The sequence below is a fragment of the Thamnophis elegans genome, chromosome 1, assembly GCF_009769535.1.
Source record: "Thamnophis elegans isolate rThaEle1 chromosome 1, rThaEle1.pri, whole genome shotgun sequence".
NCBI lineage: Eukaryota > Metazoa > Chordata > Lepidosauria > Squamata > Colubridae > Thamnophis > Thamnophis elegans.
Window position 1 is genome coordinate 94,414,242 of NC_045541.1, and position 144,179 is coordinate 94,558,420.

Consider the following 144,179-nt stretch of genomic DNA (forward strand, 5'->3'; position numbering starts at 1 on the left):
TTAGGGGTGCAAGGGTCTTGTAACTTGACAGCTTTAAGACTTTCGTGCTTCAAATGCTAGCGTTTCTGAGCCAACATTTTGGTTGCTAAGCAAGAGCATTGTTAAGTGAGTTTCACCACATTTTACAAGTTGGCCATGCCCACCCAGCAGGGGTGGGTTTCAACCGGTTCGCGGCGGTCCCTGCGAACTGGTTGGTCGCCGAACCCGGAAGTAAGTAACTTCCGGGAACGGCGAAGGGCCCACCCGCGCCCGCTCCTTACCCGTTTTTGACGAATTCTGCGCTTCCACGCATGCGCAGGACGCATAGTGCCTGCGCGATCCTCCAGGAGCAGCTGGAGCATCGCACAGACGCTAGTACACATGCGTGCGCTGTGCGCGTGTGCAGCGCACGCGTGTGCGAGGATGCCGCACGCGTGCGCGAGGACGCCGCCGGCCTCGTTCCAACCGAACTGGTTGGAATAGGGCGAGAAACCCACCCCTGCCACCCAGTCACATGGCTGGCAAGCCACTCCCACCTGGTCACATGGCCGGCAAGCCACTCCCCACAAAGCAGGCCACACCTATAGAAGAGGTTCTACAATTTTTTGAAACCCACCACTGCTCCACACTCATTTGCGCTACTCAGATGATTCTGAGGACACCTCAACGACTCTGTCTAAAAGGATGCAAATGACTAGCTGTCTGCAAGGAATATAAAATGTAAACCTCCTCACCCCATTCCTAAGAGGTCTGTAAGGGGTGGGCATAAGCGCACCGTCCCTGTCCTACTGTCTCCCTTTATTCGTACCCATTGACTGTGTTCATATTTATGTTTATACTTACACTTGTTATCTCGGACACGTTTGACAAAATAAATAAAATAATAAATAAATAAATCCTTCCATTCTCCACTATCTAGACAAAGCTAAGGAAGCATTTTTGATGAGAAGAGAAACGTCTTCCAACACCCCCCCCCTCCCCCCAGAAAATCCAGTTGCCTCTTGGGAAAGGACTCCACACACACATACACACACCACCTTTGGGACTAAAATGAGCCAACTTCTCCGGGCCAAGAAAGCGCAGTAGTTGGCGCCAAAGCTACCCAACCCTTTTATTGAAAAGAGGGACTGTCTCGCGGGACACAGCAAACTTTCCTCCGAGCCTGCAGACAAGGGGAAAGAGACCGAACAAGAGGTTGAAAAGACAGAACTGGCAGCGAGGGATTCGAGCGTTCCCACTACCTTACCGGCCTCGCGTCATTCAAACAGCAACGCCTCCCATCGACGTCACTTCCGCCAGAGCAGCTGAGGGCAAGAGAGGAGGTGGAGGGGAAGATGGCGGCCCTGGGGGAGCCTGTGCGGCTGGAGCGAGGTGAGAAGGGGAGCCGCGTCCTGGAAGGGAGGCGGGACGGGTGGGGGGATTCGAAGAACCGACTTCAAAGGCGGTGCGTGTAAAAAAAAAAGCGAGGAAGGGACTCTGAGCTCTCCACCGTCCTTGGCAGGCGTTTGCGATCCTGAGCCTTGGCTGTATGGAGGAGGAGGAGGAGGAGGGGCGGCTTTCCAGATGCTGATAGGAATTACAGGCCGTATGAGCTCCCTCACCCGCGTTAGATGAGGAGTTGTAATCCAACAATATCCGAAGGTCGTTGAGGTTACTGCTCTCGATGAAAGCTTGTATTGTAAAAGAGGAGCGAGCTTCTTGCCTCCAAATATTCACCCATGCTGCCTCCTTTGACCTAAAGCCGTTTTGGTATAACGCGATTAACTTTATCTTATTGCATTATACAGTGATTCCTTTTGGATGCTTGTAGAATGTAGTGAACCCACGGAGATGGGTTCACACAACGTTGCAGGGGACACACACACACACACCCCAATATTAAAATCGTCAAATTCGACATGCTACGGCTAAGCACCTGGCCAATTTTGTTTTAATTCAGAACTTGATTAGAGTTTGGTTCGGCCTGGTCCATACGTTGAAGGGAAGCCTTCAAGAAGTACCAGGGTTGTAGGCTAAGATGAAAAGTCAAAAATATTCTAATCTCAAGTTTAAATCCATATTTAGAATTTAGAATAACAGAGTTGGAAGGGACTTTGAAGATCTTCTAGTCCAACCCCCTGCTTAGGCAGGAAACCCAACACCACTTCAGATAAATGGATATCAAACATCTTTTTAAAAACTTCCAGTGTTTAAGCATTCACAACTTCTGGAGGCAAGCTGTTCCACTGATTAATTGTTCTAACTGTCAAGAAATTTCTCCTTAGTTGTAAGTTGCTTCTCTCCTTGATTAGTTTCCACCCATTGTTTCTTGTTCTACCCTTAGGTGCTTTGGAGAATAGTTTGACTCCCTCTTCTTTGTGACAGCCCCTAAGATATAGAAATACTGCTATCATGTCACCACCCCTAGTCCTTCTTTTCATTAAACTGCACATATCCTGCAGCCTCCAGTCCCCTAATCATATGACATTGAAGTTCTTTTGGTAGGTGGTTTGCCAGCTAGATGAATATATTATGTTTTAGGAACCATTATGTTCTAGTAAGGGTAAAGCAGTTAGAAAATGTGGTTTGGAGGCACTTTTTGATCCATTCATAAAAAGCACATTTAAACACTTCAACCAAGAAAATGTTTTTTTGTTTAAACATGCAAGCTACTCATTCTGTGCCAAGCCAAATTCATATGCGTACATTTGGATGGTCAGATAGGATCATTATTTGACCATTTGGAAGGTCAAATGAAGATGCTATTTCCTTCTATATTTTGAACATACCTTGGATTGAATAAGATGCAGATGTATTTTTAATTCTAAATTTATGTGGTTATAACTACTATATGTAAAATTTAAAGATAATGCATTTGTTGAAAATAATGTTTTGTAAAGTGGTAATTTCTGGTGTGTGTTGTTAGAAGATAAAATTATTAAAGACTTTTGAAATTATTTCTTTAAAGGAGGAAGAGAGTTAGAAACAAAGGGATAATACTATTTATCTAAAAATGAAATATCTCCAGTCATTTCTGAAGTAACAATATGTATGTACCAATAGACAGTTGAACTAGAACATTTAATTTTATTTCAGTTAACATTTATTTATCAAATGTACATGGCTCACCAGTGAAATTCTGGATAGCAAACCATATAAAATGTCAAATCTATTAAAAACTAAGAAAACAATTTAGATCAAGGCCCTGGTAAAAAATTTGTTCCCCTATATACATTCAAATATAAGAGCACCAATGATTTAACATCCTGGCCCCAATGCCTGAGGCATTATAAGACATTTTTCCATCCAGTAAAAGCAAACAGTAAATGAACTGCCAAGTAAGGATTAAAGAACAATATTAGATTATTTTCCTTTCAGGTTTGTTTAGAAAAACCTTGAATTAGGAAGCTTGTCCAAATTCATAATTTAGATTGCATATCCTAATAACAACTTTCTTCATTGTTGTACATTTCTGACTTTTCTCTAACAAATTAAAAATAAATAGCCTTCCACCTTTTATCATCACAGCAAAACTTTTACAAAGTCAGATGTACAAGAGTAATTGGATCAAAGCCATATTCTAAACCAGGGGTTCCCAAACTTTTCTATACCCTACACCACTAGAATGCTTCTGATATATTCTTGCACCCCTTACAAAAGTAAATAATTATATGCATATAATTATGCATATAAACTATAATTTTGAAACTTCTAAACCCAAGTTTTTGAACCTTCTGGAATATTGTCTCTGGTTGGAAACCCCTGTTCTAAACTTATCGCGCAATATGCCTTTTAGATTCAAGATGTTTCAAAATATCACAAATAAATAATGAAGCTTCTTAAACGAAAACTTACTGTTTTCTGTCTTGCCTCTTCTGCAAGTTGTATGATTACAACATCTATTTTCCTAATGCAGGGCTGTCCACTCCCGGCCCATGGGCCGGATGCGTCATGCGCTCACCATGCCCACACTCAGTTTAGCAGAGGGGAAAAACATCCAATACATCATGTGATGCCGCCATGACGACTTGAGTTTGGCATCTCTGACTGTCCTAGAGGATTAGAACACCCAACAAATCGCAGGCTGAAAATGGCTCTGTAAAAACCAGAACTAAAATCCATGGTGAAATGAAGAACTGGCAGGTAGACTGGTTATTTGATCGTTCTTCTCTGGACAAGGAGAGAACTTGAGATTGCCCACAAGGGCTCCTTGCAAAGAGACTGCAAGATAGTGCTCTCCTGGCAGGTTTAGAGCTTTGGAAGGCAAGGGAATAACCACTATGCTTAAATCACAGGACCTTTGAAAGAACATTGTGTTTGCATACTTTCTAATCATTTTCCACCATTGATCGTTAATTGCTTTTCACCTATTGGGAACCTTTAGATCAACAGGTTTTGCAACGTATATGTGTGTGTATCTCCATAGATGCTGTTGTTTTGACATCTTTTATAAGAAATGAGATAAAAGACTTTTAAAAATTGGACATTAGAGGCAACTAGAAGGAATTAAAAATTACAATTAAAGAAGAACACTTAAACTCAACTTTCAAATACAGAATGAAGCAAAATATTTTAACGTTCGACATACTGATGCACATTTTTGAATAATGAACCCAAAGGATAATTTTAAGGGTGTCTGCTTCTATAGATGGACTGTGTTTAAAAGAGGTTATGGAAGAGGAAGATTTTACCTGACAAGGTTGGGACTGATTTGAAAGTGAAATTAACAATGACAAGCTATAAAAATTACATGGAAACAGATGTTACACTGATGTTATACAAAAGCACCTGGCTGATACCTTAATAATGAAAAGGATATAAAATAACAAACCAGGGGAGTGACCTGGATAACTTTCCTCTATTGGATTTAAAAAGGCTTGAAGAATTTTGTGAAAAGGCACGAAGAAAAAAGGAAACATATAAACTTCCCAATATAATATAATCACAATATGTCACTAAAGATTGAATATCTAAATAAAAAGTTGCATGCATCCTTAACTTTCTATTTGTGCAAAATTTAAAGAAATCTATAAATAACCACTGTTCTTAATGTAATATGTAATCATTCTCAGAAGTTTTTAAGTGTGCCAGTTTTTAAGTTGTAATAGAAAAGTTAAGCTTGGTTACTCTGATTATATCTTATGAAATGTTTATCAGTAGCTGTCAGTACATTTAGAGTACTAGAACTGTCACAGCTTTTGAGATTATAGAAGTCTTATAGTGGCTTATTGTAATTATATTTATTCTGGACAGTATTTTATCATTTGCTTTTCAGTCACTCAAGACAAATTAAACAATATTCACAAGAATATGATGCTTGGACTCTGCTGTTGGGCCTGCCCTTTGTCATGTGAAGCCTCTATGTTTTGATTTCTAATCTTCAAAGACTGCTGTAGAAAATATTGGTTTTGCTCAGCTGTTTTGATGGTTAACAGTTAATGATTTCCATACCCAGTAATTAAGCTTCTGGCAGTTGCTTGCAAAACATTTTATGCCAGGAAACATAGAGCCCTATTATATTAAAATCCTTTTACCACTTCAGTTTTTGCTAAAGACCTATTCTGAGATCTTGAAACATGAGACATGATAAACCCTGGCATATACTACAGTACTGTAATTCTTTAAGGTATTAACTGAAATGTGAATTGAGTAACACGTATTTAGGACCGCTATCATTCTGGTTTTTTTCAAGAACTGCAAAGCATGAGAACCATTTGCCTCAAAAATAAACCTGAAAAAGAGCCAAGTTATGTTTAATAAATTCACCCAAAACCGTATCTCTCTCTCCCCCCCTCTCTCTCCCCCCCTCTCTTTCTCCCTCCCTCCCTGTCTCTGTCTGTCTGTCTGTCTATCTATCTATCTATTTGTAGATTTTCACGGGTGTAGGTATGCTGGTCTTGTTGTATTCGGGTCTTTTCCCATGTAAGATTGAGATTGTCTTGGCAACGTTTCAGCGAGGTCTCACTCGCCATCAGCCAGCTTGAAGATCTGGAGAACTAGATGTAGTAAACCACTACATATACCTTGAACAATGGATCTCAGTGGAAGTTGATACAATAAAGGAAATTGAACAGCATATTAAATGTGGTTGACATGTATTCAGAAAGCTAAGCTTAATTTTCAAGAACAGCCTCCCCTTATGCCTGAAGAGAAACATTTTTGATAAGGCTGTGCTACCTCTTCTAACATATGCTGGTGAAACATGGACACTAACCTTACAGTCTATACAAAAGCTATGAGTGGTGCAGAGCGATAGTAAAACACATGCTCAGTATTACAGGACAAGATAGATCCACACATGGCTTAAAAAACAAAAGTATATGATATGAAGAGAATAAAAGAATTGAAATAGAAATGGGCTGGTCAAATAGCAATAAGAACATGATGTCAGGTGGATCAAGGCAGACATAGAAGGATCCCACGTGATAAAAGGTGTTCACGAAAGAGACTTAAAAGAAGATGGATTGACAACATCAGCAAGTATGGTAAGCCTAATTGGCAAAAGAAAGCGCCAGATCATATTGATTGGAAATATGCAGAAGAGGCCTTCATCCTGCAGTGGATAAATGGTTAAAATGATGATGATGATCATTCTGGTTTGGGTGATGAACTGAAATGTGAATTATCTTTTACTGAAGAAGGCAAAATATTTTAGTGACCACTAATTTGAGTGATTACTCTGTTTCAAATAAAGTAATTGGCTACAAGAGGCCTTTTGGATTGGTTTGGTTTAGCAACCAAAGGCAAGATATTACTTACCATTCCTGCTCTAAAACAAAGCCTTTCATAATGAATAGAATCAAGGATTTACTGCAACAGTTAGATGATGTTTGTCAGATAAAATGTATTTTACCATCAATATTCCTTTTTATTTTGTTAATTATGTCACAGCAAATATAGGCTTCTGATTTTAAGATCGCTCTCTTCTATAAATTATCTTAATCCCATGCGTCAGTAAGATGTTTACTAATTGTACCTCTGTTTTGTTTTTTTATCAGGGATGATTCATACTTTTTAAAACACAGGATTTTTATCTGGAACAAATTCCTTTTCCAATTTTCATTCCTTTTCATTTTGGACGTGTTTGTCTACATTATTTGGGATTTTTCTCCAAGGCATGCACAATTCCTATGGAATATATGCCACCAAAACAGGTTTTTTAAATGTGTGATTATTGAGCCTCAACTAGGATAAAGTTTATGTATGAAGTGGTATCTTTTCCTTCATCACCCTATTAAAAAAATGAAGAAATAAAGTTTGAATGGCTGAAAGATCACTTGTGAAGAATTTCCAGTAGCTTACCTCAACCTTCTTTTGCTGTTTTGAGAATGGATTGGATTTAAGAAATGCAAAAAAGTCACAACTGTTAAAAAGTATAGATTAAACAAGCAGAAATATTTTACACAAAGATAGAATATCTTCAATTAAAGGAATATTATGAACTTTTAAATTTGGAATGCAATTCTAGGCTATCTTGGATGCTCAAATCAAGTAGAAAATTAATGTTTGGATACTATTGCATTAATGGATCCAAATCCCAAAGAAGTATGCATTGAATGATTATGATTATTTATACCTTATTTATTATAAACATTCAACTCTTAATGGATACTGAGTGATGTACAAAAACAAAAATAAAAAAATCATAAAAATATGTAAACCTGTTAACTTGGTGTGGCTTTTTCAAAAGTTAGTTATGAAATAACAGGCAGGATAATATGATAGATCTCTTCTCAGATACTATAAAAATTGTGAAAAAATGATAAAGATATTCATATCATGAGGGGAAAAAAATAAAAAAAAACTAGTTAGTTATGCCTTGTTTAAAACTCCTTAATTTTAAAATGGGAAATAAAGAAACTCCTTTCTAAAGAGAATATCAGAATATAATTGAAATGGTATGTTATTGAATAGCATATTGTTGGCAGCCATGTCAAGTTGTTAAAAATGTTACTTGTGTAAAATTCAATAGTTCATGTTTTATTACCTCTTCCTCCAGATATTTGCCGAGCTATTGAGTTGCTGGAGAAGTTGCAAAGGAGTGGTGAGGTACCACCTCAAAAATTGCAGGCTTTACAAAGAGTCCTTCAAAGTGAATTTTGTAATGCAGTAAGGGAGGTAAGTTTATCTTTGAAATTCATTTACAGGTAGTCCTTGACCTGTGACCCTAATAGAGCCTGCCCATTATGGTCGCAAGTGGTGACATTCATTAAGGGAGACAGCCTCCTTAACATCCCCTACCCCTACGTTGAACTTGCAGGTCATTAAGTGATCATGTGGTACTTCATGGGTGGGGGATACCTGCCATCCAGCTGTGTCCATAAAGGATTGCAAAGCCAAAAAATTGACCAGTGGGGAAAAGAGCTCAGCTAGATTAGAGACCAGTGCTTCATTCCAATGCTGAAGTGGCTTCCAGACAAGCCTCTGCTTGGCCTCTGCCACAATTAGCTGCCCATTGGCAAACCTCTCCTGGCTCTTACTAGCCTTTGGGAAGCCAGCAGCTCCAGCACCAATCTAAAACCTTTCCTTTGCTTATCCCACTCCCTCCCCCAGAAACGTACATTTCCTCAATTAAAAAACAAAACAAAACAAAGCTGAGAGGACAGACTTGTTGATCTCCCCCCCCCCCCCAAAGTGCTGAAATGAAAATATCCACCTCTTCCCTCCAATCAGTATCCCTTTTAAAAACCTCATTTGGTAAACTTACTTGATTTAAGGAAATGAAAGCTTGGAAGGCTTGTAAAGTTTTTTGCTATCTGAGTCCCTTTTAGGACCCAGTTTATGTCATGGCCATTTGCTGCACATTTGTGCTTTATACACTTTTGATTTGGGACTGAACTTTTTCTTCAGCTCCTCCAGAGCTGAAAGATGGTGCAGAAAGATTTTCTTTGGTTGGTTGATTCCTTTCCTTTACTCCAACCTGGAATGAAGGTAAGTCACTTTTGTCACCCTGTTTCCAGGCATGCAGTAAATTTAGAAAATGAGGTTTTTAAATGGGATAAATTGGGGGGCCTGAAGCTGTCACCCTTGAATTGCTTCCCAAAGGCTTCCCAAAGGGCTAACAAGAGTCAGAAGAAGTTTGCTGTCTCTGACATCCAGCTGACCAGGGAAGGGGGGGGGGGAGCTCTGAAAGCAGCCATTTCCACAAGGAATTATTGGAGCATTGGAAATAGTGGCTGCTTCCAGGAGGCATGGGAAACAAGCCCAAGTCTGCAGGGTCCCCTCAGGTTGAGATGGGCGGAGAAGAGAGGGCTGCAGTGTCCCCATGGTCAGTCATAACAATTTAAAACAAAATCATATCTAGTTTGGGGGGGATCTGTCATAATTTTGATTGATGGTTAAGTTACCTGTTGTATCTCAAGGATTACCTGTATTAGATGACAAAATACAAGTTCATCACTTAAAATGTAATAAGTATACAGTATGTATATCTGTTAGAAGCAAAGAGCTAGAAAACCTAATGTCAGGATTCAGTTTCATTTTTATAATAATATAATTTTACAGTTTGCATCTATTCTTAATGATCCCTACCTAATTAAAATGTATTAACATGTTAATATTTTTATTTTCTAAAGGTATATGAACATGTGTATGAAACTGTGGACATCAGTAGTAGCCCAGAAGTGAGAGCTAATGCTACAGCAAAGGTAAGAGATTGTGCTAACAAAAAGTACTTAAGAATGGACTCTTTCTAGCAAGTCCTAATTAAGTTATTAAACTATGAATATGTCCCAGTGAATAGTTTCAGTATATGGGTGCTGCTACCATTGAACTGCCCTTTTTAAATTCTCCCAAAATAATGAACTGAAGTAGTTAATATTTACTAATTGACTAATATTCACATAAGGTTGCTACATATTTGATATTTCTAGTTCACATGCCTACTGGATTGGTATTTTTTGTGCATATTACACACACATATACAGTAAGATAGTTGTGAATGCTCATTTAATGACCACAATTGAGATCTGCATTGCTAAGCAAAGTGGTTGCTAAGTGGGAAATCACATGTCTGCAACTGTGTTTTTCTGGTTCAAATCTGCCAAGACTAATCAATTTCATACCTTTGGTTTTTTTTCTTCCTAACCTTTTGAATAGTCTCCCTGATGCTGGGATAATATACAGGAAGGGAAATAACATTTGTATTGACATTCATTGGAGAGGAAGAGATTACAAGAAAGTATATAGGCATACAATGGGAAGTACACATTGCTTTCAGTGTGGAGCAGGCAGTTGCAAGTGGGTTTTACACAAAGAGCCTTGTGTATTCCCCATTGTGTGTTTATTTATTCTTGTAATCGAGTCATCTTCAATCTCTCTGCTCTGTGTGGGGAGAGAAAAAGAAATAGGAATAAAACAGGGAATATATTGGGCTGTTACACTACAGTATGCAGCACAATGAGCAACTGTTGGCACCAGCACATTACTTTCAATATATGTGCCCTATTGTGTACCTACTTACTCTCTTGTAATCCCTTCTTCTCCAATTTCTTTTTCTGCAAGGGAAAAAACAAAATAGATCAGTTGCGAGATATTATGTATTGACTATAAAGAGTAATCACATGACTGAGGGATGCTGGGAAGGTTATAAATGTAGGCATTAGTCATAAAATTATTTTTTCATCACTTTGTAACTTCAAAGTAGTCAGTGAATAGTCAGTAAGTGAGGACTACCTGTGGCAGGAATCTGATCTTTCTATCTTGAATGCAAAGTAGAATAAAAGATACAGTCTGGCTTTAGAACATTTGTTGTTAATCCACTTGTGCCTGTTTCTTATTAAACATCTTGTACTTTGTTCCAAAATAAGTTAAAATACATCACATTGTATTTGTTATAAAGAATGTGCCTGTATAATAAACTATAGCACTTCAAAAAGTGCAAATAGACCAAGTGTTCTCATTCCAGGTATTTATTATTTATTAATTAAATTCATATGCCACCCATCTTGCCTAGAAGTGACTTTAGGTGACTTGCAGCCAAAAGAAACCAAGATAAAACATTAAAACAATGTTTAAAACAGTGAAGTTATATTTAACATTAAAATTGACTTAAAAATTAAGATGGGAACAAGATGCACATGGGGATGAAGTAGGATTATGAAACACCTTCACTGCATGCTTTTTTTTTTAGCAAAATATGGTAAAAGTTTGTGTGACTATTTTAACTGATTTGTACTTTCCTCAGAATGCAGTCCTGAGACTTACTTTGAGCACATTCATGGCTTTTGACCAATTTTCAGTTTCACGATATTTTGAAATTGATGTTAGAATGAATACATCCAATGAACTGAAGGATAAACTGGAGGTTTCTGGATTTTATAGGCTACTGTTGCTGCTTTTGCCGCCAGTGAAGGTCATTCACATCCCAGAGTCGTTGAACTTCCCAAAACAGACGAAGGGCTTGGATTCAACATCATGGGCGGCAAGGAGCAAAATTCTCCAATCTATATATCCCGAATTATCCCAGGTGGTATTGCTGATAGACACGGGGGATTGAAGCGTGGAGACCAACTTCTTTCTGTAAACGGAGTGGTAGGGATGGAATTCAATTTCCGCTTGTAGTAGCTAAGTGTAACCGCTTGAGGGCATTAAGAGGATATGAAGTATTTGATGGTGATTGTGGTTTGCAATTGAAATGCTCAGGGGGAAATATAACTGTATTTGAGAAATTTTATAAATTTGTTAGTTTAAAACGGACACTTTATGAAGTAACATTTAAACTTAAAAATATGACAATGAGTAAATACATAAAAAAATAACAATGGTTTTGTCAGAATATCATTAAGAAATATATCATTATAGTTAAAATGAAGGAGCTGAAATGTTTGGCTTTCTTATCCTAGTTATATTGAGTTTTATCATTAGGATCCAGTATTTTCTTTTAATCTAATCTACCTCCCAAAACTTCCTTTTAAATAAAATTAAATTAGGCATGCTTTAAAAGTTCAGTGTTTGATTACAAAGTTGATTGCCATCTAGATCTATGTACATGCTAAACAAGTGTGCTGATTTCAAGTTATCCATATGCTTTTATATTTCCCAATTCATTTATTGATGCCTTATTTCAAAATGTATGTCAGAATATTGATATATACATAGTAATATTTAAATGTTATGCTTATATGCAAGACTTTAATTTTTATTACATAAACAAAAAAGAAACAAATCAGTGAAAAAAATGATTTTACTATCCCTGACAAAAGGTTTGGCTGTTCTCTGCACAATTAAATCAGACCGCTATGCTACCTTATTGTTATCTATATTTCAATTGACCCATTTTAGCTAATTAGCATATTGATACTCAAGTGGTTAGCATGTTTTTCTAGATGTTTACAATCCCTGCTGCCTTTTCTGTTCTGGTTCCATTTGTAATTTGTCCTTAACAGACAAGTTGCTTGTATATTGGTGAAGCAGTGAAGTTATGAAATATTGCGGGGAAGTAGATTAACCATCTTTAAGATTGTAAAGAATCCTCTTGCATTTAATTAGTTCCTACAGTACACAGTGCATCGAAAGTTAGACACTACTGGCCAAATTCTTAGTTTTAAATGAACAAAAGTTGACAAAACATCTGCATAGTATAAGCATGACATGATTGCAGAGGTGGATATATATGTAACAATTTATATGCAAGAGTATACAGATTCAAAACATGAACTATGTGACTATGGCAGGTGCAGAACACTGAACACCCTTTTAGTCAATACTTTGTAATCTCTCCTTTTGCAAAATTAATAACATTCAAATTTTTAAAGTAGCCAGCTATGAGAATCTTTCAGTATTTGCTTTAGGATTTTCTTTATCACCCTTCCTTGCAGGAATCAAAATATCAACTTCAAATCTGATTTGGAGATATTTTTTACATTGTCTTGCTAAAATTAAAATGTTTCAATTTCTTCACTGACTGCAAGGTGATGCTATTAAAATATATTTACTTAAATATATTTAAATGAATTTACTGAAATAAATTTATATAGGTGTTCATCTCATATACATGACAGTAGGCTGCTAATAAATTAAAAATTAAAAAACAACACATCTATTATTAAAAACCTAAATAACACAACATAAATAGCAACCAATAATAATGCAATGCCTCACAATCAATATAGCCAAAACTATCGGGATTTTAAACTTGATGGAAAAGTCAAGTTTTTAATGCCTAGTGAAAGGTCATCAAGATTGGGTTGATATGTAATTAAATCTATTCTTTTATCTGCACAATATTTTCTAGCCAATAGAAGAAAATATTATCTATGTTACGGCTACCACACAGCCCCAAAAGCAGAATAAAACTGTTTGATGATTGGCTTGAATGATCTGTATTTTCAACTAGTCAAACAGATGTTTATAAGCATGTATGGTCTTGAAAGCAGACAGGAGAATCCCACTTTAAAAGATTAAAACTATATTTGCTTAGTTGTAGAATTGTCTTCACCTGGCTATTACAGGCACAGCCTGAATGAAGCAATTCTTAGGTATTATTAACAATTTTTCTCTAACTGAAACTGGAAGGGTTTTCAAACTTCTACACCTGCTATATTATTGTTTTCTTAAACTTTTGTATGCAACTGTAGGAAGTTTATTTATGAAAGATTGTTTCTCACTACATTATCTATGTTTCTAAATCAAAAACTCAGCTTTTTAAGCAAAATTTTGCTTCACATATGTTTTAATTTGATTTTTTATCAAATTTACTTTTCTGATTCCACCTGTAAATTAATACTGTTTTGAGTTGTTTCTTTTTCTGTGATACATCAGTAAGTAATTAAGAGTGAGTACATTCATATTCATGGTTTCATAATTACAATTTATAACTTTCATTTTCAATTACTATATGGGTACTTGAATAGAATTTGAAAATGATACATTGGGAAGAAAGTCTTTTAAAAGAAACAATAATGATGTGCTTCTAATGAATGCAATCACATGGTATGTGATGATGATAAAAACATTGTATGGGCTACTTAATAACATCGGGATTCATGTTTGAAAAACATGATTTTAATTTGGAATGGTTTGGAGATGACAATGTATGATAAAGGAAACAAAAATCTTATAAATAATGGCCCTTGAATCTTAGGACACTTGTTGAATATATACTAATATGTATATATGTGTGTTTGTGTGTGTGTAATTTTTTTCCAGAGTGTTGAAGGGGAGCACCATGAAAAAGCTGTAGAACTTCTAAAAGCAGCTCAAGGAAAAGTTAAGTTGGTTGTACGCTATACACCCAAAGTCCTGGAAGAGATGGAATCACGATTTGAGAAAATGAGATCAGCAAAACGCAGGCAACAGAATTAATACCGAATTACATCCAGTATTATAGGAATGGATTGCTTACAGTAGATTCTTTTCTGGTTCTTCTTCTCCACATCTACTTTACAAGGTGTCACAGAATTCATATTTGGAAAAGGGACAAGGATTTTGCTTCTTCTTCAGCTGGATATTATCTAACAGACTCAGTTGGATGCAACTGTGCATATAATTCAAGGAAAAGTATGATATTTGTTCTATTCATGGAAATATTTTAGTTAAACTATGTTCATTTTATTAATATGTTGGTCTTTTTCAACTCTCTTGAATGTTCTAATGTTTTCAGAAGAAAAGTTTACATCAACATTTGTAACTATGGGATTTTACAAATTCTTCTTTACAATTCAAACCTGTTCTTATAAAAACAAATTTGTAAATTAATTAAGTATACTTTAATAAGCTAGTTTTAGCATTTGTATCATTGTTTTTCTAGTAATTTTTTATTTGGCTTTATTTAAAAGATAAAATCTTTATTTTGAGTAAAAGATATAATACAGTCTTGGCACAAAGGTGTGTCATCTTCATGCAAATAGTCATAATTGTATGATTAAGTACAATTTGTATTTTTGATGAACAAGTTTTTAGGCATGTTCTTGGTCATAATTTTATATTGTTATTTACAATTTCAACATCTAATCTTGTTTTATGAATATTTTGCAACAGGGGATGTCTTATTTAAAACTTTAGTACTTAATATCCTAAAATCTAGCAGTAAGCATTCCAATAATTTATACCTTTGTATTGATCGCTAAACATTTAGCAAAATTGCAGAGTTTTGTATTTCTATTTAGGAGGGGAATATTTACATGCAGTGCAGAAGAATTCAGTTTATACTCCTACGTTTTCTCTTGTAATTCTAAATATAGTTTACCAGTGCTATTCTTGGAGGGCAAAACAGCTTGTGCTTCTAATCATTATGATAACTATTATTATCACTGTTTGATATAGTTTACCTCTGAGTGCTAGCGAACATAATTTTTGGCTAGGGAGCACGATCAGGAAAAGGTTACTGTACTGATGTCTTGTTTGTAGACTTTCCACAATTATCAAGATGGTCAGTGTGGGAAGGAATGCTGAATTTTCTTGATTCTATCAGGTTAGTTTTTCATTGAAAACAATGTTAAGGACCCACTTCAGGAATGATTTTGAACGACTTTCTAATGTTTTCTACAACATGCAGAGTTCAGTCATTATGCTCTTTGTTGCTTCCAGAGTGCAGCTAAAAAAACTAAGAAACGTTATGATTTTTTAAAACGAAAAGTGTTAACATTGGAAAGATACTCCTCTCTAGGAAAAGATAACACTTAAGGACTGTGTAAACCTGTGGGTTAATTCTAGACTAAATAATACTGATCTAACAGGTTTTTTCCTAGGTAATTTTTCTGCTTTCACAGCCTTTAGTAAATACCTTTTTCTATGATCTGTTTTAAAACAAGCCTAATACTAGTAGTGTGCAAAAAAAACAATGACTACTGAAGTAATATGAAAATGAAGAAAATGATGGCTGGAACTAGTCTGAGCTGTCCTGTCTCTTCCTGTCATAACTAAGAATGCTCTGTTTCAAAATAGCAAGGGCTAAAACTCTTAGTTGCCTCCATCTTAAAGCATGCACTGCCTAGCATGACAAAGTGTATTTAGCAGCTAGAGTTATGCGGTTGTTCCCCTATGATACACTGTGGGTCTTTAATGAGTGGAAACCTCATCTGTATTTGGTCATTGTTAGGCTGCAGTTCATACCAGTTCCAATCACTGGTAGTACTATGTCAGGTGAGAGGAGAGGGCACTAATCCAGTGGTTTAGATATTGGGTTCTGCATCTCTACTTTAAAATGTCAGTTGTCAAAGAGCTTAACATTCTCACAAAATTGACCTAGTGCGTTTGGCCATTTAATCTGCTTCCTGGAGAATGGAAGCCATTGGACATTGTCTTTTGGTATTGTTAAATAACTCATTATGCCACCGTATTACTGTGTTATTGGGGGGAGGGGAGTATTATTCTATTTTCCCCATAACCTCTACCTTTACAGTTTCAATTGTGAGATAAATGTGTGAGCCTTGTTCTTTTCCTCATAATTTTGTCATCTCTTCAGTTTTACTCCTTGACTGAGATAAATTTTTTAATCTTCTCACCTCTTTAAGGAACTAAAGGAAGATTTAAAGTTTGCACCTTAAGAATCCTTGATATGATCTATGTAACATTTGCCTGAGTGTCTGCTGGTTGTTATAGTTCAAGGGAGTAATTGTCCGATAACATCTGTCTTCTGAATGACTAGAACATGCAGTGAAATATAAAAGGTCATAGGAATAGTCTTTTCTTTCTGTGTCAGCATAATCATGTTGAATAAGATGATCTTATAAAAAATAGTAGAGTCTGGTACAAGTAATTGTAAATGTTTTTTGGCATTTAGCAATTGTGTGTTTGCCTGGAATAATAGAGTACAGATTATTGAAATCCAGCAATTGTATGAAATACAATTTTTCGATTTGTTAAGACAGCAATGAAATGCAGCCGGCAGCAGTAAACAGTCTGTAGAACCACGAGGCTTAATTGTATATTTTTATGAAAATTAATATTGACTAAGACCAAGTGAAATAGTTGGGCCAGTCAGGAAATATTTTATAGAGCTAGATTTGTGTTGGAGTTTACTATATTCAAGAGAAGGATAGAATGAGATAAAGGCTATTATAAAATGTATTCATGTATTGAACTTAGCAGCGTGCTTTATTACTCTAAATAAATAGTTTGGAGTAGCCAGGACTGCTATAAAGTTTTATAATATATTATGCAAACTTACTTGGAAGTAAACATTCAAACGAACATAAGATTGTAATCTGAAAATTAGTTCTTAACTCAGTGGGTTTTTTTTTTCTTTTTGGGTTTTGTGGGTTTGTCCTAAAAAAAACTGTATGTGAGATAAAATGATTGTACAAAGGAATAGACAATGACAAAAATCTCATTTTATGACTTATTAATAGCAAGGAGCAAGTAAAAAGGAATACAATAGGGCAGGACAAAGTAATCATATTCTTTAAAGTTAAACTGAAACTGAAAAGATTCACCCAAACGTCTTAATTGCTGTAATCCATAATATTTCATAAATGGGATCGTGTGGCAAGGTTGAACTGTCATTTTTAAATTCAGATTAAATTTGTTCAATCAAGAATCAAGAAATTAATGTCATTGAACACATTCATTGACAACACTGTATTGACATATGTGCACACATGCAATAATTGAATCAGCAAAAACTAAATACTCTGTATAGTCGTTATATATTTATTGCTGTTCCACAGCCCTATTTTTTAGGAATCTGAAAATAAACATTTGAAATTTCATTTTTGTTATATGTACTTATTTTATTGTCAGAAGTAAAAAGTATTCTTCCATTCATATATCTGCTCTGGGTATAAAATACTATAAATGTTATAGATATTACAGTTATAAAATGTACAGTTGTAACTCAGTTCTATCATTGGGGTTACATTTATATTAGCTTGTGTTCAAAATCTTACAAATATATCAGTTTTCTGAGCTTGGCTATAGAAATCTGAGCAGCTTAGAAGAAAGTCACAGGTGTCAAATTAAATCTACTTTCTTCTGACTTAATACAGCATTCTTGTACTGATAATGGTAGGATTAGTATAGCCATTTTAATTTCATTCTTATTGTACTTCACAGTGACAAATGTTTCTCATACTCAATATTTTATGTTTTATATCTGATGTATTGAAAGCATGCCACAAGGTTTGAGTGTCTTGAGTGTTTTTTAACAGCATCAGTTTGAGGGAACATTTTCTTCCTCTACAAAGGATGATCAGTGGAATTGTGAAAAGAAATTGAAATTACATAAATTAACATTGATTTGCCAATACTGTTTCCTCAGTTTTGTGCTAGCAAGGTTCATTGAGTTCATGTACACCAAGCTGTGGTTTGCTTGCTTGTTTGGCAACTGGCTAAAAGCAAGCAATGTTTTGGCTTAGTACAACTTTTGTATTAACAATTTCCTGCCTCCCTCAGCTTTGCATAAACAAGGACAGAAAGACCCTTGGTGAAAGGGGACCTGCATCTTTAAATACGGTTTTGTGAATTGTGAAGAGACCATACAGATTGTCACCTATGAGGCAAAGGGCCCATCTGGTTGATTTCATTTATAAGTGTTTTAAGAACTCGACATACTGCTTCAAATCATAAGAGTATGATTCACTGAGCTAAATGGTGTTTGCCTTTACTCAGGGAGTCCCAGTCCAGATTTTTCAACTAAGTCTTCCCCCTGGTGATATAATTGAATTCAGCTTCCTTTACATTTTATTACCCCAGACTAACATGGACTTAAAAAAAAAAAGTAAGGAGCACTGAAGTTGCTCACCTGCTAATTGCTCTCAAAGAAAGCTGAGGTAGCAGATTTGCTTGAAATAAAGGCATGCTTCATATGTGTAAAGATAGTTTTCCACTTACAACCTTTCATTTAGTGACTGTTCAGTATTACAACAGCACTGAAAAAAAGTGACCATTTTTCATACAACCATTGCAGCATCGCCATGATCATGTGATCAAAATTTGTATGCTTGGCAACTGGCTCACATTTATGATGGCTGCAGTGTCCCGGAGTTATGTGATCACCTTTTGCCACTTGACAAAGTCAATGGGGAAGCCAGATTCGTTTAACAACATATTACTAATTTAACACCTGCAGTGATTCACTTAACTGTGGCAAGAAAAGTCATAAAATGGAGCAAAACTCACCAACTGTCTCGCTTAACAACATAAATCTTGGCTTTGATTATCATAAATTGAGGACTACCTGCATATATACCTGTTCAAACTACCTGTTTGAAATAAATAACATTTATTTCAAACAAGCCTGCCACCTTAGCTTTCTTTAACATAAGTGAGCAACTTTAGCTGCTATTAGCAGGTGAGCAATTCTTGCTCCTGTTATTTAAAAAACATGTATATATTTAAATGGGAAAAGGGGGTACAATGATTTTCTGAGAAAAGAGAACAATTATGAGCATAAAAGCTGGGTTGGTTTCTACAACAAAGAACTATTTAAGAAACAAGCAGGTGCTTTTACTTATCTAATCATAGTACACTTTCACCTTGGATCTGGAGACTGCAAGTCTGAGGACTGGTAATAAATCACTTATTTCTTTTCCTGCCCTAAGTCATGAATAAAACATGCAGTCAATGGTTAATAGAGCTAAAAGTGGTTGAATAACTCCTGAAAAGTCCCTAAAACAAATCTGGTCCCCCTATTCTTAACGTGATACTTGAAAGTAACCAGAATCCTGCTTGCAAGGATTCTCTGCCTGCAATCCTATTCTCTGCAAGACTCTTAAGTGGTCTGCACCAAATTTGACTGCACTTGCTGCAAAATATCCTGGGTTCCTGAATACTTATTTCTAGGGTTCATTGAAGCAAGCTACCAGGAGGGGCCACCTTTATTAGTCCGCGAGCTGCACTGGCTACCTGTCGATCTCCGGGTGCGCTTCAGGGTATTGATGACCACCTTTAAAGCACTCCATGGTAGTGGATCTGGGTACTTGAGAGACCGCCTTCTGCCGATTACCTCCCTTCGACCGATTAGATCGCACAGACTGGGCCTCCTCCGGATCCCATCTGCCAGTCAATGTCGACTGGCGACTACACGGAGGAGAGCCTTTTCTGTTGCAGCTCCGACCCTGTGGAACGATCTCCCCGTCGAGATTCGTACCCTCACCACCATCCAGACCTTCCGCACGGCCCTTGAGATCTGGCTCTTCCAGCAGGCCTGGGGATAGGTTCTTAATTTACCCGCCCGAGTGTTGACTGTTGAATGCAAGTTGTGTTTTACTATTTTATTTTGTTCACTCACTGTTTGTCTTTTGGTATTGCACCCCTTTCCCTGTGATTGTAAGCCGCCCTGAGTCCCCTCAGGGAGAAGGGCGGCCTATAAATCTTAATAAAATGTCTTTAAAAAAAAAATGTCTTAAATGTCCTACTGCCAGAAGCAGAAAGGAGGGGCCACCTTTATTAGTCCTACTGCCAGAAGCAGAAAGGTTTGTTGTCCAGCTGTTTGGTATGATCCTATGGCTGCAGTCTGTGGCTGCTGGACATCTATAGACACTTGCTGAGAAGTAAAAAGTGATTAGAGATATGACAGCTGGACAATAGCTTAAAAACAAATGGTCTGCTCTGGTCTATATTAGATTACAAATGTCATTATGACTAGCTAGGAGTATGGTAACTCCAGCCAAATCTATTCAGTGAGAATCACTTTGAATGTCCCAGGATGTCCACGACAGGCTTTTTTGTTCAATGTTTATATCAGGGGTGTCAAACTCCAGGCCCACGGACCAGACCTGGCCCAGGAGGTGCTTAGATTGGGCGCGTGGTGTCACCCTCGAAACAGCAAAGGACTGGCCTGTGGTGCCTCTGCCAGTGAAAACTGCACTCAGGAAAGCTGCACACAGCCTTCCCAGGCTCCGTTTATGACCGCGACGGCCTCCTGCAGTCCTTTGCCAGCGAAAACAAAGCTTGGGGGGAGGGGTTTTCACTGGCAGAGGGCTGCAGGATGCCATCAGAGTTAAAAACTGAGCTCGGAAACCCGTTTTCAATGGCAGAGCGCTTGGTCCACCATAGGTATCCCCAACACAAGTGACGTCAAGCTCGCCATGCCCACCCTGGCCATGCCCATTCCAGCCCTCCGAGGTCAAACAACCCTGATGTGGCCCTCAATGAAATCAAGTTTGACATCCCTGGTTTAGACACTGTAGACTTGGGATTTTGGATTTGAAAGACTGCATTAGAGAAAAACTAAAAGAACAATATGGCATTGCCTTCCAGATGCTTCAAAACCTCCCAGATTTGAAAGTTAAATAATTTGGTTGCTGTAATATTCAAAAAACATATTCCATTTAATAAATGCAAACAGGCCAGTAATCCTAGAATAATGTAGGAAAACCTCCCATGGTGACTTGAGTCACCATAATTTAAATGTGCTCATTTCTTAAAAACAAAGGGTCTGTTACTGCTTTCTTTCAGGAAGGTTGGTTTATTTGCCATCTAGCTGGGCATATATAATGTACTGATCTTCACATTTTAATATCATCGATTTTACATTAATAAAGTGACTATGCATTTGTGATATACTATTTTATTATTTTTTAATCTTTAAAAAGAATATGTCAATTTCATATAGCGTTCAAAACATTAACACCCTGCTGCTTTATTATAAATATTGTTATAGATGTATTGAGTGTATCTGCCACTAGGTGCTGCTAAAGTGCTAGTTATTTTAAGCTAGTCCAATATTAATAAGTGTAATTATTTTAGTTAAGACAGAACAGTGATTTACAAAAAGCTCCTCTATTTATCTTTAGTAGATATGGTTCTCAGGGCAGAATGGTTATGGCAACTGAGGTTACCATTAACCTGGGTTTTTTTTAATTGGGGGAGCAAATGATGCCAATTGAATAACCCATGATATACATGTAGTAAGACTTATGTTTTCACAAGTGGTGATAGCAATGATCTCCCCTAATAATGGGATTATTAGAATTATATGTTATAAATAATATATGATGTGTTTCCAATACTTGTAGTTTTATCATGGTCCAGAGAAAAACCTATAGATTAGGAAGTATTACAGGGAAGGGGGACCTAATTATCATTGGAGACCTAGCCTGGACTCTCAAAATACCACCAAACATGATGAATTGGGTGGCTGATATTGCTCATTGTTCTAGGATTTGCCTTCATCTCACCATCTAAATATGGCCATTCCACATTAGTCAGATTAAGGATGGGAGGGAGACGGCTGCTATGGAATGCCGAGGAGTGAATGTTTGGGCAAAGATTTTTGCTGGGCAAGAGAATTCCTGTGGAGCATTGGGAGACCAGACAGAAATGGTGATGGGCCTTGCAGAGATAGGGAGAGGATCTGTCAGGGACAAATTCCAGAAGGATAACTATGTTTGGACAACACAAAGAACAAATAATTCAGCACAAAATGAAATGAAATCAGACCACCCACTGGAACAATGCTAATGCTTACATATTTTGGACACATAATGCAGAAGCAGGAATCTTTGGATAAGACTCCAATGCTTGGAAAATCAGAGGCCAAGAGAAAGAGACCAGCAAAAGGCAAGAGTTATAATATATATTATAACTAATATTATGAGGTCACAAGATCTCAGAAACAGTTACAGAGCAACAGTTCTGATGAAAAATTGTTCATCAAGTCAGAGAGAATGGCAAGTGAATTATCACAAAAACTATGTTCCATGGCAAGATCATTTAAAGGAAGAAACAAACTGCAATCAACAAAATGGAACTGAATGGCTAATTAAACCACAGAATCTTTAAATTTGCATTAATAGTGGGAGAATCCAGAATTTACCCATAAATTATAAATAGTGTCATGAAAATTAAATCAAGCAAAATTCTTAAGTGCATTTTTAAACATTTCACTCATTAATATAATTATATTGACTAAATATGTAATTCCAAATTATTAATATCAAATAATATATTACAATGTTTCTCTTAATTTTTAAAAATGTGTAGTGCAACCATACATTTTCTAAAAACTTTGAGATTGCATGTTTAGCGTACACTTATTTCTTGGGCCTGTCATTTTTGTTCTAAATATAAAAAAAACTACTCTGCTGAAGGGGGCAAAGGTAGTTTACAGTTCGAAGGTAGCTCTGTATTAACTAATCACACAGATTTTAAAGGGGAAAAAAAGGAAGACGTTAACTGTAAAATGTAAGTCATATCTGTATTTATGACTTTCTTGTCACATCATTTCAGAAATAAGGCTAAGCATTCAACATTACTTACTACTTAATGTACTGACTTAAAATTTACTAAGAGATTGTGATATATTCAAAGGTCCACTCTAGTTACTGGCAGTAGCTCTTCCACATCTAAATATTTGCCATCTCTGTATTGTATAAGGGACAATCTTTATGTTCCTATTCCCTTCTGGTTCTTTGTTGGGAATTCTGCTTACTCCTGAGAATTTCCAGCTGGTCAATCTCAGGTAAAATATAACATCTGAAATATTGTAATTGAACACAAGGATCACTCTTTTTCTCTTATATTAGTTTGCATTTTTCAAAGTGCTTTTATGATTATTACCATTTACAATGCCCCAAATTCAAGCATTCAGTGTTACTGCTACTGCTATTACTTATTAAATGTGTGTGCTACCCAATTCCAATGGCTCTGCGGTTACAACAAAGGTGGGTTGCTGCTGGTTCAGCCCGGATCCACCAAACCGGTAGTAGCAGTGGTGGGAGGCTTCCCCCCCCCCAATTTTTCTGCACATGCACAGAAGTGTCACAAGCGCCCGAACCAGTAGCAAAAAAATTGGCAACTCACCTCTGGGTTACAAAATTGCTTCAATATAGTGCTGCCTTGAGTGTATATTCACTGTCATGCCACTATTGTTAAAGATCTGTTTTATCATTTATTTGTTAACAATACTTACTGCACCCATCCAGTAGATATAAAAGCATTAAATCAATGATTTTACAAAATAAACCACACACCATCCCACCTATCTATCTTTGATCTTTCCTGTTCCTGTCCAATCCTTTCTGTTCTGAACTGAGTTTGCTTCTGTACAGCTTATTCCCAACATCATGTTCACCAAATAATGAAGAATAATATGGAGGCACATGAAAAAGAATTGATGGGTTGAAGCAAGAAAGCCTTAATTCCTTCATTATAGTTTTCCTATATTGGGAATTCTACATTTCTCTAAGACCCCCGCTTGAATTACGATCTATTAATAGATCTCTCCCTTTTGTATACGTTACAGAACTACTGTTTCTGTGGTTTATCATAACCTACCCTAGATACCTACATCTTCTTAGTGCCTCTTATTTGTGAGATTTTTCTTAACTGCCCTTTCATTTCCATCATAAGAACTGCATGTTAAGGATTTGCCACAAAATATGTTATGAACATATGGTGAGCTCAGCACTTCAACAACATGCGAATCAGTTTGTTCCATTCTTTGCTGAGGAAAAAGAAAGGTCAGAAGCTACAGTTTGTGTAACTGACAGATTTCTGGCAACTGGATTTCCTGGCTCATGTATTTTTCTAGTTACCAATATCCTCACTTCAATATGGAGTTCTGGCAGGAAGCAGGATATGTTTGATTAATCTAATGATGTCCTAAGAAGACAATGTTTCCAGTCTTTGCAGTGGGATGTTCTCATGTAACTCCCCTCTTCCTGCCTGATTTCTGCTCCAGACATTACCTTTCACTCTGGCACAAGTCTTTTGCCTGTTGACATGACTTCTTGACCTAGTTTCTGGCTCAGCTCTTGGACTTGGATGCTCTTGGATGCATAGTGCTTTCCTAATACTGGACATGATTTGACTGCTGCCAATTACCTCCAATAGACCGATCAGATCCCACAGATTAGGCCTCCTCCAAATTCCATCCGCCGGCCAATGCCGACTGGCGACTACCCGGAGGAGAGCCTTCTCTGTGGCTGCTCCGACCCTCTGGAACGAGCTCCCCGTGGAGATTCGAACCCTCACCACCCTCCAGGCCTTCTGCAAAGCCCTTAAAACCTGACTGTTCCGACAGGCCTGGGGCTAAAGAGTTTTTGCCCCCCTTCTCGAATGGTATGGTTGTTGTGTGTTTTTAAATTTTGTATTGTTATGTCTTGTCTTTTTATCCCCCTGTCTGTACCTCCTTCCCTGATTGAATTGTGAGCCGCCCTGAGTCCCCTTCGGGGAAAAGGGCGACATATAAATGTAATCAATCAATCAATCATAGATGTTACCTCAGCCTGCCATTACTCCTGTTCTGATTCTGATCTCTTGTTTACTTCTTGGCTTCACCCCATCTTTAGCTGCCAACTAGTTCTGGCACTTACCTTTAAATCTCTGTAACATAATGTGATTTATGACTGGCTACCCTACAGGCCACCTTTAATCTCCAATAATGCTATTAGAAGAGCCAGCTTAATTTAGTGGTTAAGGTACTCCCAGCTAAAAACTGGGAGATCAAGAGTTTTAGTCCCACTTGAGGTAGGAAGCCAGCTGGGTGATCTTGGGCCAGTCCCTCTTTCTCTCAATCCTAGGAAATAAACAATAGAAAACCACTTCTGAAAAATCTTGCCAAGAAAACTGCATTGATTTGTCCAGGAAGTTGCCAGGAATCAACATTGATCTCACATTTCCCTTCTTTATCCTAAATGAATAGCTTTCTATTAGTCTCTGTTAAATTTCATGTTGCTATTTTCAGCCAACTTTGGCAATCTATCAAGATAACCGTTATTTCTGTATTCAACTTAATTTTGTGTTATTTGCATATTTGATAAGCATTCCTCCACCCAATCAATTTAAAGAAATAATAATTGAAGATTATAATATCAACAACTGAATTTTGTAGCTTATCAATATCTCATTCCAGTTTGATGAGGAACTAACGATGAACACTCTATAAGTGTAATTTTTCAAACCAGCTTATATATCAACTGATGCCAGATACTTAACACTAAAATGGCTTGTTAATTAGGATGTCATTTTAAAAATGTTTTTAAATGCTTTATTTTTTTTCCAAATTAAGATATTTTAATATTGTGTATCACATTTGTACAAGCTACTAAGAAATATACCTGATCAAACAATAAGATTAGTTGGGTAAGACCTGATCTTAAAAACTCCTACTGCTACTGCCCGTTTTCAAAATGTTTACTGATTTCTCTCATTATAGTCTGCTTTAAAATCTTCCTCAATGTTAACATGAGTCTAACTGGTATGAGGTTTCCTCAACTTTTTTTCCATTTTGAAAAACAGAGCCAATGATTGGAATAAAAGGCATACTCCCTGATCAGATTTCTATTCATTTCAAGCATCAGTTCTGTATTTTCGTTTTTCTCTTCACGATCACCTGATACAACATTGAAGAATGAATCAAAATAGTTTGCCTTTTCATTGTTTCTTATTATTTGCATTGCTGGTATAATGGTCCTTTTGCTTTTATTTTGAAGATATCCAACACAGAGAAACATATTTTTCTGTTTACTAACTTCAGTTCATTTGGAGCTTTAGCTTTCCTGATGCAACCTTCGTAACCAGAACTACCTGTTAAATATTTTTTCACTGGTTCTACCTTCTGTGTGTATCTTTTCTTTAGATTTTCAATAAGATTTATTGGGGCCACATTGGCTTCTTTGGCTTTCTTCCATGTTTTCTGGGTTGAAATTATTTATTATTAGTTCAGAGAAATCACCTTCCACATTACTGCTGGGGAGGAAAACAGATGAGGCGCAGCAATCCACTCTGCCGCACCTATCAGCTGGGCTTCAAAAAAGGGAATATAGATGTGTAAAGCGCAGGGGTGGGTGGGTGGGCCCAGGGGTGGGTGGGTGGGCCCAGCTGAAAGTCGGAGAGAACCTGTTTCATTCCCAGCTGATAGTCAGAGCTACCAATTGGAAAGTTTGGACCGAACCGATAGAATCTCATCTCTGTACATCTTTGATAGGAGAAAGGGACTTTGAGGAGAGAGATCAGGAGAGAAAGAAGGAGAGAAAGGAAAAAAATATTTGAAAAGAGACAAGCAATATTCGATAATACAAACACATTAGTATAATTAATCATTGCTTCCTTTATCAATCAACCTTCAGATAGATAGGTTTTTTAAAAAAAAATCTTTGCCCTTTCCTTATAGGTAGGTTCTATGAATTACTTATAGAGTGACATTCCTGCTGCCACTAACTTCAAATGAATGAAGTTAAGTTTTGACTAAGTCCAGGAAGTGGTTTGTTTCTACAGAGTTTGTGGTATGAGGTGATTACTTTCAATTGCAAATTTTTGTAATTTTTTTCCTTGATATTTTTCCTTTCCAAGGCATCCAAACTCAACAAGGTTTCTGGGTTTCTTCCCCTCCCCCCACAAAGTACACAATCCCTATGAGAAAGTTACATGCCACATTTAATATGTAAGAAATAGCTTTGAGTGAAAGAAACTGTTATTTTCCAAATATGACAAAGTTCCTGACAATCAGAAAAGCAAAGCTGAAACCTGCTATGTCATTCCACCTCTATGACCACAATACCCATCAACTTATTTTCTTTAGTTGTTTCCTTATATGAAGCAAATCTGCACAAAGGAGTCCTTCATGGTACATTGCACACAATAGCAGCCTTTTCAATGTCATTCATTCAGTCCCACCATTTAAGGTGATTAAGGCTTATTACTGAATTCATGTTAAAATATAATGTCATCAGATTTACACAAGCTTCTGTTAAGGAGAAGAATCATGCCTTAACCTGTTTCCCACAGACAAAAGCAAATACGTTATTCAGTACCTATAATTATTAGACAATAGTACATCTAATCCAGCCAAAAAGTTTTATTTTCCATCAAATTCAATGGGGGACAGTGATGCAAATGTGAATGTATCATGACTATTAGTTGTGTTTTTGCAAAGCTTTAGTAAATTATGGAGATTTAGTCATTGTAGAACTTTGCCCTTGAACATGTTTATCTACTATCAACTGACTTGATTAGAAATACAGTATATTTTGAAAAAGAATGCTTAGGAATGTGAAAATCACTTGTGTAGGGGGGAAATGAGTATATTTTTAAGAAAAAGAATACAAATCCAGTTTTTCTTGAGCATGCTTTTTAAAATTAGTTTTCCTATATGGATATAGATGGCAGCTCAGTACAATCCAATATGCTTCTCTGAATGAATAGCCATAGCCATTTAAGGACCCCTCCTTTTGAATATTTGGCTCAAAAAGTTTTAGACTCCTATGAATCCACAGTGTTGATGATATTCAAGAACTAAGTTGCCTCAGCTATCATGTATTTGAAACAGCAATAAAATGCTCTTTCTCTGAAACAGTACCACTGTAACATAACTTGTGAGCAGGTTGCTCCTGTCTCAGTTTTCTAGGCTTTAGTTTCTTAGCCAGTCTTTCTAGAAAAGTGTTTGATGGCTTTGCAACACTCCTTCAGATAAATCAGTTTTTTAATATAAAAGTAGGGATGAAGGATAGCAACATTCAGTAAGGATATTTGCAGTGGAGTAAGAAAGGTTCTAGTAATTTATTTTCCTTTTCTCTCTCTCTCTCTCTCTCTCTCTCTCTCTCTCTCTCCCTCCCTCCCTCCCTCTGTGTGTGTAGGGGTATTTATTATTTCACAACTCATGGCAGCTGCAACAAGGTTGTTACTGTTTTTAGTTTTTAAAGGCTAACAGAACCAAGATAGTTCATTATGTATCATTTTCAAACTTGTTTTGAGGCATCCAGAAGTAGATATGATAGCAGTGTTGGGAGTGAGGAGTGTTGAGACTTTTGACATATGTCACATATGCACCTTCCAGTAGTCCAACCATTCATACTACCTAGTGATAAGATTTGCAACAGTATTATAATGGAGACCAGTTTTGTTATTTAGACTGCAGATGAAAATGGCACTGATCAGATTCTTTAATACCAATTACTGATAGCAGGTGTAATATTCTTAGCGTCTTCACTGATTAAAAGAGCATAGACATCCATTCTCCAATCTGCGTTCTTTAGCTCTTTGTGAATTGCACATTCAACACATCTGGAAGGCATGAGATGGTATAAGACTGCACTGATGGATAATAGCTCCTAAAATCCTTCCAAAGGTGTTTCTGGAAATTCCATTCTGCTTCTACCTGTAACTGGATTTTCTCATCATAAACTGCTCTGTCAAAGCCAAATACTGAGCACTGTTCAAGGAGGCTTTAAATGTTTTCTATTTCAGCAATATTACATCAATTTTTTAAAATAAAAAACCCCAGTTTCAGTGGTTTGCAGATCAGCAGACTTCTAAAACCAAGGTAGCAATTTAACTTGTTTTGCCTAGGGTCCATTTCAAGTGTTCTAGACATAAGCAACTGCTGCCAGATTTATGGATTCCCCCCCCCCCCAATACTGCATTTGCTGATTGCAATATCAACTTAGCCCAAAAAACGAAGCACAGTTCAAAAGTTAAATGAATTATTAAGGCCTTGAGGTCCTCTTGGTTGAAGTATTTGCCAGCACGTGCTTCATTTTGCAGACTCTTCCTTGACGTCTGAACGGCTGTTTTGTTCGACGAGAGCAATTCCAGCAGACCATTCCCTAGCAAAAAGGGGCGTAGAGATCTTTGACTGGTATCCCAGGAGAAAAGGAACCGTCCACAAGCAGCTGTGCAGGGCAAGTCGCACCCAACAAGAGGCTCCATCTTAGAAAAAATCTTCTCTCTCGACCCCGCAACCCTTCTTGGTTATCGAAGAAAACCTCCGCCTCTCCTGTCACTTATCGCTTGTTGCCCCGCCTACCCGTAGCTCCCCTTTCACCAATGAGAGGCCGTTTCTTTCCCTTCTGTTCGGGACTGCTGAAGGTTTGCGGGGTGTGGGGGGGGGGGAGTAACAGGCTCCGAGATTTGTATATATTTACTAGGCTGAGGCTCCTCTTCGACCAATGAGAACGAGCAGCCCGATTCTCTCATTAGCATACACACCTCGCTGTTTTGCATATCGCTCCAGCAGGCGCCGGGAGTCGGGCGAGTTAAGCGCACACACGCAGTCGCCGTATTGTGTGCAACCCTAGAAGGCGAAGGAAAGCAGGCAGGCAGGCGGGCAAGGCAGTTGCTGGCAAAGCGCAACGGCCGAGGCGAGGAAAAAAACTGGCGAGCGCGTGTGCTGGAATGGCTGAAGGCTTCGCTTCCTAAAAGAGCCCGCGCTTACTTAACCTACGCCGGGCGTTGCAAAAGGAGAGCTCGGGAAAGACGAGCGTCATGGCAGATTCCAACGGGGCACGTTTTTACCTGCTGCCTTGAGAGGACTCGGCGACAGCCTGCCGCCTTTCCATGGGGTGGGAAGGGAGGAAGGCGAGGCGCTGAAACGTCGGCGGGACCTGCGTTGCGGGGAAGGGGAACGGAGAGGACGCTCGCTCCGGCCAAGAGGTGGGAAAGGAAGGGAGGCAGAGTCAGCCAGCGGCGCCAGACGAAAGACTCGGAGAGCTCCAGGGCCCGAGGTGGGGCGAGCGTAAGGCACTTGGCCCCCCGTTGCTGAAAAGGGATCGTCCCCGGCCGGCCGGTCGGTGCGCGCCGAGGGAGCTTTTGATCGCCTGGGCGACAAGGACGAAGAGTCTGGCGATGCGCTGCCTGGTTCTACTCGGTTTCTTCGCCTGGGGCTTTGGCTGCTTGGCTGGGCCCAGCGAAAGAGCTTCCCTTTCTCCATGCCCGGCTTCCTGTAGCTGCGATGGGGACGGAGGAGTTGACTGCTCCGGGAGGGGGCTCACCGCCGTGCCCGAAGGACTCAGCGCCTTCACCCATTTACTGTAAGTAGGGGAGAAGGAGGGGGGGCAGCGGTGGAGAGTACGGGAGGGGGGGGTGTGCCACGCTCGTCTTGTTTTTTACCTTGACAAACAGGTTGTGTGTGCTTCATAACCTGGCCTAAAAATCGAGCGAGGGAGAGAAAGGCGCCTCTCTTTTGCTTCTCTTTCCAGCTCTTGGCTTGACTGCAGCCCTTCACCTGTGGCGAGAAATCCTCCCCGCCCGGGGAAAATCCGAGCGCTTTGCACCTCCCCCGTTGATTTGGGGGTTGATTTACGAACGCGTAAAAAAGTTCCCATAAATAATAATAATAATAATGATAATAATAATAATAATGATAATAATAATAATAATAATAATCCCGGCCCGATGAGGGATTCTCACTTTCAGGGATCTGGGAGTAAGTAAAATGTACGTGAGGTGTATATGTGTGTGTTTTAGGTCAGGGGTGAGCGTACCTTTCCTTGTTTGGAGTAAATCTCTATCTGAACTTAATGGCTGAGTTTAGGAATTTTGTTAATTGCCCTGTTCGCTACTTTGTTGTTCAAAACGCTTAAAGTGCCAAGGTTGTTTGTCTTTTTGAAGTCTTTTCAGTAGGGAAAGTGGGACATCTGTTAAGAACTTTGACTGTAAAGGAACTAAAACATGGTAATTGACTAATTTAGGATTCACTGGTGGAGAATGGCTATATAACTTGTGCATAGTGTTTGTGGTAGCCTTTAGTCCTTAAACACCCTTTTACTTGCATTTCCAAATAAATATGCCTATGATTCTTTTTAATTGGCAGACATTTTCCCACTGTTTGCCACCTCTTAAGTCTATGGTTTTTTCATTTCTCTAGTTTTGGGCTTTTATAATGAGTAAAGGTGGGGAAGAAAGGAATGACCCCTGTGACATTCCTTATGGAGATCTATGCAAATAGGTAAATGTGAGTGAGCAGAAATGTTGGTGGATCCCAATGGTGCTGCCCCAGGGTTCTTGGAAAGACCACTCTAAAAAAATGCACTCCGTAAAATGCTGCACAGGATGGACCAAGTTCCTGCTCCACAGATATATTCTATGCAATCTTAGACATTATGAAGTTTTTGTAATATTACATATCACATTTTATGTAAATTTTAGAGACCACAATTTTGTAATTTTATATGTAATCACAATTATAGATACCACTTTATAACATAGATATGGATTGCTACTTTTGGATTTCAGTCATGGATTTTAGTTGAGTTGTTTTATAAATGTATTTTAATTTGCCTTTATTTACTGTCTCAAGATAGATTTATAAATACAAGGCAGGGACGGACACATTGCTTGTACTGGTCTAAGACTGTAATAAACTGCCCGCCTACTGTATAAAGCAAGTTGAAAATAGAGTTTCCCCTATATCTTGGATGAATAATAGCACAATTGGCTGAATATATAGATGCATTCCAGTCCACAAAAACACTTAAGTTCCTTATGGCACAATCATGCACACAGCCTTTCTATTTGTGCAGAAATGCAGGTGTCAAATCACTTAATCCTGGCAATATTATTTAGGCTTAGTTTGAAAGCAAATTCAGCAAAACTAAGGGACCAATACAATTAACCCCAGCTTTTCTCTTTAACAAAACCATTATAAGGATAAACTTATAGAATACAATATTAGGTGTGTACTGCATCTAGGATTTCAAGGGTGTGGTATTGCAAGGTGTGTATGTGGTTTGGTGTTAATCATTCTTTGTGCTGAATCGGCAGACCATAAAGGTCTTGAGAATTTCCTAAAAATTGCTTTTGTTATAATGTTAGTAATTACAATTTACTTGAGAAGCTATAGTTTTAAAGTCAGGTGTGAAATATTCAGTGACTAATGAAGCAAAAATCTTGTTTAATTACCAAGACAGATGAAGGAAATATTGTAGAATATTTCAGCTGAAACTTTTGGGAGAGGACAGGCAGTAAGAAACTATTAATTTTCAAAAGAATTTTCAAAAGAATTCAAAAGAATTATGAGCAGTGACCTTCTTAAAGGTCAAGAAATAGAAGAATTAATATCATTCAGAGATATGAACCCTAACCTCAAGATTATGATGTGAGAGTTCAAACTTGCTTGAGATGCCAGCGTGGCTCTGAATTTGAGAGTATCATATGTTTTATATTTGGAGAGAAGAGGCAGGTGTATATGTTGAGATGTCTACTCCCAGTGTTACAATATTCATTTTGTAATCAGCAATTTGCAATCTTGGCATAAAACACCTATTTTTGAGCAAATAACTAAACAAATATCTTTATAAGATTAACATTCAAGAAGTGCAAATAATTCCCAAAGCTTCAGCAGCAAAAAAATAAATCCATGGCATAATGTTTAAAAAATTAATATCTATTTGAAATGCATAGGTTTCTAAAAAAATGTTGAATACTACAGCTGGAAGGACTGGGTGTCTTTTGGAAGGGAGTTTCTGAAGGGACCAGCACTGCTGCTGAACATTTTTTTGTCCCTAGAACCTACTGGTTTTAATACCAATCCCAATACAGGAACTTTTACATATGTGTGCATGTGCAATGCACCCTGCATCTAATTTTATACAAGATCATATAATAGCATCGTCATTGATCCCATTCACTCAACTAAATGGGTGATATTAAAAACTCGCCACTCTTATTAAAGAAGATTTGTGGGAAACTTTAATTAAGGCATATTGGGCATGCTCTGTTTTTTAGGCAGAATTTAAAATTAGAAACAGATAACATGATTTTATAATGAGATGCAGTCACTTAATTACTAATTACTAACTCTGGCTTTTTAGAATAAAATATATTCCTATATAAAACAAATATAAACATATGATCTGAACTATTGTACTGTAGAGAGTACAATATGATTGATAAAACTGTGGCTGAAGTGGTATTTTTTCTTGTTAGTAACTAGATCATTTTTCTCTAAATTGGGATTATCAGGCGGTATTTGTACATTGGATCATCAACCTATTGTGAGTTTTGGGTCCAGACATTCTCTGGTTGCCACATTAGGCAAAGCTTTATTTTATACTGGATAAGGCAACCACTGCAGAAGTTTATTGATTTTGTAAATCATTTCTTGTTTTGTAGTTGAAATATAAAATATAGGTTAATAACTCCATAACTAAATGGCACCAGATGGGAAGAGCAAATATTTCATTAAAGAGATTTGGTTGTTAAAATGTTTTATAACTTTTTTTTACATATAATGAAGAAATTTAAATAATTTGTTACAGTATTTGTTCTTGCTAGTACCTTATAATAGAAGTTTCATGCTCTGTATTAATAATATTTTCTCTATGACTTGTTTCTGCAGATGGCAACAATTGTATACAGTGCAGATTTTTTTAGCACGATTATATGAGGGAGATGTTTTTCTTGAAAACATGGATAGGATTGAGGTATAAGTATAGGATTATGTAGCTTTGTGGTCTGCTTAAACTTACTTTGTCTTGATGTGTTCAATCTTAATGTAATGGCTGTAGTGGCTATATAGTTGAGAGTTTGAGAATTAAAATCGCAGATTTAAAAGGAAATTAAGTTCATTTTTCAGTTGCTTAAAAAGAATGAAATATTTCTGGTTTTTGTACATTCGTTGTTAGAAATAGCACACAATATTGAAAGGAAAGTGTTGCTATTTTTTGTATATTTTCAATAATTTACCAATTTACTTAAACACAACTGAGATGCTATAAATGAAATCTGTCAAAACATGATTTGATGATGGAGGATATGCTAATCCTTTTCTCCATATGTCTTACACTTCCCTGAGTTTCCTATTATATTTCTGTACTTACCAGCCATTTCCAACCATAGTTTACAGTGGATTTATAAACCATGATTTGAAAGACCACTAGGCAGTTTACTATTCTGGAAGTTGTGGCAAGCACTATTTAGAGAAAACCAAGCCATACGAGAGAAAACTATTATGTAGAGGGAAAATGTAAGAGCTTGCAGAACATTCAAACTTCAAATTAAGGTTTAGCAATTTGATCTCCTCCAGATGTTTTCAAGTACGGTCTCCATCAATCCCAACTAGCACATCCAGTGTTTTAGGCTTGAAGTCTAAATCATCAGGAAAAAACATAAAATTCAGATGCTATTTTTGTCTAACTATTTTTGTCGTTACTAAGCTTTGAATATGTTCAGTATATTCTAAAGGAGCAAGAAAGATATACATTGGGAGTATAAATTAGAATATATACTATATAGGAAGATTATTGACCACATTGATACTGTTAAAAATAATGTAAGATTTGCAAACAGGAAGAAACTAATGCTGGTCTTCCAATGAGTGGGAGCCATAGGTAGAGATTATCCTCACGTACCATGTGAAATTAACTTCAGAGGACTAGAAAATTACCTCATACTGCTTTTGCTGATAGGAACAATTATGTCTAAATGAAACCAAAATTGGATTCAATCCACTATCTTATAAAGTTCAGTTTTACTAGCCATTTTCCTCACAGGTATTTATGCTAATCATTTGTATCTGATTGACCTTCTATCATAGCAATGAAGAACTTTCTCTCCTGCTTTATAAAAGGCTTTTTAACTTGCAGGCAAATAACTGTTTACGAGTCTACTTTACGTGTTTTTTATTCTATTGAAAGTTCAGATGCAGATAGTCCTCAACATACGATCACAATTGAGTCCAAAATTTTCATTGCTAAACAAGACAGTTGTTAAGTGAGTTTTGCTCCATTTTATAACCCTTCCTGCCAGAGTTGTTAAGCGAATCACTCCAGTTAGTTAGTAACATGGTTGTTAAGTAAATCTGCTTGATCACAAAAGATGGTCGATCACACGACCCCGGGACACTGCAACCAACTACATGCCAGTTGCTGTTGTTCACATTTTGATCACATGATCATAGATCACAGCTGCAACAGTTGTAAGTGTGAAAAATGATCATAAGTTATTTTTTTCAGTTCTGTTGTACTGTAGTGTGGTCACTAAACAAATGGTTGTAAGTTGAGAACTACCTGTAGTTTAGTATAATAAATAATGGTAGGGGGAATTGAACAGAAAAGGCCCTGATAGCAAAAATGGAACAATAATAGAGATTGATAGCACTATAATAGTTAAAATTTGATGGCAAGTAGAAAATAATTGATGTCATAACCATGGTAAAAAGGACTGTAGTCAAGATTGCTTGCATAATTTGAGTGCTTAATTGCTGAATATCTGATTTCATGATTGCTTTCTACCAGTATATAGATGTCGTAATAATTGTTTTTATTTTTTCATGACAGTTGATATCTAATATGATATGCAAATATATTAGATTGACTTGTTATGCCGAGTGGAACTCTGTCATTTCTAAGCTCAAGAAAATCTTACTTATAGATGCTTTAGCTTCCTATCTTCCAAGAAGAAACCGTCTCTATTTCACCAAACCAACTTGCAGGTCTATTATTCCAGTATGGCGTGTTGGCTAAGGTATTCAGATTGGATTGGGGATATCTGGCTTCTATTCCTCATCAAGGTTCACCGACAAATGTGCGCACAACAAAAGCGCGCCGACGAAACCGCGGTGTGAAAACCGCGATGTCATAAACGCACCGACGAATGAGCTCAGAAGCACGCCGACAACAGCATGCCTTCAACAAACAAGTAATAACAACCTAATAACCCTAACCCTAATCCTAAATCTAACCCTGAACCTAACCCTAAACCTAATCCTGAACCTAACCCTGAACCTAACCCTGAACCTAACCCTAACCCTAAACCAGAACCTAACCCTGAACCTAACCCTAAACCTAACTCTAAACCTAACCCTGAACCTAACCCTTACCTTAACTTAAATCGCGCTTTTGTGGGCGCGGTTTTGTCGACGCGTTGTTGTGGGTGCGTTTATGATGTTGCGGGTTTTGTGCCGTGGTTTTGTCGGCGTGCTTTTGTTGTGCGCGCATTTGTCGGGTCACGCCCCATCAAACATGGGGAAGGAGGCAACTTTGTGTCATTCCTTCTCTCTTATTATACAGTGAGAAATGGGGGAAAATTTCAGAGGGAGGGGGCAAGGGGAAGAGGATGTAAGCACTAAGTGTTCATGGATATTGATAGGGAGATTCCCAGAGTTGGTTATAAAATAGATGGCTGCATAAATGTTTTAAATAAATAAATAAATAAATAAATAAATAAATAAATAAATAAATAAATAAATAAATAAATAAATAAATAAATAAATAAATAAATAAATTCTGTCTCACCATTGGAGATCCTTCTGATTATGGGTGAATATTTGATCATGGCATAGGAACTCAAAAAGACCTGGTAGCTTCCATAGGAAGAAAGAGCAATCCATTCCAATATTTACTTATCCAATTTTTAAATTCAGGTGCCCCTTATGAAAGGGCTTTATTTCAAAGTAAAAAAAAAGGTTCTTGAAATGTTAAAGAAATCTATTGAATTCTGAATATTTATAGAAACTAAATTAGACATTCCTGGTTATTGTATTGCGTAGTATAGTGTAGCTTGGTAAATTCATGGATGAGGAAGAGGAGGAAAAATAATAGTGCTAAGGAAAGCGTTATCATGCTAAACATTGTTGCTTTCTTTTAAGAGACCTATCAAATGAATATTTCAGCATGATAGTTACAGTTTTACAGAATCTCTTGAATTTATTTATATTGGTTTATTTTTCTCTTTCAGTCTCTTATCCTATGTATAGTAAAGCCACAATTACTGAGTTCTATTTGGTTTGCTTCTTTCATACCACTTGCCTTCATTTAGCCTCCCTAATTCTTAACTCCATAATTTTCTTACAGAAAATTGTATAAGTGTTTATATTTAAATAGAAACTCACAATCACTCCTCTTTTTTTCTTAAATAGCAGCTAAGAAGCAGTAAGACTTTTTCATCATGACTATAGCTATTTACCAAAAAGGTCCTGATTCTGATATTTAGCCACTGTCTATTCAGTTATGCTATGGATTTAAATATGTAAAAGGTTTAATATTATTCATATGTAAATAGTAATTGCAATCCTTGTTTCAGTACAGTTTGTGCAAGCATAAATTTGAGCGTACTGTATCTGAAAACACCAAATTAAAACACAATCTAATGTTATATGTATCTCATCAGAAGTGAGTCTCTTCAGTAGGACTTCTTTCAAAGGGGTTATACAGTCATGGCTTTAACAGTGTATCTTTCATCAGGGATTGTTGTTGTTTCCCATTTAAGTAGAGTGTGTAAAAATGGATTGTTTATATTTCAACACATATCTGTTTACACTGATAAAATAATGTTGAATAGAAGTGAAAGTTCTCCAGATTTTTTTTTAGTAAGTGATTGTGTCTCAGAAGGTAGTAGCAGTTTGCTGACATTGTCTGTACATGCAAATTAAGCAGGATCAGATCAGTTAATAGTTAGAAGGGAGACTTTTAGAAAATAGTAGGAGTGTAAAATAGTTTGGGAAATTTTAAAAAAAATGTTGGCAAAGCACTAATACAAGTGAGTTCCAGATAGCTGCCAAAATACTTACATGGGTATCTCAGGGCTCATCTTGAAGAAACTCGACTTACATTAATTTTATTAGTTTAATAAAAATAAATATTATGCACACATTCTTAATTTTAAGAGTATTTAAATGTTATCTTATTAAAGATGTATTTCAACAACATATACACATTTAAGAAATATTCTATACTGGTAGTTTTGAACTTGTGAGCGCAATTGGAACCAGATTTTTGGTTGCAAGTTGTTAGGGCCTAAGTCAAGGAATCCAGGTGACTTTGCCTGATTTCATGACATTTTTGTGGTGGTCCTTAAATGAATTACAGTAGTTCTTAAGCAAATCTGCGATTATTGAGTGAATACTGCAATTGTGTCTTCCAAATGTGTGATTTTTGTCAGAAACTAGCAAAAAATGTTAAAATCATGGTTACGTGACTGTGGGACATTGCAACTGGTCATAAAGATGAGCTGATTGTAAAGCCAACAAAATGTGGTCATATGACTTCACGGAGTGATTGTGCAGGGCATTTTACAATGGACAGAAGTGCTTTAGAGGTCAGGAAGTCCCTGTTCCAGGCCTAACATAATTTTGAATGATTGTTAAGTCATAAGTTGAGCACTGCTTTTACATAGACAAAAGTTCACTAAAATGTTTAAATGTTCTGTTTTCAAAGAAAAGCTAGATAAGTACAGAGAGTCCTTGATTTATTACTACAATTGGGATTGGAACTTAAATCATTAAATGAGGTGGTGATTAAGTGAGTCATTCCCATTTTATGACCATTTTGCATGGTTGTTAAGTGAATCGCATGGTCATTAAAGTGAATCCAGCTTCTCCCATTGCCTTTGGTTGTTAGAAGCCAGCTAGGATGGTTGCAGATGGCAATCACGCGATCCTGGGACGCTACAACCATCGTAAATACATGCCATTTGCAAAACTTCTGAATTTTGATCACATGGCTTAACTATAAGGACCGGTTATAATTGTCATTGTTATTTTGATTAAACAAATGGTCATAACTTGAGGGCTACCTGTATTTTATTTGTAGACAAGGACAGATCTAATTTATCAGGTAGTTGATACTGTAGAGATAAAATTCTTATTCTCTGTAGAGTTTTATGTAAATCAATTGAATGGTTAAGAGAAATCACTTAGTACTTGGTTTTAAACATATGCATGACAGTGTGTTATTTTATAAAGCAACATGGGTTTTTTGGGGGGGAAGCAACCTTTTTAAAATATCAGGTGATCTAACTTGGGGCTTCATAATTCTCATGCAAGAGAATTGGAATGGCTTCATAAGTATACAAAAATGTGTTGACAGAATTATGAAAAAAAGACATTAATGAGACACAGATTGAAGAAGTTGGTTAAAGATACTATAACTTACCAAAGGCTATTTGGTACTAATACAATTCATTTAGTGACAGTTTGAAGTTACAATGGCATGAAAAAAATGACTTATGACTGTTTTTCATACTTACAACTGTTACAGCATCCCCATGGCCATGTGATCAAAATTCAGATACATGCAACTGACTCATATTTATGAGAGTTGCAGTGTCCTGGGGTCATGTAATCAACTTTCTGACAAGCAAAGTCATTCATTTAGCAATTCATTTAGCAATCATGTTGCTAACTTAACAGCTGTTGTGATTCACTTAAGAATTGTGGCAAGAAAGGTTGTAAATTGGGGCAAAACTCACTTAACAACTGTCTTGCTTAGCAATTTTGGGCTCAATTGTGATCGTAAGTCGAGGACTATCTGTATTTGAAACCAGTCTATAAGTTTCCTTTACCAAACAGTAGATACATGCATGTTTCCAATTTTGTTCTTTGCCTATTTTTGGCCATCCTTGTAGTGCTTATTTTGAGGGGAAAATGTCCCTTGCTGAATTCAACAGTATATTGTGTGGTTGAATAGCTCTCTATATGATCTTGTTATTTCTTCTGTCTTGTGAACCGTTGATTGAATACTTTCTTAACAGATGCTTGACAAGCTGGTCAAATATTTTTATGTATGGATGTTTGTGCCATTTTGGAGGTGGTTCAGCAGTTTCCTGGAGTAAATTCTCCAAATTAGAAGTTGGTTGAAGTATTCCAGATGAAACTGGCCTGTTTTATGGCAGGGCCACCCTTGATTCATTTTAAACTGATCTCAGTCCAGAAGATTTATTTCTAGAAAGTACCATATTGCCTCTCCCCTCTTCCAAGTAGGATGTTCTGATGGATATGGAACATTCCAGCATGTGTACATGTCTATTTTTGGGTAAGAAAACTGAAACACTATTATGATGCCCTAGTACCTCTCTATATCTCCTACTGTGTTTTACTGAACATGTCTGTCTATGTCTTCACTTTTTATGCAGATATTCTTAATTAATGGAATGCTTTAAAATTATCAGTTATTAAATAATTAATAATTAAATAGCACTCAAGATTGTCAAGAATAAATTGTTCTGCATTTGTAATCAGACTGAATCTTGTCCAAATGTTTAAGAATATTTCTACATTGTGTTTTTATGTTGTTATTGTATCCTACAAAAGCTTATTCAAATGCGTATACAAAGTATTAATCGGTTCCCAGTTTTTTTAAACAATAACAGTTCCTGAAATAATGAAAGAAAGGAACTGGAGGTGCTTAACACTTCAGTAGTTATTGAAGCCTACTTGTGCTACTGCTACATTACCAAAAGAAATAAGTGTTTCTCAATCTCAGCAAGTTTAAGATGTGTGGACTTAATCTCCCAGAATTCTTCAGCTGGGTGCTGCGTGGAAGAATTCTGGTAGTTGATGTCTACACATCTTAAAACTTGCTGAGACTGAAAAACAGTGCTCTAAATAGCAAAAAGAAAAATTAATCAACCACTGTTGATGTCATAATCTTAAAGTTTGTAGAATTATTGAATCCATGAGTCTTTTAGATTCATATTTATTATGTTAATTTATTTCATTCTTAACTCTTTACTTGTTAGTATGGTGCACAAATTGTGAAAACCCTCTCATACACAGCAAGGCTAAATAAGGGATGCTAGAAGATGATAAAACACCCCAATACACCTCCCCCCCATGGAAAATAGCTGTTGGCAACATAACTACCAGCTTGATTTATCAAGGCAGGAGACAAAACAGAGATATGTAAACCCTGAAAGTTTCTGAGAGAAAAGGCTGGAGAGCCTTGGTTTTATCTTCTGGGCTGGGCCACGTTGCTACCAGTACAAAATGAAAATACTTATGTATTTTAGTTGTTTGTAGTATTCAAAACTAAATAATTCATTTCATATTCCCTAGGGTTTGGATTGTGATGTCCATTTTAAATTGTAGATAAAAACTTGTGTAAATATTTCAGTCTTGTTCATGAGTAAAGTGGGTGTTTTGAAAATTATTATTGCTATTCCTGCTAAAGATGACTAATAATTAAAATCAGTAGCATTTCATGTAAAACTCCCTAAAATACCATGAAACTAAAGGAAGAATTATACCATAGAAACCAGGCAGATGTCTTATTATGGTAAAATACCAGATAAAATTTAGATTCTTCTGAAATTAAAGCCTTCCTAAAACATATCACAGAAATATACTACATTGCAGGAGTTTTAAACTGGGTTCCATAGAACTCTCGACGGCTGTAGGAATTTGGTAGAATTTTGTGAGAGACTAAATCTTCCCCTCCCATCTTCCCCCCAAAAAATGAGCACAGCCAATTTTCTACCACTAAGCCTTTGCCTCTTGATCAAGGGATTATAGTTTTAGTTTTTAAAGAATCAGTTCGGTGACCTGAAAAGGTTAAAATCCCTAGTTTAGAAAGGATTTAAAAAAATTTGCAACTTGTATTTGTATGTAGCTGGTTCATTGTTTTTCTGAAAGTAATACTTTAATTTCTATAGCACTGAGTGTTCAATCCGTATGCTCTTTGGCAGTATACAAGTGTCTGGAAATGTATGATGATGTTCCTGCTAAATAGCAGTTAGAGATGTTTTGTGTATCTACAAACATAGTCATTTTTGTTATACAGGCATATAAATATAGTAAAAAATAAAAGACATTAAATATCTTTCATGTTTTATTATAAAAATGTGTGAAACTGCCTATTAGCTACATCTAATGTAGGGTTTTTAAAGAATAATTTAACAAATTTATTAATCATTACTATGTGGTTTATATTATTGTTCATTAAATGTATTAGCATCTCACTGGAATAATTAAAACGAGCTGTGATTATCAGTGATGTACACAGAATAACTAATAATATTTTATATGTATTTAAATCCCACAATAGAAACTCCACAAAAGAAACATGTTCGACCAGTGGTAGGCAAAATGTTGAAAATGATAATTCTTCTCTGATAAATGGCACACTCTTGGTCTAATTTGTACTCTTGGGGAGGCAACATTTATTTTTTCCTTTGTTTTCTTCCTGTTTTCAGTTGTCTAGAAAATGCAAAAAATGTTTTTAAATGAGGCAAAAGAGAGATACTGACAGTTTCTGACTGTAGCTTTTAAATGTTGTATGCTGTCGTGTAATAGCAGCAGAGGTGGGTTCCTACTGGTTCAGCTCGGTTCAGCCGAACTGGTAGTGGTATGGCGGCATGGGTCGCTGGAACCGGCAGTGACCCAGGCCTGCCACACACCCGAGCTGATTCTCCGGTGCAGCCATTGCCACCGCCATTTTGTTTTTAAGTTTTGCGCACGCGCAGACCAAGTTTAATTGAATTGTGCATGCAGCACACATCCAGCCCACAAGAACGAATTGGCAGTAAAGCCAGCTGGAATCCACCTATGAATAGCACTGTATAATATAAATCAATTGTACAGATATAAGTGAGAGCTTTATTTTGCCCTGTGTTTAAAAAAGCAAAAAATAGAAAGGATAATGTTTTTAAATAGAGAATGATATATCAATATTTATAAAAGGTAAATAAAGTGATAAATTTTTATGTTTTTAGATTTTGGGGGAGATTTTTTTATAATTGTTTTTACAATTGTTTTATCAAAGAGTATAAGCAATTTTTTAAAAAATATGATACACTCTATAGGGGTTCCTATTTAGGCTTTAATCATCTAATTAGGCTAAGGTTACTTAACACTCATTGTAAAAATTTAATGAGTTCTAAGATGTACAATGACATCTTATAAATTATTTCTTCTTTCTTTTCTCTATTTCTTAGTACAGTTTTAACTCTCTTCTAGCAAATTCTGCTTTAGATTGTTACAGGGTTCCCCCCCCCCTACAATATTCTATATTCAGTTATATATGTTCCCCATCAATATTCTTTTTCAGGTTTTTTTAACTTTGATGGCCCATATTTTTATGTGTATACATACAGAAATTGAAATGTAGACCAGTTTGAGGACTGATTTAACAGGTTAAAATGTGTTTTCTAAAATATGAGCAGAATTTTTTAGTTCATATTAAACAGATGTGTGACAGCCAAGGGTATTCATATCCTGACTTGTAATAAGCTCTTGATTGGCCATTTTGGAAACAAGTTCTATCAATATTTTAATGCACATTTTAAATCTATTGTAACTGAATTGTTACATTTTAATTATTTTTCTTCTGTGAATTGTTAGATGCAAAACAGTATATACAATATATATGATTTAAAACTAGATTTAGATTTAGAAACTAGACTGTTTCTGATTTAGCCCAGCACTGCCATTCTTACTGATATTAAAAGTGCATGGTTATATGTGCCATGCTAAAGCTTTATTTGTTATGTAAGAATGCTTTGGGAGTAAATCCACTCTCATACACATGATTAGCAATGTAGTGGCACATCAAGGATGCAATGACCATCAGCAAATCATCTGAGAAAACTGCTTATTATATGGGCATTTAATGATCGTGCTATGCAGGATCATCAAATAATACCTTGGAGTTGGCAGTGCATCATGATCTAATTAATCACTCAGATTGGGTAAATTAATACTATATTCATTATATAGGTAATCCTTATCTTAAGACTGTAATTAAGGCCAAAATTTCCATTGCTAAGCAAGACAGTTGTTAAGTGAGTTTTGCCCCATTTTATGTCCTTCCTTGCCACAGTTGTTAAGTGAATCACCGCAGTTGTGAAGTTGGTAACACCATTCGCCATTGCTGTTGCTTGTCAGAAGGTCACAAAAGATGTTCAGATGACCTAGGAGGCAGCAACAGTCCTAAATATATATCAGTTGCAAAGCTTCTGAATTTTGATCACGTGACCACGGGAATGCTGCAACAGTCATAATTGTGAAAAACAGTCATAAGTCACTTTTTTTCAGCATCGTTATAACTTCGAACTGTCACTAAGCAAATAGTTGCAAGTCGAGGACTACCTGTAGGCAGTTTTGCATTTAGAATATCTGAAGGAGAAAAAAAAGAATTTGGATAGGTAACATTCCTCATGTTTAGAATTTGGGTTAGAAACCTGTTATAACTTCAAAGAGCAGTAGCTAGTAAGTGGAATGTATTTCCTATTTCTCTGTTTGGTCTCGATCCTCTTAATGTTAACAGGTTTGATTTTTTTTTTTTGAAAGACCTTGTTCTAATGTTTATCTACTTGTTAATATTTTACAGAACTAGCGTTATGAAAGAGTTAGGTTTGTACCATGACCTTATTTGCCTATGTACCCATGTTGAATATTCAAAGGAGATAGTGAAATGGGGTCTACATCTGTAAAAATATTCATTTTAGGAATAAATATTGCTGTACTTTAATTTTTATTGAAAGAAATTAGAAATTAAATTTTATGGCTGTATTTGCCAGATAACACTAATGCATTTTGAGTTTGGCTTACAATGTTCTGTGTACCCAATCACTGCTGTTGTAAACAATAATGGTAAGACTAGGCAACCTGAGGCCCCAGGGTCATATGTGGCATTCATGTGCTCTTTTTATACTCCTACCGAAGACCTCTTGTCTTCCAGCTTGATTTTCGTATAATGCCTTGGGATTTTGGAGGGCCCAGAAGCATTATTGGAAATTAAGTAATGTGTGAGGCATGCTACCATCCCATTTAATTTTCCTTTTAAATTAGAAGAACAAGGATACCAACACTAAGAGGCACTTTGTTAGGGAACCAGGGCTTAAATAGGGTTTAAATCCAGTAACTGTGTTGTAGTTCACAACTAATTTCACCTGTTATTTCCCTACAGAAATGAAATGAACAGTTCAAGATATCTCTTATTTTTACAGAAGTCAATAGAGTATCAATATCAAGTCATCTGACCTCTTAAAATAAGAGCGATGTATATGCATCAGATGTCTTTGTTTAGTTTTGGGTTCTTAAAAAAAAATCTTGATAGCAAATTCTGTGAACATAACAGGTAGAGAGGTGCAGCTTTGTTGGACTGTTTTGACTAAGGCAAGATATGAGGGGGCCTGCTTTTCCTTTTTAATAATTCACTACTCCAGGAAGGCTAAAGTATCAGCCGTTTATTTATTGGCATGTTTAAGGGTTCCATGTTGACTGGTCTTCCAAGAAAGCGGCAGAAATATTGGAGCATTAATATTCTGATAAAACACATGTTTTCATTCATGTACCTACTGCCTGAGTGATTGATTTAAGATAAAAATATTATATTTTATAATAAAAATATTAAAGCATTGTATTCTATATGTATGTCTTATGTCACAGAACAATTTAGATAAATTCATTAGTTTTATATATCTCCAGGAATTTAAAACTGAGGATAAGAGAGACAGAGAAGCAGAGAAAGAGAGGGAAGGAGGGTATGGAGGAAGGGAAGGAAGGAAGGAAGAAAGGAAAGAAAGAAAGAAGGAAGGAAGGAAAGAAGGAAGAAAACTGAGCCAAAGTAAATAACCCAAAACTATTTAGTGAGCTTTGAGGTTGAATGATAGCTTGAACTTCTGGCTTGTGAGTATAGTCTTCTACTTGAAACATATAATAGAAATAATTAAGATTGGTAATCATAACTGGAATATATAGAAGCTAGCTTAATAGCCTATGTTTTATAGCTTCGGTATTAATCCATTGCTTAACTAAGGGGAAATTTCCAAAGTGGGTTCTAATATATTGGGAAGTTGTCTGTTGAATGGATTTTAAAAAAGAAATTATTGTTTTATAGGCAATTTTATCATTGCCTTGTATTGTGATAGAAATGCAGACCTGTTTCTGTCATGAATCTCTAAAAACACAGTTTTGTATACTTTTTAAGAAAAGCTTTTTTGGATTTTTCATTAGCATGATTCCGGAGAATACAGGTAGTTCTAGTTTTACAACTTTTGGTTTAAAGACTATTTGAAGTTATAGTGGCACTCAAAAAAGTGATTTATGACTGATTTTTCACACTTAGGATCATTGCAGCATCCCTGTGGTCACATGATCAGAATTTGGACACTTGACAACTGGCATCTATTTATGACTGTTATAGTGTCCCAAGGTCATGCGATCTCCTTTTGCAACCTTCTGACAATCAAAGTCAATGAAAGCTAGATTCATTTAATAATCATGTTACTAACTTAACAGCTTTACAGCATGTGATTTACTTAAGAACGGTGGCAAGCAACTTTGCAAAATGGGAAAAACTTTAATAACCGCAGAAATTTTGGGCTCAATTGTAGTTAGAAGTCGAGGACTATCTATAGTGTGTGTTTATGTTTCTTTTGACTCTGAATTGTGAAATAACCTCTTTATGAGAAGAGAAGGCATTTATCAAAAATTGCTCTTTTTTTAACATCACACTAAAAATAAGATAGAGTAAGCTTCACAGAATACCCTTTATTTTCTTGAAAATAATTTTCAGGAGGTAAATTGTAACTGTATTTTCCTTTTAAAAAATACACAAAAATAATTGGACTAGTTACCGTCTTTTAGAAGTTTAGGTTCCATTCCCTTTTTAAATACAAGTAAAGCAGCATGTAATGCCTTATTGAAAGAATCCAGTGGGGTTGCTTTGTGTAGGACTTAATTAACAACTTTGAAAGTTTGAACAAAGAGAAAAAGAAAATGCTGCAGGTTATTGTTATTCCACCCCATTGGTTCAGCTGGTTGACTACCTTTGGTTCATTTTGCCCCTTGTGAAATCAAATGGCGCTTTTGTTCATGGCTAACAGAGGTGAAAGAAGCCAATTATTGGCACTCTTTTCCACAGGGTAGTTGCAGACTGATTTAACTAAATGCAAGCACTGTATGACACCCCCCTCCTATTGCAACATTGGAACACTCTCTGTTTGTCTCTCTCTGTCATTGTAGGAATGATGTTTCTCCTCAGTTTACATGCAGTGTAGCATGAATCAAAGTCTTCTTGACCATGTGGAAATGGTTAAATGGTTCTTTGGATTTTGGCTGAGATTGCCACCCACATTCTTGGCATCAAATAACAGAGTGATCCTTCTTTCTTCATAGATCCACTTGGCTAGCTCTACTGTTGCCTAGTAGTTGAATCTCAATGGTGTTTTAGAGAGATGCTTTTATAATGATGAGCTTTTACTGTTCCTGTTATGACTAGTTTGTCAATTTGCTTTAAGAATGCCATATTTTTCAGAGTACCTTATTTTTCCTCAAAAAAGAGGCTGAAAATCTGGGTGCGTCTTATACATCAAATACAGCATTTTTTGCCTCCCGAAGCCCCGCCCCTCCGCCAAAATGGTTGTGCATACCCTTATGGAAGCTTTCAGAGAGCTCCTGGAGGTTGGGGAAGGCAGAAATGAGTGAAAAGCGGCCCATTTTTTGCCCTCCACCCCCGCCTCCAGCAGCACTCCATAAGCCTCCATAAGGCTATGCATGCAGTTTTTTTTGACAAAAAACGACTCGGTTTTCATGAAAAATGGGCCATTTTTTGCCCATTTTTGCCCCTAACCCCCTAGGAGCACTCTGTAAGCCCCTCAAGTCTATTCATGCCTTTTTTGGAAAAATAGGCCTGTTTTTGTGAAAAATGAGTCATTTTTTGGGGGAGGCTTGCAGAGTGCAAATTTTTTTTTTCCTTTTTGGAAAGCTCTTTAACTAATTAATAGATTGATCAAGTGCTGTGCCAGCAGAAACACCTACCTATCTACTGTATTTCTCTCTCTCTCTATTTCTCTCTCTCTTTATCCCTCTACCTACCTACCTACACTCTCTCTCTATCTCTCCCTACCTACTTACTGTATTTCTCTATCTCTCTATTTCTCTCTCTCTATCCCTCTACCTACCTACCTACCTACCTACCTACCTACCTACCGTATTTCTCTATTTCTATCCCTCTACTACCTACCTACCCTCATTCACTCTCTCTCCCTATCTACGTACTGTATTTCCCTATCTTTCTATTTATCTCTCTTTCTCCCTATCTACCTGCTGTATTTCTCTCTCTCACTCTCTCTTTCTCTCTCTATCCCTTTATCTACCTACCTATCTAACTACTGTCTCTCTCACCCTCCCTCCCTACTGTATTTCTCTCTTTCTCTCCCTCTCTATCCCTCTATCTACTTACCTACTTCTTTTTTAATTTGCCTCTTCAAAACCTTGGTGCGTCTTATACTCCAAAAAATACCGCAGTTAATGTACATTGTTGTTTTAACATAAAATACTCTCTCCCCCCTTAATGTTGTTACTGCCTTGACTATTCCTAGAAAGAAAGGCATATATCTTTGAAACGACTGGAAAAACCATGAGACAGCATTTTTTGAAATGAATCCAGAGAATTCTAATTAGAAAATGTAATCAAAATAGTTATTTCATAGTCCCAGCTGGCATTACAGTTACATTTGAGAATCAAAAACATCGTCTTAATTCTGTCTGTGAAGCCCGAGATTTTTATTACAAGATTCTGAAGGCGGGACTTCCTGATTCATCCGGACCTGGAGAGAGACAAGGAGAAGGAGAAGACAAGCAGTGGGACATGTGGCTACAAGGCGGAGGGCGTTGCTTTCCTCTTCCGGAAGGGCAGAAGAGTAAAGAATAAAGAATTAGCGATGCTTTTAAAATACTTTTCAAATTTTTAGTTCGAATAAAATTTCATGATTTCTGCCTGGTACAAAAAGGGCAAAGTTGTATATCGATGATGAGACATGGAGGCTGAAAGAAGCTCTGCTGATTGTGGACATATATTGTATATAAGATTTGTTTGAACTCTAATTTAAATTGCGCATGAATTATTTTTCCAGGCGAGGAGAGCGGAGATCGTGATTTTCTTGAGTTGTGGCTTGGGACGAACGGAGTTGGGAGGTGCGAGGGAGATGGAAGGGTAGCGAAAGTTCAATTAGATTACTCGGGGTCAGAATGTAAGCTGATGTTTGTATGAATTGCTATTTGAATATAAGGTTAAGAAAGATTAGTCAGAGAGTCTCCAGGAAAGTGGAGTAAATATGAGAGGAGCAATGGACGCGGATAAAATATATATGTGGACACGGGTAAAGGCAGGGTGGAAGGTATAAAATTTATATGTGGATGTGGGTAAGGGCAGGATGGGAGGTGTTGGAAATGAAAAATGAAAGAAGTACTTGAGTTTAATGGCTTTATAGAAAGGTTTGGATATTTGGATAAAAAAGAGATAAATTAAAGGTTTGAATAGATAGATAAAGTAATGAGGCCCTTAGTTGGAGAATTCCATTTGACTAACTTACCTGGTTCCAAGATAGTTTGAAACCCTGCAAGTAATAAAATAACTGAAATTTGGAATGAGGTACATTGTTTAAGATTTAAAGATGATGGGAAGCTGCGTTAATGTAGTGGGTTTATTGATTTTTCTTGTTTTTCTTTTTTTGTGTGTGCGTCTTGTTTTTCTTTTTCTTTTTTTCTTTTTTACTATTTCTCTTTTTTTTTTGTTTTGTTTTTCTTTTATCTTTTAACTTTAAAGTTAGTTGGTTTTATTATACTCCAGTGCTTGATAAAGAATTATGCCGGGTATGGGACCTGGGAAGTCGTAAGGGGGTTAGGGAGGGGGGATTATAGGGGGGAGGGGGGATTATAGGGGGGAGGGGGGAGGGTGGAAATACAGTTTCAATTCTCAGAACAATAAGAATGCACTTGTATACTGTTGCTCTCTTTTCTTTTTTTTTCTTTTTCTCTTTTATTTTCTCTTTTTTATTATTATTATTTTTCTTAATTTTAGAGTAAAATATAAACTGAATAGATTAATGAATTGTAGAGATACACCAAAGTGAGGAGTAGAGGGAAAGAAGAGGGAGAAGTAAAGAGGGAGTGAGAGGGGAATGTAAGGAGGGTGAGATGGAGGGAAGGGGAGATGTCTGAGGGGGAAGGGAAGTAGAAGAGGGGAATGTTGGAGGGGAGAAATGAAAGTTGGAGGGGGAGAAGAAAGGGTGTATGGGGGATTGAAGTGTTATGTTGGTTTTTTATGGTGGATTTTTTTTTGTTATGCACAGTATATAAGTGATTGTATAAAATGAAAATGAAAATGAAATAAAACAGTTTAAAAAAAATAGTTATTTCAAAATGCAATGAATCTAAAGTTAATACATGATGAAATGTTAATTTTATTGTGCTGACATTTTAATTATTGTTTGGCTTTACTGTACTCTCTTCCCATTCATTAATAACCTTTCTGTCTTCCTTGCTTCAGACTTCATCTAATTTGTTTTTATATATGGAACATATATTAATTTTTAAAATATTTATTAATATGACATCCATCTTACTATCAAGTGACTCTTTCATGGCGTGACTCATGTGTCACCAACTTTATTTTGGCCATTGATACTCCATTGTAGCACCTAATATCTAATTATTTTTGGATCATTGCTGTTGTAAATAGCAACATTTTATTTCTAAATTATGTGTAGTAAATTCAAAAATGATTAATGTGGTATAAGTGTTTCTTGGTATAAGTCAGAAGAAAAAGGTTTCTAAAATATATTGAACAGTAAGGCTAAATATTAAATGTAAACATATATCTTCTAAAATATGTGTGAAATCAGGGGTATGGGATATACATAGTATATTGGTTTGAGTGTCACATGTATGGTTATCTAACCACTGGACAGAGATCATGGATGTGTCCTTTGTGTAGAGGGTTTCTGGTGCTCAGAAAACAAGTTTGACCCTTTTGAGGCCATCTTGTTTTACTTAAGTAAGAGAGGAAGAGAGAAGCAGGTGGAAGGGGCTCTCAGGGATGTGATAGTAGAATCCCACATGCAACTACTTGACTGTATCAGAGAATGAGGATCTTTGAACAAGAGGACATTGGATTAAGGAAAAGTTCTCCTCCCTTAAAAAAGACTGATTTCTTAAGGGCCAAGCTGTTCTTTTCTCACCGTGAGAAATCTCCTCTTATGGAAGGGGGTGTCCGGTGATTCAAATGTTAGAAACATAGATAGCTGAGTGGGGTTGTTGAATGCATACCCAAAGGCTGTGGGTATGACACATCATCTAAACTGCTAGACCAGTGATGGCTAACCTGTAGGTCATTGCGTGCCAAAAGCACGCCCGTCCGCGCCCATAATGCAATGCGTGCGAGACCCCTCCATGTGCACAGACCTCTGCACATGTGCACACTCCCCACTCCCTCCCTCCTCCACATGGGTGCATGACCTGGGACCAAAAACGGGCTGCAGGGGGGGCGCACCACATTTCCCACACCCCCAGGCATGCATGTGACTCCCCCACCCCCTGCATGCACATGCATCTTCTACATGAAACCCCCCCCCATGCATGCACGGTAGAGACTCAAAAATTAGCTGGCTGGCAGGAGGCATGCGTTCATGTGCAGTGGAGCTGAGCTGGGGCGACGGCTCATGTGCCCACAAAGAGGGCTCTGTGTGTCACCTTTGGCACGCATGGTATAAGTTCGCTATCACAATGCATTGTATGTTATCTGCCAGTTTAATGCTCACTATCCTAATTTGCAGAGATTCCTTTGGAGTTCTTTGCAGTCCCTTATTTTTTTTAACTACTCTGAACAATTGTCAGCAAACTTGGCTATTTCTCTACTCATGCCCAATTCCATATCATTTGCAAATGTTAAAAAGCACAAGCCCTAGGACAGAACCTTGGGGATTCTACTAGTTACATCCCTGTGAGAAATGTCTATTTATTCCTTTTTTCTATTATTTAGCTAGCTGTTTATTCACAATGGAGGTTTCCCTTTTACCATGACTGCTAACCTTATTGAGAAATCTTGGCTCTACTTGTCTATTAACACCCTAAAAACATTCTGATATGTTGGCTAAAAAAGACATTTTCTTAATGAAAGGATGCTGAGTATCTCTGATCAAGCTCTGTATGGCCAAATGTTTCATCATTTTATCTTTAAGGACACTTTCCAAGTATCTTCCCCAAACAGATTTAAACTGAACAGGCCTATAAATTCCGAGCTCTCCCCATCAACCTTATTTAGAATTGGAGTTACATTGACCACTTTTCAGTTTTCAGCTGCAGAGGCCAAGTGTAGGGACAGGTTGCATGTTTTTAATTAACATAACAGAATGTTTTTAGGGTGTTAATAAACTACATAGAACCAATAGACATCATCTGCTTAGATTTTCAAAAAGACTTTGATAAATCTCCTAATTAAAGTCTTCTCAATAAGGTTAGCAGCCAAGGATCAGATCCAGTAAGGTACTGTTTATGTTCTTAGCATTTATGTAGTTAGGTAGTTTAAAATATCCTATTCTAGTTGGCATAGTTACAACTTAAGCTATGTTTATATTTTCAATTTTGTTCCAGTTTTATTGCACTTCTTAAATATTAACTTTCCAAATGCCAAGCTTATTCTGAAATGTGAGGCTCCTGTTGCTTTCTAAACACTGGGTGTGGGTAAAGGAGGACCAAAATAAGTGAAACTGAAGGAATTTTAAGATATTTAAAATTGCAAAGTAGGAATGGAGAGTAACTGTTATGTATTCTGTTCTTTTTTTAGGAAACAAAGGCAATTATGATGTAATCTAGTTTTTCTTTGTTAGATTTTTGTTTCCATTTGTGTAGGCCCCTCAGAGAGGGTTCACAATTTGGGAGTCCTTCTGGATCCACAGCTGACTTTAGAACATCACTTGTCGGCTGTGACCAGGGGGCCTTTGCCCAGGTTCGCCTGGTGCACCAATTGCGACCCTATCTGGACCGGGAGGCCCTTCGGATAGTCACTCACGCCCTCGTCACCTCAAGACTGGATTACTGTAACACTCTCTACATGGGGCTGCCCGTGAAGAGTGTTCGCAGACTTCAGTTAGTCCAGAATGCAGCCGCGCGAGCGAATGTGGGTGCACCTAGGTACACCCACGTTACACCTATCCTCCGCGAGCTGCACTGGCTTCCCATTGGTCTCCGAACACACTTCGTGCTAGTTGTTACTTTTAAAGCCCTACATGGCATCGGACCTGGCTACCTGAGAGACCGCTTCCTGCCAATTACCTCCCACAGACCAATTAGATCGCACAGATTAGGCCTCCTCTGGATTCCATCGGCCAGTCAATGTTGGCTGGCGACCCCCCCAGGGGAGGGCCTTCTCTGTAGCTGCTCCGGCCCTATGGAATGATCTCCCCGCTGAGATCCGGACCCTTACTACCCTTCCGGCCTTCCATAAAGCGACGAAGACCTGGCTGTTCGGGCAGGCCTGGGGCTGTTGAATTGTCCAGCCCCATTCTAGGTTGTGAATGTTGTTGCAATTTTAAACTGTTGTTTTATTTTTATATCCCCCCTCCCTTTTTATTGTAAGCCGCCCTGAGTCTTCCGAGAGTGGGCGGCATACAAAATAAATAAATAAATAAATGAATAAATGAATAAATAAATAAATAAATAAATAAATAGGTATACGTCCCATTGAATTCAACAGACTTCTGGATGAATATGAAGATTACACATGTTAAATTATATACATTTTGATTGTAGACATGACATATTTTTAAAAGTATGTTTACAAAATCCCTAAATATTGACTTCAGAAAGCTCATGTAGCTTACTTACATGTAGAACTGATAAATATCTATCTAATTATAAAGCTAGGCATATATTTCAAAAGCATTGTATTATGATACTTCCACCACATGATAAAAGTTCCTAAATTCAGGACTAGGACTGCCTGTGGTCTTTTTGAGAACAGCAGTTGCAATAATTCCAAAGCCTGGAATGCATTCTTTTGCTTTCTTTGTCAATAGTTAAATTTATTGTTCATTAGTATCTTTTGAAAGAAAATATAAGGAAAATTATACAAATATAAGCAAGTTAGAAAATAAAATAGGAAATCAGATTTATTTACTGTAATATAATGTACAATACTATTCCATGATAACTAAAAGGAGAATAAAGTAGTAATAGTAAAGCATTATTCTGCATCAATATATAATAATGGTAGATATGTAAGATTAAAATAATATCCAATTATCTTATGCATTTATCTGTTAGATCCTGTTGGACTGTGGAAGGGTATATTGTGGAAAAGAAAGAAAAAACAGTGAAAAAAGCAACTTTCATTACAGCAGTTACAATCAAAATTATCCCTCTTCCTGCTTAAATATAAGCATCATTACTTTGTCCCTTATTCAATACTTTTTCCCATCATCCAATCTAAAAAGTATCATTTTAGCATTTTCCATTTTCAGAGGGCAAAGAAAAATCCATAAGTGGTTCAGTATTTGTTATTTTATCTTCCATTTTGGGCACATCATCATATCTACATTTTATACACATAATCTTACTGGTCAATAAAATAGTTTCTTTTGCTACAATTTAAATGTATTTGTCATATATTGTTCTGAAGTTGTCCAATAATAGAGTACAATAACAGAGTTGGAAGGTACTTCTAGTCCAACCCCATCCCCTTCCTTCAAAGGAAGGGGATGGGTTGCTTCTGGTTTGGGCGAACTAACAGTGGAAATTGGGATTGGGTCACCAAACCGGTAGGGATGGTTTAGGTTTAGGTTTAGGTTTTAGGTTTTATTATTTATAGGCCGCCCATTTCCCTGAGGGGACTCAGGGCGGCTTACAATATATAGGGAGGGGAGTACAAGACAGTAAGACATAAAACAATACATAAATAAAAATAGTACACAACATTCATCATTCGGGTGGGGACCGATTACAATCTTTATCCCCAGGCTGGGCACACCCCAGAATGAGTTTCCTGGTCGCCATTGCCATTGCTGTCTTGTTTTTTAGTTATTTTTTCATGTTCTGCGCATGTGCAGCACAATTTACATTGAACTGTGCAAAGCGCGCACACAGTGAACCAGCAGCAACGCTGGCAGCAACTCACCCCTGTCTCCCTTCTATAACTTTGATTCCCTTTAGTAATAATCATTATTTTTAATTTGAAATTTTAATCCATAAAAAGGGAGTAAAAAATAAGATATAGTTTTCCCCATGTGCATTATTCCCTTTGAGCACTCTGTAATTATATGGCAGCCTTCTTTTTCTACTTACTGTACTTCTTTGTTTAACAAGGTGAGCCATTCAGCTTCAAATTTAAACAATCTTGTCTCAGATGGATGGATGGATGGGTGGGTGGGTGTGAGAGAGAGAGAGAGAGAGGGAGGGAAGGGAGTCAATGAAAGTGTGTGCAAATTTTCTTTAATTAATTTAAAAAAATCTTTAAATGAGGCAGTATTCCAGATTTAACTGTTTATTCTGTTTTTTAAATTTTTCATTCCAAAATACTTTACATTTAATTTTTTTTAAAAAAAAAACCTTTGTAATTAGTTGCTTTCTTTTAATTTTTCTTGGATGGAAGGTACACTGCTCCAGATGGCTTTAGGTGCTGTGATACTCTGAAGATCTCTTTACACTTTAATTTTGCTCCATGCTTTAGAAAGTGGTTAGGGCACACCAAGTGTCTCTTAAGGAAGCTTCACATAAAACTGTGAGCATACGATGTTTTCTTTGTGTGACTACTGGCAATCTCATGGCTGTCCGTCTTTGCCTCTGTATTATCTCTGCTGTTTTGCTGAGATGTGCTAGACTGCCATGTTTTCATCTGGAAGTCTGCAACTCCATAACATTCTTAACATGACATTTTATCTTGGATCTATTCCATGGGGATTTTTTTAAAATAACTTTATGTATTGAAGAAGTGGTTCCTATATTTCAAAAATAGCATGGTGGAAAGGCTTCCTATTCTACTGAAAAGTTTTGGAATGTGGAATAAATCCTCAAACCTCAAATATGTAAATGCCTGTGTTTTTTTCCTTCCTAATGTCCTGGCTTAATTTCATGGATTTTCCATACCGAATCAGTCAAGCAAGATTTTCTACTTAATTTTGTCATTTCCCCCCAAATGATCTCAAGTCCTAACACACATTTAAGTGGAAACATAGATAACATAATGCACCTGTTCACTAACAGTCCAAATTCTGGCTAGACAAAGTTTAATTGTCAGCACTTGTTCTAGAGAGCCAAAAGAAAACATATGCATGTCTGTACATAATTTAATAAATCTGAAGATATAAAACTAACACAAGTTTGCTGTGTTTAATTTTTGATTAGAACCCTAATCGTAGAAACTGCAATAAGAATTCTGAATTCATATTCTTTAAATATGTCTATTTTGAAATCAATACCCATTTCACTATCTGTATAATTATGCAACTTGGTGAAAAGGAGAAGCACTAGAAAAAGTCAAAACTCTTTCATATAAACATTCATATTAAGACAAATGCATAGAATTTCTTTAAACTCAGATGTGGTGGAATGTAATCTGGATTCCGAGAATGAAAGGGCTGCTTTTTAGAGTGCAAAGAGACAATGAAACAGGATAGCTTGGTCAAGCTTAAATACCTTGATTGGGAGAAAAAGAGTTAAGAAGATTCTGCTCCAACAATTTTCCGAGAATATTTATAGTAATGCAAGTAATTGCTTTAGTTTATAAAAAGATTTCTGTCTGTAGGTGAGGAACCATAAAGCCTTGGTGGTTAGAATGCTGTACTGCAAACTAATTCTTCTGACTGCTGGCTGCCAGCAGTTTGGCAGTTCGGTTCTCACCACCTCAAAGTTGACTTCGATGTTCATCCTTCCGAAGGTTGGCAAAATGAGGACCCAGATTGTTGGGGCCATATATTGACTCCATAAATTGCTTAAAGATGGCTGTAAAGCACTGTGAAGTTATAGAAGTCTTAAGATCTTACACAACAGTCCAGTCATAAAATGTAGATTAAGATTTCTGCACTATTTATTAATGAACTGCCATATTATTCTCGGTTTCTGTGGCCTAAGCACTAGCGTGGGGCTCAGGCTTTCTCTACAACCATTAAGAGGACAATTTTAGGGGAAATTTTGTAACTGCTGAACATAAAACAAAACTACTCTCTTGAGCCTTTCCATCAGAAGATTTAAGATCTCTCACATTCCAGTGGAACATAATGCTTTTGTAGGCCTTGTTTTCATTTCATATGCACTCTTAGTGATTATAGAGCTAATCTTTGAATTACAATCACAATAAAGAACAGAAAATTTGTCATTAAGCAAAGCATCACATGATCATATCCAGTTTTATTACCTTTTTTGCTGTAGTTGTTAAGCAAGACACCATGTGATCACAACTTGTGACTTTCCCTGCCAGCTTCCCTGTTGATTTTGTATTCATTCAATGTCATCACAAATTTGAATCTGATGTTTTTCTTTTCTTTCTTTTTCTGGAGGGAGGAGATTAGTTTTTAATGTCTTTTTATTGCTTTACTCAGTTGTTAGTGTCTTTCGCCTTCTGAACCATCTGTAATTTTGCTATATAAATGACTTTACAACCTAAATAATTACAGCATAATATAATAGTCTGGGAAGTAAAATATTCATAATCCATAACACATAACACCATTTTTTATAAACCTTATTAGTAATTTGTCTACTATTTTTTTTAGAATACAAGAATATTATATTGAACATCTTGACTGCTGAATATTCTATTTCATAAAATAAAAATGAGATGGCTCAGAGGGAAATACCTAGCCAAGAAGTTAAATGCAAAATATGTATGTAGGTCTAAGATCTGAATATCAAATATTTGCTACTCACAGAGCAAAACAAAAGACCAATTTCATATGCTGAGAGAAATGAGTACAAACAAATCTCGCAAACAGAGCATTTTCAGATAAACTAGATTAACAAATAAACTAAATAAAAACACATAGTACACATTAACATGTCTAGACCAGAAACTAATCTCTTCTAAGTTGTTCTCTCAGTTTTTACTAGCAAATGGTGACACTTTTTAAAAAAAATAATGCCTTTATACTCTACAAAAGAACCACATACATTCTTAAAATGTGAAAATAAAGATGGATTTGCAGAGGCTTCACTTGCAACTTACCAATTACTCTGTTAATTTTCTTTTAATTAAAACAAATCTTTAAAAACCCTGAGTCCTGGGTGTGGAATTATTTAGGTATGGGTATCACACATGTCTTTTCAAGTATAGTCTTGCATTTCCAACCCTTTTCACACTGCAGCTTAGTCTTTTTGGTGGCAAATTCCATTGAGTATCCTTGGCACTTTCCCAGGTTGTAACGTGAAATCAATCTTGCCAATGCTTCACCTTGGTTAACTAGAATCCCTATTCAGTATAAAAGCCAATAAAACATAAATCATTCAAATATTTTTAATGTTATGCTACATTTTAGAAACAGTGAATTTAAGACTATCAGATTATTTTGACACAGTGAAATCCTTTTCTGAAGAGGAGCAAGCATGAAACCAGAAATTCTAGAAATGTATCAGTCATGCCTACCAGTAAAGCTATTTCTAAAAATCCCACTTTTAATATGATCTGGTATGTTTCTCTAAAAACATTGGTTGAATCTCAAGATTTAATATTTTTAGTGTTTAAAAATAAGGGGTTCAAAAAAGAAGGGGTAGCTTTGAAATGATGATTTCCAGGTATTTAAGAAAAGGAATTCCTTGTTCTTCATTAACAGAGTAGGTTGCATAAAATTTAGAAGAATGTTAAGTACTACTAGGAAAAGCCATCTGATAGCCCAGAGCTTTTCATAACAAACCTGTAGGAAATACACCTTTTTTAATTCTCTCTAAATATCCTTCATAGCAGATGGCAGTAATTCATTAAATTGGATGATTTAAAAATTAAAAAAGCAAAAGCAAACTTGATTAATGCTTAAATTATATGAGACCAGTGGAAAATGCAAGGAAAGTAGGCTAGACTGTAAAGTTATAGAAACCTCTTTAATAAATTTATTGTATTTATTTTAAATATTTTTACCACCATTAATACATCAGTTATAGTTATAGTCACTTACTTCTACATCTTCCAGCTGAGTTACTCTGATCATCGATTCAAAAACCCACTGAATAGATTAACAAAGTCTTCAGTGGTGTTTATATCTTCTCTAATTTCAACAAGAAGGGCACATCTTTCTTAGCAGTTGTCAACACTATCGTATTAATGGCAGAGTAAGGTGGCAGAACTTTCTTCAGCTCATCCAGGCAGATGAGGACTCCCATTCTCCAAATTAAAGCATAGAGTGCTGTAATAATAGTTTACTTAGCAAATAATTATCTGCATATAAATTTTAGGGTGATACTGGGGATGAAAATATATTGACTACAAAACTCTGCTGGCTCCCTGTTTATGAAATTATTTTCTAAGGACTTATCTTTTCATCACTAAGCAGTGTTAAAAACCCCGGGCTTTTACTATCTAGATAATTTTATTAATTCTAAAAATTAAAAAAATATTAATAGTTTTTTTATATAGTAGGCTGTTCTGACCACCCCTCTCCGTATGGTGAGTCACGCCGACACAAGATTACTGCTAGACAATTTATTCACAGTAAATTAACACACCGACAAGACTTCGGCAGCAACCCAGACTTCCACAGATAAGAAATACACACCAGAGCTTCTCCAGCTTTAGTATAATAATTGAATTCTGCAAACAGCCTCCTCCCAAAGTCTCTTCTTATATACTCTCTTGGGAGAAGCCTAATTACAACCACCTGGGTCCAATTATCTTCTGTATCTGCGTAGTTGCTGTTGGAGCTTATCTGCTGGCCTTTGCCTGACGTCAGGGACCAACTCCCTTTGGCTTTCACCGCTGCTCCATGCCTCAGGCGCATCTTGGTGGCCAACCAGCCTCTCTGGTCCCTGCTCGAAGTCTGAACCCTGTCCAGAGTCCTCCACATCTTCCAGAGCTGACTTAAAGGCCCCCTCGCTGTCAGAGTCTGTTTGCAGCTCCAACGGCTCCTGCTGGGCCACAACACTAGGCCAATATCACTTTTTCAGTATCTCATAGGCTTCCAGTTCCATGATCGACACAATCACAACCAGGTATGTTGGGAATTGTAATCCAGCAATACTTGAGAAGCCACACTTTCCTTGCTCTGTTCTGCCCATGCATTTTTTTATACATTTGCTATTCAAAATTCTTCCCTCTGCAAAAACAGTTTGGTTGTCCTTGTGTTAAAAAAATAATGCAAAGAAAGTAATAAGTGCTGTGAGAAAAGTTAAATGCTGAAATGCAAAATGTGGTGGTGCAACATTGAAATATTAAAATAGGCTGTGCTTGGTTTATGGTATAGTTGTCAAGCGCTGGGGAAATCAGGTGATTCAAGCAGTTATTCAGAAATATAAAGATTTATTGCAAGCTTAAGCTCTCTACAAAATCTGAGCTGCTAATGGTCAAGGAACATGAATAGGAATAAGAAGGCATTCAATGTAGACTGAATTTAGATCTCTTGTGAGCGTGCAGGGACTCATGATTTATGATGTGTTTGACTTCTCCCTCAGGCTCAGCCTGGTCATCTACAAAAGTTATGATTTGAGGAAATTTCATTTTTATTTGGCTGAACATCATGGAAGGTGAAACAGGGGTACTGTTTTTTTCACCAATTCATTTATGAGAGCTCTTTGGTTTTTATATGATTCTTTACACATTTTAGCATATAAATAAAAGTAATGGAGGTGACTCAGTTTGAGGTAGGGTATCATCCTTATTCTGTTCATACAGTATATTAATTTTCAATGACTTTAATTTATGGCATTAATTGATGTTATTTATTATGGTGAGAAAAGAGGAAGACAAGAATTATATGCCAGTACATTAAGGGCTGTCTGAACATAATAATAGCAAAGGCAATTAAAATTAAGTTATATTTATTTTTATTTATTTGTATTTCATCTTTATTATTTTTACAAATAACTCAAGGTGGCAAACATATCCAACACACCTTCCTCCTCTTATTTTCCCCATAACAGCGACTCTGTTAGGTGGGTTGGGCTAAGAGAGAGTGACTGGTCTTAGGTCCTGTAGCGGGCTTTCATGGCTAAGGTGGGTTTAGAATACCATATTATTCGGAGTATAAGATGGTCATTATCCCCATCACCTAGAACTGGTTAAAAATGCGACACACGGAGGTCAAAACAGAATATGCGGCAGTGATGGGTTCTAATTTTTTTTTACTACTGTTTGGTGGGTGTGGCTAAGTGGGTATGTTACTGAGTGGGCGTGTCCAACTTGGCATTACTCACGCACACACCAACTCAGTCACATATCCCCCATCTAGACAAACTCACCGAACCGGCAAAAAATTCTGTTTTGCCAGCTGGGAGGCTGGCAAAGAAGCCTCGCTTTCTCTGTTGCCGCAGCTGCTTCTACCTCAGCGCTAAACAGTCCCTGCCCTCCCCCTACAGACTGGCACAGTAGGAGGGCAGGAAAGAAGCCAGTTTTGGAAGAGACATTTCCTCCCCCTCCAGAGAGCCCGTGTGAAGAGAGAGGAGGTGGGCGGTTTGTTGCCAGCACCTCCTTTGTTCATTGGGGCGGCTGCAGCAAGACACATGTTGTAGCAGCGTGTACGACACCTGCCTGGGTGAAGACTGTGGGTGGGCAAGTTTTTCTTTCCTCTCTCTCTCTCTCTCTCTCTTTCTCTCCACCCACCCACCTCCTGCTGATTTTCCTGCCACTCCTCCCCTGCATTGGCTGGTCACAAGAGTTGAAGAAATAAGAGTGGGGGATTAAGCAGAGACAAGAAGACACCCAGAGGAGTGCTCCCCTTTGCCCTTGGTGGCGGGGGCTGCTGTTTCATGTGCCTCTTTTCTTTCTCTGCCCTCTCATTCCCTTGCTTGGCTGCTACTGCCGGGGTGCCACCAGGGCAAGCAAGGAAAGGAGAGAGGCCGTAGAAAGAAAGGAGGCATGCAATAAGCAGCCCCATCAACAAGGTTCACCAGAATAAAAAGGTAACACGGTCAGTTGATTAGTCCAGCGCACCAGGCAGAGAATCCCCGGGTGCTGATCCTTAGCAGTGCCCCCATGCCAACTGCAGTAGGATCCCTTCTTCTACCTCAGCACTGAACGGTCTGTGACACACACCCCCCACAGACCCTGTGCTTGCCCTGGTGGCACCCTGGCGGTAGCAGCCTAGCAAGGGAAGGAGAGCGGCTGGAGAACGAAGTGGGTGTGGTGCACCCAGAGATGCTGTTTCTTCACAAAGCTGAGGACGTATGATGCACCTTTTCTGTCCTCCGCGATTACGAGGAAGCGGCTCTGGGTGCACCACCCCCTCTTCATTCTCTTCAAGAGCTGCTTTACACCTTGTTTGCAAACACGCCGCTTGGAACTCACTGCCACTCCCCCTCGCCACTTGGAGCTCCAGGTGGCTGGTGAAAGGTGAGCGAGGATCCCACTCAGCATTTTTTCCTGCCAGTGGAAAAAGTGCTGGGAGCTCACACCCGCCATTCTGCCCGCCGATTAGAGCTCTAAGGAGGGAGGCTGCAAAGCTAGCAGCTTCAGGAGACACTGACTGGTAGGGAGGAGAGGCTAGGCTAGAATGAATGCTTATCTGTGTGTAGGCAGGAGGAGGCAGTTCTGTGGATGCACGTGGTGAAGGCAAGTCAGGGCGATCATCAGAATGGGCCAGTTCAGGGGCGTGGTCATCCAGCCATCACTACCGGTTCAGCGACCCAGCCCCAATTAGCACTACCAGTTCATCTGAACCAGTCTAAACAGGGAGCAACCCACCTCTGGTGTGTGGATGCCAAAAACATGCGCAGATGCCAAAACCGCAATGCATGGAGGCGGGGATCAGTGACAATGTGCTGTGGCAATCCCCGCAGCCTGGAACAGGTCTAAAATGGGACGTGCAGAGGCCAAAAATGTGAAGCACGGAGACAGGGATAGGCGACAATGTGCTGTGGCGATACCCGCAGCCTGGAACATATCTAAAATGGAGCATGGAAAGGCCAAAAAAGGGAGACGTGGAGGCTGAAAACGGCCAAAGGGGGAGGGCGGTGAGTGGGTGGGGCTTCAGCAACATTCACTGTATAAGACACAGACATTTCCACCTACTATTGCGGGGTGAGGAGTATATTTTATAGGCCGAAAAATACGGTACTTGTATGATAGCTAGAATTTGTTCAGATTGTTAAGCAGATAGACAGTAAGCATTGAACCTATTCATTTAAATAAATACTGTTGTAACAGTCTGGGTCTTTAGTCTCCTTTTTCAACCTCCCTTCCAATGATGTGACTTCTAATATTAAAAGTAATTGATCATCCACAAGAAAAACTATCCTACTCAATCTCTCTTCCTATGAGAGGAAATCAACACATTGCTTTGCATACCTGTCATGTAAGCACTTGTCTGCATTTGTTTGTGGACTGAAATTCAAGTCCGTTTAAAACAATTATCTTGAGCAGCTTTTTCAAAAAAATAGGTTTTACATAAAAGTATGACCATGGTAGAGCTGAGACATGTTCTTATTATATACTTATCAGCTTGAGTTTTAAGTTTTGAATGTGTTCGTATCTGTCCTTTTGCTTTCTTTTAAAGGAAGAGATTGCTATGAATGTTTAAATTTATGCTGCTCACTTTAAAAAAAAGTCAGTAGTAATACAAAAACAACTAATAAAATTCAGAGTTCATGTCTGCATATGTGTCCTGATATCTACAATCAAAGAAATCCAGTACAGTTATAGCTCTGAGTTGAAGTATGTACAACTATGTACCTAAATTAGTACTCTTACCTGAATAAATATAATTTTATATACATTTTAAGTTCTTGTTACATTTGATTCTTGCTAAATTTGTATATGAAAGATACAAGATACAGGTGCTCACGTAAAACTTATCGGGCCCTTCAATAAATATCTAAAGTAAGAGCCATAAAAGGAAATAAATCTAAATGCAAAACTATTGTTTCGTATGCTATCCAGACATATTTTTCATTCTTTTCACCTGGTCTTTGTTCTGTTTTTCCACCTCAGCTATCTACACATAACATTCAGTTACTTTTCCATGCTATGTATACTCATTTGTCCAATTAGCCTGAGAAGATTGCTTTATGTGTATGCTATCAAGTCCAAGTATTGTCTTCTTCTTGTGTATAGTTGATTCATAGAGTTGACACCCAAAAGGCCTTTGAATTGTCAAAATACTCAGGGTTTTTTATATGTACTTTTGCTTATTTGGTTTTGGGGTTTGCCATTGGATATTTTCATTATTATGCCATTATTATTCTTTGAGCTATTTTAATTTAGTGCTCTCTGCATTTAGTTGTTTTCTTGCGGATGATTCATTACCCAATTAGGTAATGTCATCAGTGCTAGTAGGAGTGGGGTTTTCTTGTTTTCTTGTGGAGAACAAACCCCACTCCCTACTAGCACTAATGAGTTATCTAGCTGGGAAATGAAATGGCTGCAAGAAAACAACCAAACTCAGAGAAAACCAGGGACATCACAGTTTAACCCTGAGGTACAAATACTCTGTTAATACTTTAACTGAGTTGATCAAAATAATTTTATCACAGAATTGTAATTTTTGCTTTGTTTTTTGTTTCCCCCATTTAGGGACATCAGTATGAACAATATAACAAGATTACCAGAGAATGCCTTCAAGAATTTTCCTTATCTTGAAGAGCTGTGAGTATTAAATCTAACATACTTTGTAGTATGGAAAGTGAATGAGTGAAGGAGATTGGCTGAAGAATTCCTTTAAAACTAAATAACGAAGAGTAATGATACTGTGCTAATGAGAGAGAAAACACATTTCTTCAAATACCATTTGCATGGAACCTTTTCATAGCAATTATTTTAATTGTGATTCCAGTGTTGCCCAAGGGCAGTATGGGAGTGTCTAATTACCACAGCTTTAAATGAAGCTGTACTATATTGATTCCATAACTTGCACATACAATATGTGACAAATTCTTGTGCTTACCATGTGCCAGGAAATATAGGGGAAAATATTTTGCCGTGTCTAATTTGAAAGCTGAAAACCCAAAAAACAAACAATAAAAACGCTTTCGTCTCTCCAATTCTTGCCACTATATCAGAGGTATACAGTACTTCAAAATTCCTAAAAATAGCTAAGCACAGATTCCCAAAAATCATTAGGACAGACCTAGATCATCTGAGATGTGGTATCTTTGTACATTATCCAATTCATGATCCCAGTTTATCAAACATTTACTAACTAGTTTGCTTTATTTGCACACAAGAACAAGAAAAAAGTGCCAACTCTTTGTTTTACAAAAATGTCCTGTTCCAACCACTAAGAAATCATTGCATGTGATAAGCTGGGAATTGTCCTGTAGTTAAGAGCCACATTTTGCTTCAGAGATTTATAGATTGTCACTGATGTTACTAAAAGGACATGATAAAATTTTATCTCATTCTTAAGAAAAAGTTAAAAATAAACTGTTATGTTAAGATTAGCCAGATCACTTTATCCTTAGGCTGTAGCACACAACTTGTAAACTTCAATAATTTTAAATATATGGTGCAACTTTCTAAAATTTTGAAATAATTTAATATGTATTTCTTTTAATGTTTATATTGCCCAATTCAATGCATCATGGAGAAATATAGACACACACACACACACACACACAGACACACACACACACACACACACCATTTCTTTTAGTAGAATAATAGCCGGCATACTGGCTATATAGTGGTATGAATAGGATCAATATATAATTTTCTCACTACATGGCATTGGACTTAGATGTTTGTCAGGAGAATTGCACATTTCCTGATCCCTTTTTGTTGAAGGAAAGGAAGATATATAATGGACAATGTTTTTAAATCACAGAAATTAAGAGGAAAAGTTCTAAAATTCCCAGGAGCATAGAAACTGAAAAAAGCCTCACCTAGCTATTCAGTCTAAATTGCCTCTTCTATTAAAAGGTTCCACCCAAAGACAGAAGCCTCAAGGAAAGCCATCTAAATTGTTTTTATTTCTAGAAAATATTTGCTGACCTTTGATACACACTATAGTTCACAGAGCAGGATAGGCTGACAAACCTGAAACTCCTTTACCACTTATAAATAAAACAATTAGAACTTGGAAATTTTTTCTTAGTAGTTGAGAACTTTATAAGTGAGAGCTGTATAGTCATTTGGGGGCATTTGTCTGCACTTTAAGATAGACATTCAGAACTCTTGTACTACCTGTAATATTTGCTGTTGTAAACTTCATAAAATATATTATGGGAACCAAAACTCAAGAACAAATTCTACTGAATATTGCAAATATTGTTAAAATTATAGGTTCCTTATAATGTGGACCTATTGAATCCCTTCTGTTATAACAGGCATGGTCCACATTTGCTTTTTTAATAGTAGTTTAGAAATTATCTTATATTCAGATATGCAAGTGGACTAATGTTTATAGTAGATTTCCTCCTGTCACATTTGTTATATTGGTTTGTTTTCTCCTTCCTTCCATCATGAAGTTTACTTCATGTTGACCATTAATTATTATAAGTGTAATCAAATGAAAGAGTTATAGTTTATACACTGTTCAGACCAACTATGTGTATACAATTTACATAATAATATTAGTATTTAATAATCTGTACATGCTAATGAATATAATGGAAATTCTTGCTTTTGTGGCAATTACTCTTCGGAAAGTAATTTATTAAAAAAACCATTACAGAAGACTATCATGGACTTTTCCATTTCCTTTAATGATATGTGTTCTCTTTGTAACAACAACATGAGCATTAGAGCTGTGAAAATCATTCTTGAAAGCTTGCTATATCTATTTTAAGGCATGTTTTACTGTTCTGAGCACTTACGTTACATGTGCACCTGCCAAGATTCTTTTACAAATTGTAAATCAGTTGTAATTAGTTTGTTGCTGCCCTGGGTATTAGCGTGACCCGTCAAAACCGCGGTCCACAAAAGCGCGCTTGACGAAAGCGCGCATTTGATGTCATCACAGTGCGACAAAAAAAAATTAAACATTGAAATAAAAATAAAATTAAAGCAAGCCGATTCACATAAAGGTAAGGGTTAAGTTTAGGGTTAGGGTTAGGGTTAGGTTAAGGGTTAGGGTTAGGTTTAGAGCGTTAGGGTTACATTTAGCGTTAGGTTAAGGGTTAGCGTTAGGTTTAGCGTTAGGTTAAGGGTTAGGTTTAGGGTTAGGTTAAGGGTTAGGTTTAGGGTTAGGTTTAGGGTTAGGTTTGGGGGGGTTAGGGTAAGGTTTTCGCTTTATTTTTACATTTATCGATCACAGCGCGATGTTTTCATCGCGCTGTGATGACGTCATGTACGCGCTTTCATCGAGCGTGATTTTGTCGTCCGCGGTTTTGTGGTGGAACCGGGTATTAGATAGGGACTAGAATTCCTGGAGAGTTTGACAGCTGTCTTGCTTTCCCTGCAAAATATCTACAGTTCTGTACAAATATCTGAATGTATTCCACAAAATTATTTTTTAAAAAACTTAAAATAGTTGTAGCTACTCCTCTACTTAGCATAAATGTATTAGCATTAAAGGATTTAGAAACCCCAGAATTTGGAGTTCTTTGTCATTCAAAAGTGCACAAATTGTTGCAATAGTGATTATTCAAGTTCAAGATGGCACCACTTGTAGTAACAACAGAAAGAAAAGACAAAAATCATCCTTTGGAATATACAAATGAAAAGACACTCAAAGAAGTGAGTGTTTACTTAAGGATATGTTCCTGTAAAAAAAAGGGGAGGGGGATGACAGATGACTCTGGTTACATATAAAAGCTTTTCTGGGAATAAAACAAGAAAATTCATGATCTGAAGCTGGATCTAATCTAATGTTTTATAGCTGTGCTGAGTATTTAAAAGTATTTTGCAATGAAAAGCCCTTTCTTGGATTGTTAAAGTAACTGCATTCTTTGGAAGCTTCAAAGCCCATCCCATCCTGTCTATGCATTTGTGAGTGTGGACAGCTTAGCTGGCAGTTTTGAAGGAAGAGTTGTCTGCGCACACGTACGTGTGTGCACCCACATCTGGAGAAAGTGAAGCAAAAGCAGCCAAGTGAGCATTCCAAAATCTGTTGTAGCGCTTTCAAAGTAATGCTTTATGTCTACTTTGGAACCAACACTTTCAGATTCTTGGTACAGAGTATTGGATTATACTACCCCAAACTTCTCCCTTTTCAAAAACCCACATCTGGATAGGCTAAGCAAATATTAATTCTAGAACGCCTTTAATTGTACTGCTGTCACTAATCTCCAGTTACGTGGGCTTGTGGCTTACAGCTTAATTTTTAACTCGGATTTTATTTTACTTTTGTAGGTGGCACCATTTATCTCTTGAATTTTAATTAAATTTTATGTAACCGTATAGTGCAGTGGTAGTCAACCTGGTCCCTACCGCCCACTAGTGGGCGTTCCAGCTTTCATGGTGGGCGGTACAGGTTTTGTCCGATATTGAAGCACCTTCCTTTTTAAAATGTAATTGACTTCCCTACTTTATATTACTGTGGAACCAGTGGGCGGTTAGAAAATTTTACTACTAACAGAGATACAAAAGTGGGCGGTAGGTATAAAAACATTGACTACCTCTGATATAGCAACTCAGTTTTTAGTTTTATAGCATCCTCCCCCCCAAGTTTTTTACACCATCTTTTAACACTATAGTCACTGTGCTTACAGGTTATTGTGGCTTTTTATGGTATAGTTACTGATTCTAGTATTTCCACATGTTGTATTGATCATAGATAGAAATAACAGCTTATTGTAATTATTTTTGATCAAGCAGTCACACATTTCTGCTTTGCTCTGTCTCTTAAAGCAAGAAATATTAGTCTATGAGAAAAGGTATTTTTCCAAGAGGAATATCATTTTAATAAAGAAGACATGATATCTTCAGTGGATATGGTTTTCATATCACATTAGAACATAATTCACTAAAAATGATCCTGTCATTGAATTAATATGATTGACACAGTCCATCAGGACAGTATGTGATCTATTTTTCTTATTAACTGCGTATGGAGTACATTAGAAAAATAAATATATGCACTTCATTTTAATGTTCTCTAAAACATGGCAAGCTATTTCTTTAAACTCATTTTTAAAAATAAATTCTCTGTATTGTCTTAGGTCTGTTCACCTATTCACAGTGATACAGTTAGGCAGGTACACGTGGCTGAGTTGCTTTTAATTTACACAAAAAATAGAAATTGTCCATAATTTGGAACAACCATTACAATGAATTATTTGTTTCAAAATATCAATTAGGAGTTTGTTGCAAAGTCACCTTAAGCAACTTAAATAAGTTTCAATTTTATAACACCTAAACTCCCCTCGCCTTTTTAAAAAAGAAATATAATGAAATTTTTTACAATAAATATCAGCTGAATAAAATGTTTTGCAACCTTTCCTTGAACTTCAAGCAAGATACTGATATTTGTACAGCTGCAAAACTCCCAAATGCTTACATAACTATAGAGGAGGGTCATTACATCCATGTTATAGAAAGGAAACATCATGCTCACCGGAACAGCGACAAAAATGGCAGGGGGGGGGGGATTGAGCGAAACAGAGGGTGTAAATTAGCAGGGGCTCCTTGTCTGAAATTATAATTACATCAGTCATGTTTATGTGGTGTGCTTCTATTTCCCTTAGTTATGGTAATGAATTATGATTCTCTTCTTCCCTGTGCCTTTGGACTGTGGTGTGGAGTTTTAACAGGATTTCATTTTGTCCCCCTGTAGAATTCAATTGAAAAACATACTGACAAACAATGGATTAAATATTCCATATTATTGATCTAATAAATGCATTTATTTATTAGATCCTGCCTTTGAGGGAAAAGTGTAGGGGGATGATAGACAGTTAAAAATAATGTCTTGTAGAAGAAGCAAGAGTTACATTTTTCCCCTTGTAATTCTAAAATCCAGACATCATGTTAAATCAAATGACAGGAGATTCCCAGCAGGCAAAAAGATGAACATCATCTATGCACAATACACAGTTAAAGTATATAAAATTCACTGCCGTAAAATGTAGTTGTGGTTACTAACAGATATCTTTAAAAGGGACTTAGCCTTACATTACACAAATTTTACTGTCATTAAGAATCCTGCTTATAATGGCTGGGAACCTTGGCATCAGTACAGACATTCAAAATGATTCCCTTAGAAATCTCATACTTTACTTAATTTCTGAGCATCTCACAGCCAATTTTTAAAAAAAGATTAGACTATGAAGGTCATTGGTCTTGTTCATTTGTGTGTGTGTGTGTGTTTGTGCGCATGTGTGTAAGAATTTTGATTATAATAAAGTAAATAATAAATATAAAACTAAGCTTAAATATAAGAAACTATTTTGCAGAATGCATATTCACTGTGTTTTACTTTGAATAAAGAAATGTGTTGTTGATAATTGAATATAAAATCATTGGGAGAGAATTCCTGGAATGGGTGTAAAAGTTTTTTTCTATATTTGCACTTATAATTTATCAGACAAATAGAAATACTATGTATGTATTTTTATTGCAATCTTTTCCAGACGGCTAGCTGGCAATGACCTTGCTTTTATTCATCCAAAGGCCTTGTCTGGGTTGAAGGAACTCAAAGTTCTGTAAGTAATCAAATATCCGTGCTTCATAGTATAATTCTTCTTTCTTGTCCATTCAGCATGTTCACTGATAGAATGAACAGAACAATATGTTTTTGCTCTAGTTTCCAAGACAGTATAGAGCCAATAATGAGGAAAAAACCTTTTAGTTGCTGAGAAAAAGAAAAATATGTATTTGTACCTCTTTTTTCTTTGAGGGTTGTTGCACAGAATACCATGGTTTCAGTTTAGATGGTTATTTCTTCTGCCATGCTACCTCAGATTATGGTCATCATCAACTCTCCATATCTGATGGAGAGCTGAAAGTCAACTAATCCTATAGGTGCTGTCCATGTGCAAAAATGTTTCTTGCAGGATTTTCTTGCAAAATGTATCTACAAATTAGCCTGTATTCTATCCAAGTGAACAAATGTCCTCCTTATACCTCTTTATGATGCTAGTTAAAATGTTTTGGGATAAAGAAAAAACAACTACCGTAGTCCCTGAAGAATTGCCTCTGTCCTTAAAATTTTTTATTTGATTTTTGTTTTTGCTTTCTTTTTTATTATATTAAAAGAAAATCAGATAAAACAAGGAGAGTACGGTTTTCTTAAGAAACATAGTTATATCACATGATAGTTATAATATAATATACTGTGTGCTATTACTATAGTATATTACTATATAGTATCATATTATAATACACAACTACATTTAATTCAGAATTTCAAAATGAGGGAGGAGGCATATATAAAACAGCAGGAATAAATTATGCTAAATAATGGACATTAGTTTATAGCTCTTTCTCTCTCTCTTTTTTCTAGCACTTTGCAGAACAATCAGTTGAAAACTATTCCTAAAGAGGCCATCAGAGGACTCAGTGGATTACAATCCTTGTAAGTAGTATTGCCTGAACATGTTAGTTGGGTTCATATTTTATATTTCATGAATTATTTTGGAAACCAAAATTAATAGGATTGTTCAGACAGCACTCTTTAATTGTTGCAAATGCAACACTTTTTAAATTAAAGCTCAAATAAATGTACTAGAAAAGCCTATCAGTATACACAGCTCAATGGAAGCACGCTCCAGATACTTTATTATAGATTCTTTTTTGAGTTAATTGATTTTATTACAGGAGACATACCCCACTATATTCAAGTAATTATACGTGATTTAATGGTGTATAAAATAAATAGAACTATCTAAAGGAATTTATCAAGTGTGGGAGTGGGAGAGGTTGGTCTTGGTTAGTCTTTCAGTAGTTCTTGAAGATAGTCAGAAAAAGGCACATAAATTTAAGTAATAAAAACTGTTTCAAAATGCTGCGTCTTATGTGAATATTGACATTTTAATTTTTCTTAGTTTAGTCTAAATTTAGTTTGTTCTGTGTAAACCACTGGGAATTGTTTTATTATTATGGTAGCATAGAAATAACTTTTAATAAATGAATAAATGTGTTAATGATGCATAGATTGACAATAAGAGTGAGACGCTTATATTTATTGTCAAGATTCACTGAAAGGTATTATATTTTGAAAGGGTTAGAGTTCATAGTTGTCTTCCATTCCCAAATTTTAAATTGGTGCTGTTTTAACAATATTATGCTCCAGAGGCAGCCTGGTTAATTATTGGAATTCTGCTTACCAGCCTGATGTGAGATAGAGAAAGACAAAAACAAATACAACAAGGTGATTGAGAGCACTTTCGCTGGGCTAGCTTCTTCTATATTAGCTGAAGCTACAGAAGATTATGATGGATAATATTATATATCATGCAGTGCAGAAATCTGCCTTAGATCTTGTATGAGAGTAATGATCAGAAGATCTTCATTTGGCAGTACAGCTTAGAGAAATGTTCTAGGAAATGTTGTGGAGGTTGTCAAATACGAAAACTACGTGATTAACTTATGAAGAGCATAACATAATTTCTTGTGACTATATTATATAATTAACAGAATTTGATCTTTTGAGGAAGTTTTTATTCCAAAGAAAAATGCTTTGAAGATTGTTGAGTTGTGCAGTCTGAAAATAGATAACAATATGTAAAATACTGGGAATTCTGTTTTTTGTCAACATATTTTTTCACTAAACAAATATTTATCATCTCATTCCACAATCTTCCAAATTAAATGTGACTTGGTTGGATGTCTGGCAACTTTCCCTTCTACATGGGAAGGGTGCTTTAGGGGGATTTTTAATTGACAAAATATATTTTTCCTCCTCAGAAGCTTTTGACTTTTTTTAGTTTGGGAAAGTTTAATTCCCGGCTTTCAATGGATGGTTTGATATCTTCTGATTTATTGAGATACACATTTTCCGCGTACTAACTTTTTTTATTAAAAATGAAAAATAATGCAAATCTGCTTTTTAGATCAAAGATTTGTTATCTGAAAGGTCTATCAACTTTCTGACCCAAGATTAGGTTTATTGGGGATGATTATATCACAACCAAGAATAGAATAATCCAATTGGGTTTCCTGGACAAGGTATAAAATGACTGAAAAGCAATGAAATATTAAATGATTTTTTCTTATGAGCAGAACAGGGGAAGCTATTAAGCTTATGCCCTGTATAATTAAAATTTTGATCTTTTTTCTTTTCTCATCACTATATTCCATTATATCATTTTCGTACTACTAAGTGATAGGGCCTGTAATTCTACAGAGATATAACATGTAAAGGGATAAGGAAAGCATAATTTTAGAGGTTCTTGATTCATACTATTGTAACGTGTGGGTTGTTGTTGTGAGGGAATTGACACGCAGGAGCCATGTGCAAGACAGATCTTTATTATAACACAGGTGACAAGCGATTCAAACGTTCCCTGCAACTGTCAGGGTATTTATACTAGCACTCAGACCAACTGTCAAAACGACCAACCAATCAGGTCGCAGCTGGTATTTGCATATTGAATATGCAACACTCCTTCCCCCCAGTTCTAAAGACCAAATGACCAGCCAATCACGTCGCAGCTGGTATTTGCATATTCAATCTCTCTCCTTCCCCCCAGTTCTGCTGTTTCAAGATGGTGGTGAATCCTTCGTAGCTAAATTTTAGAACCAGGGGAAAAAAAAACAGGTCCTTTGGAATCTTTGCAGCAGGGAGGCTCTCGTTGTGTTGTAGGAAGGCTCTCGTTGGTTTTAGGGAGGCAAGCGGTGGCCTTTGCAGCGGAAGGAGGCTCATGGTGTAGAGGACAGTCTGGTGTATGTTGTGAGTGTGCTAGTGTTGGAGAGGCTTTAGACAGGCTGAGAGAGCGTAGCCGGTGGTGCTAGGTGGCAGCTTGGAGAACGAAGCTGTTGTTGAACGCAGCGGTTGGAACGAGGCGGTTGGAGTGCCATAGGAACAGCTGGTGGCAGGCATGCCGTAGGAACAGCTGGTGGCAGGCAGGCAGGCACAGCTGGCGCAGTTTAGCCATCACGGTCCATAGCTCGTCCCTGAGTAGCGGCGGCGGCTCCAGTCAAGGTTAAGCATAGGAAGCCCGTCCCTCGGACGGATGGAGGCCGCGCCTGGAGCTTACTGAGGTTGGCTACAACCGGAGGCTGCTGTTGATGTCGCTTGCTGGCCATAGCGGCGGCCCTGACAGGCCCTCAATGTAGGAAAGAAAAAATTTTTTTCCTGCGTTCACGTTGGCTGATGTTGTTAGGCTCTACGGGAATCATATATCAATCCCACCTTCGTCGCCAGTATTGTAACGTGTGGGTTGTTGTTGTGAGGGAATTGACACGCAGGAGCCATGTGCAAGACAGATCTTTATTATAACACAGGTGACAAGCGATTCAAACGTTCCCTGCAACTGTCAGGGTATTTATACTAGCACTCAGACCAACTGTCAAAACGACCAACCAATCAGGTCGCAGCTGGTATTTGCATATTGAATATGCAACACATACTGCTTTATTTTTGTTGCTGATTTTCATTAGTATTTAGTGTTTGGATTTTATTAAAACATAAATTATGTTCTGGTTCTTTCTAAATCTCTTTGATGACCAATTACTTCTAGTCAAGAGATTGCTTTCTTCACCTTGCCAGAAAAGCACTTTATCAAAGGATGTTGTTATTGCCTTGTATCATGTCATTGCTCATCACCTCTGATTTACGTTCTTGGGAAAAATTATACGTTTGACAAGTTCCTGCATATCATTTACTCATTTGCATTGTACATTTACAGGTGAAACTAAAAAAATTAGAATATCATGCAAAAGTTCATTTATTTCAGTAATGCAACTTAAGAGGTGAAACTAATATATGAGATAAGACTCATTACATGCAAAGCAAGATAGTCCAAGCTATGATTTGTCATAATTGTGTTGATTATGGCGTACAGCTCATGAAAACCCCAAATCCACCATCTCAGAAAATTATAATATTACATGCAATTAATAAAACAAGGATTGTACATAGAATAATATTGGACCTCTGAAAAGTATAAGCATGCATATGTACTCAGTATTTGGTTTGGGCCCCTTTTGCAGCAATTACTGCCTCAATGCGGCGTGGCATGGAAGCTATCAGCCAGTGACACTGCTGATGAGAGCAACTTTTGCCAAAAGCACCAAAAACTTCAATGATCGTGGGATTACTGTGCTTGATTGGCCAGCAAACTCTCCTGACCTGAACCCCATAGAGAATCTATGGGGCATTGCCAAGAGAAAGATGAGAGACATGAGACAGAACAATGCAGAAGAGCTGAAGGCCGCTATTGAAGCATCCTGGTCTTCCATAACACCTCAGCAGTGCCACAGGCTGATAGCTTCCATGTCACGCCACATTGAGGCAGTAATTGCTGCAAAAGGGGCCCAAACCAAGTACTGAGTACATATGCATGCTTATACTTTTCAGAGGTCCTATGTTATTCAATGTGCAATCCTTGTTTTATTGATTGCATGTAATATTATAATTTTCTGAGATGGTGGATTTGGGGTTTTCATGAGCTGTACGCCATAATCATCACATTTATGACAAATCACAGCTTGAACTATCTTGCTTTGCATGTAATGAGTCTTATCTCATATATTAGTTTCACCTTTTAAGTTGTATTACTGAAATAAATGAACTTTTGCACGATATTCTAATTTTTTGAGTTTCACTTGTATATAAGAAAGAATTGATCCTTTGCTTTTTCTGTCTGTCTTTTATATACTGCTTATGCATGAGGGACATCTGTTAGGATAATAAAAAATTAAATTGATATTTTTGCCCAGTGGCCACAATTTTATTAACTAACTAGAATTTAAATAGGTTGCTTATGACCAAATGTTTCAAAGAAAGCTGGAACTTAGATAGTAAGAGGAAGTTCTTACGTAAATTGTACTTTAACTGTATAATAATTATTTTTGCAACCACAGTTCATCAACAGAATATAGGCCATTGTCAGAAGTATAGTAAAAAGCATAAGCACTGTGTATATAATAGTACAGCACACAATTCTGCTTTTTTATTTCTGCAAATTAATTTGTGAAATATAAAATGTAAAATTCATGAAATGACACACATGGTAATCAGAGTGTTTGAGCAGGCTCTGATTCTTATTAGCAAAAGTATCAGAGTGCCTAGAACATTCACAAATATTTAGGTTTGTTGGGAAATGGATAAATGTAGCATAGAAACATTTTGGTTCTGGGGTATTATTTGGAGTTGCTAAGAGTAAATAAAACTGATTTAAAATTACTCAAATTTGACAGTGTTACTTTCTGAAGGAGTTCTGTAATTGGATTGAAATCATTAAGAATTCCGGGAAAACAAGAATTGCCACATTGTGGATGATTTCCTAAGATGGAGGCACAAGCAGGCCTTATCAGCAATTCAGGGGTCTGACATACTGCAGAGCTTGTCTGTTAAGCTGTTTAGATCTTATAGATCAATGCTGTCATCTTGAATTAGGGTGAATTGTTCATAAGTAGCCAATCCAGCTCTTTAAGGATATTTTAATATCTTTATAATAAACTTCCAGGAATCCCTGGTAACCGAGAGAGGAGTTATATTAGGTCAGGTCAGTTTTTGCTTGCACAGGAGGTCAATTATTAATGAAGATGTCCTTGTAGTGCTTAAAAGGAATATTCACTGAATCCATGAGTAATTGAACAATTATTTGTTTTTGTAAATTGTAAATTTTGTGTTCTTCTGATAGATAAATTGTACAGTGCGGTGTGTATAGCTTAGTGCCTTCTCTCTAGATTATATTGAATTGCATGATCCATGTCTGAGTTTCTCGGCTACATTCCCCCAGTTTCCAATATTTACTTCTTTCTAATCATTTACATTTTTCAAAAATAGTTTGCTTCTTGTGTTATATACCCTTTGTTTAATGCTTCTATTCTTTTTCTTTAGACGTTTAGATGCTAACCATATTACAGTTGTCCCAGAAGACAGTTTTGAGGGTCTAGTTCAACTACGTCACTTGTGGCTGGATGATAATAGTTTGACTGAAGTTCCTGTTATTCCACTCAGCAATCTTCCCTCACTGCAAGCTTTAACTTTGGCTCTCAATAAAATAACCCACATCCCTGATTTTGGATTCAGAAACCTGTCAAGCCTTGTGGTCCTGTAAGTATTTGTATTATGTCATCTCAATGAATACTTAATTTAAGGGACAAATGGATTTAGAACTTCATTACATTTTTACAAAGGAAAAATCCATTCCAAGATGCTTCTGGAAAACAAGATTTACATAATCTTTCCTGTCATACTTGTGACTTTAGGAGAATCATATTATCAAGTTAGTTTCTGTGAAAATCCATTTTAAAAATCATTTCTCGATTCCTCCGTAGATTTTGTCAGAATCGGAAGATTGCTTTTTTCACACCTAGAAACTTTATTCTTAAAAACAAAAAAATGCACAGTCGATTTCAAAATATATAATTTATTTGTTTTTTCTATTACCTTGCTTGACAACCAAAGGGATTTTTTTTATGTTAATAGTTCACTACTCAGGATGATCTTTCAAGTGTGTTTCATTTTTTGTTATAAATCTTAATTTTGGGAAACTATGACAAGAAATGATTAATGAGGTAATGGATTCTACATCCCCTTTTCTTTTTCAGACATCTCCATAACAATAAAATAAAAACATTGGGACAACACTGTTTTTATGGATTAAACAACCTAGAAACTTTGTGAGTATCCTGACTTTGAGGTTCTGTAACAGAACAAAACATATTACAAAAGACTTAATCCCTTGAAATATTGACATTAGGAATTTAAACTATTTGGTTTAGAAAGGAACAGGCTTATAATTAAACACAATTATGCTATGATTAGCTAGATTTATATACATTTACAAATATACTTAATGCTTTGTTGTGAAACAGAACTGGTCACAACTTGGTTTGATTTTCTTTTGCAAGTTATTTTTTTGCACCAGAGAGATAAAGAAATTATAGACGATCTTAACTAATCTTAATATCTTAAAGAAATCATTACAGTCAGTCACATTGTTGTAAGGTGAAAGGAAATAACATTCCTAACAATAACCCCAGATTGCTGAAGGGGGAAGATTGAGAAAGGGGACCTGGCATTACTCTGGAGCAAGAAGATCTTTGCTCCCAAGAAGAACTTGTAATTTGATAGTTGAATGTCAGCAAGAGAGTAAGGCAAGCAATGAAATAAGGAGTTAATTTCAGCAATTCCATATCCAGATTCTATATGAGCTAAATTGGACACCCAGAATAAGTGAAAATTTAACACTATTCTAAGGGAGGTTAAAAGTTTTTGAAACAAATGTGTGTCACGTGTATGTGTGTTCGTGCATTTATGGCATAGTAGAAAGCACATTGCAAGCTTAAACCAAGAGGATTTAAACAAACAAATTAATTATTAATTATTTTTAAATTTTAATTGTTAATTTTTTTTCATAATATCCCACATAATGCCATTGTTTATGTTCTTTCAAGGGATTTAAATTATAACAGCATGGTGGAATTTCCAGAAGCAATTAAATCACTTCCAAGCATTAAAGAATTGTGAGTATTACTACATATTCTTACTTTTTTCCAACTAAAAATGTTTAGTTTTAGGAAAGTTATGTTTTTCTTCTTGATAAACTAAAATAAATTAAGTTTGAATGGGGAGGATCAACTTAAAATAATCAATGATCTGGCTTTTGGGTCTGTCATATTTAGTATTGTTTAGTTAAGTGCAATATAGGTTATTTTTTAATGAATTATCATGAATATTATAATAACTTTCATTTTCAAAGAGATTTTATTTCCTTATAGCTTTAAAATTGCCTCCTTAGTTTTAAAATATATAAGTTTTTACAATAGTTATAGTTATCTTCATCATGTTGTATCAGGTAAGTCTTCTGTATATCTTTCTTCAGATCTTTCTTACCAAATTCTTCCAGTATGCCTCTAAAATTCAGATTATTTTTACACTGTTGGTTTTCTAGTGGCTCCAGTCTGGCTTCCAATTGGTTTCATTCTGATTGCTGAGAGGTTTGGTTAAAGATAATTCTGGATAAGTTCAGCTTGAGTTGCCAGACTATAATATCTGTTGTCCATTTTTGCTTGGAAGATACACTTGCATTCCTAGTGTAATTATTGAAATAACTTATAGAAAAAATATATTTCAGTACACAGAACTTGCATATAAACAACTTTTGAAATTGTAGAGAAGAAGCTATTCCTTCTTACAGAAAATTTGTTTTTACTTTGTTTCCTTTTCCTTTTTTAAAAATTACTAAGATTTTATATATGATTCCCAAATACTAAACTATTAATCCAACAATTTCAATTTGTTTTTAGGGGATTTCACAGCAATTATATTTCCATGATCCCTGATAATGCATTTATAGGAAATCCGCTTTTAAGAACAATGTAAGTTTTTAATCTAAAAAAATAAATTGTGGGGTCAAAAATAGATGCATGAATGATAAAGCTTGCCTTTTTTTTCTCCTTCAGACATCTGTATGATAACCCTTTATCCTTTGTTGGGAACTCAGCCTTTCAAAATTTATCAGATTTGCATTCTTTGTAAGTACTCTTCCAGTTAGTTTAAAATGTACTTGTGCTAATTAATCTTCTAATCCTAAATACATGTACTGTATTCAGTGGAATTACTTCTCGTAATCTTTGATTTAGATTTTGTTTGCATAAATATAGGTATTTACTTTTTGAAATAAGCGAATCTGGAACAATAAGTGTATTACAGATTGTTACAGTGTCCAGTTGTATTAGCTTGTTTAGTAAACAAAGAAAAATATTTTAAAAGAAGAAAGAAACCTTTTAAAGCCTTTGGTTAATGTTGCAATATTGCAAAGAAATGAAAACATTCAACTTCATAATTGTGATAAAAGCAGATCAATAAAATCTATTATACAAGCTGATAATGGATAGTTTATTGACAATAGAGTTTCAGTTGTTAAGTCTTGCAGGAAAGAAATGGTGAAGAGTAGTCCTGTCCAGCAATAAAATGACCAATGAAAAATAAACATTAATGCAGAAGATCCACAACAGTATTTCTATACTTAAGAAATAATGGCTGATGATAAGTTTTCTTGTCAGTTTTATGAAGATCTAAGTCAGTGATAGCTAACCTTATCCAGAGTGAGTGCCCAAAGTGTGTGGGCACGCACACAAATGCACCCAAAGCCCCAAAATGCAATGCATGTGTGGCCCCCCTGCATGAGCCCCGCCCTTATGGGCATGCATGTGCTCCCCACGCATGTTCGCTGCCCCACCCTTTGTAACCCTTGTAATTATGTTTTAATTTTTCAATGGTGGTGTTACTGACCATTGTTAATTTTTACAAAAGTAGGGTGAAATATTTTTTACTGTTTTTTCTCTTCTATTCTTGCTGGGTGGAGGTGTTTAATCTGGCAAAATTGCACAGAAGCTGATGCATTATATTTTGGTATGTTTGCTAAAGCTCGTCTTAGTGGTTACACTGTACAGAAATAGAAAATTGTGAGGTTTAATACAAGCAAATGCTTGTAATTCTTACTTATATTGAAATTTGTTTAATTTTGAGTGTCTGTTTTATATTACTGCTCAAGTTCAATGCATCTTCATTTAGTTCCAGAACTTTTTCAATCTGTTACTTGAACTTCTAAAATAAAAGGTTTATGAGTTGACAATGTGATCATTTTAAGAATCACAATGTTTCTTTTGTAAGTTGTTCTCCATCCCATAAATATATGAATAGCAGATAAATGTGTATTTTTAATTTTAGTGAAAGTCTCATAAAACTTAGTAAGATGTACTTAGCAATAAAATGAATGGTTTAGCAATTACATCATACATTCAGTTTCGCAATAGAGCTGGTTACAAAACTGACTACAGTATCATCTGCAGGATATTAGTGCATTCTCAGAAATCCAAATTCTGGCAAACATAAATATTTCATATTTTCACCATAGTTCATTATAGTTCAGTACAAACAAAGTTTTTTCCCCATATGGATACATACACATATAACCTCCCTCTATGGCTTAAATTTGGCATTAGTAAATGTTAGTGAGAAAGAGAAAGCCACCTTGGTACAAAACACTAGCGAAAAATGTTAACAAAACCTTCTGTTCCCATAGGGTTGATTTTTCTGTTGAACAGTGTAACAGTGATGTATTACATTTCTGTTTTTTTTTATTTTTAGAGTCATTCGTGGAGCCAACATGGTGCAATGGTTTCCTAATTTAACAGGGACAATCAATCTGGAGAGTCTGTAAGTATTTTACTGTCAGACTTCAAAAATGAAATAACTAGTAAAAGTAATCCCCCCGCTATGGACCTACATTTTATGGGCCTTGTGAGATGTGCCCTTTCTGCCACCGTGCCTCTTTATAGAACATTCTGCCCCTCAAAATTAGTTTAGCTCCATCCCTTTTGATATCCCAGAAGACCCTCAAGACTTGATTATATTATCAGACATGGAGCTTCCAGGGAATTGGAGACATACTTAGATGGCTCCACCCGTTTGATGAGCTCCATTGATGAGCTGGCTAATTTTATTCCCTCTTTACCTAGAATTTGTATGTCTTTTATAATGTTTATGGTCACTGTGATTTTTGTAATTTTTATTCATATGCAACTTTTATATGTGATTTGACCTATGTTATGCACTGTCCAGACACATCTTCAGTGTGGATCTGGACAGCTATATATATTTGATTTATTAAAATCAGAGACAAAAAAAGTGGAAGGCAAAGATATATTTATTGTGCCTGTCTTTGCATACACAAAGTATTTTTAAAATGCACACTTTATTTGTATTCAGTGAATAGAGATAAAACAAAGAAAAGCAAGTTTATTATATCTCTTAATATTGGAGATTTATTGTAAAGTAATTTTTGTGCTTGATTGTATTGGCACAAAAATGGGAGTCTAGAATTTTTAAGTATGCTAACAGACTTGCTAGTGTATGCTTCCCAGTTGTTTGTCATGAAAGGAAAAGTAAATAACAACAGCAGGAACTTAATAGTCATGGGTGGCTTAGCATTATATCCAAATAATTGACTCAGGATATTTTAAAGAGGGATTGTTGTCTATCTTTAACATAATGATGAGATGCATACAATTAATACCTCCAAGCAAAAGTAATTGGAAAATCCATGAAGGACTATGTGTCCTGTTCTTTGCTATCATTGAGCCAGAAATGTTAGCTTACTGTTTGTGTTAACGGGACCATTTTTAAACCTATTGTTCTAAATAGGTATGTATTATTATGAAGTTGCTTAAGTGGATACATCAGTACTTCAACGGTACTTGGTTAAACTAGGTTCACATGATTTATAGTATTCTAGAAAAGCTGCTACTTTTAAAAATTCTTTTTTCCAGTGTACTTACAGATATTGGTATTTTATTCAACAGAACTTTTACAGGAGCCAAAATAAGTAATATTCCCACTGGTCTATGCCAAGAGCAAAAGATACTTCGGACTTTGTAAGTACATAACTTCTAATTCTAGTCTATTTTTATAACTAGGGATCATAGTGTCAGAAAATCAATCTGATGTTTGTAAGTTTGGTAATAGTTTGTTTTTTGGGGTATAAAAACACAACAAAACAAATTTGTGTACAATTTATTTATTTATTTAAATTATGCAACCCATCTTGCCAAAGTCAATTCTAGGCATCTTACAAGTTAGTTGACTACTTAAAAAACAAACAAACCTTAATTAAAAGCCAGGTGTGTTACACATTTTTATTCAGTTCAGTATTATAGTATTAGCTTATAAATTGTATTTTATAGCAAGTTCTGTCCAAACGACATTAGGTATGTTAGGAAACAGCAAATATCTAGTTAATGAATAGATGGTAACTACTAATAAATTATTGTAGTTTATTTCCAAATTTGATTAAAATTATGAGGCTTGCAATTGCTGAATAAAGAGAGCTTTTAAGAAAATAGCTAATCCTTCAATCTTTAATGTAGTACATCAATTTATTATTTATTTTATTCCCACAGAGAAATACACTGTTATGTATACTTCTTTGCTGCACTAATTTTATAACTACTGCTGAATTTAAGTACCCTATTTCTGTTCTGTCCTTCTGAATTAAGTTAAATGGAAATAATGTCAGTTTCTTAAGAAAAAAACTAGGAAAAATTGTTACAGCAATATTATAAGAAGATGATTTGCTGACAAAGCTCAAGTAAAAACCGAACAATTTTGTATAAATTAAGAAAATCATTTTTCCTTTCTTTTCCTTTTCCTATCTTTTAAGGGATTTGTCTTACAACAATATAAAAGAACTTCCACATTTTAAAGGTTGCAGTTCCCTAGAAGAAATGTAAGTAAAGAACACACTGGATCTAATTTGTTGGTGATTTCTGTTTTGTTTGATTTCCATATTTCAAACAATCAGAATAGAGCTGGAAGAGACCTTGGGGGCTTTCTAGTCAAACCCCATACTCAAGCAGGAGAACCTATACCATTTCAGACAAGAGACTGTCAGTGTCTTAATATTTGTTTGTATGAGACTCTGGTTATCCATTAGAATAAAATAGCAACTATAGTTTCGACCAGACTGCACCAATGCAGTTGCTCCCCCACAGATCCAGTCCAGCTCTGCAGTACACTGAGAAGTTTGGAAAGAAGCATTAGAGGGGATTTGGAAGTTTATCTGTGTCCTCAGGGTCACCCGAAGAATGCAAATGGATGTGGAGCCTTCTTGCAACAGCTGGAAGGACTATGTTGTAAACTGGAGATAGATGATGTCATATCCCACCCCCTCTATTATGGCCTCAATGACTCTCTAAAAGAATGCAAATGACCAAGTGTTTGCAAGGAATATAAATCCTTCCATTCCCCACCATCCAGTCAGAGCTGAAAAAACTGCTTGGATGAGAAGTGAAATGTCTCCAAAAAACAAACAAACAGGAAAAGAAGGAAGTCCAGTTGCCTCTTGAAAAAGCCTCTTTGACCTGGATGACCGAGAATCTCCATAGACATTACAGAGGATGTCAGGAAGAGTAACTACCAAGTTTGACAATGGTAACAGCACATATTTGAGCCTGTAAGTGGGAATTTGAATCGCAAAAAGGTAGCCATTCTCATTGTGTCTGCTGAATTCTGACTCTTTCTAAGTCAACTTGTTCCCTTTTAAGGAAAGATGATTGCCAAGAAGATCTGAAGAACAATTATGAAGGATTGTCATAGCATTTGATCAATAGAACTTTTCAGAGTGAAAGAGCATCAGACTTCTAACTGGACAGTACCAATGGGGATCTGAAATCAGTCTGAGTCATAAGGAAATCCAATGCAGTTCTAACATCTCTCAAGGTTGATTAAGGCCTCCTGTGAAATGGCAGGAGAATGGATTCAAGCAGCAATCTACACTTCTTTCAGTGAGGGAATATTTCCATTAGCTCTGGAATAACCTGATGTATACACCCTGCTCAAGAAATCTTTTTTTGACCTGATCATTTTGAATAATTCTGGGCCAGATAACCCTGCTCAGAGGCATCTCCCATTTGGACTACAACCTGAGGCTGCCCTTGGAAAGCATTCAGAGGGTTCAGCTATTACAAAGTGTGGCCCACGCATTTATGTAGTATATAAAGATATTATAAGGTATTATATCTCTATACCAGGGGTAGTCAATCTTTTATACCTACCGCCCACTTTTGTATCTCTGTTAGTAGTAAAATTTTCTAACCGCCCACTGGTTCCACAGTAATGGTGATTTTATGAAAACATAATGAAAATGTTTTTAAATAATGCTATGAATTTTTTTAAAAAAGTCAATTAAATTTTAAAAAAGGAAAGTGCTTCAGTATCGGACAAAACCCCTACCGTCCACCATGGAAGCCAGAACACCCACTAGTGGGCATTAGGGACCAGGTTGACTACCACTGCTCCATACTGAGAAGAACACTCTGCTTTAGGTGTTGCACTGATTCTTCGTTGGCTTCTGATTTGTGATTCAGGGCCTGTAGTTCTCAGGACCAGTCTTTTACTGTATCTGCATGTCCAGTCAGGTTGAATAGTATCAACACTGTCCAAGTCATTTCTAGATGACAGTCCATTTGAAGTGGCATTTTTGAATAAATGCTCCCAAACTCTGGTATTGCTTCCCCACAGAGATGTAGTTTGTTCCTTCCCTCTGGGATTCAGGAGAGCAGTTAAGACCTGGTTATTGTAACAAGTGAGGGGAAAAGTTGCACTATGACTGTTAATTTGAATCTTGAGCATTTATGTATTCTGGGAGAAGATTTATCAACACAAACATGACCAAGTTATTCAATCAAATTGTTTTCTTTGTTCGCTTTTGTGTAATTTTGATTGTATATTTGATTTATTTTGTGGATAGTTTATTTTTGAAGTGTTTATCTTTATTATTAGGGTGGAGGGAGACTTTTTGATATTTCTGATTGTTTGCTGCCCAGAGCTTTTAAAATAAAGTAAACAAATAAAAAAGTTTAATTAATTTATAATTCACAGCAAGTGGTTGTGCTTAAATCTGTATTCTTGTGGAAGACAATCTGTTGTAATTAGTGTTAGAAGCATTTACAGTACTGCGAAATTAATTTCTGTTTCCTTCCTGTCTCTGTTAAATTTAATTCTGTCATTTTTAGCCTCTTTCTTTAGCTTCAGCAAGGTCTCAAAGATGTTCCTGAGTTGTAGAAATACAGGATATTTTATATATGTCTTACTTCTGGTTGTCATTATTCGCTTCATGTTTTGCTTTGTTTGACCCTCTTCTCTTTGGAGAGTTACTTCCTCTGTCAGTTCCTGATATAGCACATTCTTTCTGTGATCTAATGATTGTTCATATTCTCTTAGGAGGTGAAGTATTAACCTCTCAGTGCTCCAGTCTTTGTTTTTAGACACTGCTACAAGCGTACACTGGATGCAAATGTATGCCAAGTTGTTTTCAGACAGGAACAGAAATTTGCCAAAAGCACTGCAGGTCATGACTCAGAATCATTTCCATTCATTTTCAGTTATGTTACAAAACCATCAGATAAAAGGATTTTATTTCTTCTTCCTCTCTCAAAGATATTCTTTTGGTTTTTCACACTATTTTATAAGCAATAATTAGTGTTAAGTCGCATGTTAAATGGGACTCTATTTCATCAGAATATAATGAAGCATCAGATGTATAGCTTTTCTTGATGAAAATATTCCTACATAACTAATTACTGCATTTCAGATATTTACAGCATAATCAAATTGAGGAAATCGAAGAAGATACCTTCCAGGGACTAACATCTTTGCATACTCTGTAAGTATACTTTCTCTTTACAAATGTCTTTAAGTTCAGAGAAGTTTGAAAGTGAATTGTTGCATTCAGTTTTGAAAGACAAGCTGGTTATCCAAAGCAACACAAAAATCAGTAAAATGTTTATTGGCTTCCTATCTCAGACTTGGGGTAGTTTCAGTGATGCCAATCAAAATTTATTACATAAATCCTCCCCCTTTTCCTTTTTAATATTTTAAATATGTAAGTGTATATGTGAATTTGAATGAAGAAAAAAAGATGAAGGGAGTAAAAGAAAAAAATCACCTGGATCTACCAAATTTTGTAAATAAGAAACAACAGTAATAAATCATCATTCAGAATCAGTCCACTTCTCCTGACTATGTATTTAATCTATCTAAATACAACCTCCTCCTTACACATTTTGCTCATTTAAAAGTTGTACCAAATTGATAGTAAGTAAACAAATATGATATTGTAAAATGTTTTCTTGGACAAGTCGAATCCTAAAGATATATCTTGTGTAGCATACGAGTCCTGATGTTCCATGATATGGTTTTCTGCAAAGTAAATCAAATATACATAAACTTATTTGACTTCTGATGGGATTAGTAAATAATCATTTGTTCTTGACAAATATTTAAATGAAAATGATTCTTAATGCATTTGAATTACAGATTCCTTCATTGAGTGGCTATAGAGAGTCGCAGCTTTTAGTGCAGGTTTATAGCAGAAGAGTTGACAGTGATAGGCTTTAAGAAATAAATAGTACACACATATACGCACACACACTTGGTAATCAGCTCTTCAATATCAATTTCCATAAAGTAGTGTAGGCTGAGATAGCATGCAGATATTATAGGGAAAGTGTTCCATTAAACTGATAGCATATGGATAAATCTTATGATGGGAAGCAACTGGTTAAATTAACTTGTCATGCAAAATAGAATTTAAATGCAAAGATAAACCATTTTTATATTAGTTTCCACTCTGGTGTCCGTAAAGGCATTTTCATATATGGAGTAGAGTCTTGTGACCTTTTCTAGCAACAAAGCAGGTGTTCAGGTCCCAGGTTTCAAGATGTAATTGCATTCTGATTTAGGTAAGCTGGTGCCTTAGAGAACAGAAAACAAACAGAATATTACAATTTCATACTGTGTGGAACTTAGACCTTTATCATCCCCAAACTGTAAAGCTTTCCATTGAATTAAGTGTTTTTAAAAGAATTGGATAAAGAAAATTGTCAAGATGACATTGTAAAATACAGATAAACTCAAGTTATTTATCTGTTAGAAACTTAGTGTGACCTAAAACATAATGTAATCACTGAACTGCAAGCAATGACCATTTGAAAGTGTCAGTGTAAATCACTAACACAATAGTTCTTTTTAAAATTGCAGTGATCTCAGCAGAAACGTGATCCACCGGGTTAACAAGGAAGCATTTACTACACTTGGTGCTATTACCAACCTGTAAGTAGGCCATTTAGCATAGTGCGCATTTCCAATCTTAAAATATTATAACTTCTCAGAAAATTCTCTTTTACACAGTGTGTTAAAACCATTCATCCTGTATTTAAAAAGAATCAAAAATAATATGAACGAGTACCTCATCACATACTTTATTGCACATCAATGAAAAAGTCTGTGGAAACTAGATTGATATTGATTTTCTTTCAAATCGCTATTTCCTGATCTCATGCAAAGGGAATCTGGATCTCTTGGGACCTTTCAGTACCATCGACCATGATATCTGAACAGGATGTGGGGAATGTTAGAGAAAGGCACTCTTTTCCACTGTTTTTTCTCCTTTCTCCACAACTAGTAGCACTTTGTGTTGGAGGTGGAAAGAGAGGTCCAACCCATGGCATTTACCATGTGGGATACCTCAGAGTGCAGATCTCTCAACACTCCTTGTTGGGTGAGATTATCTGATGGCAAAAGGTGTGATATCATCAATATACTATTTGTACATCTCCATCCCTGGCCAGGAACGAGAAGCCTTTTAGAAGTTCCCCAATGCTGGATTCTGTGATGGTCTGGGTGGTAAGGAACATGTTAAGTACCAATTGAACTCATTCCTGAACCAGAAGATCTTGCTCACAGTGACTCATGCCCTGGCACTTCCCAGTTGGACTATTGCAGCAATCTTTACGTAGGGCTTCGTGTTACAACAAGGCCGCCAAAATGCAGCAGCTTATGCAGAATTGGCCACCTCTTAGTTTGCCATGTTACACCATTGCTGTTCAAGCTGCATTGGCTCCCATTTCTTCCCAGGTGCTGGTTATCACCTTTACAGCTGTACATGACACAGACTAGGTTATTATGGAACCATCTTTCCTTGAAGTTATTTGCCTATTCCAGATACATTGTGCATGTTTCAGGTCCCTCCTCTTAAATGTTGGCATCTCCTGGGGCCTAGGAAGTGTGCTTTTTCAATAGGTTCCCCCAGAGAATTTTCAGAGCTATCCAGCATATGGATGGATCTGGATATGGGACAACAAGTTACAAGTTTTCTAATAGAGAATTTTAATCAGCTCATACACAATACATTTTTCCAATTTCTCTAAATTATATCATATGCTCTTACAGTTTTTCATACTCCTTCCATCCCCACTTAACGACTACTGCCCAGTAATTAGCTGTCTGGCTGCATAGGACAGTTATACTTTGTCAAGGTGGGAAAAGCTGCTGTGTTGTCAGAAATGACAACCCTTGTAAGCGTGGGAAAGCAAAAGAGACTGGTAAATATCATCTGGCTTTGCCTGTTGGATAAGATGCTTGTCAGACAAAATAAATGTATTCATTTTAACGGCAATAGGAAATCTAAAGTCAGTGAAATGCAGTAAAAGAGATCGGGTCCCCATTCATTCTTAACCGTGAAACTCACTAGATAATCTTGTGCTAGCCTTCATGTCTCAGCTAAGTTTTGTTTTTTTGTTTTTTTGCTTTTGTTAAGCATATGCCTTTGTTTCTGGAGGGCTACAAACAGTGTAAACAAAAAAATAGATTGCAGCTTTTTAGTAGAATCTTCTTATTGTATAATTACTTGCTATTTCTTCTGTTTTTGTTTTGTAAATTCAAGTATTTAGTATTTTTGTTTTCCCTCATGCTTTTTTTCTTGCCATCCCTTTAGTGACTTAAGCTTCAATATGCTGACTTCATTTCCAACTGGAGGTCTGAGTAGATTAAAGCAATTTAAGCTGATAGGCAATATTGAACTGAAAGAAACATTATCACCAAAGGACTTCACTAAACTCAGGTAAGTCAATAATTAAGTTAGTACCCTCATATTTTAACTATATAGTTGTTCTGTTCAGATTACAGTTGATTTCTCCAAAGTGTGACAGTTCAGTTAAGACAGCCTTGTATCTTAGAAAGCAATCTTCCTACATTTTTAATGTGGAGAAGAAAGTTGTACAAGCAAATTAATTGAACTGACACCCTGGAAACTGTGACTTAACATAAGCTGCCACCCTGGAAACTGTGACTCTAACACGGGGGCCACTTATGCTCCCCCACATCTTGCTAGGGCTCCTATAGCATCCTAAAATCATGCTGTTGAAATTTGGAAGTAAGAAATAGCAATAGCAATAGCAGTTAGACTTATATACCGCTTCATAGGGCTTTCAGCCCTCTCTAAGCGGTTTACAGAATCAGCATATTGCCCCCAACAATCCGGGTCCTCATTTTACCCACCTCGGAAGGATGGAAGGCTGAGTCAACCCTGAGCCGGTGAGATTTGAACAGCCGAACTGCAGAACTGCAGTCAGCTGAAGTAGCCTGCAGTGCTGCATTTAACCACTGCGCCACCAAATGGGCAAATTTGGATAGGTTTGGGCTAAAAAAAAATGAAAAAATAAGATTATGGTAGAAATGCAAGCCATCTAGCTGATATAATGCTCTAATTTCCCGATTTCTCTAAATTGTCTGGGTTGTGTCCTCTTGCAGTCTTTCATACTCCTTCCATCCCCATTTAATTACTGCTATATTTAGCTGACTGGCTGCATGGGACAGTTGTACTTTGTCAGGTTGGCAATAAATGCTGGGTAGTCAGAAATGGGTTATAATTGGCTTTCATATTGGAAATATTGAGATAATATTTATCAGTTTTAACCTCTAAATATAAAGGGAGTAAGCAAGAATCTGTAAAAGAAAAATTCCCAGCATACTTTTAGGGAAGTTTGTAATCTGTATTCATAGAACAAGTAATACTCTAAACTGGGTTCTGGCTGATAAATAGATAGTAGGACCTGACACCATAAAGTATTGGCATCAGTATACTGTAGTGAGTAGACGTGCATATTGACTTTGATACAGTTAAGCTTTTGTTCTGTGTGTTCATCATAAGGAAAATGGAGGGAAAAGTACATTTCCCATTTGATATGTAGAATAGGAATGTTAATACAGTACAGTGTCTGGGTGTAAGAAATCCCAACTGTTAGGATTCTTCAGCTTTTGAGCAGATGTTCATTATTTTAGAGCAGCAAGTAATGTATTTTAATCATACTTTAATTAATCTTTTCCTTATCTTTTTCCCTCTCATTTCTTACCCGGGTAAAAAAGAGTAGTGGATCATTGTAAATCTTTTAACACTGACATTGTCAGCATAATTACTGGATGGAATGTGTTTTCCCAAAGTATTATACTTTTAAAAGAGCAACGACATCCATTATTTCTGCTCAGTCTACAATGGCAAGAAAATAGTATGACAAGTATACACAAGTATAGTATACCAAATACACAAACATTTGCAGAAGTCAACTTTAATTGAGTTATTTCCTTGTTAAAGGCTAGTTCAGAAGAAATAAAGGGCAAGGCTCTGTTGCTTGTTAATAACTTTTGACAGTCCTCCAAAGTACACAAAACCCAGAAACACACAACTTAATACTTTTATTATAAGGTTATAGTAACAGAATCTTGCAAGTCTGAATGTACTTCCCCTTTTCCTCTTTTTATATCTTCAGGAGATCTAGGGAAGGTCATGTCTGAAACACTTTCTCAAATTACATTCCTGCCCCAGATTTCTTTTATCTGACTGATGTCTTGGTTGTGGCTTTTCTTCTTATTCCTTACACATCTCCTATGGAAACGTCATTTTGAATATGCCTAACAGGGCAGATGTATTCCTGCTACTTGGAAATTGGTTGATGGGGGGAGAGGGAGGGGGGATGGAGGGAGAGGGAGAGAGAGAGAGAGAGAGAGGCTGAGCTAGTATCCTATTTCTGTTAGCAGTGATAACATTTTACTATTCTAATGGTGGTATTTTTCATTTGTTATATGTTTAAGGTTAATTGGAGTTACTAGTTTTTTAATAACCAAAAGCAACGTGACCAAATATAATTAAAAATAATATAAACTATGAATCTGACCCATTCTGAGTGCATAAATAGTTCTGGCATTCCTTGAATTGAGTTAAGAGAGAGACACAGTGCAGGAAACCCAGACTTACAGCATTAGAATTTCATGTAACCTGAGAGAACAATAAGAATGACAGGTGTGGGCTTAGTGCTGTGCTTTCCTGGGAATTCACTTACGCAAGGGTGTTGCTCTCCAGCCAACTTGATGAATGTTCGTTTCAGTATGCACAGGTAACAACATGATTTCACAAAACATCTTGCTTCCCTAAAGATAACAACACTTTAACATAATGTTGGATTACATTCAGATGTGTTTTTCTTAATTTTCAGTTTGTATCAGTCTAGTCTATATCCTTTTTCTCTGAATAAAGTCAAGCTTTAGAAAATCTCAACGTTGATTTTAACCTGTTTTCTCAGAACATATTTTTGAAAAAAAAAAAAGATTATCTGTTTCAAAAAAAAAATGCTGCTGCTTAAAGAGGGGAGGGAACAAAAGCTTGTGAATTCTCCTGTTGAATACCAAATGGGACATGAATGAGATCCACTTCATAAATGATCTGATCTGGAATGAAAAGATGGTATGTGTGACAGACACCTGGTTGGGTGAGCTGGATGGTATCATCTAATTTCAGATGGTTTCTGTGATCTGAAGTAGAGCTATTAAGTGGATCTCAGGGAGGGAAAAGATCCCATCATTGTAAAGGATTTCCATTCCATTCTCATGACAAAGCCTAAAATGATACAGGCTAAGGGTTCTAGTGCAGAGTGAGAAAATTAAGGCACCCTAGATACCCTGCTGCTCAGGAACTTTCCTAATTGAACTAATAGTACTAGTCTTAGAGAGTTAAGTCTTATATTAGTGCTTGAGTCTTATGTTACTGCTTGAGATTTTCAAGCTCTAATTCATGGTCATTGTGACTTTCTTTAGTTTATCTCAGGTAATCTCTACCTCCACTTCTCGATCAGGAAACACTTTGGACTAGATGTTCTGTACTGAGGAAAGTATTCCATGAGTGGAAGAACCTGTAGCTACTCCCTTGTCATGAAACCTTTTATCATGGATGAATCAGTTAATAACGGCCCATCAGCTTTTGGATCCTGTGACTTCCAGAATTTGCTTGTTATTCCATCTTTCAGTTGAGGCCTTTGGTATGGTGGGCTGGAATGACCAACTAAAGCCATTGATTAATTGACTCCTAAACATGTTTTGACTCTTGATCAAAACAGTTGATCTCCTTAGTTTAGTGAAAAATTGAGTGATGAAGCAGTCATACTGATCGCTAGACTGTCAGTGGCAGAAATCTAAAAGCAAATGTGACCATATCATGTTTTAGAAGGCTACACCAGGGAGAAAATATTTCCCTTTGCTACCACTGAATTGTGGAAAATCACCCAAGGAAGCTGTTCTGCTAGTATGGTTGCTGATGTAACTTCAGAAAGTTCTGGGAAGGTCTGTTAGAGTCTGTGATAGCAAATTGTGAATGCCTTGTGTTTTTGTTTTCTCTGAGAAAGTTATTCAGATATGCCAGCAGTTTGGCAATATGACTAATGGAGGCACAAGGTCAGGATTGTCTCTGGGTGCGCTAGCGTGATTGTGAATAGCCCCTATTTTTATCAGTGATGGATTTACCAATTACATTTCTGGCCCAGCCAGTATTACCATCAATGACTTTCCTGAGAAGTTACTAAAATGTACTGTAAATGGGGATGTCCTCAAAGCAACCTCAAGAAATGCAGCAGGTTTAGAATGAGGGAGCTAAGTCCTGGTCAGATATTATATAGAAAGTTATGTTTTTTTTTGTGGGCCCATAATTACGATCTCTTCCTTACTATTCTATTTTATTTATTAATACATTATTGTTGTAACTTTATTGCTTTGTTCCACAATCAAATTATAGCAAAATACAAATATGTTAAGTAAAATAAATATTCTCTCTCCTCCCTCCCCTATTATTCTCTTCAAACTTTCAGATCTCTCTCTGTTCCTTATGCCTACCAATGTTGTCCTTTCTGGGGTTGTGACTCTTATTTGAATTCTAATCCTGAAGACCCCAGCCTCCAAAATCAGAGTCGAGAAATCCTAAATGATCAAGGTGAGAGCTCTGATACAATAATAATATATACAGGTTATTTAAAATTTAAAAGGATTCAATGATGTTAATAGAGTATGTGCTATTGTATTCAGATGTTAACTATGTTTATACTTTGAACATAGTATCCTATTTAAACCTATTTAAACAGTCATGCAGAATATTTTGTTTCTACACTATATCATTTAATGATTAAGATCAGCTGAGGCTGATCCATATGTTTGCTTGCCATGATTTGAGTATAGACATGTATAATATTTCTGGTCAAGAAATTCCAAAGTAATGGCATATCAGAGCCTGGTCCAAATAATTTTTATTACATGAAATAATTGAATTATATCTGAAGAGGGATAATTGCATAACAATATGCTTATGCTTCACTATATTTCCATGTAAAAATGCTATTCCCCTGAAAAGCTGTCCTATCTAAAAGAATTTCTAAAACTTATCTTTGTCTGGGCAATCACTCAGAGTCAAGATTGACTTAATGAGAAAAAAAAGTTAGTTTCTTGAGTTGTAATTTTTAAAAATAAAATATATGAAGCAGAATTTAATATTTCTGTATATCTGATTTTTGGTTCTTTTAATCTAGGTACACCAGATGTAGATGACTTAAGCAGTGCTGAAGTGAAAGAACCAGGTCAAACAGTAATCCACTGTACTCCCACCACAGGTACATATTCTGTGTCCACCTCCCTTTCTATTTCAGATAAAGTTATAGATGTTTGCTTTATTCAAGTATATAATTAATTGTGTGATAAAGGATACAGGTAGTTTTCTTGGCTGTCTGCCTTTTGTCAGATGACATTTTGCCTGCTCTTCAAAATATTAAAGGATGTGCAGTAGAGGAGGCATCTACAGCAGGGCTGTCAAACTTCTGGCCTACAGGCCGGATGTGTCATGCGCTGGCCATGCCCATGCCTGATTTAGTGAAGGGAGGAAAGTACCGATACATCACATGATCCTGCCGTGACGATGTGAGTTTGACACCCCTGATCTACAGCATACAGCATCTGCTTAAGCATTCTCTCAGAGACCTTTTACTTCTTAAAGCAATCTGTTCCACTGCCTGACACTGTTAATAACTAAAGTTTTTGCAAAGTCTGCTTCCTTTCCCGTTTGCATCTGTGGCTACTTCTCATGCCTTCTGCATGACATCATGATAAGTTTGCAGATAGTGTTTTGTGACTAGTTTTAATTTTCTGTTTTGCAACCTAAGCTTATTCAATGTATTCAATGATAGAATTTAATTTTCTGACTCTGATTTATTAATGACCTTATTAAAATATAGCATGTAGACATGACCTTAATGATCAAGAATATAATAGCATAGAGTAATTACGTCCACTAATGCAGATATGATAAGTTTATGCAGTATAAAATTATCGCTTCTCGGCCTTTTGGCTAAGATCAAGTGTGTGCAGTATAAAATTGATTTTGTAAGTAGCTGCATCACATATAGCTTTTGATGAGCTAAAATAACTGGGTCCTTTTTACATCTTTGGACTATATCTCTTCTATATATATTGCTTTGTTTCCTATATATGCAAAGACTTATAAGTTTTATATATTTGTTGTTTTGTTTCTTGTATGTGTTTTTATCTATTAGCTGTCCAGAGTTGCTATAGAAAGTTGGGTGGCCAAATAATTCTAAATAAATAGAGGAATATTATGCAGCTATTTCTTTTAACAACGAAATGAGGAGCTTCGTGCATATTATGCCGAAATCAAAGTGTACTTACATTTTTGGTTTTCCTTCATTTATCATGCTATTTTGAAAAAAAAATAAGGATTTTTCATTGGGTTGACTAATTATTGATAAATATGTTGGCTCTTAATAAAAAGCGTATATTTTTTTCTAACTGATCTTTAATAGGCTGCTTTGCCCTTATTAATATGCAGTTGTTTAATTTTGACAAAGATAACATGTCTGTGTGCTAGCATTCTCTCAGAATTCAGACTGACAGACAAACTGAATTCTCAAAAATTGCAGACCAAGGCTTTGAAATAAAAAAATGCAAGCTTCTTCAGCTTCCTTAGAAATATGGCACTGTTTCCAGAGATGGTACTCATGTACTGTACTGTAAGCCATAAGACCCTCTTTACACTGATATTTTCCTATTCTTCTTCTAGCATGAGAAAGGACATAAATTTTGATCCATGATAAATAGGACATTATCAATGTAAAAAGGGTCTTGTTTTCTAATGAGGCAGTAGTCCAGGCACTTATTGCAAGTTCTGCATTATCCAGTTGCTCCCAGGGAGTAATGTCATCCTGTTCAACTGTGCTTCCTGCCCTGTGGTTTCTGCTTAATGCTTTACATCCTTACCATGTTTAGATATGCTACTGCTTAGGAGGTTTGAAAGCAGATGCAAAATAGATTTTGTAGTAGAAGTATGAATAAGTGAAGTAGTGTTCCACTTTCTTCTCAGTTTTACTAAGTGGAAGAGCAGAGCAAAAAAGTTATGAACAGTTGGCAAGTAGCTTGTTTTCTGATTTTCAAAAAAAAATCATTCTCCTTTTTCTTTTCTGAAAATACTAATTGCATCAGTACTTCTATTTTACACATATTCATTTATGAATGTATAAACGCTTCAGTCAAGGCTTCTTTAAACAGGGCACAAAAACAGCAGCTTCAGTCAATGCAGTTATATTGCACAATATCAGAAATACTTAAGTATAACTGGTAAAAAATATATACCAGTAGCAGAAGCTCTGCAATATGAATTTCCCGAAATTCTTCAGTATACCAAGCAGCTTCCTGGCATCAGCGGGCCTAGAGATACTTGGGAGATGTCCTGTCTAGCATTCTTCTTATTTATATCTTCATATAAGCCAACAAAGGATTCAACTGTGCTCCAGATCATTGGGAAATTCCCCAAGTGCCATCTGGCAATTGGATCCAATCAAGCACTTATTTATATATAAGTGCAAGTCAGTTGATTATGTGAAGCTTAATTGAATTTTGATCTATTTCACCTAGGTTATAAAACTGCTTCTCAAGTGTGTCTTCGTTTGATTGTTATTTCAAGAGTATTTTCTTACCTAATTGCTCCACTATCTATCTTTTCCATTAATCTAACCTTGATTGTAAATGTTCTTGTTGTTTTCAAGAAAAAAAAAATACTTGTCTGTTATATAATATGCTGCAACTAGCAATATTTTTCTCTTAGCATATTTCCCCTCCTCTTTTTTAGGTGCTTTCAAGCCATGCGAATATTTACTGGGAAGCTGGATGATTCGTCTTACAGTCTGGTTTATTTTTTTGGTGGCCTTACTCTTCAATGTGCTTGTCATCTTAAGTATATTTGTTTCTTCTACTTCACTTCCTTCGATCAAATTGTTCATTGGCTTGATCTCTATCTCTAATTTACTGATGGGGATCTACACCGGTATATTAACTTTCCTGGATGCAGTTTCCTGGGGACGGTTTGCTGAATTTGGTATTTGGTGGGAGACTGGCAATGGTTGTAAAGTGGCTCGGTTTCTGGCTATCTTCTCTTCAGAAGGGGCAATTTTTTTCCTTTTGTTGGCTACTATTGAACGGAGCTTGTCTGCCAAAGAAATCATTAAAAAGGGTAAAAGCAGCCATCGAAAACAATTTCGAATTGCAGCCGTATTTGCATTCTTGTGTACATTGATAGCAGCATGCTTGCCAGTCTTCCATAAAGGAGAATATTCTGGGTCACCCCTTTGCTTACCCTTTCCTACTGGAGAAGCCCCTTCTTTGGGCTTCACGGTTACTCTCGTGCTCCTTAACTCATTAGCCTTTTTGCTAATGGCTGTTATTTATACAAAACTTTACTGCAAGCTAGAAAAGGAAGATCTCTCCAAGAACAATCAAGCTAGCATGATTAAACATGTTGCTTGGCTCATCTTCACCAACTGCATCTTTTTTTGCCCTGTTGCATTTTTCTCTTTTGCTCCACTCATCACTGCAATCGCCATCAGCCCTGAAATTATGAAGTCTGTCACTCTGATATTTTTTCCACTGCCCGCTTGTTTGAACCCAGTTTTATATGTGTTCTTCAACCCCAAATTCAAGGAAGATTGGAAGTTACTGAGATGGCACATCACCAAGAGGAATGGGACTGGAACAGTTGCTGTCAATACACAAACTGGCTGTAGGACTCAGGATTTCTACTACGACTGCAGCATGTACACCCATCTGCAGGGTAGCTTAACCATGTGCGAATGTTGTGAGTCACTTCTTATATCCAAGCCTGCACCATGTAAACATTTAGTAAAATCTCACAGTTGTCCTGCTCTGACTGTAGTGCCTTGCCAAAGGCCTGACGGCTGTTGGTCAGATTGTGGTACGCAGTCTGCCCATTCTGATTACGCTGACGAAGAGGACTCATTTGTATCGGATAGTTCAGATCAGGTGCAGGCCTGTGGACGTGCTTGCTTTTATCAGAGCAGAGGCTTTCCCTTAGTTCGTTATGCCTACAACACCCCGAGGATTAAAGACTGAAAGGTTTTACTGCAAGCAATCCATATGCTAAAAAGGAGGAAGCATGATGCTTCATATAGACCATGCCTGTTTCATTCTTTCATCTGAAAGCACTTTTATTAATCATTGTATGATATTAATTATAAATAAGGGATGTATGCCTAAGTACCATGAGCTATACATTTTAAATAAGAGCTGTTGCTCCTTCTGTAAATAATTAGAAAACCAAAATTTGTAATCCATTTTTAAAAACCTTTTTTCCAAGCAACTATATATTTGAAGCTTATTTCCATGTTACGCAATTTTAATTTCATTTTTTGTTGTGATATTGAACGTGATAACTTTTATAAATAAGCACAAAACAGCAGAATATTATAGATTTTAGGGGGAGGAAACTGGGCAGGGGAGCTGTTGCTAACTTTTGTATAGCATTTTTGACTGAATCTCAGGACAATTTACTGCAGGGCCAAAAGATGGGAATATTTTTCCCATATGCAACTGTGAGATAAATACAGGCAAAAAAACATTTTCTTAGGTCAAATTATGGATTAATTTGTCTATAATTAAAATTATTTATTTCAGCCAAATACATATCACCCCTATAATATATTCTGAGTAGTTTGGCATAGTAATTTTTATTTTGAGAGTACTGCTTGAAAACAATTTGAAACTGATCTTTTGCATACTTAAATGGACATCAAACTCAGGTTTGCTGCACTAATATTTAACTTCTGATGAAAATATATACTATTAGAACATTCCTACAGTCTTGAGATTCACTTTGGAGTTCTGCCATAATAGTTGTTTCTCGCCTCTAAAATGGGGATGTTCTTATCTACATATGTATATTGGAAAATGGGCTGCAGGCATTTTGTGGGTTTTCTAATACCTCCCTAAGCAATTTTCACAAAGGCAACAGAATTCTCAATCATCCTATAATCTTAAATGTGCATGTTGGGTTATATGTTGTTTCGACAGCAAAACAAAAACAAAATCTACTTTGTGTACATGAAAATCATTTTAAAGTATCATTTTCAGTGAAGTTGCAGCAAATACTACGATCTTCCCCAAATTGGTGCTCTCCAATTGCCAATTAATTAATAGGTGATCCTATACATCTGAAAGGTACACAGCAAAATCTGGGGTAGACTATATTAACAGAATAGGTTTTATACGAGTAAAAACTGGTGGCACAGTGGTTAGAATGTACTATTGCAGGCTGTTTCTGCTGACTGCCTGCAATTTGCAGTTTGAATCTCACCAGGGTCAAGATTGACTCCGCCTTCCATCCTTCCAAGGTGGGTAAAATGAGGACCCAGAATGTTGGGGGCAATATGCTGACTCTAAAACCATTTGGAAAGGGTTGTAAAGCACTGTGAAGTAGTATATAAGACTAAATGTTATAGTGCTATTGCTAAAGGAGGCTGAGATGTTCCTAATATAGAGACAGAACAACGCAAAGTACCTATACTTGGGATTTTTTATTTCATTGTTATGTTACAGTAATGTGAAACCAGGCTGACTTTCCTTAAAAGGGCAAGCAAGGAGATACATAGATCATTGCATTTTAGAATTAACCTTTTTCTCTAGTTATCAATGCATATAAGCTACATCTTTTCAAACAAAAATGTTAAATGAGAGCAATTCTACTGCCAAACCAGAAATTCTGGCACATATTCTTATTAAATAACATTAGAATTGCAGTTAGGAAATTTAAACTGTACATAGTGTGCATAAAAATAATTTTTCTTGGTTTGTAAATTATTTGATAGAACACTTGATGGGAAATGTGGCTTCAGTACCTTTTGTTAATTAAAGCTACCTCCTCAAGTATAGAAGCTGCCAGTAGCAGAATGTTTAAATTGTGGTTTATATTTTTTTCCATTGTAAATAAACTTCAGTTGTATATTGTTACTGTAATAAAAGCCAGAAGCTTTGTGTACCAAAATTACTTAACTTGTACAAAATATGAGCTATTATCATTCTTGTATACTATAATTTTGTAAGCCTAAATTGTTCTTAGTAAAATTATATAAAAATGAAAACAAGAAAGTATTCTAATATGTTCTGTTGTCATGCTTACATTTCTTAGAGTATACATATATAACCTAATGCTACATTAGATTATATATGAATGATATATAACTGATATAATGAAACCAGTTGAGAAGAAGTTCCTAATCATAATGTGGCAATTTTGGTATTTGGGTTGTGCCCTGAGGTTCATGAACTACCAGATCCACCTAATTGGGTGTGTCCACATCTGGGGCATGATATGTCAACACTGTCAGTTGGTATTGCTATCTTTTTGCCTTCCCAACCAATGCAGCAGTTGGCAAGAAAGTCTACAACAGTATAAACAGCAGCACTCTGGACTCTAAGGTCAGAGGAGGCATCCAGTAAGCCATGAATCAAAGGGTGGTTCATCCAGGGCAGGAATTGAGAACTTGGCTGTCTTGATAGTGAAGAACCTATAGAACAAGTTCCAAAGTGACTTCAAACAGATTGTTGCATAAGCAGGGATAACATCTGCTTGAAAGATTTCTCTAAAAAGGGAGCTGTTCTGGACGTATTTAAGGAACATTCAAAAACTGCATCCATAATGATGGAGACGGGCTATCATATATGTATTGCAAAAAGATTCAAACAATCATTAGAAGGGAGCAAAGAATACCATCCACTGATCATCTGAATTTTTGAAACCTGCCTGGGAGCTTTTAATTTTCTAAGGTTGCAGGGAAGAGTGATGGTTGAAGGTACAATAGTGGCTGCCACTTAGAATAGAGCTGGAAGGGACCTTGGAGGTCTTCTAGTCCAACCCCGTGCTCAAGCAGGAGACCCTATACCATTTCAGACAAGTGACCTCTTAAAAATCTCCAGTGATGAAACGCCCACAACTTCTGAAGGCAAGCTGCTCCACTAGTTAATTGTCCTCATAGATAGGTTACTCTTCTAGGTTGCTTCTGTCCTTGATTAATTTCCATCCATTGTTTCTTGTCCTGCCCTCTGATGCTTTGGAAAATAAATTGACCCCCTTTTTTGTGGCAGTTTCTCAAATACTGGAACACTACTATCATAAACCCCCTAGTCCTTCTTTTCTCTAGTCTATTCTAGCCAAATCCAAACCCTGCAACCGTGCTTCATATGTTTTAGTCTCCAGGCTTTAAAAGTGCTCCTCTTTGCACTTTTTGCCCAAAGTCTCAACATCTTTTTGGGGGGGGGGGGTAACTTGCCCCATGTTAGCAGGAAAAGCAGCGTAAAAATATCATAATTCAGAACCTGAAGGGGTTCGGGAACGGATTTGTTTGTCTGAAAAGCTTCCTAATTCAGATTCCAGCAGAGGTTGGGGAGCAGGGGAGAAAAAAAGAAACATGCAAGCAGCGCTCGAACTCCATTGTTTCCTCATTCCAAGCCTCAGCCTCACGGGGAACTTAAGCCCCTTGGCTAAGCTTTGACATGTTGCGCAAAAACACTCGCGCCAGCTTGATGCCCAGTAGTGAAATGAAGATTCGCCTGCAATAGTGACGGAGGCGATGCATTGTTGAAGTAACTCAGCCAGAGATAACTGGACAGCGAGAGAAAAAGCCGGGAGGATTATAACAGACCCACACATGCAGTTGTGGGCTCTGAGCATTTATTAAATCGCTGTAAGTCACCCAGGGAAGGAAAAGGTTAAAATGAAAACTAGCTCTCGGGAGAAGTAGATAGGTAGGAGGAGCCTAATGCTACGCACCGCCAAAGCGGAGCGGGCACCGAGACGCTCTAAGGCGGGCTTTCTGAGAGAGACGCAGGGAGGCGTCTCTGTTGCCATGGCACCCATAGCGCATAATGATTGGTGGAGTCGGCTGTGCCGCAGGGACGAGTGGGAGCCGAGTAGGCGCTGCGGGTTTAGAAGCGGCGGCCTCAGGTAGCGTGGCGGCGTTCCGTCCTTGGACCGTTGAAAGGGAAGGGGGAGGCGCGAGGGCTGGGGGTGTTGATGGGCGAAAGGAGAACCCCAGAGATGGAGGCGAGAGGGGCTGAGGCCGTAGCCTCGAGTAGCGGGGTGGGGAGAGTCGAGCGTTATTCGAGGCGGGGAAAAGTGGGGCCCGGGAAGACCTAGCGCTCCATTCGCTCCTTTCTTCGCAGGTACTAGTCACCATCATGCCTACCTCCGAGCCCCCCAAAAGCAGGCGGGAGGCAGTCTATTCTTCCCCTGCTAGTTCTGACGATGAGGGGGCCGGCAAGTCTTCCACTTTCTCCCTGATCTCTGACAGTTTCCATCCAGAGTTATCAGATTTCCACCATGGGGGAGAGGGAGAAACAACAACAATCACTAGCAGGGGATCGAGCATCCCTGAGAAGATGAAACACCACCATAGGTAATGTGTCACTCGCATTGCAACTTTCTACTTTTATTAGACATTATATATATATGTATATGTATATGTATTTATATATATGTATATGTATATGTGTATATAAATATAGATATAGATATATAGATATATATAGATATATATATAACGGGGCTAGATATAGATATATCGCTAACGGGGCTCCCAGGTAGTTCGGAAGGCGCATTGGAAAGCTATATTTAATATTGGTGGAAAGCATTTTGTTTATCCGAAGGCCTCTGCCCTGAGGTGCCACAAACTGAAACAAGGAATTATATCACTACTGGACAGAGCCTAGATAATCTGCAAAATGGCAAAAATTCCCCCTTTGTTCTATTGTACAGTGTTGCTGCTTGTTAGTGCCCCAATAAAGTTACCCCAAAGCACTGGAAGTGGCACGCATCTATACATGAAAGTGCATCGTGGTATTTTTAAATACCTTAGCTTGGTTAACGGCATATTTACCACAAAGGCTAATCTTCACTATTTTACAGTTTCTAAACTGATAAGAGAAAATGGCTTCTGCTCTATGTACTGCATAGAACCATATTAGACTGAAGCAGTTTATACATCTTGCAGGTATATAAAACTTAGAAATCCAATTTCTTCCCTAGAAATTTATTTCTATCTTATCAGAGATTTATTGGATATTCCTCTCCCATAAAGGAAGGTGTTAGAAAGTTAAAATGATAATATCAATAAATAACTGAAAACAAGCTTAGTGATTACTAAATATTTTAAGAAATAAGATGAATATTCAAGTACTTTACATCCAAGAAGAGGTACAAACATCAATTTTTTATAAATTGGTCTGGAGAATTGAATATCCTCCAAATTAGATGAAGACATATAAATTGGGATTGAACAAAATCAGAGAACATTGCATGAATGGCTTATATAACATTGAAAATAGGCAAAATTAACTTTAAAAAACAATTTTAGTTACTTTTCAAATATCCATATTTGGGGCTTTTAGTAAATCAAATGACCCTGGATCAAATAAGCACTATTATAAAAACATTGCCTTGATTAAACATGCAGTGTTTAAGGCAAGGAAAACAAAACTGTTAAAAGTAATCAGAGATAAACTGCAAAAATGATAATCCTGATTATCAAAAATGATAATCCTGATCACTTTCCCTAAACTCAACAATTGTGTTGAGACTTCACCTCAAAGAATTCCTGCATAGTTGGACCAATGTGTCTCTGAAAGACACCAGGTTTGGAAGGCTGAAGAAAGGATGCCTACAAATATTAGTATTTGGCAAGACTTATCTTTACTATGACAAGAAGGAACTTGATACATATTCCTACAGTTCCTGTAGCAAGTGTATGTTTATTAAAAAGTAATAGAAAAAGGAATATTATTGGATCACAATATATTTTAAGTATTTTTTGTTTTGTATTTATGTTTAATGTGTTTGAAGAATTAAAGTTATTCATTACGTACATCTAAGATCATTTCCCAACCAAAAAAATCTGGACAGAAACTTCACTACCTTCCCTCTGCATCTTTAAATTGATAACCATTATTATACATTATTGTAATATGATAGGGAAACAAATATTGGTATTCTATCACAAGGCCTCATTATTTAAATTAATTCCAAAAGCCATAGTATAATTAACTTCATTGCAACTCTAAAAATCAAAAACATGCATCTGAATACTGTGGTTGTTTCAAAAAATCCAGGGTACTATGGTAACAATTGCATACTGATATGCTAGCAAACAATGATATGATAGGACTATATTCTACTGTATCATAAAGACCTTATTGAGTCATAGATGAAATATCCTGATTATCATTTTTATGATAATATACATTTTTAACAAATTAAATTTAGATATAATCATTTTCACATATATTGAAAATATATATTTGGATCAAATCATGAATTTAATCATATCACTTTTTTCCTCTACCTAATGTAATTATGAAAAATCTGCAATTCTGAAACACATGGGTTTGGGCTTTTGATATTCTTTAGCATATATGACTACAATATTCTATGTATGTGTTGATCACACTCTGAACGAATATTTACATTATACTATACATTGTGTGTGTGTATATGTATATGTATATGTGTATATATATGTATATGTGTATGTATGTATGTATGTATGTATGTATGTATGTATGTATGTATGTATATACACACACATATACATACATATTATACAGAAAAGCCATAACTTCTGTGACAAGTATACACTGAAAAAAAGTTTATTGGAGAAAAACACTTTCATTGTAATTTAATTTATTAACTATTGCTACATATTTCTGTATACAGGAGGAGAGAGACATTGTGCTATATAAGTAGAACTGTGTAACATTGGATGAAATCTACTAAGGCAGTGGTTCCCAAACTTGGCAACTTTAAGACTTGTGGACTTCAACTCCCAGAATTCTCCAGCCAGCAGAGCTGCCTGGAGAATTCTGGGAGTTGAAGTCCACAAGTCGTAAAGTTGCCAAGTTCGGGAACCACTGTACTAAGGTTATACTGACTTTCATTATAATACTATTTCTCTCTCCTGTGACCTCGTTCTATTTTCCTATAGAAGCAGATTTGTAGAATTGCATGGAGAGTGTTAAAGGGAGAGAAGCCTATACAGTAGCAAACAGTAAGGGGTAAAGGCCCCTTAATTATAGTAATATTCTAAAGAACAGTTCATAATATTACTTGTTTCTTGTTTTTTTAAAAAAAACAAAGATTTGTTTTAAAATGGTATTCATTAAACACTATTGCATCTGATTTCTTACTTGTCAATTCACAGTCTGGAACAAATTAAGGATACAAATAAACATTCACTTGCTTACAATAATCTTTCACCATGGGAAGAATGGTTCCTTTCCAAAGAGAGAGAACTACGTGCTCGTTTACAAGCAAAAGCTTTTGAGGTGAATACATAGCTTATTATCTTTATAGTTAACGACTATGAGACATCAAAATGCATACTTTCCCAATTATTTTTTAAATACAGATTGTTTTTATATTTTGATCATATTTGCCATGCTTTTTATTTGCTGCTTATGTCCTGATTCATTACTAGTTGTACATATTTTACTCTGTTGTATTTATGTTATGCTTGATAGAACCTATTACTTGCATTTTAATTAATCAACTCCCTCCTAAACATTTAAATTTAAAATGTAATGCTTTTTTTAAAAAAAAAAACCCTACATATGTATTGAAGCTTTAACACATTAAAATGTGTGCTGTTCACGGGTAAGTGAAGTTATATGATCCAGGATAAGAGATGGTTGGCTGTAAAAGTATATTTTGGTTGACATAAGTTGTGATAAACTGTAGTATGTTACATGACGGTTAGAGATATATCTTGAGCTTTTGTGCCTTTCAAAATTAAATTTATTTCTAAAAAGTTAGTACTCTTTTTTGCTCATGAACTTAACTAATTTTCTAATGATATTCTCATTTCATTTTTTGAAATGATGCAGTCTTAATATTGTTTGCATTACCTGTATTTTATGAAAAATTCTGTCATTCCAATACCATCTATACTGATGCACATTTTTGACTATAATTCAATAGCAATTTTTGAATGACTGGTGAAAGAGTTTATTGTCATAACTATTATTTTATCTACCTAATGCAAACCTTCCTGCAGCTTTCGAGGTAATAGCAATATAGCAGTGGACTTATATACCGCTTCATAGGCCTTTCAGGCCTCTCTAAGCGGTTTACAGAGAGTCAGCATATTGCCCCCAACAATCTGGGTCCTCATTTTACCCACCTCGGAAGGATGGAAGGCTGAGTCAACCCTGAGCCGGTGAGATTTGAACCGCTGACCTGCTGATCTAGCAGTAGCCTGCAGTGCTGCATTTAACCACTGCGCCACCTTGGCTCTTGGTATGAATTCTAGTAACTGAAGAAACAAATGGGACTTTTGGCAAAGAAGAAAACTTGTTGCTTTAAATTCTCAATTTATTATAAAACATTCTGAGCAATCTTTAGGAAGTCAATTTGGCCTAGATTCAAGAAATAATTTTCTCTATTGTTAAGTAAAGAAATGAGGGTACCAAGTGGTTGTTGTGTGTTCTTCAATTTTGTTAAACATGCTATATTAATTAAACAACGGTTGCTGGGATGAAACATTGCAATAAGCAATGTTTTCATGTTTTCATGTTGGTATCATTATTATAAAAATATAGAAACCTCTCCCAGCACCTGTTTAAAATAACTGGTTTCTTCATTGAGAAATGACTTTAGCATCCCTTGCCTGCAAGCCATGCCCTCTGCATATCACAAAGAGGGGTTTGTAAGTTCCCTATTGAACAATGCCTCTGTCGTGGTGGTGGTGGTGGTGGTGCTGATCAAGTGGAAGCTGTTATCCATTATATCCTTCACTGCTCTGTTTACAATGGGATCAGGCCCAAATTATTAATGACAGATGAACTCAAGGCCTCCAGCCTTGCAAAATTAAACTGTTTCCAACAGTCAGCAAACAAGTTGTTGTCATTTACACTTATAAATATTTAAGATCTTAGTTGTAGCTTTATTGTAACCTTTTTACTTCTAATACTTCTGTTACTCTCTTGTATAATTTCAGTATGGTTAGTTTATTGTATGTTATGGCATCTTCATATGTTGTGAACTATGGTTACAACAATAAACATCTACATTACATAAATCATTTTTACAAATCTTAAGAGCTGGGTTTACACAATATGCTAAAGAAAAAACCAATTTACATTATGGCTTAGAACATTATGTAGCCCTATCAGTATCAGTTAGAGCTTCATTAGATCAGAATGTTTGATTGTAGCCAATAATTATACAGAGATGTTGATATCACTAAATAGATTATTATGTTTCATATGTTGCATATTACGCATGGATGCCATATTCATGTATTCTGAGCAGAAACATGAGAAAAGCAGGAAGATGAGGTTAGTAGAACAGACCTGCATAGTCTTGCTTTCCTCCACACAGGGAACTTGAGTGAGAGAATTCAAGGCCCTTACATTTGATCAAACATCAGTACAATATCCACAGTGTTCAGAAATGTAATGATGGTAAGACATTTGAGTCCCTTGTGGGATCCTTACCTATGTTTACCATGATAAATTGTTCATTAACTTTTTTTGAGTGAAGAAGCAATCTGGAGTTTGATTTCATTGCCTGCACAAACTGGGGTTTCTAATTCTCAGAGGAAAATTCATCTTTCTCAACAAGGGACATTGATGCCAGTATGAATCATTGCCCCCAATCAGTCAGAAATATAATTAGTATGTTTGGCACATTCAATAAATGCCCGAGCACATTGTATTTTACAGTTTAAGTCAGTGGGATAGCTGAGAAGGAAAGTCAGGGCAATTCCGCAGTTTTCCAAAGTCATGCCCTACCTCTGACAAGAAAATAGGTTAATCCTTTTCTGCTTAATACATTTTGGGGTGACTTGGAGAATGTCACCTTACAGTTAATGTTCTGAAGAGTAAAAGCATTTGGACATAGACCTCAAAACGTGAATTTCAGCCTGTGGATCTTATCTAGAAATGACTTGCTTCCATGTTTATTGTTTTCATCAAACAAGCTTAAATTACAAGTTTTGGAAGGACAAGACATCCAAGATATTCATTAACTCATGTCGGCCCTTATACAACTGCATACTTATTCATTAGAGAAAACTTCATGATAAGTTAAACACACATCATGATGAAACATCTTGTAGCAAAAAGATTTCTGGAAGTTATTACTTTCATTACCTTAAAATAAAACAAGTTTGACATGTACTTTGCAGTGAGAACTGTATTTGGATTCAAAATTGCTGTGGTTTATGCAAAGTAATCAAGAAGCAAAGAGTAATTTCCATCTGTTTCAATAGGAAATGAATCAGCAAATGGAGGAAACAAAGGTAAAACAAGAACGAGAAAGAAAAAAATTAATTGCTGAAGAGAAACACAAAGAGTGGGTCCAGAAGAAAAATGAAGAGGTGAAAAGGGTGAAGAACTGCTTTTCTCTTTCAGCTATATATTATACTTGTGACATGGCATTTAGTATCTGTTTTAATATGAACCAAAATAATATTTTAGTTCCTAAGCTTTAAAATCCACTGTAGATTTTTAGTTAGATTTTATTTTGGTGATTCAGCAGGAATTAATGTATTTCCTTCCCCATAGGATGAAAACATGACCTTTCTTATTCTGTTAATAACAGTGAGTAAGATTGATAAATTAATAGCAGATAAACATAGGTATATTCTTGGAATTAGGTTCCATGTCGTATTCTGAGGACTTTTTTTCTGGGTAAGTAGTTTGCTCAGTTTCAGTGCCACTAATGAAGTATAAATTCATCACAGTTAAAGAGAAATTCCTGTGGGTTTTTTGTAAATTCTTCTTGTAATAATATCTGCTTTCTGCTGATTTAATATTAAAAATTGTTTAAATTCTGTTTTCTATTGATTTGAGCTTCAGGCAAGAAAATAGATGAGATTTAAACACAAATTATATAATTCATAACCAAATAATAATTTAGCTTATGCTTACATTATTTATGATAATTTTTATATACTTTGCAAGTAGTTCAGAATACTCTGTTGTATAGCAAGCAGTGTTTCCTCATTCTTGCCTACTGTCAGACAAGTGGAAATGCAGATTATAGAATTTCCCAGCCAACTTGGCTATTGCTAAGAATTTGGTGATATGTAGAAGTTGCAAATTTGGGAAATATGCACTAGATATTGGATATCAGAATTAAAAACAGCCCAACTTTCCTCTAGTTGTCTGGAACATACTTTTATTCAAACTATATAATAGAATTAATCTATTTTGGTAACCCATGATGTGAAATTAACAACATTTAGAAAATAGGAGTGACAAGTTTTTATTATTTGTGATGCCTATTTTAGTGTTTAAATGCCAATTTTAATATTTAAAATCAATTTTGTTGATTTAGAAGCATAAATTCTATTACACATAGTATACTTTGCTAATCAAATTAACAGGTTTTGCTTTAAATGTAAAAACGCAGATTCAGAATATTTGAAACTTATTTTTATAATGTTTGCTAAAACCTTTCAACAAGAAGATTAAGAATTAAAAAAAATATGAAACAGAAAAAAAAATTCTTTTAGATCACAAGTGCATCTTTGGCATTAAGTTGTGTTCAATGTACAAAAACAAAAATAAATGATCTACTATCACACTTATTCCTATTTAATGTGTATTAGAAAGCATTGAGGGATAAACATATCCTTAACATTTTGTGCATCCTAAAGAATAACATTAATCATTCAAAATGTTTTGGATTTTTCAGAAAAAAATATTGCACTGATTTTTTTTCCACATTTCATATTTTATCATTAAATTTTAAGTCTGTTGTCTTATAGTAAAATATTAAGGATATAAACTTTTAAAATGTATAAAAAATCTAAATGGAATTCAAAGCAGCATTCTTGCTCAGATTTAGAAAGATGAGTTCTTTAGAATATTACATAATTGATAGAGAATGAATATCTTTCATTCAGCCTTGCAGTATCAGTTACTTTAATATGATACAAATGTTATATTAATTGCAATAGCCCTCCTTATCAGTTTATAAACCATGTTTATACAAAAAGAATATTATATCTAAAAATTAGTAAGCCTTGTAGAATAAAATTAATGTATGAAATACACTATATTGCCAAAAGTATTTGCTCACCCATCCACATAATCAGAAGCATTTGTCAGCGAATACTTTTGGCAATATAGTGTATTATACCCAGAAAGATTCCAAAACTATCAATTATCAGATATGTAAAATGCCAGCCGTTTCCAGGTCATGCTATCCTTGGGGCAGCTTAGCAGTTTATTGTTCAAAGCTGATGCAGTTTGAAGTGCTCCAGACATGACTTTCCAGGCAAAGGAGACCTGTTTCAGGACTCAGTCAGTCTTGGGGCATCTCCATTCATTTCTGGCTCACAGGATTATTTTCCAGAAGCTGCCAAATCATCCAAGAATGACAAGGTCCAAAGGAGATTTAGCAGCTAGGTTAAAATTCTAACTGCAAATTTAACAAAAACAAAAAAAAATGTTATATAACTAGTAAAATGGTTTTGTAAGATAAGTACACAGTGTTTTAAATTCTTTATTTTAGGGAAATTAATAGAATTTCCCTAAAAAATACTGTTATGTTGTAATTTTTGTTTGCCATTCATGTCTTGCTATATTTTCTTCCTGTGGAGGCACTGTAGACAAATCGAAAACTCTTGTTGACTAAAGTGTCAGGCTGCTTTTACTAAATACAAAGCACAAACTATACTAGTTTTGGCATGTTCAGATGTTCAAAGTTGATGTTTTGATACGCGCTGCTGCTGCTGCTTGGTGTTTTGCTATAGAGATAGTTAACCTTCAGTGGTATCTAGGTTGTTTTCGGCTGATGCCAGAAGACCAGGTTCATAATCTAAAAAGTATAGTATATATACATTTTAATAAGGAACAAGTCTTGCAGCAGCCTATGGCTGATACTATTATTATTATCTTCTGGCCTCTATTGGTATCAATCCAACAGCAGTTGCATTGCTTAGCATAATACCATATCTTAATTATTTCAGGTAGAAATTTATGCTTTCCTTTTTTAAAAAGAGTCATCAGTTAGGGCAATTATGCTGCAGTTTGGTAAAAATGTCACAGGACTTATTTTGAGTTTGCCGTTATTTGTTATGGTAGAGTCATTAAAATGGCTTCAGTGCTTGCTTCCATTGTAACACTTGAGGCATTTTCAATTTTCAAAATTAATACAATTTAAAATATTCTGGCTATCCAAGTGAACTACTTAATTCCAACTTTAAAGAAAACTTGTCTTCCATTCTTTGCATTTGCCTTATCCTATTGTTTTGCAAATCTATGTACACTGTAAACTGTATGATTGTTTGAAGAGAAATGTGTCTGTACTACCAGGCTCTAAGTGTGAGCAGGAAGGACAAGCAATAAAAATTAAAGTGAAGCCTTCTAAGCAGCTTATAAATATTAATAATTTAATTTAATATTATTTAATAAATTTAATAAATATTAAAGAGCACCTGTCATTTCAGATCCATCATGGCAGCACCTATTAGCGGGCATCCGCTCACCTGCTGCCTGTCATGTCCCTCATCTTGTTGTGTCATTGCCGCATCACCAGTCATCCCATTAAAGTGAATGGGACAGTCGATGAATCAACAGCGGGTCAGAGGAGCTGCTGCGGGACAGAGATGAAAGTTACTCTTTCAAAATTATGATTTAAATCAAGTTGATTTAAGTCATCAAGCCTTTTTACTAGTGATTTAAATCATGATTTAATTTGACTTGATTTAAATCAAATCCCACCCTGGTAAGTAGCAAAATCAAAAAGTGCCATATTAAGAGCCATATTCTTCCAGAAGAAAGTGGAAATGAAACACTCCTTCTTTCATTGGATCATGTCCAAGATTGGCTTTTACAGATTCAATTTACAAAAGAATAGTATCCTTATAAATAGCCATGGTATACAAGCCAGGTAATAAATCTGCATAGGGACTCATATCTTCAGGTGCAGATATTATTAAGTAACCAGAATATCAATAACTTAGATTTTCTGAGGAGTAATATTTCTATATTTTCTAAAATAATACTGTCTGCAGGAAAGGAAAGAAAGACAGCGTAAGCTCAAAAAAGAAATGAGAGAAAAGGAAATAAAAGAGTTTGAGGAAATGCAGTCAAAGGAAAAAGCAAAAGAAATGTATAAGGAATGGCTGAAGAAAAAGAATACTGAAGATCTTCAAAAAAAGAAAGACGAGAAAGTAAGTTTAACTTAGCTTTTTATTTAGAGAAAATTAGTAATATTTTAAAAAGAATGAGTTTCTTCCTGTTTTTTTCTGGTTAAAGACAATTGGATCTTGTTTGTTAGGTTTAAGACTGAAGCACAAAAAATCCATAGTTGCGGGGTATGTGGAAAGATATTTTCAGTGATGAAGTAACACTTGTAGAATATTTTTCCACAATAACTCATTTTGCATATTTGACAGTTTCTTTCAGCATAGGGGTTTCTTTTTATACACATGTTAATCTAGTTTTCTAATCTGCTTTCTCTTTGAGACATCTATATATTTTGGTGCTATATTCATTGTTAAATTTTAAATTATTGTATATATTGTCCTGAAATATCTGTTATAATGTGGTTAATACAGTAACTACTGTGAACAAAACGATTAACCAGTTAAATATAAGAGTAGCTGAAATAATTTTACATATATGTACACACATTCATTATGCTCTTCCCTTAGAGAAATAGGTGAAAAGGAAGACCAAAAAGTTTATAGTTTGGTGGAATTGGTGAATTTTTCAGAAAGAGACAAGTGGTTTAAAGAATATAATAAGGCAATATATGATCATGGAAGAAACAAGGATGGATTGCAAAGTTTTATGTACTCATCAATTCTATTCCAGAAGATCAGACTACCTTTTAGATCTAGCGTATCTTTCCCTATTCTGTTATTTTTGCAAATAAAGTATCATATTTCTAAAACTTCCATTCATTAATTATGCTTTTTAATGTTCCATTCTTCTTATATTCAAAATTGCAGTATTTCATGTGGCATAATCATAAATACATGCAGCCATGAACATTGTCTACTGAGGTTTTCACAAAACTGTTAAATTGTTTATAAAATATATATGGTTATCTGACTTGAACAGTGCTGCTCTGTTAGCTTATAATAGAAAACAATCCAAGATAAAAACAAGCGTCAATTCATTTTTAATAAGGAAAAAAAAATAGACTGTGTTTTTAGGTCAGGTTTCTCCCATGGCACACACACTGCATTCCCTGCTTCTATAGTGAGGTCAAAATATTAGTAGGCTTTGGCAGATTTGGCTAGCATGTTATAGGCCAATTAGACCCAATTTTATTCTAAGGTTGCTGTCATTATATGCAAGCCAGCATCTCTAATCTAAAGATTACTTTACAAGTCAGTGTACTGCTACCCTAGTCCCACTGAAAGAAGGTAGATGCTGTATATTGTATCTGCTCAGAATAATGATTAAGTTGTAAATATTTTTCTGGTTTTAAATCTGGTTCGGAAAATTGAAAGTATTGGTTACAAGCACCTTTAAAACTATTTCTTTCAATGTGAGAATTAATCATGGGCTTAAATAATCCAATTCAGAATTATTAATGTGTAAACTATAACTCAATTGTTTCTAGAGCAGCCAATTATCTTGATGAAATATATTTTTACAGGTTGCAAGGCACTTTGTATTTAGATATTGTTACATGCCTGTTACTTTTTCAGGAAAAGGAAAAGCTACGGGAAGCTGAATTACAGGAGAAAAAAGAAAAATCAGAGAGGATGTTCAAAGAATGGCTGCAGAATTCTAAAAACAAGCCCCGCCCAGCTTCTGCTGGCTATGCCTATGTCAATGGGAAACTTGCAAGTTTGTATCAGTAGTCAGACAACTACTGTAATACAATATCTCCTCAACTTGTATAGAAATGTTGATTTTCAGAAGTTTTCTTTAAAATATTAATGAGCCGGGTGGTAAATATTTTGGATGTGAAGGGGCATTAAGAGCCAAGGCAGGCCTTCAGAGCACACTTAATAGCCTAGAAATTCTGCATATGCCTACAAATATAACCAACTTCATTATATCTAGAAAATAGGTTAAAATGTGTCACATTGTATTGCTGTTACCACTGACAACAGACTTTTTTTTTAATCCTCCTGGCCTAAGAAGAAAGAGAAAGACATAGAGGTTTCTTTTTCTTTCCAGTGAAGATAAACACAAGATAGTATCACACAACCTAACAATTAAATGATTACTGGATTGTCTGGAACCAACCCAGGCTAGGGGTGGAGGTACGCTACAGAATTCCAGAGAAGGGGCAGATGCAGCTGAAGAAGCTATAATTAGGGGTATGATGGTTTTTTGTTGGCTACACAATGTAAAAATACCATAAGTGCTGCTGTCATGTAAGCAAATTCTGATTAATATTTGAAAGAACCTATGTAAATTGTAGACCAGAGCTGAAAAGAGTATCAATGGTTTTAGGTAGATAAAAAGTGCAACTTTATGCCAGATAAATCAGTCAAGAAAAGCTCTTTAAATCTTCATGTTATCATGACTAAATCAGGTTATCAAATACTTTATAATTAATCCACTGCTTTCTTCAGTTTGAAGGTAAAGTTTAGCCTGCATACTAGTTCTTAACTATTGCTTTCTGAACTTTTCAGCATACCCAGATGGAAATGCCTATCCAGCTCCAGCCTTTTGCAACCCCATACCTTGGAAACCAATCCCTGTGCCTCCTCCTAAGGAAGAGAAGTATGTTTCAGTGAAGAAAAATAAGAGGCCTCTATCCAGTCACACCCATAGATCTTCATCAGTGCTTTTTCAAAAATCCAGGAGTAATATTTATCTTGGATCATTATATAGACTTCATAAATAGCATAGGCATTTTGTACATAATATTAGTGAAGTTTAAAGTGTTATATTAGGTGTGACATGTAAACATCTATGATTTCTTGGCTTTTGATACTTTTTCATTTTTTATTGTTAAAATAAAGCACCTAGTAGAAAAATAAATGATAATATTTTCATTTTGTATAGGATCTCTTGTGAGCCATATCTTTGTGTTAAATACTTAAAACTATTATATTTACATATGCAGCTTATATTGCGTTTGTGCTTTTTTTGAGCTAGCTAATGTTACGAGATCACCACAACATAGTGGAAAAATAAATCAAAGTTGTGGCTGCAAGCTGAAACTAAGATTTTAGTCCATTTGGGCCTATAGAGTCAATTAACTATTATGTTTTATCTAACTATGCTTGTTAAACTAACTTGCAGAGTGTGAAGTTGAACATTTTTAATATCCTATTTATTGATTTATAAAATGCATCCCTTTCATATGAAGCAATCGATATGTGCTATATTTGTAGTATATTTTCTCTTCGTCTTAGTTTTTCTGATAATGCTATTCGTTTGTGGTAGCTTAATGTATAAATAATATTTATTTTAAATCTTAAGCTAGCAGAAGAAATAGGATTTTTATACAATATATAGTGCACCAGCCAGTAAATACAATTTGTTATTTCTAAAGAAATTATTGCATTTTATGTTTTAAAAGCAATTGTTTAAGGAATAAAACAAATTGTTACAAGACTAATGATATTCATTAATGGTTTATAAAATATAATACACATTAAAACATAAAGTTGTTGATTATACATAAGCAATACCCATCTTCATATAGGTTTAACAAAATAATGCACAACTAAAGTGTATTCTGTTACAATACACTTATCAGTACTAAAGCAGACAAACTATGTTTGGTCATAATTTAAAAACAAGGGCTGTTTATCCAGATAGGCTTTACAACCTTTCTATAGAAAAGAAGCCACTGCAACATTGTCTGAAAAATAAAATGAAAACTGTTTGATAGAACATTTTAAAACATTTTTAAAAACCATAAACATGGGAATATATACAAACATTAAGCATCAAGAAATACAATTTAGTGATGGTGACATTATTAGAAAACTGATTAGAATGAAATCCATTTGCCATTAGCTGGAAATCCTGTTTTGGACATTCTGAATATTATATTATGTTCAAAAAACCTTGTAGAGCCAGGCCATTTTCATAATGTTTGAAGAATAATTTTAGCAATCTTTTTTTTCTTAATGAACTAAAAGAGTTTTATTTTTTAATATTTTGAGCAACCAGGCAAAGAGGCTTAATTTTTGAAATTACTAGACTGTAATCCTTTTTCTATACATTTTCTGTCCTTATAGAAGAGATTTGCATCAGTCACTTAAAAAAGGCTCATACAAAATGAATCATAGATGAATTCAGTTTGAATCTCATTAGCATATCCAGTTTTTTTAAATAGCATGAGACATTAACGCTATTGACAGGATTTAATCTATTCACAAAAGATGGTGCTTTGTAGTTACAAATGCTATGGGTTTTAAACTGCCTTGCAGAACATGGTGCAGATCTGTCTACAAATTGGCCTTTTGTAAATAGAGCTGACAGCAATAATTCCAGTGACATTGGGTAGTTGGTCAAACTTGGGTTTCCCACAATGCCTCTAATATCAAAGAACTTGTGGAGATTGCTCAGCTATCAGATGCTGCTCTCAGTCCCACAGGACTCAATATAGGGAAAGGGAAATATCCCTTAAGCAATTGCTCAAGAGTACCTCATATTGGCAGCAGCCCTAAATATATACGTTACCTCTACATTTTTATTACTTTTCCTTGATGTTTACTGGATGATTTCAAACATGTCAGAATTTATGAACTTAAAAAAAAAAAGCTGTACATGTAATACCTATTTTCAGGGCCTGGCTTAGAAAAAAACCAAGCTGAAGTTGTCATGTATACTTTTGTCCTCTAATTATTAGATTCTTCACATTGGAATGCTGTAGCTCATTCTTCATCTTAAATCTCATGAAGTCTGAGAATGATTATGCTGACAATATAGCATACCATTCTCAGCTCAATTGTGCTCTGAAATTCTACTATAGAAACATGATGCTATGGGGGGGGGGAAGTGGGCATAAAGAGCTTGTACATCAGACTTCAACACTGGGCAGAAATATAAGCACTTCGAGCAAAACTTTAAGGGCCAACCCAATGTATGACACGAGACTTGCTTAGATAGGGGTTATTAGTAATTACTTTAAAATAATATTAAGTAATACTTTTATATACGTTAAGTGCAGATTGCTATACTACTTCTCTTATCTTACTCACTGAATCTGGTCTTTGTAATTGCAGAGTTGTAATCTCAACCCAAGCCCGTCTGTTTGGGAATGATGAAGACAAGAACCATGAACCTAAGGCTGTTAGTCATTAATTCCTCTGCTTTCCTTTCCCAGCATGCATGAAATGCGTGAAATAAACAGAAGGCATAGTACAGCATTACTGTGAGAGGTAGTATTGATGGAAAAGTAGATGGAGGGTGCAGAGTTAGAGACAATATTGTTTAAATGTTTTCAAAGGGATACAATTTCAGAAAGAAATGCTTTGTTCATCCAAGTTATTTCTTCCCATGTCTGAAGCTATGAAACAGTCTCTCCTTTGTTTAATATTATTCTTAAGAGGAAACAAAATAACAATGAACTCTGATTTAACCGATCAGTATATGTGCGAAATATGCATATATATCTGCATTGGGTGCTAATTGTGGCCAAAGAGATGCATTTTTCTGTTTGCATAACATGGTTAACAATTTTCTCTAAAGCTTCCATTGAAATCACTGAAAGGCTTAGGAGAATGTTGCAAAATGCCATAGTTAATAAGAATGAAACTGTTTTTAAAAACCCTATGTATAGGATTAAGAGTTATCTGTTAGTTTGTTATTGATTTTTTTTTAATTAAAGATTTTTAATTCTGTTGCCAGAGGCTTTAGTTAAGAAAATGCATCATAAAATTGTAGCCTAAATTTAATTCTATTAGCATCTTTTCACACTTTTATTGATAATTTATTTTAGACTAAAACATACTTAAAACAAGAGGTATCAGAAAAACATAATCTTAGATAAGAGATCAGTATTAAAGCAGCAGCTGAGTCAGTCAATTATATTAAACATTATTAAGAGCTAAAGAAAAATATATTTGGCTTCTAAAAACCAATGGAATTTGATTAGATAATGTCATGAAGAATGAATGTCGCAAATGAAGTATTTCTGAGAGCCCGAAGAAATTTCCTATACTTTTCTATACTGTTTCTCTTGAGCATATAAATGCATGTAATCCTTCCACTGTAGGGCTGTTGCATTTTCAATATGGAAAATACTGAATCAGGGAATAGTCTCAATAATTCCCCATGAATGTCACTCAAATTAAATTAGATGCTGCAGATGCAAAAGCCAAATTAAGTTGGCTTGCATACAAGTTTAAAAATCCCTATATAATGCAGGATTGTTGTTCAAATGAAAATTAATAGTGAATAAGTTTCTTTGCTACAAATATTTACATTCAACACGTGGGTGCCTGCAGCAGCTGGTGGTTTTAAAATGCTTTTGGCAGCGGGGTTATTATACACTGAATATTCATGAATATTCAAACTGGGCTTATAACATCAGGTAATTTCTGGGTGGAGGTAAAACCAGATTTATAGTATTTTTATGGCTATAGCTGCTTTATTTTATTTGGCACAAACTGGACTAGGTTGGGTTAAGAACAGTGAATTGCCCAAAGTCACATTGTCTGCATAGTATAAGACACATCTCCCCAGATTTATTCCAATACATTTAACTGCACAGTGAAAAACAAAAATACCTTGTAGAAGAAATGTAGAAGAAAATAAGGTATTTTGATATGGTACAGGGAATTTTGGTAAAATGAATTATTTAGGAAAGGAATTTTAGACAGAAAAAGTTACACTTTGCTTTTTCAGGATACTCTTCCATATCACCTATTCAGAGATTGCAATATAAAGTACAAAATTTTATAAAATTGCTATACATTTTATAGCAATTTTATAGCATTTTATTTTATTTAAAATAAAAAAATGCATTATTTCAAATTCCGAAATATCTAACAAGAAATAAATTAGAAATCATCAAACATTTTACACCATATTCCTCAAGCTGTGGCAACCTAATAAGTCTAGATTCCCAAGAACCCAAAAAATATGATTAAGACAGGACACAGGTTAATGTCATTGGCCCACAAACAACGGAGACTTCTACACTCACACAACTATCACTGTAGTAAAATAACTAATGAAAGACAGACTTTGTATCACTTCAATGATGGCTGGGTGATGTCATGGAGATGCTATAAGTCATTAGTAAAAAACAGTCCTGTGCTCTGAATGTAGTCGTTATTATTTTGCCAAGTATCTGGGATAGCATAGGAAAAAAACTTTGATTGCTTTAATTTCAATCAAGTCTTGTCTAGAAATGACTATAAAGTCCCTAGACTTGTTTATACACAATCTTTAATAGTAAATAGATTTAATTATGACCCATCTTAAATATATTTCGCATATTAATCAAAACTCCTATATTTTTAAATATAAGGAACTCATGAATTGGCCTCTTACAATTAAACTTACAGTAATTTATTTAGAAATTACTGAACATAGCAAAGGTGTGATCTTAATAAAATCTACCCCGAAAAGGTTTGAAATACCTCTTCATGCTATTCTTTAAAAAATACTTCTTTACATTTTGCCTTTAGAGTTTAATTTGTATTATCCAAAACATAATAGCTTTCTTAAACAAACAAACAAACAACCCTGAGTTGATGCAAACACACTTTAAAATTAGAAAAGACAGTACTAAGATACCACACCATCAGAGATGCTCCAACAATTCTATACTGAGGAGAGGAGGGCTAGTTAAAAATTGACCTTTTTCTACATATTTAATTTTATCTTTGCCTTCATGTCTCCTTGGGAGAAGTATTATTCTGCTTTGCTTGTAGAATGTGTTGCATCTAAAAAAATTCTAAAAATAGTAACTTCAGAATGAAAGCTCTTGAACAATCTTATCTATGGCATTACAAATATGATTTTCTATCCGCCTGAATAAGGTTTTAGGCAAGATTGGTCATGAGTGTACATGTTAGATTCAGTTCAGTCAATATAATGTACTGGTGAATAGGGAAGAAGAAAAGCATTATTTGGTTGGTTTCCAAAATGATACAAAGCGTACATCTGAAACTTTATTTTAAGATGGGATATTGAAAAAAGTGTGGTTGGTTTAAAATAAAGCAATCCAATTAATTCTAAGTAGGCAAAACTTCTGGAAGTGCGATATTGGTGTATTGCTATCCTAAGAGGTGTTGAAAGTCTTACTGTTTGCTCAACATCTTCAGTCTTAAAACGCATTTTAAAGACTGGTAAAAAGAAATGTAATTATTAATTGTCATATGCGAGTGGCAATATCTCCCAGCTTTTTAAGTGAGCTTTTTCTCCTGGTTTTATTTTTGCTCTCAGTGTGGCCTCTAAAGAGGGAGGAAAAGATAAGAAAGACTCAGCTATAAGCCAGGTCCATGAGGTATCTTAACAATTCAAAGTCCCAAATAAAAGAGACAGTTTAATAATGGTGTAGGTTAACATCATCAATACTTCTTGAGTGTGAGGTTTGCTCCCTGTTTATATACATCAGATTGCCCTACAGCTAATGGCAGGGTGTGATTTTCTCCTTGCAATTCCTTGATTAGGGTGTTGTGGAAGAATTGCAACATATTGTGCAAGGCTGTAACCTGCCACTATGAATGACAGGCAGGCAGAAGACCAGTAGAGTGCATCCATGAACACCAATGAGCAGTCAGAAGATACAATAAAAATCAACCACTGTTCCAACTAGGAAACTGAGTATTCTGGATCAAGCAAATCCAAAAATGCTAGAGAATTCTTGGATGTTTGGCATTCAGACAAGTCAGCATCAATAACACACATAGAAATAAATCATATTTACTTACATTTCTTACATTTAAGAGAGAGAAAAAATATGAAAGAAACAGACCTGAAAACATCTTGTCCAACAGCCCAAACCAAGCTAAGCAGGAATTAAAACCAGACAAACAAGCAAGCAGAAAACAATATGCTAACCAATGAAATCCCAAAAAGAAAAGCACACCTCCACCAATATTTGCAAGGCAAACTACTTTATATTAACAAGGAGCAAACCCTACACTCACACTGATGTTGTTATGTAGTTGAGTAATGAAACATCAGCAAGCAAATAACCAAGATCCAGAAATCAAAGGGCAGCTCTCTTCCAGGCTACTATTGTGAGTTCTACCAATTCCTATTTTATCAAATTGGATGGATTTTTTTTTTTTTACATTACTGGCATTGTGACAAGCTGTTTGTAAGACTTCTGCTAGACAAGTTTGTCAGATGGATTTAAAGGAAGAATAACTAACTTATAATTAACAGAACATGTCTGGGAAATACTTGCCCATTTCATGACAAAGACTGAAGATGTGGGCAAGCGTCCCCATTTAGGATTTTGTTGCCCAATTTGGAGATGGTGACAAGTATAGCTTTTCTTGGCTTTTTAAACAGCAAAAGATTTTGGGTTGATACAAGGGAGAATTGTCCCAAAGATTGCAGTATAAGAATCAAAACTTCTAAACAAAAGTTGGCTGCAGAATGTGTAACATTGGCCCAACAGTCCTCAAGAAGTAGTGAATACACATCTTATCTTTTCTGCTTGCCAGTTGTACCTTGCCTTCCTTCCCATGGTCAAGAGACTATTGTTAGTGATAAGAAATATTCATCAGTAGTGGAGACACCAACAGACATATATAGATCTGAGAAATCGTACAAGTGATAAAACATGTAACATAGCACAAATGTCACCCCTTATTTATGGTTCACTGACAAAATGGCGAACGACAAAACCGCGCCCGACTAAACCGTGTCGCTGACATCATCAACAGGGCGACAGCAGCACAGAGAAAGAAGCACGCTGTAAACCGTAAACCTAAACTTAACCCCTAACCCTAAACCTAAACCTAACCCTTAACCTAACCCTAACCCTTAACCTAACCCTAAACCTAACCCTTACCTTAAGTTAAATCGGCTTTCTTTCAACGTGCTATTTAAAGCGCCCTTCTTTCTCCGCGCTGGCTATTGTCACCGTGTTGATGATGTCAGCGATGCGGTTTAGTCGGGCGCAGTTTTGTCGTTTGCCCTTTTGTCGGGTCACGTTATTTATTTGTGTGTCACTTTGTGACACAAATTATGAAAAAGCAGAACTTTTGCTTCATCTAATTTCATATTTTGATGAAACAGTTTCTTTATGAAAGTCCCTCTTATACATGTGATTAAATGTCAGTTGATGTATTTTTGGTTGCTGCCTCCCTTTGGTTAGATTTCACAGTCAAAGTCCAGAGTTCAAAGTCACAACCAGTTCTTTTAGTTTAAATAATAGTAAAACAAATAAATCAGAATCTTGGTGTCGTTATTGGTCTCTGTTAAGACAATGGCAATAATAATAATATCATTGAACTACTATCTAGAATCTAGAATGTAGAAAGAACAATTTTAGACAGACTCACAATAGGTCATCTCCATAATTCTGTATTCCAAAAGTATTTTGTTCTGATCAAATTGAGTGAACGGAATAGGACCGGATATGTAATTATTAAAATGGTGCTCTCTACGATGCAAATGCATAGACGTGTACATTATATAATGATGACTGAGCGTGTATATTCACTATGGGGAATATCTGAAGTGTGCTTATATGCTTCTCCCAACTGTAGAGCAATTGCACAGAATTTTTCCCACAAGACCCACCAACAGAACAATAATAAATGGAATAAATAAATGAAAAGAGACAGAGCTGAGAGTGTTAGGTAAGCTCCCCGTTGGGAGAGCAAGTATGTTCAGAGAAGCGTTGTTAGAGTTGTGTTGGAGAACACACAAACCAGCACACAGACACTGCAGTTTAAATAGCCTTTTACTTTCGTGCAAATAGAGGTATCAGAGTCCATCGAACAGTCCAAGTCATACACGGATAAAACAGTCAGTCACCAATGTCTTTCAGTTAAGGGATAAGCCAAATAACATAATCCAGTATCATATAATCAGTTTGGTGCCCAAAGTTTGCTAGCAGTTGCAAAACTTACAATAGCTCACGGCACTTCCAGATCAGCCCAGCATCTAACAAACAGAGAGCTAACAGTCATTCTGGCTCCCTCTTATGCTCGATTGAGGAAAAACAGCAAGCAATCACATTTTACAGTATGATTTAAAGAAACAGATACAACATTTTACATGATTTATATATTGCCAACCCAACCATTAGATTATATTCCTAACAGAGAGAATACATTTTAAAAAAACAAAAACCAGGAGGCTGCAAGAGATGCCAACTACTGCAACTTAAGCAATTTAAATCTTACTTTCCAAAGTAAGTACTGTATATTGTTTCTAAAAAATAATATATTTTCAAATAAACTAATAAATTGGCATCTTAACTATCAACATGCACATATAGCAAAAAAAGATGTGGCGAGCATCATCAGATTGGTGTGTCCTAGCAAGCCTTCACCAGCTAACTTTTCATGCCAGATTGCCAATGTCCTGACCCTGATGATCATTACCCAACATTGGGCTTGAATTTAGGCCATGAAAATTATGCTAAGCAAATAGCGGAGAGACTATCTTGGGTAATCAGAGGTAATAGGAGTGTAGTGCCCTACCATCATTAACTAAGAAACATCTTTGATTATAGAGTGAGAGAATTCAAATAAAAGCCTATTTGCTTGCACTGCAAACATACGGAATATAAACTTGTCCATACACACTGATTTTGGCCCAGTGGAGATGATACAGAACAATTTTTAAGGACATTTCAATGTTTTTTTCTCCAAACTAAATCTAATAGCACTGTAATTAAGAAACATGGATCTACATTATAATTATTGAGTAGATTTAACATCATAGCATCCGTAACCTTGACTGACACATTTTACTCTCAGTGGAGAAAGAATACTTAACACGAGATCTTAATAACTGATGTATAGCTTCTCTAAGACAGCTGAAATGCTTCAAAAAGAAAGATTAAGGGATACTGAGCTTCAAATGATTTTGAGTTTTTGCCATTATTTAATTCATTTCTCACCACAAGAATTTATATTCCAGGGTTACATCCATGTCTCCTAACCTCAAATGATTGTGGAAGATATTAGCAGAAATGGCCATTTATCAATTTAAAAACATCTCTCTCCACGTGGTGTGGGGAAAATAGAATCTTGTAGTCATACCTGATGTTATGTTACATTACATACATTACATACAGTATTTGGTGTTGGAGAAGACTACCAATAGATAGCCAAGAAAAAAAACCCAAATAAATCATTGAACAAATCAACCCAGAGTTCTCATTCAAGACACATACTGTGTGACACTAATTTATCTGACACTAATGCAAAATCCTAGCTTTTTAGAGAATTCTGTAATGCTGGGAAAGATAGAAAGAAAAGGAAAAAAAATGACTGGTAGAAAGTGGATGGATTCTGTTACTGTGCCAATGCTGCAGCATTGGAAGACCTAATGGACCAGGTTGGGGACAGATCATCCTGAAAAATATTTATTTATGCAGCAAGTAAAGATTGGCACTGATTCTGTGGTAAATAATCAGACGACATATTTGTATGCCTTTGGTACAGAATTATGAGAAGAACCTTAGAACTTTCTTGAGGAAAAGATTTGCAATGGTAGACTAATAATAAGAAAAAAAATCAGAGTTCTCCAATCAAATCAGAAAGACTTATTACAAATAATGAGGAAGAGAGCTTGGGGGTGGTGGTGAAGGAATTGCAGACCTAGAGATCTGCCAAACATTGTAAAAATATACATTATCCTTTAGAAAATGTATTTACTTACACGATCAGCATTCCATTCCAGTCAACTATCTTATATGTCTAAAAAAATCATAGCTTTTTAAAGGAAGCTTTAAGGATTGATAAGGGGGAAAGAATACTTCTGGAATTTTTTTCTTACTCTTTTCCACCAGAGGCTAGAAAAAGCATTTGTATTTTCTTCTGTGTAAGAAAGTAACATTTTGCATCACTGTGTACCTTTCTGTTTTTCCCTGTGTCCGTATCACTTGATATGTATATATATGCTGGGACTAAAAAGAAGACTATATACACTCCACTGTAGCTTCTACAACTGTGGGAGGAGAAAATAGATTTGGCATGGAAAAGTTAGCAATTACCACTCCCCAATTATCTTTCCATAGCATTGGAGAATTTTTTCCCTAGATTCTTTTTCCTGAAGCCCTCAGCCTGATCTGCCTTTTAAAATTCAACCTTTTTCTTGCCAGCTTCTCTTAACATGTTACATTCAATCCCACTCTGTTCTCATTTTGTAGAGTAGTCCTCTAGCACAGATGGACAGAGATCTAAACCCCCTTGTACATAATTTTCCAACACTTTGTTGAATTGGGAAGAATAAATAAGAAATGGAACCATCTTTCTCATACAAAGGAGAAATGCATTGTAAAATTACAATGTCAGGACATGTACATACTTGGGAATACTCAAATAGCTCTGTATCTATTGTCTTATAGTCATTAGAATGAGATATATTGTGGGCTTGTATGTCACACCAAACCTCAAAGTATTCAGCCACAATTTTGCCTCACCCATGTGATTAGCTTGTGGTTCAATATGTCATTTTTAATATAATTCTAGTACACTAAATTAAACAAGTAAAATATGATTACATATGGCAGTACTAGCTGAGTAATAAAGTTTCAAATATCATTGGAGAAACAAGGGAAAATATCTTGTTTCTCCATTGTGAGGAAACATTCTCCGTCAAGAAAACTGATATAGACACAATTCCCAAATTTTGAAAATCTTCCTTACCCCAATGTAAAGAAAGAAAGAAACAAACAAAAAATCCAGCTCAATCCTAATTCAAAATGTTGACAGAAAACCATAACTGCAAATCAGGTATGGGTGTTTGCTTTCAATATATTTCTTTTAGCCAGCTCTCATATTTGAAAAAAAGCTTGAATTTTTAATGGATTTCAGATACTGGGATATAGCCATCAACAATGCAGTTTTATGTATACTCTACTGATAGATGAAGAATAATATGAATAATCCCATTGGTAGTTCAATGTCACACCAAATCCAGAACATTGGAGTGATTTACCTGAAAACGAGTGAGCATGCTATGTGAAAATATCTATGGATCCATTTTTGAAGAACTGCCTTGCTTTCCACCATATGTAGATTTATATTGGGGGGTGGGTGGGTTCTTAACTGTCTCAAAATTATGATAATTGCACTTTGATAAAACACAACCATACATAATCACTATTGTGATTATGAGATGAGATTATCAGATGACAGAAATACTGGGAATGAGATCCGAACCTTAGGATCTGATGAAAGAAAGAGATCTTATTCTTCAACAAAGAGTTGATTTTAAAATGTCAGCAGGAAGCTCATGTTATTTCATTTTCTGTTCTGTTCCACTGAAATCTGGTGCTGCTTTGAAATGAGCTCCTACTGATTTGAAAATGGTTTCAATGGATGATTTGCCTTCCAAGTTAGCAACTGTGTTTGAGAACATTCCAAGCAAAAGTATCATTTTTTATTAAAAACAATAATTTTATTATTGCAGGTGGGGCCATTAATGCTGGTATAATATGACACTAGAAAAGCTCTTGAAAATAGCTTTGCTTTGGGATATAGTATTCCAGGATTAAAGAGTTCAACAATATTATAAAAATAGCATCCATCTTAATTCAGGAGAATGAACTGTATTTTTCTGCTCCTTTTGGGAATGATCTTATGTGAAATATAATTGCATAAAACCTTGTCCTTAAAAAAACAAAAACAAAGAAGAAACACAAACAGTTGCAATAGTGAACAGGATAATGGCTGTGTATCCTCATACAACTAATCACAGATACTTCTGCCCCTGTTTTTCTCTCTGTGAATGAACCTATACAATTTCTTTCAGTTGTTAGGAAGAAAATCAGCTTGATAGTTAAAATATTGGGGTGTGAGGAGTCAAATAGGAAAGGAAAAAAATGAAAATAAAAAGGTCAGCAGGTAACATTGAATCTAGAGGACCCTGGACTGGGGAAGTCTATCCTATGTTGTCTTTCTCTTAAATAGAGCATGAAATGGATGAACAATCAGGAAAATGGTACAGAAGAAATTGTCTCAAAGATAATGTCTATGGAGATTCTCAGTCATCCAAGTCATGGTTGTCCCAAAGATGCTTTTTCTAGAGGAACTGGACTTACTTTGTCCGGTTTCCATATTATCTTTGAAGATATTTAGTTTCTTGTCCAGGAAGAACTGCAGAAGCTTGAATGTTTTCAAAGAAAAACCAGAAAGTCCAGTTGCCTCTTGAAAAAGTACCTTTGGGTCCCAAAGATAATGTTTTCAATCCTCTTGATATAATAAGGAAATTTAATGAATTCTTAGCATCCTCTGTAAAGATGCACCATGGTGGAAGATGTCACAAGTCTCCATTTTTGCAGCAGCTGGAAGGTTAAAGCTTGACCAGTCCTGCTATTATCTAGTACAATAGCTGCCTACATATAATCTATGAAACAGCTTGTACATGATCCCAAATGCAGGCTTTTTTAAACCACAGAGTTGTTGCTACAACTTTCATTGTTTTCTTAAGTCCTCCTTGCCTTGCGTAAATAGCTGGGCTGTGAATCCCATGCAGATCATGCAGGAGGAATGAATCTGCATGTAGGCCCCTGCACTTGACAAAAGGATGCAAAAGGGGAAGGCAGGTTGCTCCAAACCTGGGCTACTTGATGATAACCACACTGAAAGAATGCAAAAGATCATGAAAAAAATAATAATCTAGCAATGGTCAGCTTGCAGACCAAAGTTTGTATTTATGCTGAGACTTTAGTTGCTGCTTATGTTTGGCTTCATGAACTGAAACTGGACAAAGTTTTAGGTTTTTTTTCCTCATATGAAAAATAATAATAATTAATGTTACATACACAGTTCTTCAGATCTTGCAGTGTAGCACACATAGAGATATTTGTTTTAGCTACCCCAATCTTTTCTCTAGAATTGAGATTAAGCTACAAAATATGTAAAATGTATATTGCCTGAATGTTTTTGCATACAATGCATAAACATACAAACATACACACATAGACATAATGATTTCTATTATTTTAATTAGGACATAATTATATTTGGCGAGCAAAGAAAGCTTTCTTCTTTTATATCCTTTTTAATACCAAAATGTTACTCTATGCCTCATGCTTTTTTAAAAAAAACAACTCAACTCATGTCAATTTAAGGGCACTCAAGAGGGTTTGGGTTTTGTTTAAAGAAATTGAAAAAGTAAAATGGCTGGGAGTCCACATTTCTTAAAGTTGTCTGGTTGAGAAATGCTGGTTTTGAAGATGATTACAAACGAGGAAATGGTTCGCTTTCTATTCTCCATGTACAGTGGTTATGATCTGAAACAGAGCATCATATTCTTACTTTGGAATAAGGACACCAGTATGATACACTTGATTTCAACCCCAAGGTCAAAAAGTGACACATACCTTTACATTTGTCTTTAGAATGCAGCCTGTAACAATGAGACTGAGACATAAGTTAATTGTGACTTCTTATTATTTTTAAAATGGTTTGTTTACACATAATATGTTGATTAAATTGCTAGGTTTGCATAAATAAACCATGGTTTATATAACCACAACAGCTGGGATAACAGAAGTCACAAGGTAGTTTGACATGTTTTGGTTTGGGATATTGCCTGAAATTAGCCAAAGAGCATAATGTTAGAAAAAACTTTGGAAATAAAGGTAACTGAGTAAGCATTGGCCAAAAGTAGTGACATGAAACACATGGCTTTGTTTAGAGGCAATAATGCGTAGACTGGGGAATAGCTGGGAATATGAGTATTTTTCCCCAGAAAGTATCTTTTCCTGGAACTTCCTTGTGCTACCTGGTTTAGGCTCTCTCTTTTCTATTTACACAAATAACACAGTTGGTGAGAAAAGCCACAGTGCTACATTCTTGCCAGATACATTAGGGAAAGCTGTCACCTTTAATGAGGACTTTTTCAGTGAAAGTCCAATTTGTGCCAAATAGTGAAATGTGTAGAGCAGTGGTGTCAAACTCACTGGCCGTGGGTTGGATACATCATGTGCTGGCCACGCTCACCTCCAGTTTAGCAAAGGGGGAAAATACAACACATGATGACAATGTGACAACGTGAGTTTGACACCCTTGATGTAGAATTAATGCCACTACCTTCCCAATGTAATATCTGCTATATGTATAAAGATTGAACATATTTTTTGAAATGTTGAATTAGTGGACAACAAGTTGCTTATTTAATGAAAATGCTCTAAATAGAGTTGCTAGAAATGTACTAATTATGGCACTATGCTCAGACGGGAAATTAAAATAACAGATATATAGCTAGAAACAGAAATCTCCATAGATATCCAAGTGAAAAAAAATAAAGAAACAGGGAGGGGTTTAATGCTATCTGATCTTGAGATTTGTGGATTTCCAAGGGGTTTTGATTAGAGCTGCTTTTCCTTTGAATCTATTTCTCAAAACCAAATAACATTTGCTAAGTTCTTGAATTAATTTCCAGAACTATTCTGTGGCCATATTATCTGACAATATTGTATTGTTGTAATCTCTAATCATTATCTGGAATGAATGTCCAAGTCAAACTAACTGAGCTTACATTACATAAATTATGAGCTATTGTCTATATGATGCATTGTAGTTATCACAATTTCTAATTGCAAATTCTAATTATATGCAATATTTCAAAATACATTTACTGCAGGGGTGGTATTCAGCAGGTTCTGACCAGTTCTGGAGAACTGGTAGCGGAAATTTTGAGTAGATCAGAGAACCGGTAAATACCACCTCTGACTTGCCCCGCCCCCATCTATTCTCTGCCTCCCAAGTCCCAGCTGATTGGGAGGAAATGTGGATTTTGCAGTAACCTTTCCCTGGAGTCAGGTGGGAATGGAGATTTTACAGTATCCTTCCCCTGCTATGCCCAACAAGTTACGCCAAGCCCAACAAGCCATGCCCACAGAAGCGGTAATAAAATTTTTTGAATCCCACTACTGATTTACTGATAATTTTGCAGAAAATTAGAGACCGTTTTTTCAGACTGCAACTGTATTTAGTTTTTTGGCAGAGGGAGAAAAATCTGATACAGGGGAAATCAAATTCAAAACATTTGGTTCAAGTGATACTGAGGATACACTTCATATGTGAAAGACATGACCGGGTCCCAAAATCACAAGAGAGTAAAATAATTGCCAGATTGCCCAATCTCAAAACTACCACATTACATAATGAAATGTAAGTAATGCAATTATTAAATTGAAACTAAATTATTACATAAATAACAATCTACTTGGGTTAGATTGGAGAAACAAAAAAACAAAAAAAACAGGAGCAACAAATTAATAGTCACTGTTGGGAACTGAATTTGAGACAAGATGTCAATAACAACAAAAAATAAAAATGCAGTTCCACAATTCTATCTTAAATATTTAGGACACCTTCCATTGTTTTCAGTGAAAAGACTTTCTCTGGAAGTATGCCTGAGTTAAAGCTAAGAATTGCAGGCTTTGGTCACTGCTATCGATGCTATTATACATAATGATATTGTTTCTAGAAAAGGATCTTTCTAGACCTGGGTTAGCCTTGAGGTTTTAAATGATAGCTTTAGAAATGCTGAGGTTTAGCTAATCCTTTAGAAACCTAGTAAAAATATTTTTAGCAAGGAAAAGAGGCTATCAGCTGATGTTTCACTCCTTCTCTTTCTCTTTTTCTCTCCTCACATATTCATATGTTGCACAAATAATTCATACATTAAAAAAATGATCCAAGCTTTAAGACTCTAGAGAAACAATACAAAAAGAAACAACTAAAAGGAACATTTGGAAAAGAAACAACTGCCTACATAAATGCTGGAAACATCCACATGTTTGTTTTTTCATATACATAAACATTCAACATTTATACTCATTTTAAAGAATTATGTCACTTCTGGCATCTGAAAGCAACTCCGTGAAATGTTCAAGACCGAGTTTTATAAAAATGGCTCTGGTACATTCCAAACCAATTTTTAAGATGTTTTTAGATGTGAATCAACAGGCCTATTTATTTCCTTGATTTGATTGGGAATTTTCCAATTTTCCATAACTGGTTTGAATGCCAAACCTACAAATGGCATTCCCTACTTGTCCAGATTTGTTCCTTTCACAGTAAAATCAAATGGTTGCCCTTGTATGTGGGCTACGTTATTTTCAATGCCACACATGGTTGAATAATGGTTCTCATTCACAATAGCTTTTCCTACCTAATGAAAATTGCAGGAATATTGTTATTTTATATGGTTGGAACCAGTGGTGGGTTGCAGGCGATACGCTCCAATACAGGCATTCCAGAGCCTACCTGGAGCACCAGATACTGTTCCATTCCGATGCTCTGGAGGGCCCACCTGCTCGCCCGTGCTCCTTACCTGTCTTTAAACTTTTTGGTCCTTTCGCGCATGCACATGCGCATGGCACATACAGCGCCTGCGCAGCACTCCGCCGAGCAGCTGGAGCATCATGGAGGCTTGCAGAGGCATTGCTGGATGGCAAAACACCACATGCATTCATGTAGAGGACTCCGGGCCCCGTTGCAACTGTACAGGTTGCAACGGGATCCGGAACTCACCACTGGTTGGAACTGTGGTGTATTTACCATTAAGCAGACTAAGCACGTGCTTATGGCACCAGGCCCAAGGGGGCACCATAATGTTGAGAAAGAAAAAAACCCAATGAAGATTTGTACAGTATGTATAAAGGAGGGGGGCACCAAGATTTGTCAGTACTTAGGGCATCAGTGAGCCTTAATCTGCCACTGGGTTGGAAGGAGCTGCCGGTTCTTTCTTTTTTCCCCACTTGCAAGTGTTCAAAAATATGAACCTTTGCTTTCACTTCCAAACGGTATAATCCCACTAAAGCTTTTTTTTTCTTCATATAATAGTTCTGCATCTCTAATAATCAAGCTTGGAAAGTCATTTGTGTGGCATGTGATGCAGGCAGTGTGTGATTCAGAAGGTCAGGCATTGCCACAATATCTCTGCTGTTATTTTTGGACTTCCATATGTTATGCTTGGACCCAAATCCATGGCATTTGGTTTCAGGTTTTCTTCCCCTCTTGGATTTGGCTTTTAAGAATAGAAAAACATATTTAAGCAAAATCCAACTGTTGGAAGAAATGTCCTTCTAGGTTCAGTTCCAAGCGGGGGGAAACAGACTGGAAACATGGAAGCTGCTTGGAAAGATGGTTTAATGATGAACAGGATGACATGGCTTGAGCTCCTGAACAGAAAAGGGGGATTACATGCTTCAAGATGTTAGCTGAAGAAGAGGCAGAGATGCTGAAAATCCCTGGTTTTATGCCCTCTCTGGGCTTTGAACCTTGTATTCTGATTGGTTGTCAGACTCCCATGGGGCCATGCAGGGGCAACTCTGTAGGCTGTGTTTTGAGTCCAAGTTTGGTTGAGCATTGCTTCTTCCCAGGTACCCTGTGGTGAAATGGGTAAAGGGCTAATACTATCATGCCTTAATCCCATCTCCCTGAAGCTGAAGGGGGTATTTGTTATGTAGAATAGACTGGCTCAGGTCTTTTAATGGCCCATTGACAAAGGTGGGGGGTGTTAAGAGGGAGACTGTTTCCTGCCTAAAAACATGTTTCTCCATTTTTTCTCTAGGAAATATAATATTCTGCCTTTTCAATATTTCCCAGGATATTTCATTTTTCAGGGAGAGGGGTGGGTTTTAACTTCCTACACAATGAAGTGTAATTTTCAGAGCAATTTAGTGTCAGTGTTGGTTTCAAGCTGGAAATAGACTGTTCTTCTCTGATTTTAAAGGATTTCAACACCTGATCCTAAAAATATTGGTTCTAAATTATTGCACAGAGGTGGAAATGGCTGGGGAGAGGTGAGAAATTAAATGAGCATTAACTTCAGAATGATTACCAAACAAACATTATGTCTTTCTTGCACATAATTAAAGTTTAAACCCAATGAAGTAAAAAAAATCATCTACTGAGTTGTTATGATATTGCTGTCTACTTTTCTTTTGCTAGTTTTTCCATTACAGTGATTTTCTAGCATATTTGTCACTGTATGGAAATTCTCAGACCTTTTCCTGTTTATCCAAGTCTGTCTACCTGTCTCATTAGCTGTCTGGCTGCAACTAGTAAGAAATCCATCAACTGTTTTTAATGTTTAGTTGTTTTTGTTGTTTGGATTATCAAAAAGAAAAAAAACAGAAAAGAAATGAACCAACCAAATAAACAAACAAAACCTTTCTGCGAAGTCAATTTAAGATTTAATATAATCTAAGCTATTATTTATACTTTTAAAATGAATAATTAAATCCAAGAAGATTAATCCACTTAATTATGGCAGTTTTAGATATGTAGCATAATTAAACAAAGTTGTGTGTGTGTGCGTGTGCATTCTATTGTGTTGTTGATTATTAATAAATTTAAAATCAAATGCCACAAGTAAGAGTGATGGACTTTATCCTTCAAACACCACCTTCTCCCGTTTTGTGTCTGTTTGTGGAGTGGATTTATCATCCAACTAAAAAAAGTGTTACTTTTTTGACGTTAACTTGAAAGATCTTAGGTTACAAAAAAGGCAAGCTAATTAGGAATGAGGATTGCTACCTGGATTAAAAAATGTCTTTTTGAACCTCCGCATATAATTTGAAAACCTTCTGGCTACTCTGGCTGTAACTCCAAAGCATAAACATTATGGGAATGAAAAAATGCTACTGTTGTACAAAAAATCAGCAGCAATATATTTAATAGTCTTATTTAAAATTACACTAGGCTTCCACAACCTGGTAAAAATCTTCAGAATATTTCTGCTGTAAGATGTGTTTCTGAGCCACATCTTACTGGAATTTGTAAGCTAACCCGTTGAAGTGCACCTGGTTCATGAGAATCTTTTTTTTTTAATCATTTCAATGTCAAGAGAAAAGTTCGTTTTGTAGTCTTTGAGTTGCCTGGATATGGTTGAAGAAACTGTGTGGGACAGCAAATGGAATCATTCCAAAGCTGGATACACACACAAATCTGAATCTGTAGCCTTGAGTCGAAAGATTAAAAAAAAATACTGAAAGATGAAGACAAGTTAATGAAGAAAGTAGCATGAACAGCAGAAGATAGCATACTGAATGAACCTCCTTACTTCCCATTGTAGTCCAGGGTTGATCATTTACATCCAAGTAGCAAAGAACATATATTTAGGTATAGATGTGCATTTGTCTAGAGCCAAGATGGAGTTCAGGAATAGAAATAATCAGTTATTTAAGGTAAGAACATCTGAGCATATGCAAGAGTATCTGTTCTAATAAAGTTCCTCTGTGGCACTGTCATACTCTACTGCTACTGTATGTGAAAAATCAGGTTCTTCTGAATGAAAACCAGCTGATCCCTTCTTTCCATTTGTAAAGGTCTTCTGCATATTGTTCAGATTTTTCCATTTCAAATATTGTTTATAACTAAACCAAGTCTTAGTTCTGAACAAGGGAAAAGATACCTGTGCTGGAGGAATCAAGATCAACTTTTGTTTTAGCCTCAATGTCTGATGTAGCCCTGGACAAAGATTTAAAACCAGGAGTGTTCAGCATTGTCAATACTGCCATAGTGGTTGGCAAATTCTGAGACTTGAAGTCCACAAGTCTTAAAGTTGCCAAGTTTGAACACCCCTGATTTAAACAGTTCTGTGAGCTCTGTTTTGTGCTTACCTCTTTTCGGCATGTAATATATTTCTTTTTATCAATTGGCAACTTTGATTATGAAAGAATGCAGTTGAGAAAAAGTTTCCTCCTTGATTTAGACAAAACAGAATGGTGTTTCTTCTGTGTCTGTGATATTCTGCTGTGGCTCTTCCTAAAAGCTTAGAACAGTGAAGCAAGATGCCAATCCTGCTTATATCACTTTGGGAAAACAAAAACTCTTACAGCTGCCTTATTGACTGGGCAGTGACTATTCAGAGATAATAACTTGAAAAGATCTCCTGTTAAATCATTGACGATAAAAGAATTGCTTCCTCTTTTCCACAGCCCATGGGTTGCCTTGCAACTCCAAACTCCAAAGAAAAATATAAATATGTCTTTTACAAAAAATGCAGCATTCTGCTGTCCAGCTAAATTTTGGTAATTCTCATTATAATCGAATTTGAGCAGCTTAATTGGCAGTTTAACCCCCTCCTTCCAATATCCTTTTTTCCAATAATATCAAGAAATTTGAACTTGCATTAACTTTGTCCCCGTTTTTATGTACCGTAATAGTAGTAAGTATGCAAGTGTTCCATTTCAAATACTACCATGGCCATAACCAGAAAGTTATACTATTACATATTCAACAAGTTAAATGTTTTATTAAATAAAGAATCATATCAATCATGGCATACAGCAAAAAAAAAAAAAAAAAAAAGAGAGAGATTACTTTTCAACTCAAAAGACAGGGTGATATCAGATTTATAATGTTGGATCAATGCTATGTGTTTGTTAACTCTGTTTTTATTCATACAATGATAAGATTGATAAATATTTTGATCAAGTTTAATTATGTGTTGATTAATGGGATTAACAGATTTTCTCAATATAGTATATGTATTCTGTTTTTTTCTACTTTACTATGTGTCTGGGTTCCCCACCCCCCCACCCCCATGTCTTTAGTATATAGAGATTTGGGAAAGTTTTATAAAACATAAACAGACAATGTCTTGTTTTCTTCTTGAATTCCTGTTCTTCCAAATCTAGTTTCTTAAATAGGCAATAATTTGATACAATTTTTGATTATGTATGTTGGATCATATCAATATGGAAACTTGGAAACATTTCTCCCTGCACTCATTTTCTATTGTGCAGATTAGCAAACAAATAAACATTGTGCAAATTTAGTACCATGCTTATATTTTCATAAGGTACTTGGAATCATGAATATATATTTATTTGTAAAAATGAGTCTGTAAAAATTCTATCTACACTGATAGGACACATTTAAGTGTCTGATGTATTTTCCTATATATTGAGTATTTTTTCATATAATATAAAATATGGTATATTTTAGTTTTCTGCCTCTGGAATCTAGGGCTGCAAGCAGAATGTGATAGACAACGTCATGAAATGAGGTAGGGACAAGGAAGTAAACAGTAAAAAGATGGTGGCCATGAAGTTTCAGTCAAAACTCTTGTATATGTGTCAGAGATTTTTTTTAAAAAGGCAAAGACTTGATTGATTGTTCCATAGATTGTTCCATTGCCTTTTTTGTTTGAGCTCTCAATTTTGATCCTAATTCATGACAGTCATAAACTGAGTCACCACATGACCAGACCCGATTTTACAACCCTTGTTGCCAAAATCATTATGTGAACATTACAGTCATTAAGCAAACACCACCATTCTTAAGTAAACTCATTGTTCATTATGGGTTTTGCCAGAAATTAAAACTAAACACCATTATTTTGGCAAAAATGTAAATTGTGGTCTCATGATTGGGGGATGCTACAAATAGCCATAAATGCAATCCATTTGGGTGCAGTCATATAACTGGAGAGGTGCACATCAGAACTTTGAATCTGGGTCACAAGTAGCTTTCTCAGCTTTCTCTTACTCATCACTTGAACAGTCGCCAACCTGGTTCCTTTGTTGCTCATCTCTAAGCCAACTAAAAGCCTTTTACAGGCCAGCATGTAGTTTACATGTAGATCTAAGAAAATCAGAGCAGAATGTCCCTTAAAGTGCTATTATTATGCAAATTATATGATAGTTTTTATTAGCCACTTGGGTGATAACCACTGCCTCTCAGACTTCAACATTTTCTGGAAATTGAATCTTGAACCTGGAAACAGATGTCCGAAGTCAATTATCTGTAACTTGGAATGACCCACGAATAAGATCTTAGACATTTTTTTTACTATTATTTATTAGGTTTTCCTCTTATCTTCCATATCTGGTCTTCAAACCCTTAGGAAGAGAAGATCTATCATCACAAAACCAAGAGAGAATTCACAAATTTTCTTCCTTTTTTGGTGGCCTTTTCCCTAATCTACATATCAACTGCAACTATATCCCTTCCATTACTTTGTCCCATCAGAATAAACCTTACCTAATTTATTGTCCAGGATAAATATAGGCAAGGTACAAAATTGCTAGGCAAACATCTGGTACTTTCTTAGTTTAGCCAGGCAATGGGTACACCGCCTCATTGGTATTTATAGGACATAATTATTTTGTAATTTCTTTTCCACTGTGGTCATTGGAAAAGCAGGAAACATTTTGGAATTAAGAGGAAAGAAAAACAAACAGCAACATTAGCAGTAGTAGTGGTTCTTGTATGACGCTACCATAGATATTCGTAAGCATGTAATATTCTATATCCATTCTTCATCAAGCTGTTGCCCTGAAAACAGGTTGGACTTCCCAAAATCTTTGGATAGCATTGTGGTTTGACTATTTTGTTCAGGGATGAGGAATGTGGAAGAGAGAGGGGTCTGTGGAAAGGGAAGCAAATAGATTTCACAGGGATTGTTTTTTTTAGGGAGATACAATGGGAAAATTGGAGAGAGTGCCATCCACGACATAGCTTAATGTGCGAAATAATCTTATGGATATCAATATATCTCATTCAAGCTGTGGTCAACCTTGAAATGGCTGAAACAGCTGTGCAGTATCTTATCCAGGTCTGAACCAACCTAGCTATTGTGGTTCCTGTGGGAGGAAACGGAAATGGGGTGTGGAGACCATGTTTAAGCTAAGGAACATTTTCTGTCCCCTAAAATATATGCTAGCAGATGTCAGATGTGTGTTCTTTCTGCATATAGCAGGAGCTGAATACTGTGCCTTGGGTGGTCTCCAAGGTCTAAGTTACCACTAGATCCTGTTTAGTAATGTAGTCCTAAACTGCATCACTGGGTCAAACTGTGAATGATTCTCTCATGAGCAGTTTGACCCATCCATAAGCTAATAATCAATGAAACTATTACACATTGATTCAAGATTTCCAAGCATAAAATGCCTCTGCTCAGTTATTAGTGAAATACAAACCCCGATGGGACAACAACAGCTGTTTTAGCATTGCAGAAATCAAAAGGAAGTTATATTATACATCATGTCCACAACATGGAAGAGAGGAGGAAGAAAAGTTATTATGTTTAGTTGGAAATAGATCAACAGCTGAAAGAAACTGCCTGTGTTAAAGAACATTGAGTGCGGGTGGGCTAGTGGGAGCTGTGGGTGAGTCGGTGAGGACCACAGTTGGACCAGTAGTTGCTTTTGAGCATGGTAGGAGGTAGAGGCTGCAAGCAGGCCAGCTGTAGTCATAGACAGACTAGCAAGGACTACAGGTGGGCACCACAGATCATGGGTGGGCCAGTGAAGGCTTCTACAAAGCTATGTGTGCTATGGAGTATGAAACCCATGTGCGGTCTTTGGAAGGCTCAATCCATTGAGGAGACATTGAGTCTCTAATCCATTGAGGAGACTTTGAGTCTCCAAAGGATTTCCATACGTGTTGAATCAAAAGCCTATTTAAAGTCAACAAAGGTCGTTTGCAAAGCTGCTTTAGATAACTGAGTTTTATTTTTCAAACAGATAGCAAAGCTCTAAGCCCTGATCCAGACTGGACCCACCTGATCTAAAGCCTACCTCCCCCTTATGTCCCAAAAAATTATCCCCCTCCAGCTAGCCTAGCAGCTTACAGTAGAAATATTTGTACTGCACTGCTCTGTGCTGTATAATTGCCCTGCCAGCCCACTAAATATTATTAGCAAGCTCTGTAGCTTGCTAATACGGTAATGTTTCGTAGGTTGACAGGGCACTAGTTAACTAATTCATTTTTCCTGTCCCTCTTGAATGTACGGATAATTATGGCCAAGTCCCACTCTTTAGGGAAAGAAGCTGATTTATCAGTATAAGTAAATAGTGAGCACAAGTTTGGTGCCCACCTGTAAAAGTGATTTTACATTAATTTGGAATGGATAAAGTCTTCCCTTGGGGCCTTTCTCATTTTTTTTTGTTTCCTTGCCTAATTAGTTTATTTATTTTCCAAATATTGCCTGAGAGTCAACCAGGCAGCTGTTTTTCTTTTAATTCCAGCCCATGGAAATAAGGGTTTCTCTAGCATAGAGTGGAAATGTTGCTAGGATGTGACCATGTTCACAAGGAAGAGTGAATGTTCATTGCCACTGTTGCAATTCTCCCGAATTTACTATTGCTGAGGTTTTTAAGCACTAAACCGCTGCAGTGATTCACTTAGCAGCCGTGGCAAAAATGCCATGATACTGGGCACAACTCACTTAACAACTGCCTTGCTTAAAAAAGAAAATAATTGTGGATGGGAGTTGAATATTCCCTATAAGAGAGATGATTCTTGGGTATTACCGTGGGAACTGAGGAAGATAGTTGTTAAACAAAAACTAGACTCTAAACAGCCAAGGCTTGGGAGGAAAGTAACAATAAGGAGAGTAATCTGATATATTTCAATTGGGCTTTGTATGACCTTACCGGGAAGAATGTGATTCTATGTTAAGCTCTTTTTTTGTGTGTTGTTTCCTTTGCACCCTCCACTTTTTGTATTCTGCCTTTTGTGCATAGAAGCCACAGAGGCGATCCAACAGCTGTGGAAAAGGAGAAAACAGGCCCCGCACCAGCTGTACAGACTGAAAGGGTGTCTGTAATCCTTAGGAGTGTGGAATGCAGTTTTTCTCAAGGGAAAAATTACCTTCGTAAGACAGTTGGAATTCCATTCTGACCTGAATCTTCTGTCAAGGATACTTTGCAAACTTTTATCTGCAGAAGCATTTAATTTCTTCAAAAGCAGGGTAACTGTTCGAACAGGTTCCATAAACACCCTGCTGGATTACCACAGGTCGGTGTTCATAATGCACTGGGAATTAAAAACAATGCAGATCTTCCTATGATGTGCCTTGTTTTGATGAAAGCTGAAATGACTCACCTGCTTGAAGCTGTGCTGCGGAACAGTGTGGCTCCTTCAGTTGTTGTTTTTTTCTAGAGTAAAGTGAAGTTCATCCAACCGGAATTAATTGCCAGTTGTGGTTTTCTGCAGCTGTACAATGTGGGCATCAACATTTCTGCTGGCTATCAGGAGTGCTCGTCCAGGCTGCATGGCAATCCAAAATGTCTTGCTGAAGCAAACCCTTCTGCCTCTTTGACTCACAAAAAGACCTACATTACCGTTGTATAACACAAAACCCTTGATAAAGGCAAATTCAAATCACCGTAAGCAAGCTTATTAAACATAAATATCTGGGTAGACAAGGCCCATTTTATAGCTCTCAAATTGAATAGGGCTACTCATAACCTGGCTTGGTCTTAAGGCTGCACTTCTGCACTGCTCCATCCATAGTGGTATTCTCTTCCTCTATTCCTTTACAGCTGTGGCTTGATTTCTTGTGCTTCTTCAGTGCAGCGTGGAAAGCTCACCTCTCCTTCTAGCTACTGTATACAGCCTTTCCTTTTCCTTTACTATATTTGGATTGATTTGCTAATAAAAATTTAAAATACCATCTTCCATTGGAGTTACATTAGGAAGGGAAGCTCTTCCTTCTGATGCCCATGATGCAAATTCACATTGGAGAAGGGAACCTAGACATTAAATTACATAAATTAGAATTGGAAGGAAAGAAATGCATTGGTGTTGAGGTATGAAACCAATTACAAGTTTCTCACTAGGCCTGTATATATAAGAATTTATCTTATTCCTGATGAAAAGGTAGGCTAAATGCTGTGGGACCTGCAGGAGTGGGGAAAAAAATCAAGGGTGCAACCCAAGTGCTGTCCCTTTTATTATATATCACAAAAGGGCATGGCTTCAAACAGTTTTCTGTCACCCTTACTTCCCACCTCCAAGTGGACCCCCTGGTCTGACCACAGAAAGCACAGAGAATGCATCACCCTTAGCAGAGACATTACTTCTAAATCATTGAATGATAAGGCTGGAAGGGACTTTAGAGGTCTTCTAATCCAACCTCCTGCCCAAGGCAAAAGTTCTTATGTCATCCTGAACAAAGATTTGTCCACTCTTTTTTTCTCTGGTAGTTGTCTGCATTTAGAAGTAATGTATCTCTTAAGGACGGTTATATGCAATGTAATTCCTATTTCATATTTTGTCCTCTAGCAAATCTACCAAAGACAAATAATTACACCAATTCAAGTATGTTTTCTTAATAATACAGCCATCCTGTATTTGCTTTAGGATGTTTGTGAATAAGGGATTGCAAATATATAGTAATGTTTGTTTGTCCCTCCAGCTCTTTTGTGGCTGTCATAGAGTTCTTGTCTTTTCTCCCTCAAGGAAACTTCAGCATAAGGCCTAAATCATAATGAGTTTTCCAGTGCAGCTATTTTACCTTTCATCCCTTAGATGTATTTTTTCTACAAGATGAAATGCCTGGCCTTTTAGATCGGACTATAGTCAGTTAGCAGCAGATTAGTAGTAATTTTATTAACTGCAAAACCTTCCGGTTTTATTTGGATGAATCTGCCTCGTTTTTCATTCCCACATCTGTTCAGCAGCTGCAGGCACACCATTCCCAAGGGGTTGGCCTAATTTGTAGAATTACAAGGGTTGTGCCTGGCAATAGAAAAGGTCTATTAGTGCTGCTCATGTTAAAAATTGTAAACTTGATGCCTTCCACATGCTTCTGTTTTATTTTCATTAGTTTGTACATGCTGGATCCATAATTAACCTTTCAGAGTCATTTCTCAGAGTACATAATTCAGTTATTCAATAAGCACTTCCAGTTGTTTTAATGCTTTTGAATGAATGATTTGAATAGTGTGATATTGATTCTTCCAAAAACGTTGATGTCATATTTTCATTAGTTTAAATTCAAGTTTTGTTCAAGCATTTACATATTTAATAAACGTTCAGTGGAGTATGTTCAGCGATGCATTGTAGCATCAGAGTCCAGTTCTGTCTTATCCCGCTCGTTAACTCTGTACATTCAAGGGCCCTGAATACTGAATAGGGAGACTTGCCCTAACCTGAGCATTGTCCAAATCTGTGGACTTTAGTTCTCAAACTCTTCAGTAATGGTATTTTTTAATGTATTTGTATACTATTCAATCTGCCAGGGCTCTGCTGTTTTATACCCATAATTCAACAATTCAAATGTTGATGCAAAAATAGTAAGACAACCAAAACATCCACTGTAATTACATAGAAAAATGAATTAACATCAACCATAATAATAATGCAATTGGAATGTATGATGGCTAATGTGCAAAATTTGTAAAATTACAAAATGCTCTCAGAAGAATTCTTTGTTTACTAAAGGCTTGGCTTATGGTAATGGATAGGGCAAGCCTATTCCATAATTCCAATAGACTATAAAGGTCCCTCAAGTCCTTTCTAACCCCCTTTCCCCAATGTTACTATTAATTTGCCTTTTCAACTCTATGTGAAATCAAACCCATACATTGGCTGCTGTATTAGGTTGGACATTCTTTGCCTAGTGTTATTAACACACATTAACTGAAATTCTGTCTGTTGACAGTTAAACTTCCTAAGATAATTTCCTATTTTAGCTTGCAGACTGTTGATTGGAGTAAAAGAAGATGAAGTGATTATTTCAATATCTTATGTAAATAATAATCATATTTGATTATTTTAAAGTTTTATTTTAACTTTTAATGTCTAGTCTTGATAAAATTGAGGTTGTGGTAGACACCAGGTGGTTACAATAGATATGAAAGACTCCTAGAGATTTTTTTCTCCCCTGAAGGAATGATAAAGACCATGATAAAGGGACAATCTCAAATTGTACTGTTATTTTATTTTCATTTAAAAATATTTCTATTTTTATTTTAAAATGTTTATATTTTATTTTAAATATTTTTATTTCAAATATTTTTTATTTTAATTTCAAATATTTTTTATTTTAATTTTAAATATTTTTTATTTCAAATATTTTTTATTTTAATTTTAAATATTTTTATTTTAATTTTAAATATTTTTTATTTTAATTTTAAATATATTTTATTTCAAATATTTTTATTTTAAATATTTTTATTTTAAATATTTTTATTTTAAATATTTTTTATTTTAAATATTTTTTATTTCTAATTTAAAATATTTTTTTATTTTAAATATTTTTTTATTTCTAATTTAAAATATTTTTAGTGAAGAGGAAAAAGAAACTATAAACAGGGATAAATATAGACTGTCGAACCATTTTTTTTTTACCTTGGTAAAAAATATTAGGGTTTTTATACAGTGAGAAAATGGAGACAATATAAATTATATACTTGGCCTTGAACAATTTCTTTGCCTTCAAAAGTTTTCAAAGAAATCCAGCAAACACAAAAAAGGAGACAGATTATGTTAATGAACAGGAAAGAAACAATAGGAATAAGAGGATGACTTGTAAATTAGAGATGAATTGGTCCTGTTAATTTGTTATAAATTATCTGGATTTAGAATGAAGTGACTTGATGTGTTGATGGTACTAAACAATCAAATAAAAAGGAATTGTAATAGCAATAGCACTTAGACTTACCATATTTTTCAGAGTATAAGACACACCAGAGTATAAGATGTACAAGATTTTGAAGAGGCAAATTAAAAAAAAGTTTTTTCACTCTGCAGACCTCCAAAAAATGGCCCATTTTTTGTGAAAACGGGCCTATTTTTTGTCAAAAAAAGGGCATCCATAGCCTTTAGGAGCTTATAGATTGCTCCTGGGGGCTGTGAGGTGGGGCAAAAACAAGCTAAAACAACCCAATTTTTGCAAATGACCCATTTTTTTGTGGAAATGGGTCTGTTTTGGGGGGGGGGGGAAGAAGGGCATGCATAGCCTTTAGGAGGCTTATAGAGTGCTCCTGGGGGCTGGGGGAGGGGCAAAAACAAGCAAAAAATAGCCTGCTTTCTGCTCATTTCCCCCCCAGCCCCCAGGAGCACTCTGGAAGCCTTCTAAAGGCTATGCACGGCCATTTTGGTGAAGGGGACAGGATCTCGGGAGACCAAAAATTCAGTGTATAAGACGCACCCAGATTTTCATCCTCTTTTTTGAGGGAAAAAGTTGTGTCTTATATTCTGAAA

General features: G+C 36.0%; 3 protein-coding genes and 1 long non-coding RNA gene across 5 annotated transcripts; all 4 read left to right on the plus strand.

Moving 5' to 3' along the window:
• The first annotated feature begins 1,253 nt into the window (after positions 1–1,253).
• On the plus strand, positions 1,254–17,609 carry LIN7C (lin-7 homolog C, crumbs cell polarity complex component). Its single transcript, XM_032224412.1, has 5 exons — positions 1,254–1,350; positions 7,958–8,076; positions 9,534–9,605; positions 11,281–11,490; positions 14,107–17,609. Exons 1-5 carry the CDS (start codon positions 1,314–1,316, stop codon positions 14,260–14,262), a joined length of 594 nt encoding a protein of 197 aa, XP_032080303.1. The 5' UTR covers positions 1,254–1,313; the 3' UTR covers positions 14,263–17,609.
• On the plus strand, positions 5,855–7,575 carry LOC116513375. The gene is made up of 2 exons (XR_004255975.1): positions 5,855–6,443; positions 6,957–7,575. It is a non-coding gene; the product is annotated as an uncharacterized LOC116513375 (long non-coding RNA).
• Positions 17,610–29,771: 12,162 nt separating the features above from the next.
• LGR4 (leucine rich repeat containing G protein-coupled receptor 4) lies at positions 29,772–99,220 on the plus strand. The gene is made up of 18 exons (XM_032224464.1): positions 29,772–30,590; positions 64,701–64,772; positions 70,637–70,708; positions 71,509–71,580; positions 77,014–77,229; positions 77,727–77,798; positions 78,576–78,644; positions 79,428–79,499; positions 79,584–79,655; positions 81,274–81,342; positions 82,488–82,559; positions 83,345–83,410; positions 86,276–86,347; positions 87,724–87,795; positions 89,459–89,584; positions 93,654–93,775; positions 94,365–94,445; positions 96,971–99,220. Exons 1-18 carry the CDS (start codon positions 30,406–30,408, stop codon positions 98,245–98,247), a joined length of 2,859 nt encoding a protein of 952 aa, XP_032080355.1. The 5' UTR covers positions 29,772–30,405; the 3' UTR covers positions 98,248–99,220.
• Positions 99,221–102,051: 2,831 nt separating this feature from the next.
• On the plus strand, positions 102,052–117,965 carry CCDC34 (coiled-coil domain containing 34). Of its 2 annotated transcripts, XM_032224485.1 has the most exons (8): positions 102,052–102,133; positions 102,352–102,584; positions 105,381–105,504; positions 108,450–108,557; positions 112,206–112,364; positions 113,856–113,997; positions 114,795–114,885; positions 117,348–117,965. In XM_032224485.1, the coding sequence occupies exons 2-8, from the start codon at positions 102,367–102,369 to the stop codon at positions 117,424–117,426; spliced, it is 921 nt and encodes a 306-aa protein (XP_032080376.1). In that variant the 5' UTR covers positions 102,052–102,133; positions 102,352–102,366; the 3' UTR covers positions 117,427–117,965. The 2 variants fall into 2 exon arrangements, with proteins under 2 accessions (XP_032080376.1, XP_032080368.1); XM_032224477.1 differs by lacking the exon at positions 117,348–117,965 and having other exon boundaries at positions 114,795–115,323.
• The last annotated feature ends 26,214 nt before the right edge of the window (positions 117,966–144,179 follow it).

What these genes read in the sequence shown, in the direction of transcription:
- LIN7C (XM_032224412.1), top strand. Translation starts at nt 1,314, where the DNA reads ATGGCGGCCCTGGGGGAGCCTGTGCGGCTGGAGCGAG. An exon ending in TTTGTAATGCAGTAAGGGAG is followed by an intron (nt 8,077 to 9,533) that starts GTAAGTTTATCT and finishes TATTTTCTAAAG; the next exon opens with GTATATGAACATGTGTATGA. An exon ending in GAGCTAATGCTACAGCAAAG is followed by an intron (nt 9,606 to 11,280) that starts GTAAGAGATTGT and finishes TGGATTTTATAG; the next exon opens with GCTACTGTTGCTGCTTTTGC.
- CCDC34 (XM_032224477.1), top strand. Translation starts at nt 102,367, where the DNA reads ATGCCTACCTCCGAGCCCCCCAAAAGCAGGCGGGAGGCAGTCTATTCT. An exon ending in AAGATGAAACACCACCATAG is followed by an intron (nt 102,585 to 105,380) that starts GTAATGTGTCAC and finishes GTCAATTCACAG; the next exon opens with TCTGGAACAAATTAAGGATA. An exon ending in TGTCAATGGGAAACTTGCAA is followed by an intron (nt 113,998 to 114,794) that starts GTTTGTATCAGT and finishes TGAACTTTTCAG; the next exon opens with CATACCCAGATGGAAATGCC.
- LGR4 (XM_032224464.1), top strand. Translation starts at nt 30,406, where the DNA reads ATGCGCTGCCTGGTTCTACTCGGTTTCTTCGCCTGGGGCTTTGGCTGC. An exon ending in TTTCCTTATCTTGAAGAGCT is followed by an intron (nt 64,773 to 70,636) that starts GTGAGTATTAAA and finishes AATCTTTTCCAG; the next exon opens with ACGGCTAGCTGGCAATGACC. An exon ending in CTGTCAAGCCTTGTGGTCCT is followed by an intron (nt 77,230 to 77,726) that starts GTAAGTATTTGT and finishes TTTCTTTTTCAG; the next exon opens with ACATCTCCATAACAATAAAA.